This window comes from Coregonus lavaretus, assembly GCF_964263955.1.
Source record: "Coregonus lavaretus genome assembly, chromosome: 9".
Classification (NCBI taxonomy): domain Eukaryota; kingdom Metazoa; phylum Chordata; class Actinopteri; order Salmoniformes; family Salmonidae; genus Coregonus; species Coregonus lavaretus.
In genome coordinates this window covers 34,201,484-34,345,662 of record NC_139996.1, presented here as the reverse complement: position 1 = coordinate 34,345,662, position 144,179 = coordinate 34,201,484, and the positions used below count along the sequence as shown (strand labels likewise).

Sequence of the window (144,179 nt, the reverse complement as noted above, 5' to 3'; positions counted from 1 at the left end):
TACAGATCAGGGTTGGGTTATAAAAAAATATCAGAAACTTTGAACAACCCATGGAGCACCATTAAATCCATTATTAAAAATGGAAAGAATACGGCACCACAACAAACCTGCCAAGAGAGGGCCGCCCACCAAAACTCGCGGACCAGGCAAAGAAGGGCATTAATCAGAGAGGCAACAAAGAGACCAAAGATAACCCTGAAGGAGCTGCAAAGCTCCACAGCGGAGATTGGAGTATCTGTCCATAGGACCACTTTAAGCCGTACACGCCACAAAGCTGGGCTTTATGGAAGAGTGGCTAGAAAAAAGCCATTGCTTAAAGAAAAAAATATGAAAACACGTTTGGTGTTCGCCAAAAGCCATGTGGGAGACTCCCCAAACATATGGAAGAATTTACTCTGGTCAGATGAGACTAAAATTGAGCTTTTTAGCCATCAAGGAAAACGCTATGTCTGGCGCAAACCCAACACCTCTCATCACCCCGAGAACACCATCCCCACAGTGAAGCATGGTGGTGGCAGCATCATGCTGTGGGGATGTTTTTCATCAGCAGGGACTGGGAAACTGGTCAGAATTGAAGGAATGATGAATGGTGCTAAATACAGGGAAATTCTTGAGGGAAACCTGTTTCAGTCTTCCAGAGATTTGAGACTGGGACGGAGGTTCACCTTCCAGCAGGACAATGACCCTAAGCATACTGCTAATGCAACACTCGAGTGATTTAAGGGGAAACATTTAAATGTCTTGGAATGGCCAGGTCGCAGTTGTAAATGAGAACTTGTTCTCAACTGGCTTACCTGGTTAAATAAAGGTGGGGGAAAAAATGGCCTAGTCAAAGCCCAGACCACAATCCAATTGAGAATCTGTGGTATGACTTAAAGATTGCTGTACACCAACGGAACCCATCCAACTTGAAGGAGCTGGAGCAGTTTTGCCTTGAAGAATGGGCATAAATCCCAGTGGCTAGATGTGCCAAGCTTATAGAGACATACCCCAAGAGACTTGCAGCTGTAATTGCTGCAAAAGGTGGCTCTACAAAGTATTGACTTTGGGGGGGGTGAATAGTTATGCACGCTCAAGTTTTCTGTTTTTTTGGTCTTATTTCTTGTTTGTTTCACAAAAAAAATTATTTTGCATCTTCAAAGTGGTAGGCATGTTGTGTAAATCAACTGATACAAACCCCCAAAAAATCAATTTTAATTCCAGGTTGTAAGGCAACAAAACAGGAAAAATGCCAAGGGGGGTGAATACTTTCGCAAGCCACTGTATAGGTAGGGGTAAAGTGACTAGACAACAGGATAGATAATAAGCAGTAGCAGCAGTGTATATGATGAGTCAAAAGTGTTAGTGCAAAAGGGGTCAATGCAGATAGTCCGGGTAGCTAATTGGTTAATTATTTAGCAGTCTTATGGCTTGGGGGTAGAAGCTGTTCAGGGTCTTGTTGGTTCCAGACATGGTGCATCGGTACCGCTTGCCGTGCGGTAGCAGAGAGAACAGTCTATGACTTGGGTGGCTGGAGGCCTTCCTCTGACACCGCCTTGTCTAGAGGTCCTTGATGGCAGGAAGCTCGGCCCCAGTGATGTACTGGGCCGTACACACTACCCTCTGTAGCGCCTTGGGGTCGGATGCCAAGCAGTTGCAATAACAATTGGTGATGCAGCCAGTCAAGATGCTCTCAATGGTGCAGCTGTAGAACGTTTTGAGGATCTGAGGGCCCAAATCTTTTCAGCCTCCTGAGGGGGAAGAGGTGTTGTCGTGCCTTCTCCACGACTGTGTTGGTGTGTGTGGACCATGTTAATTCCTTAGTGATGTGGACACAGAGGAACTTGAAGCTCTCAACCCGCTCCACTACAGCCCCATCGATCTGGATGGGAGGCGTGCTCGGCCCTCCGTTTCCTGTAGTCCACAATTAGCTCCTTTGTCTTGCTGACGTTGAGGAGGAGGTTGTTGTCCTGGCACCACACTGTCAGGTCACTGACCTCCCTATAGGTGGTCTCATCGTCGTCGGTGAGCAGGCATACCACCGTCGTGCGCGGCCAGTGAACAGGAGGGGACTAAACACACTAAGGGTGTCTGGGATGGTGCTGATGTAAGCCATGACCAGCCTTTAAAAGCATTTCATGGCTACAGAGTGCTAAGGGATGATAGTCATTTAGACAGGTTACCTTGGCATTCTTGGGCAGAGCGACTAGGGTGGTCTGCTTGAAACCTATAGGTATTACAGACTGAAAATGTCAGTGAAGACACTTGCCAGCTGGTCAGCGCATGTTCTGAATACACGTCCTGGTAATCCATCTGGCCCTGCGGCCTTGTGAATGTTAACCTATTTAAAGGGGGAATTTGGCCTTGTTTTCATCGTCCAAGGCATTTCTAGGACAGTGAGATGTGTTTCACACATAATTGCCCAGGAGGAAGGCAGGTCTGGGCTTGGTGCGCTGAATGACACACCCTATGACGGCTGCCGGTGTATTGATGTAGTCCTGCTTTGTGGCATTTCACGAAGGCTCTATGTTATACTGACCGCACTATACATTTTTGTGCGTGTAGATATGGTTGTCCTTGTTCGATAGAGCTGTTGGACGCCCTATCAGTGGATTCATTGCTAAATATACAAGCAGACACATTTTTTTCCAGTCTCTGAAAGACTACAACTTGTGTTGGCCGGTGCTTCGTGCTCTGGCCCCCGTCCCTCCCCCAAGGCAGGTTTTTTTTTTTATGGAGGTGGACACTAACAACGCAATCCTTTGGGCAAACTGAAAGAACTGACCAGACGCAATGGCTTCAAGTGATTCCTCTAATCAACATGAATTCGAACATGGAGCATTTTTTGATGTTCTATTAGCTACATGGTGACATTTAACCATACATGTTTCAACCGGAATATAGCTAAGAGGATTCAAAACAAAGAGTTGGATTTAGCTAACATTAGAAGCTAAGCTGCAGCCGAAGCCAGCACCAAGAGGGCAGATGACTGTCACATCTACTTCCGCTCCCCCTCTCCGGCGTTCATCGTCGCCAGTCTACTAACCACCGGTCCTGGCAACCCATCATTACGCACACCTGGCAATCCTCATTATGCACACCTGCGCCCCATCAGGGTGCCCAGATCGCGGTGGAGTACGCCCTCACCTTTCGGACTGTGGCATCCTCCAGCGGATGGAATGAGCCAGCGCGCCGCACTCTATTCTGCAGTGGAGTGTGCGAGGAGGTCCAGACAGAGTTGGCATGTCGAGTTAACAACCTATCCTTGGACACTCTCATCTCGATGGCCATCCGTCTGGATAACCTTCTTCGGGAGCGTCGGTGTTCACCTCGCCACTCGTCTCCCTCCTTTGGCTGTCCTCTGGCAGAGCCTGAACCTATGGAGATGGGGGCCACGCACCTCTCCGCGGCAGAGCGGCATCGCCAGAGACAGCTGGGGCTCTGTCCCTATTGTGGCCTGGAGGGACACCAGCTTCAGCGGTGTCTGGTGCGTCCTAACCCGGGGTCCACTAGAACAGAGGGGCGGCCCCGTGATAGTTTGCAAGCCATGCCACATGCGATGAGCGTCAGAGTCGGCATAGTAGGATTCAATCTTAGTCCTGTATTGACGCTTTGCCTGATTGATGGCTCGTCGGAGGTTGTAGCGGGATTTCTTATAAGCATCCGGATTAGAGTCCCGCTCCTTGAAAGCGGCAGCTCTAGCCTTTAGCTCAGTGTGGATGTTGCCTGTAATCCATGGCTTCTGGTTGGGACATGTACGTACGGTCACTGTGGGGAAGACGTCGTTGATGCACTTATTAATGAAGCCGGTGACTGATGTGTTAAACTCCTCAATGTTATCGGAAGAATCCCGGGAACATATTCCAGTCTGTGCTATCGAAACAGTCCTGTAGCTTTGCATCCGCTGTATCGGACCACTTCCGTGAGCGTGTCACTGGTACTTCCTGTTTGAGTTTTTGCTTTTAAGCAGGAATCAGGAGGATAGAGTTATGGTCAGATTTACGAAAGTGTGAGTGAGGGAGAGCCTTGTATGCATTTCTGTGTGTGGTGTAAAGGTGATCAAGAGTTTTGTCGCCTCTAGTTGCACAGGTGACATGCTGGTAAAAATGACGTAAAACGGATTTCAGTTTCCCTGCATGAAAATCACCGGGCACGAGAAGCGCTGCCTCTCGATGTGCATTTTCTTGTTTGCTTATGGCACTATGCAGCTCATTGAGTGCTGTCTCAGTGCCAGCATCGGTTTATGGTGGTAAATAGACAGCTACGAAAAATATAGATGAAAATTATCTTGGTAAATAGTATGGTCTGCAGTTAATCATGAGGTATTCTAACTCAGGCGAGCAAAAACTCTAGACTTCCTGTCGCAGCGAGCGTGGGTTTACCATGTGAAATCCCAGGGACCGGGTTCTATTCACTATACAAAACAGAGGCAAACTGGCTGAAATTGGGGGAGGTACTATGTCAACTTGTCTAATAAGAAACGTATGCTTTCTTTTCCGTTGCAAAAAGTTTTTCTGCATTTTTCTATGAGGGGAATTTAGGAATATGTCTGGTAAACATGTTCAATAATGCTGCTTTGATTGAAAAGTATTGGGGCAAATGCTGTCTTGTCACATTTTTTCAAGCGGCTCTGCACCTGTGTGATGCTTCGGGAGCTGTAGTTGGAAATTAAAATTCTAGCAAAAAGTACACCTTACATATCATAATACAACCACAATGTCCACAATGTTCCGGGAATTTGTGACTCACTGAACCTTTAATGGCTTGATCTGACATATCACCCCTACAAACCCAGTGACACACACCTGGGCTCTGACGCACGCTCACCACATAAACAGGCAAACAGTGTGTGTGTGTGCGCATGTGTGTGCGTGTGTGCGCATGTGTGTGTGTGTGTGTGTGTGCGTGTGTACACGTGTACCTGCATGTGTGTGTGCATGCATACATTCATGCTTAACTTCATCCATGTTCTCATGTAGTCAGAGACGAAGCCACGGCAGGTCCAGGCCGGGCAGAGGCCCTGCCAGATTGAACACTGGCCAACCCAATCAGGATGGCTTAAACTATATTTTGAAATGAAATAAATGAATTTGATTTGTTGTTTGTACTGCCTCCTGACTAATCCAAAATGTTGAAAAATGCTGTTGGAGCCCATGAGGACGCTAGCATGTCAGCCCATGAGGAGGTTAGCATGGCTACTACTACAGTGATCAATGGAAAATTGTGGTGTTTCTCATGGAAAAGGTATGGACAATTTATATTGGCTGGAATACAGTTCGACAGGGGACGCTGTTTTCTGTAAAATGTGTAGATGTTTCCCCGAGACCACTATGGTAGGCTAATTTGTTAAAGACAGATAGAAGGACTGGAAGCACCTTCGCGAGGCATGCTTCAAGCACCAGGCTAGCAAACCCCACTCTTTTTGCACTGGATAACTTTGAAGGCTACAGTGCAAGCCATTGCAATCAATGTAATGTTTTAAATCAACTTAAAGTCCATGTAGCAGATAATGGACCTTATCAGATATTTATGTATGTAGTTGGTGCTATATATTACCTAAAATACATGCGTCCTAACTTGAAAACGTATTTGTTAGTTTATACAATTTATGCTCCCCACATATAAAAACCATGAAGACTGCCGGAAAGCCCCGACCACAAGATGGTAATTTCTATGCCTCACACGGTGGAGGAACATATTGCCCTACCCTACTGTACATGGTAAACTGGTGCGCACTAAGTGGCACTTCACTTTTTAGTATGGTAAACGGCTGTGAGTCTTTTTCTACAATATTCACATCATATTGACATCATTACAATCTTTATAGAATACAAATCTAATTTAATTATATGTGGAAAAACATATTGGAGTGAACATCAGTAAGCCAGCAGTAGATGAAAGAAAGTGAATCCTCTCCTCCCTCTCTCTGCCGGTTTTAGCTTGCGGCTATCACTGTCTGACTGGCTAGGTTTAGGATATTTACTAGCCCATACCAGTGACAAACGTAGCTATGTTATCGACATATAAGCAGTACACAAACAAAATCTAACACTCTTATTTTGCCAGCTAGAAAGAAATAGCCACAAATTAATCCATAAATGGAGGAAGAGGATAGCTAGCTATAGCAAGTTAACGTTAGCCTCTTCAACAAGAAGCAACTGTGACCAGTAGCATGTATTCATGGTTGCCAAGGAAAGCCAGGCTTCCCCAAATAATGTAACAATATATTATTATTTTAATTTTTTTATCTTTCCTCTCTCTGTGTTTCATAATTTTCCTTCAATTCGCAAGAGGCTGAATGTATATCACCAGAGAAAGCATCCGAGCGAGCAAAACAGTGCCCCTCTGTCTCTGTATGTGTACCCCATCTATCTGATGCTGTCTGGTCAAAAAGAGTATGATATTGTTGACGCCGTAGCATTGAATGCAAGGGAAGCCAGCGAGCATTTGGCCTCCCTTGTTGTATTTAAAAATAAAATAATAGCCAATCAGCGTTGAGCTAAACTGAGTGAGCTCAACTGTGAATTGTACTGGCGCACCAAAAAAAGAGTGTCAAGGGAAGCAAGTTTGGATTTGGCTTCACACCAATCACATCACATCAAAAGCCAAAAGTCATTGACAGAAAAAATGTGAATTGTTGCATCTCATTGTGTTGTTGTCCTCCGGTGACTAGCTAGCTAGCTAAAATTGTCCCTTTCCTAAATTAGTCATGGATGGATAGAGATTTGGACTTGTGGTTTTACTTAATTCTCCATACTGGCCAATGATTATAACGGCGATTCTGATTCAATCATAAATTCATACATTGTGCCCCTTGCATTGTGCCCCTTGCCTGAGAGGATGGAAGTTAACTGAGTGAAAATGGCAGCTAAGCGAAAATGGAGGAAAACTAAACTTCCGGAGGACCTATCATCCTTTCACTCTCCGCTACTCATTCACTCAGCCTATTGAGTCCACTGGTCTCACTCACACAGAACTACCCTACGCCTTGACCTCTTTCTCCCCTCTCTCCAAATGACATCCTGCGACTAGTGAGGTCTGGCCGCCCGACAACCTGCCCGCTCGACCCCATCCCCTCCTCCCTTCTCCAGACCATCTCTGGAGACATTCTCCCATTCCTCACTTCCCTTATCAACTCATCCCTGACCACTGGTTGCATCCGCTATGACTTAAAAATGGCCCGAGTTGCTCCCCTCCTCAAGAAACCAACACTCGACTCATCTGACGTCAAAAACTATTCACCTGTATCCCTTCTTTCTTTTCTTTCCAAACGACTTGAGCGTACCGTCTCTGATCAACGTTCTCGTTATCTCTCTCAGAACAATCTTCTTGACCCTAACCAGTCAGGCTTCAAAACGGGTCATTCAACCGAGACTGCTCTTCTCTGTGTCACGGAGACTCTCCGCACTGCCAAAGCTGGCTCTCTCTTCTCTGTTCTCATCCTCCTAGATCTATCCGCTGCCTTCGACACCGTGAACCATCAGATCCTCCTCTCCACCCTCTCAAGGCTGGGCGTCTCAGGCTCTGCACACTCTTGGATTGCATCCTGCCTGGCAGGCCGCTTCTACCAGGTGACGTGAAGAGGATCTGTGTCTGCACTACTTTTCTCCTTCCCCCCTTCTGACACCCAGGTGGCGACACGCATCTCTGCGTGCCTGGCAGATATCTCAACTTGGATGTCGGCCCACCACCTCAAACTCAACAAGACGGAACTGCTCTTCCTCCATGGGGTCCAGGGTGACCTCTCCATCACGGTTGACAACTCCACAGTGTCGCCCTCCCAGAGTGCAAAGAACCTTGGCGTCACCCTGGACAACACCCTGTCGTTCTCTGCAAACATCAAAGCAGTGACCCGCTCCTGCAGGTTCATGCTCTACAACATCCGTAGAGTACGACCCTACCTCACACAGGAAGCAGCGCAGGTCCTAAACCAGGCACTTGTCCTCTCCCGTCTGGACTACTGCAACTCGCTGTTGGCTGGGCTCCTGGCTTGTGCCATCAAACCTCTGCAACTTATCCAGAACGCTGTAGCCCGCCTGGCTTTCAACCTTCCCAAGTTCCCTTATGTCACCCCGCTCCTCCGCACTCGGCTGGCTTCCAGTCGAAGCTCGCAACCACTATAAGGCCATGGTGCTTACCTACGGAATAGCAAGAGGAACTGCCCCTCCCTACCTTCAGGCTATGCTCAAACCCTACACCCCAACCCAAGCACTCCGTTCTGCCACCTCAGGTCACTCAGCCCAGTCCAAGCTCCTCTCTGTCCTGGCATCCAAATGGTGGAACCAGCTTCCCCCTGAAGCAAGGACAGCAGAGTCTCTGCCCATCTTCCAAAAACATCTGAAACCCTACCTCTTCAAATAGTATCTTCAATAATCCTCCTCCTCACCTAGACCCCCCCCCCCCTTTTTCTACACGTAGGGTGAGTCAACATGTTTCTTTTATTTATTTGCAAGCAAGCACACATAGAAATCAAATCAAATCAAATCAAATTGTATTGGCCACATGCGCCGAATACAACTGGTGCAGACATTACAGTGAAATGCTTACTTACAGCCCTTAACCAACAGTGCATTTATTATTTATAAAAAAGTAGAATAAAACAACAAAAAAGTGTTGAGAAAAAAAGAGCAGAAGTAAAATAAAATAACAGTAGGGAGGCTATATATACAGGGGGTACCATAGACAGCCACATCCTATTTAGCTTACAATGATTGGACTCAATTGTTTTTGGTATCTTTTAGTTGTCACTGTATTAGACTAAGCATAGGTGATTTGATGTTAAAATGTTCAAGTTGAAATGGTGCTGGAATAGTGGAGGCAGCTCCTGCTTTCTTTGCGACTTGCTTTAACTCTCAATGGTTCTAAATCAATGGTTGGTTAGTAGTCCGAAAATGTCGGAAACATTAACTTGCTTGACCATGCTGTAGGTCATGTAACTGTTTGCTACATGCAACATGCTTTGTGGACTTCACCGGACAGATGTTGCTCTCCTTTTTTGTGAGGAAACACAGGTGTGGTTGAATTTATTCTGCCACTGTCTTCTTATTGTCTCGGCCTTAGGCCTATATATCATGGTGGCAAAGCATATGAACTAACAGGTTATAGAGCAACAACGCAATTTTCACAACACATAGGTTGTAATTTGGCAATGTTTTCCTGGCTTGGCTTCCCCAATGATTTTACCAACGCACCGCTACTGATTGTGACCACATTGATCCTACTTTCCCATGGACCAAAATCCACAATCTATCCCTCCAAAGAAAGCATACCTCCGGGGCTTCTCCGAAATGCCACCCGATCTGTAATCAGTTTAGCCCTCAGCATTTCAGTTTAGCCCCCCTCTGCAGTCCTCTGTGGTCCGTAAAGAAACCCCCCAGAGCCGAAATACCACGCAATATGCAGCCACCACAAACACCATGACAACTACTCTTTCCCATTGGCTTGTACTATCTATGACAGCATCAGCAGTTAGCAACCAACAGCTGCCAGACATGTTTACATTTGGTTCGTTTTATCAGTGTTATTTAGATGGTAGAACATGGCGTTTGCAACGCCAGGGTTGGGGGTTCCTTTCCCACGGGGGGCCAGTATGAAAAATGTATGCACTCACTAACTGTAAGTCGCTCTGGATAAGAGCGTCTGCTAATGTGACTAAAATGTAAAATGTAAAATGTAAGATGCAAGCTAAATGTGGTAGCTCTGTAGCTAGCTAACGTTAGCATAGCTAGCTCTTTCACTTCCATGCCAGTGATAATGCTTGCGGTCTCTGCAGGTGCTGCAGGCTGTTTGAGATGCTTTAGAAGCCACGTTAATGGTGGGGACAGCATCCACGTTGAGAAGCAACTTCTTGCTGAAGCCCTCCTTCCATTGTTGATAGCTGTGGAAGTTCTCAGGGATTAAATGTGCCCCGCAGATTGATGAGTAGACGCCCAATTCGCCCGCCTCATTTTCACAAATGTATCCCACTTTTTAGAAGTATTCATACCCACCCTGATATTAGGCTATGCATGATGATTTCATGTTTTCAGGTCTGCCTTGGTAGGCCAGGTTTATGTTTGCTGATTCAAGTGAGATATTGTACTCATACCCACCGTGGTAATATGTATAATGATTTCATGTTTTCATGCCTGTACAGTAGCGTTTGCTTATTCAAAGTGAGCTATTCATAACCCGCCGTACATTTTTACATTTACATTTTAGTCATTTAGCAGACGCTCTTATCCAGAGCGACTTACAGTTAGTGAGTGCATACATTATTTTTTTTCATACCCCCTGTGGGAATCGAACCCACAACCCTGGCGTTGCAAACGCCATGCTCTATCAACTGAGCTACATCCCTGCCGGCCATTCCCTCCCCTACCCTGGACGACGCTGGGCCAATTGCGCGCCGCACCATGGGTCTCCCGGTCGCGGCCGGCTACGACAGAGCCTGGATTGGAACCAGGATATCTAGTGGCACAGCTAGCACTGCGATGCAGTGCCTTAGACCACTGCGCCACTCGGGAGGCGTACAGTTCAATATATAGCTAGGTCTAACGTGTTTGTGTTGTATTGTGTGTGGCAGTTTTCATATGGTAAAAAGTGTGCACTTTTGTGCTTAATGAAAACACTTTCAGGGCTTTCTATTTTTCCTTGCTTCTTTGTGCAACAGTGCAATAAGCTGTTTGCGCATATTCCCATCCTGTGCGAAGCTGGTGTCCGGCGGATGCGCTGACCATGGTCCTGAATCCACCTTTTGTGCCTGTACTGTAGATCGCTCCTTTGAGTGGGAGTGGAGGATCTGATCTGATAATAAGTTGATTATTTCATGAGGTTGGACTGTCCGACTGAACACTTCATCCATTATCAGTATTTTGTGACAGTAGAAGTTTTACCATTTTATCACTGCACTTGTCTGCTGCTGTAGAATCTCTCGCTCTGTCTCTTTCTCTGAATATTTAAATGATAGACATGTTGTGTATTTCATTATGTTTGTTTATTGTCAGCGGTGTTGTTGTAAGTGGTTGTGTAGTTGCGCACTTTCGCTGCCTACTTGGCAATAATAACGGGCTTGTTTGTCAAGGGAAATGTTTTGTGTTTTTTGGTCACATTTATCCTGTGTTATGTGTTAAATGATACAATGTGATTGCACAAATGTTCACTTAAATATGTTGGGCAGTAGTGTAGGTTATACGCCAAATACCCACTTTTTTGGAGCTTTGTGTATACTCACTAATCCCCACTGAAGCATATCAAAAGCATATCAAAGTGTATGTTGTACATTTTTTAGTCATTTAGCAGACGCTCTTATCCGGAGTGACTTACAGTTATTGAGCATACATTTTCACACTGGCCCCCCGTGGGAAACGAACCCACAACCCTGGCGTTGCAAACGCCATGCTCTACCAACTGAGCTACACGGGACTAGTACAATAGAGAAATCATGCACAAAGGAGCCTACACAAACACAAATCATGTGAAATATTTGGCAATATGGGTTTGAAAAGTGCAAGTGTGAAACCATAGCATAGGCCTACATTATTCAGCACCACCGGCAGGTAATGCGACTTGGCCGGGGCTGGCTGAGCCCGCGAATGTCGGATCAAAGATCTCAGCACTGGACAGCTCCGCACTCCGCTCTGTTCTCTGACTCCTGATATTCGCATTCACAACGATAATTGCGCATTTATTCCCATGTCTCATGAGTTCTACAGTTTAGACTATCCTCTTTATTTTGCTTCTCGATAGAAGAGCTTTAGGGACAGGCTATGTTTACTCGATCAGGTAGCGATCACCATTTCCCCTATAGACGAAATAGCCCAGGCCTATAGAAATCATGTGGCAAAGACTACAGCCTAGAAAATTTATACAATAATAGTAATATTAGTGTAGAAATAGATGGAAAGCATGGTGTATGGGCTTTTTTGTAACCCATAAATCTCCTCTAGTAAAATGCACAATACAGATATGAATCAACAGCGACTAGCATCCAAGCCTTAAGCTGCTGTGAAGTGTAGGAACTCCTTGAGTACACTCCTTGAGTACCCCGTTCTCATGTAATGCACCACCACATAAATCTGTTCCCTTTCTTACCTCTGCGCTTATCTGGTCCCTTAGCCTAACATATCAGCCATAAGGGCTAGGCCTATTAATTAATTCTGGATATCATGATGGATGTATTTCGCATTGCGATGATTGTAGGTAATACAGAGTAGCCTACACCTGTTTCTCATTGAATGTTTCACACAGGGCACCTTTCATTCGCCAGGCAGGCCGTTTTGAAAAAACATTTTTTGGGGCCCAGTCACTTTTACTCATGTCCAGCCACATTGGCAATGTCTGCCTAAGCCTCTGCATGTAGTAGCTGCCAGTGTGCCTTAAACTTTGATAGATCCTTAATGTCTATAACCCGCTGTAATAATCTAAGTGCTGAATCCTGAGAGACTGATCGTTGTCTGATGTGCTGTAGACCACCGGAAAAGCCCAATTTGTCTCGTCTCCCTAATCTTACACAAAATAACATTTGAATTCAGCCAGCTGCCTGTAATAAAGCCTGGCAGTTATGGGGTCCGCTCAGACGCTTTACCATTAATCACAATTAAAGAGAGTTCAGCGCTTGTCACATGAATATTTACAGTGTGGTCGGGCCACCACACATTGTAAATTCATAAATCATAAGGCTAGATCATGGAATTTATGACTGTTTTATTATTCATGATCTGCCTTTTATCTGGATTTATATTTATTTCCTGCTCTTACCCAAGCTGTCTCTTACCCAAGCTGTCCAGTCACATCCGTAAACATGTGTGTATGTGACACACACGTGTTAATACAGAAATAAGCAAGACCTCCCATCTGCACCTCAAGCCAAGGACTCCTCTCACTTCTGTCTTCTGTCTTCTCTCTGCTCCTACACTCAGCCAGGATATGATGTCATCCATCCCTTCCATTAGGTGGTGTCATTCTTTTTTTTTTATCACTCAATTCTGGTTATTAGATGTCATGTGACAGATACATACTGCATATCCTCCCTCCACTTGAGGAAGCCAACCAATCCAGCACCATGTTCCACAGTACCCAAACCTGTCAGAATTGTTCCAGACTGCTGTAGTGATGCATGCTCAGAGAGACTCATAATAATAATTCATAGAGGGCCTGGTTGCATAAAACAAATGGTCAATGTGCTTAAATAGAAACTCACATCATCCACCACCAATGATTGGCAACTACTTGGGTGATGCATGGCAACCATTTGTGCCAGAACACTCACCACACATCAGCTTACATGGTGGAGAGGTGAGGACTCGGAGTGAATATATGCAAATTACTGATTGGTGTGGAGATTCTCACAAACACTAGCTACTATCAAGCTTAGTTTTCTTTACTTTATTTAGCAGAGACAAGCCGATGGCTTGAATTAGTATGTGTGTATAAATGTGTGAGTGTGAGGAATATGTGTGTACAGTACGTGCATGCTCTGATGTCTCCCAGTTCTCCACATCATCATGCTACACTGGCTCCTGGTGTCCAGTCATCCCAGCTGTGGCTGAACAGTGACCAGCCAATTGGAACTAAAGTTGAGCATGTGTCACAGGTCAGTGCTGCTCTCCACCTCACAACTGTCCACTGCGCATTGAAACAGGCCCAATGGCTGGCTGTAGACACAGCATTACACTTCCGTACTACAGAGCAGGGCAGAGCAGGCTCACTGACAGCTCCATGTATTAAGACCACTTAACCCAATGAGTCTTCAGTGATCCAAAACAAGAGTTTGATCATATTGAATGTTTATATTATTGGAGAAATTGGCCCTCATTCTGTTGTGCTCCTTCATATCACTTCACACACGTGTCCCTACAACTCAGACAACATCAGCTTAGTCTTAGAATGGAAATATTTAACCATTCATTCATTGAGTGATACGTACAGCCATATTTCTCCAGACATTTAGAATGTATGGTGTTATGTGCATAGCTATGGTTCAACCGTGTCATATAAATTAAAAGAGGTAGCATTTCCTCTTCATTGTCAAATGAGGAGAATAAAGAGTAATCACTGATTTACATATTGACTAACTATTCCCAATGGACTGTGGTGTATGTGTAAGCATGTGTGTGTGAGAGAGAGACAGAGAAAGAGAGAGAGAGCGAGAGAGAGAGTTGAGAGAGAGAGAGAGAGAGAGCGAGAGAGAGAGTTGAGAGAGAGAGAGAGAGAGTTGAGAGAGAGAGAGAGAGAGTTGAGAGAGAGAGAGAGAGAGTTGAGTGGATGAGAGGCAGAGACTAGTTGATTGGCAGGCAGTAGTAATCACAACATGAGGAGAACGTGAGATGATCAAGGTGTGGCTGTGTTGTGGTTGTGGTCCAACAACAGTGAGTGTCAGTTTGTGACTGTAGGCTTGGTGCATAATGAGGCTGCCAGAGACAAAGGCGCAGGCAGGATACCTCTGCTGATATTACAGTCATCTGGATGCTGATGGTTCACAGCACATTCTCCTCTCTTGTTTAACACTTCTCCTCAATGAACTTCAATAAAGACTATATTCCCCTGCTCTGTGCGTCTGAACTTCAAATAATGAAAAATATTGATCTGAGACATTTTTTTGTCAATATTACTCTCTGCCATGGGGAGGGGAGGGAGCCTGATTAAGAGGCTGTTTGGCGTCTAGAGGATGAGAGCACCATCTAGTGGAAAGATAATAAATAAAAGTTGTCAGTCATAATAATAATAATAATAATATAATATGCCATTTAGCAGACGCTTTTATCCAAAGCGACTTACAGTCATGTGTGCATACATTTTTACGTATGGGTGGTCCCGGGGATAGAACCCACTACCCTGGCGTTACAAGCGCCATGCTCTACCAATTGAGCAACAGAGGACCACACCCTCAGTTGCCTTCACACCACACCCTCCACATTCCAATACAATTTCACCGGTACATATATGGATAATACTCTAAATTGCTTTTATCACCACCACAATTGCTGGCTTTATAATGTTATGGTGATCACATTAACCTTCTGATAACAGGCAAAGTAATGTAGAAATTCTTCTATCATCTGTGAACTAACTGCATGGGGCTGTCTTGTGTCTGAGCAAGTGAGCGTGAGAGCATACATGTGTGCCTGCGAAAGTGCTTCTGTCTATCTCACTATGTGTATCTTTATGAGTATCTATTGAATGCCCAATCAATGTTCCTGACGGATAGAGAGAACACTTTGCCATTGCCATCAGTGTGGGTGATGCGTTGTATTTCTGCTGCTGCCACTGTGCTTTGTGTTTCCCTCCATCTCAAGGCCTCGGCGCCTGACAACAGCCTTGCCTTTTGTTCCCACCTCTCTCTCCATTCCCTCTGATCATCTAGTGCCCACACAGCTATCTTTCTCTTTCACTTCATGTCTCACTCCATCAAAAACACAAGCATGAAAAGAACACAGCTCTTTCACATACAGAAACAAATAATCAAACAAGTCACATCACTTGGCGTTGCATATTTTTTTACTTGGTCAAAGGCTAAGTGTCCCAGTCTGTATAGCTTGAATGTGCAAAGAGAATTTGGATTGCATCCAACAAATGTGTATGCAAACCTGATCTAATGAAAATACTTCGCACAGTAAAATATTGTACTTATTTTTTCTTACTAGCACTGACTTTGCTGATAAGTGATAACTACTTTGACAAAAAATGTACTAACTATGACTGTGAAATGTGGTTGTCTCACCTTGCTATCTTAAGATGAATGCACTAACTGTAAGTCGCTCTGGATAAGAGTGTCTGCTAAATGACTGAAATGTGAACGTAAATATATTGGTCTCTTGAGATTAAACTGACACAAATGTTAGTTCCTCGCACGTTAGCACATACACTCTAGTTAGAGGAGTGAAAGAAGTATAACAAAATTATGCTCAGCTTTACCCAAAGTTATTAGGCACGTGCATTACACTCAGTCATATACAGTGCCTTCGGAAAGTATTGAGACCCCTTGACTTTTTCCACATTTTGTTACGTTACAGTCTTATTCTAAAATGGATTAAATAAATAAAAATCCTCATCAATCTACACACAATACCCCATAATGACAAAGTGAAAAGAGGTTAAGAAATGTTTGCACATTTATTAAAAATAAAAAATAAAAATACCTTATTTACATAAGTATTCAGACCCTTTGCTATGAGACTCGAAAATGAGCTCAGGTGCATCCTGTTTCCATTGATCATCCTTGAGATGTTTCTACAACTTGATTGGAGTCCACCTGTGGTGAATTCAATTGATTGGACATGATTTGTCTATATACGGTCCCACAGTTGACAGTTCATGTCAGAGCAAAAACCAAGCCATGAGGTCGAAGGAATTGTCCGTAGAGCTCCGAGACAGGATTGTGTCGAGGCACAGATCTGAGGAAGAGTACCTCCATCATTCTAATATGGAAAAAGTTTGCAACCACCAAGGCTCTTCCTAGAGATTGCCGCTGGCCAAACTGAGCAATCGGGTGAGAAGGGCCTTGGTCAGGGAGGTGACCAAGAACCCGATGGTCACTCTGACAGAGCTCTAGAGTTCCTCTGTGGAGATGGGAGAACCTTCCAGAAGGACAACCATCTCTGCAGCACTCCACCAATTAGGCCTTTATGGTAGAGTGGCCAGACGGAAACCACTCTTCAGAAAAATAAAAAAAAATGTATGCACTCACTAACTGTAAGTTGCTCTGGATAAGAGCGTCTGCTAAAATGACTAAAATGTAAAATGTAAAAGGCACCTAAAGACTCTCAGACCATGAGGAACAAGATTCTCTGGTCTGATGAAACCAAGATTGAACTCTTTGGCCTGAATGCCAAGTGTCATGTGTGGAGGAAACCTGGCACCATCCCTACGGTGAAGCATGTTGGTGGTAGCATCATGGTGTGGGGATGTTTTTCAGCGGCAGGGCTGGGAGACTAGTCAGGATCGAGGAAAAGATGAACGGAGCAAAGTACAGAGAGATCCTTGATGAAAACCTGCTCAAGAGCACTCAGGACCTCAGACTGGGGCGAAGGTTCACCTTCCAACAGGACAACGACCCTAAGCACACAGCCAAGGAGTGGCTTTGGGACAAGTCTCTGATTGTCCTTGAGTTGCCCAGCCAGAGCCCAGACTTGAACCCGATTGAACATCTCTGGAGAGACCTGAAAATAGCTGTGCAGCGACACTCCCCATCCAACCTGACAGAGGTTGAGAGGATCTGCAGAGAAGAATGGGAGAAACTCCCCAAATACAGGTGTGCCAAGCTTGTAGCGTCATACCCAAGAAGATTCGAGGCTGTAATTGCTGCCAAAGGTGCTTCAACAAAGTACTGAGTAAAGGGTCTGAATACTTATGTCAATGTGATATTTCATTTTTTTCATTTTTATACATTTACCAACATTTCTAAAAACCTGTTTTTGCTTTGTCATTATGGGGTAGATTGATGAGGAGAAAAAACAATTTCATCCATTTTAGAATAAGGCTGTAACGTAACAAAATGTGGAAAAAGTCAAGGGGTCTGAATACTTTCCGAATGCACTGTATATACAAAAGTATGTGGACACCCCTTCAAATTAGTGGATTCGGCTATTTCAGCCACACCCGATGCTGACAGGTGTATATAATCGAGAACAGAGCAATGCAATCTCCATAGATTGGCGTTACTGAAAGGCTCAGTGACTTTCAATGTGGCACCGTCATAGGATGCCACCTTTCCAACAAGTAAGTTGGTCAAATTTCTGCCCTGCTAGAGCTGCCCCGGTCAACTGTAAGTGCTATTATTGTGAAGTGGAAACTTCTAGGAGCAATAATGGCTCAGCTGCGAAGTAGTAGGCCACACAAGCACACAGAACGGGGCCACCGAGCACTGAAACGCGTAGCGCGTAAAAATCGCCTGTCCTATGTTGCAACACTCACTATCCAGTTCCTTTGGAAGCAACGTCAGCACAAGAACTGTTCGTCGGGAGCTTCCATAGCCGAGCAACCGCACACAAGCCTAAGATCACCATGCGCAATGCCAAGCGTCGGCTGGAGTGGTGTAAAGCTCGCCGCCATTGGACTCTGGAGCAGTGGAAACGCGTTCTCTGGAGTGATGAATCACGCTTCACCATCTGGCAGTCCTACGGACGAATCTGGGTTTGACGGGTGCCAGGAGAAAGCTACCTGCCCCAATGCATAGTGCCAACTGTTTTTCATGGTTCAGGCTAGGCCCCATAGTTCCAGTGAAGGGAAATCTTAACTCTACAACATACAATGGGGGATAAAAGTATTTAGTCAGCCACCAATTGTGCAAGTTCTCCCACTTAAAAAGATGAGAGAGGCCTGTAATTTTCATCATAGGTACACGTCAACTATGACAGACAAATTGAGGAAAAAAAATCCAGAAAATCCCATTGTAGGATTTTTAATGAATTTATTTGCAAATGATGGTGGAAAATAAGTATTTGGTCACCTACAAACAAGCAAGATTTCTGGCTCTCACAGACCTGTAACTTCTTCTTTAAGAGGCTCCTCTGTCCTCCACTCGTTACCTGTATTAATGGCACCTGTTTGAACTTGTTATCAGTATAAAAGACACCTGTCCACAACCTCAAACAGTCACACTCCAAACTCCACAATGGCCAAGACCAAAGAGCTGTCAAAGGACACCAGAAACAAAATTGTAGACTTGCACCAGGCTGGGAAGACTGAATCTGCAATAGGTAAGCAGCTTGGTTTGAAGAAATCAACTGTGGGAGCAATTATTAGGAAATGGAAGACATACAAGACCACTGATAATCTCCCTCAATCTGGGGCTCCACGCAAGATCTCACCCCGTGGGGTCAAAATGATCACAAGAACGGTGAGCAAAAATCCCAGAACCACACGGGGGGACCTAGTGAATGACCTGCAGAGAGCTGGGACCAAAGTAACAAAGCCTACCATCAGTAACACACTACGCCGCCAGGGACTCAAATCCTGCAGTGCGAGACGTGTCCCCCTGCTTAAGCCAGTACATGTCCAGGCCCGTCTGAAGTGCATTTGGATGATCCAGAAGAGGATTGGGAGAATGTCATATGGTCAGATGAAACCAAAATATAACTTTTTGGTAAAAACTCAACTCGTCATGTTTGGAGGACAAAGAATGCTGAGTTGCATCCAAAGAACACCATACCTACTGTGAAGCATGGGGGTGGAAACATCATGCTTTTGGGCTGTTTTTCTGCAAAGGGACCAGGACGACTGATCCGTGTAAAGGAAAGAATGAATGGGGCCATGTATCGTGAGATTTTGAGTGAAAACCTCCTTCCATCAGCAAGGGCATTGAAGATGAAACGTGGCTGGGTCTTTCAGCATGACAATGATCCCAAACACACCACCCGGGCAACGAAGGAGTGGCTTCGTAAGAAGCATTTCAAGGTCCTGGAGTGGCCTAGCCAGTCTCCAGATCTCAACCCCATAGAAAATCTTTGGAGGGAGTTGAAAGTCTGTGTTGCCCAGCGACAGCCCCAAAACATCACTGCTCTAGAGGAGATCTGCATGGAGGAATGGGCCAAAATACAAGCAACAGTGTGTGAAAACCTTGTGAAGACTTACAGAAAACGTTTGACCTGTGTCATTGCCAACAAAGGGTATATAACAAAGTATTGAGAAACTTTTGTTATTGACCAAATACTTATTTTCCACCATCATTTGCCAATAAATTCATAAAAAATCCTACAATGTGATTTTCTGGATTTTTTTTTCTCATTTTGTCTGTCATAGTTGACGTGTACCTATGATGAAAATTACAGGCCTCTCTCATCTTTTTAAGTGGGAGAACTTGCACAATTGGTGGCTGACTAAATACTTTTTTGCCCCACTGTACAATGACATTCTAGATGATTCTGTGTTTCCAACTTTGTGGCAACAGTTTGGGGAAGGCCTTTTTCTTGTTTCAGCATGACAATGCCCCCGTGCACAAAGCGAGGTCCATACAGAAATGGTTTGTCAAGAATGGTGTGGAAGAACTTGACTGGTCTGCACAGAGCCCTGACCTCAACCCCATCAAACACCTTTGAGATTAATTGGAACGCCGACTGCGAGCCAGGCCTAATCACCCAACATCCGTGCTTGACCTCACTAATGCTCTTGTGGCTGAATGGAAGCAAGTCCCCACAGCAATGTTCCAACAGCTAGTGGGAAGCCTTCCCAGAAGAGTTGAGGCTGTTATAGCAGCTAAGTGGGGGACCAACTCCATATTAATGCCCATGATTTTGGAATGAGATGTTTGACGAGCAGGTGTCCACATACTTTTGGTCATATAGTGTATATTTACATTCCAGACTCTGACATTGCTCGTTCTAATATTTCTTAATTATTTAATTTTTATTTGTGGGATTTGCGTGTATTGTTTTGTATTGTTAGGTATTCCTGCCCTGTTGGAGCTAGGAACATAAGCATTTCGCTACACCCACATTAACATCTGCAAAATATGGGTACTGTGGGAAATTATTCTCTTATATTTTAGATGTGCTGTTAGCCTAATAAGAAAGCATTAATGATTAAACATAATAGGTTTGTACTGTACTGATATAGATTGTTTAACACAGTGCTTCTCAATTATTTTCTGTTACGCCCCCCCTAGGAAGAAGTAAACATTTCGCGCCCCCCAACTCTCCGCTGCGACTGTAAATAGTATCATTTGTCTATAAAATTGTTATAAGTACACCTCTGCATAACATTGTATCCTTATTAACATTAAAGAAAACAAAAAAACAAAAAAGAAATATAGATCAACTTACAAAGAATAACTTTATTAACATTTTTTAGTCTGTAACAGAAAATACTTAAAGTGCATCGATTTGCCTGAAATTAAAAAAATAATTCAATCCTTATTTAAACTGTAAACATTTTTTGACCATTTGATACTGAAAAATAAAATAAAATATAATCAATAAATAATAATACATTCAAATTGATCAGCAACATTAACTCAGGAGTACAATATATGTAACACTGACCTATAAAACAAAAATGAATAAAACAATTTGTGCTGATTTTTTAAAAATAAAAATGAGGAAATCAGGATTAATGCCTACAATGAGCACGTTTTGCAGTGCACAGCTTTTCGAAGCGGGGTTTGAAGCATGATACTGCAACTCTCAGCTCCTGCTCAATGTTTAGCTGGGACCTGTACTTGGTCTTCAGTGCAGCAACAGCAGAGAAGCCAGTCTCACAAAGATAAGATGTTGCAAAAGGAAGAAGAATGCCCATGGCCCTCTGCCCTAAGAGTGGATACTGCCTCTCTACACTCAGCCAGAATTCACTCAGTGTCTGTGATGTGAACCTCAGTCTCAATGTGGAGTCAGATGTCATATCAATGAACTGGTCCTCCTCTGCAGAGCTGAAACCAGTTGGAGCTGGTGCATTAAAAGGATCTCTGACCCAGTCATATTGGGAACTGTTTTCAGGGAAGTACTTTTTAAAGAATCCCATCAGTGATGAAATATGCTCCTTAATATATGGAATCACTGAGGTGGCATCATAGTCAGTAGTGTCAACAAATTCATGCAGGTTCTCGAATGAATCAGTATGTCCTTCATCAAGTCGCCTGCCCCACATTGCAAGCTTTCGAGTGAAAGAGCTGATCTTGTCTGTGACCTGAGGGAGGTGTTTATCTTTCCCTTGAAGCTGTAGATTTAGTTCATTTAGCTTTCCAAATATGTCACTCAGGTAGGCCAGGTTTGCCAGGAAGTTCTCATCACTAAATTTTTCTGCGAGGTCATACTTGTGCTCCTGCTCCGAAAACATTCTTATCTGCTCTCTGAGCTCAAAAACTCGGGACAAGACTTTTCCTCGTGACAGCCACCCTGCTTCACTGTGAAACAGCACAGCTTGATGTTCAGCTCCCATCTCCTCACAGATAGCAGAGAAGACTCTTGTTTTTAGTGGTCTGGTCTTTATAAAATTGACTACACCTACAATGTCAGTCATAACCTCACTTAATTCAGACGAAATGTGCCTTGATGCCAGTGCTTCTCTGTGTATAATACAGTGTGTCCACTCAGCATTAGGTGAGGCCTTCTTGATGAGTGCCCGAAGTCCTTTTCTCATCCCTGCCATGGTCTGTGCACCATCACTGCAAACACCAATGCAGTTCTCCCACTTTAGCCCATTCTCAGTCAGGAAGCAGTTCAGCATTTTGAATAGCTCTTCAGCTGTGGCTCTGTCTCTGACATATTTACAAAAAAGTAGATCCTCACACAGGGAGTTTGTCATGTCAAATCGTACATAAGCCATAAACAAACAGTCTTTGTTGCCGTCAGTTGCTTCATCGAACTGTAAGGCAAAACGTTTGTCTTTGAGTTTATCTACCAGCTGTTCTTTAAGATCGTTAGCAATGTCATTTATACGTCTGGCGACAGTGTCATTGGACAGAGGGATAGTTTTTATTTTTGCAGCACTTGCGTCATCCAGCATGACAGAGACCATGTCTAAAGCTGCAGGCAGTATCAGCTCCTCTGCTATGGAGTGTTTTTTTTTGCACTGAGCAATTTGGTACGCCACCTTATATGATGCTAACAGTGCTCGCTGGTTTACTGAAGTAGCATTCACAAAACGGGACGATTGTTGGCAATATTCGGCACGTTTTCGCTGAAAAAACTCAAGCGGCTTATCAGCGTGATTGGGGTGTAATGTCTTTAAGTGACGCCTTAATTTATTTGGCTTCATGCTGTCCGCAGCCAACATTTTTAGACACAGTAAACATACCGGTCTTTCCTCGTCTCCCACCGTAGTCACAGTGAAACCAAGCGCTACATACGCTTCGTCATATTTCCTCGTCTTAGCTTTCGGGAGACTTACATTTGTCTCATTCTCTCCGTCTCTCTCCGCCTTTCTTTTCATCCCTGTGAAATATTTTTCCATGGTGTCTCTTAAGGGTTTGTTATCTGCACTTCATATCTCCTGCTGTGTGCTCTTGTTCGGTGCAAAAAAAACCTACTCCCTGCGGGAAAAAAAAGCATGTTCCACGGGGTCACACGCGCCCCCCCTGGCATTGCTCCAAGCCCCACCAGGGGGGCGCGCCCCACTATTTGAGAAGGACTGGTTTAACATAACAAGCTGTGATTAATGTGAGGAACTGTTAGGGGGTAGGGTGAGATATGGCTTGTGACTCACTCACACAAACACTACCTCTTTGTTGAACTGCCCAAGGACATATGTACAAAGAGCACAGTTAGAGTGGGAAAGTACTGAAATCTCAGGAACAGGAAACTGTGTCTAAGGGTGCTGACTATTGAGACAAGCTGCAGAAAGCAACTAACGCCTGACAACAGTGGAGCGCCAAGGGACTGGGACCAGCCTGAGCGCCAGCGATAGGCTGGGTAAGTTTAAACCACGCCTAGCCTCTATCCTGACAGGCCCAGCAGAGAGCGGGAACTATCTCTGTCAGGGTATTTAAAGAAGAACTTATAACAAAAGCTCAGTTCTCTGTCTGCCCTGCGTGGTATTTCAGTGAGCCCGTATACGAACTCTCATACTTACCATTTAAGCATTTGCATTAATAAATACTAGACTAACTTGGATACTGTGTAATGACCTCTTTTTTTCCAATACCAGATTTGAATTGACGCAACTTGACAGTACCAATAAAATGTGATTTGACTTCAGTCGGTCTTGTGCAAACACGTGCTGTAACATGGCGTTTTGGAACACTGACCCTAAAAAAGGTGTGTATCAATTTAACCTTTTTGTATTATTATTATTATTTCTCGCTGATATGAAAGATAAGGAGGTCCTTATGCTTCCAAAACCGTACCACAAGCGATGCGTGTTTGTTCAGACCGAGCATTGGGGCTCTTAACAAAACTCCCCAGTACAGACGACGCCTTCATCCAATGACTCTTATGTGTAATGGAACTGAGAGTCATGATCAAGGACTAGCTCCTTTAGCTCCTCGAAAAAAAAAATAAGAAAAAAAAGCCCACTTCTTGTTATCCTCACTGACGCAACCTTATCCACATAACGCCACCCTCACTCCAACTAAAAAAGAGTCAGAGCAAGGCTTGGCTTTACAGATTCCACGACCACTTCTCTTATTTCCCCTCTTGTTCGCTACTGCAATCTATTCCTTTTCACTCTCATCTCCACTCGACGCGCCATCAGTTTCAAACAAAACATCCGCCTCCGCCATCTTCAGTGCCGTATGCTCCGTACACATGTCTTCTTTTGATGACGTCATCACTGGGACTTTCCGGATGCGTTGGGATTGTCAGGTAAAAAGTTGTTTTAAAACAGGATTACTCTAGGCAATATATCACCGCAGGGAAGAGGAAGATAGATCGCAGGAAACCATGAAGGAGGGTAAAGATCCAAATGACACCGAATGGTTAAAATATTAAAACTCTGTTGTCAATAGGGACAGATATTCATAAACAGAATGTCAACAACGCCGCCCCTCCTTGGCATGAAGCGAGTCACGGAGGAAACCTGTTCGGAACCGCCGGAAAACAGGCTGTCACCAGTAGCGAGCAAACAACAGCAAGAGGCCCTTACAGTGGACGAATTTGCGGTCCTTGAAAACAAGCAAGAAGAACTGAATTGCGCTAAGCCCAAAGTAGAACAGGTTTTCCAGGTAGCTTTCACAATTATCGGCCTTTTGGACCACACTGGAGCCCACAGTAGTACAGCATCAAGGCAGATTTGGCTTAAACTCAAGGGAAAGAGAGACGACGTGTCAAAGGCAAAGGTAAACATTGACTGTGATTAATGAAATTAGTTTGAGGTCCATTCTTCAGTTTTATTTAGTTTTGTCAGTTATGCAGTTCAACAGCAAATACCTTTCATTGGTAGAGCAAAGGTCCATCCTGAAATGTTATGTGGTGGTAATAAAATAAGAGGCAAAAAAAATCTGGCAATATATTTGCATGGTCATGTTGTACCTGAATGGAATAGGTATGATATGACCAATGTAAAAATGCTGATATGAAAAGTTGTTTGGGTTTCATATAATCTGATAAGGCTCTGTGTCATCTGCTTTCTAGCTAACTACAGATTATAAAACTAGTCCATCCAGGGGCCAGGTTTACAACATCATTACATAAGATCATGATGGGTGTCAATGACAGTTATTTGTTTAATATTTTTATTTAACTAGGCAAGTCAGTTAAGAACAAATTATTATTTACAATGACGGCCTACACCAGCCAAACCCGGACGACGCTGGGCCAATTGTGCGGCGCCCTATGGGACTCCCAATCACAGCCGGTTGTGATACAGCCTGGAATCGAACCAGGGTGTCTGTAGTGGCACTGAGATGCAGTGCCTTAGACCGCTGCGCCACTCGAGTGTATGTTATTGACATTCTTTTTGTTTTCATTTCAACACTGATTTCCCGTCCATTCTACTACTCTAAAAACACCAGTCTTAACATCTTTTACACTTCTGTATCTTGAGTTTCCCCTTGCCAACATTGTGTAGTGGGCAGATGAAGTTCAATGTACAGATCACGGGATTGGGTAATATTAAAGTCACTGTTCGACTCAACGCGGAAACGGTTACTATTGGTGCCAGTAAACTTGGAATCCCCTTCCACCCCATTGAGAACACAGAAACAGAAACCCCAACACATTTATGTCTTGCCCCATCATTTCTCTCCCCAGTGTACGTAGTCATCAGGAAACCATCTGCACTGTATGGAGAGGAGACACACGTATGCATTGTGACAGCCAGGGCTTCTCAAACTTGAGGCTGATTCATCAAATATTTCAGGAAACATGTTAAGATTTCCTCATTGGGTTTCAGTTGATTTCTTACAACTTCCCATCTTCCACGTTTCAATCTCATCAATTTACAGTCAATGTGGTGATGACAGAGTTGACTGAGAGTTGTCATTGAAGATGATGAGTGAAGTTTTCTTGGGCAGGCGGCGAGGGGGTATCCCTGAGTATCCTGCTATCAGTTTCAAAAAGCTTCGAACATGGACCTTCTCGTGTGAAGTTATTTAATGTAGTCTAGATCTCCGTCCATGGTACTTTATGAACAAGGTTTGTTGCGTACACCTGTGTAAGTTGATGTTGGACAAATTATTTTGTTGTTGTTGTCATGTCTACTTCTCTAACTGGTGTTGACTCTGTGTTGTTGCAGGAGTACCTGAAAGGTCTGTGTGACCCAGAGCTGCAGCAGGTGGAGCGCTACCCTGTGGACATGCACTGCATCTTTGCCGGTGCCCGGGGTCTGTTCCTTGACCGACTGCTGCGGGACACCAGCGCTGAGGTTGTGGTGCTGGAGCCGGGCCGACTGCGCCTGCTGGGCTGCGTTGAGTCTGTCGTCATGGCACAGAGCCGCGTGCAACAGTTTGTTGCTCTCTTCCAAGAGAAGCGCAGCCTGCCAGGAGACAGGGAGCAGGCCGTCAAACGCACCTTCAAGACATTTGTGGAGGAGCGGGACGATAAGTACGCCATGGAGCTGCTCCTGCTGCCCAGTGCCCTGAAGGAGGAGCTGCTAGGTCTGGCCCAGAGCCCCACTCAGCCTGGTGGGTTTATAGACCTGGACCAGGATCGCTCCCAAAGCAGCACCCCTGTCACTGACCTCTCCAACCGCATCGTGGACACCAGCTTTGAGGAGAAGGCAGCTGGGGCTGCAGCCTGGGCCGAAGCGGGGTTGCTGAATGGCGTACGACCCTCCCACAAGCGGCGTTCGTCAGAGAGCGAGCTGAGGGACACCAAGAGGCAGTTCTCCCTGGAGAGGAGGGGTGAGTCGATGCCGAGAGAGCACCACACTGTAACCAGTGACAGCCGAGCTAAGACCCCCTCCAAGGCCAACATGGGGCTGATGGTGCTTGACTCTAGTGATGGTGCAGATGACCGGGAGGCTGTGACCCCTGAGACCAACCTACGGTGCCTGGTGAACTTCTTCAGGACCATGGGCTACCAGCAGGAGGTGGTGGAGAGGGTGGTGAGGGAGACAGGCCAGACAGAGGACACCTTCCTGCTGCTGGAGCGCATTGTGGGGGAGAGCCAGAGAACAGAGGGGCAGCGAGGAGGGGCGTCTTCAACCCACAACCCTGAGTCTTCATCTTCCTCCTCCTCATCTGCTACTTTCCCCAGGGATAAGGACAGAGGGCCAGATAGAGTGCCAAACAGAGCCCTGGATGTAAAGTCCAAGGAGAACATTAAGCCACTCAGCAGCAATGCTGTGGGCCAGAGGGGACAGTGTAGCAGCATGCTGCAGACAGTGACACTAAAGAGGAGCAGCACTGGTCAGGGGGCTGCTTACAATATCATCACCATTGATGATGACGAGGTCAGTTCCGACACTATGACTGGCATTAAGGCTAGGACGGCAGAGCAGCTGGATCCTCTATCGGGGTCCAGGATGGACTACCTTTCCCGGGGAGGGGCTCAGACCATGGGGCCGATGGGGCCGGTACATGTGGAGAGTGTGACAGCACTGCGGAGCACGCCACAGTGCCCGACCCAGCCAGCAGGCACACGGCCAGGCTGCTCCTACCAGACCCTGTCAGCCAGGGTCCCCCCACCCCGCTCAGAGCCCCCTCCACCACCCCTGACTGCCACGATCCGTTTCCATGAGTCCCTGAGAACCCCTTACACCCTGACGCTACAGAACGAGCCTGGACACCCTGACCTCCGCCACATCATCATTGATGGCAGCAACGTGGCCATGGCGTGAGTAACTCCCCCTCTTACTATACCCCCACTGTAGGAGGATGTGGAATAACACTGAGAGCCCACACACATTTTGTAATCATCAGATAAGACTGTCTGGACCACCTGTGTGTAGGCCTATGTGAGCGTTGATGTGTGTGTGAAAGCAGGAGTGTAGCCCTGAGTCAGGACTTACTCATGGGTAACATTATAAATGCTCATAGCTGAGAGCTCTTCCAGTAACCCTCTGTAAATGTATGTATGAGTAGATAGGCCTAGCGCATGGCTGCAGTGAGGGAGGGTCTAAGTGGCTTTCCAGATGAGAAAATCTTTCTCTGACTGAAATAAGTAATAGTAATGGGCAATTCCACGGTAACGGAATTGCACTGAGACTCAGATTTGTCACTTAAAATATATGCCAAACAAAAACCATTGAGTTCAAAGTTTAACAAACTATACAACTCTATGCACAAGGACTACTTTTAACAATTTACACTGAACATTTTACAAAAACACAAATAAGACAACATTTGGTTGGTCCAGACCAAATCTAAATCAATCATAGACGTCTATGTTTCACAAGTTTGGACATCAACGTACAGCTCAGTAGAGTACAGCACAGAACAGTACAATAATGTAGAGTACAGTACAAGACAGTAATTATAGTGTACTCAACTCTACTTTGCTTTACTGTGCTCTACAGTACTGTACAGGACTGTACTGAACAATACGCTTATTTTCTTTACTGTGCTGTACTGTACTTAAGCAATAATACATGAGAGGCCATGTGTTATGACATTTTTATCATGGCTGTGACGTGGTCATAGCCACGAGGCAAAGCCGTTCAACAAAACGTGATGCTACATTCACTAACACTGGTTGTCGTGTCCATTTCTATTCGTTCTCTAGTCGTTAGTTCTATTCGTATTGACTGCCATGTAAAGCAAAACTACCCAAGCGCTGGTTGATAGTTCCAGAACTTTGCAGGTTGCTATGGCAAACAAACACGGTTGCTATGGAGGTTCTTCCCCCCTTGCCTAGGAACATGCAGAGAACTAAAATGTGTGTTTGGGTCTGGATTGGGAAGGTGTGAAACGTATCAAAGAGAGAAAGAAGCCAATCAATCTTATCGTACAAGTTCTCTTCAGTTTATGAGCTATCACTCAGAGAAAATAATACCAGCATTAAACTGATTCATTGATTGAATTAAACTATATCAATGCATTTGAATCATGTAGTCCCCTGTAGCTCAGTTGGTAGAGCATGGCGCTAGCAAAGCTAGGGTTGTGGGTTCGTTTCCCACGGGGGGCCAGTATGAAAATGTATGCACTCACTAACTGTAAGTCGCTCTGGATAAGAGCGTCTGCTAAAATGAAAAATAAAATAAAAAATCATGACGGTCATATGATGGAAAAGTGAAAACGATTCAGATTCACGTTTGTCCTACAAGAGGAACTCTTAGCACTTCTCACACATCACATAGGCCTAAACAAAAGATATAGAAAACACAGCAGATACCTTTCCTACCCTCCCAGCCGACCCCACCCCACACCTGCCCATATGGGGAGTTGTTCATAATAGAGCCCCACAGTGGACGTGTCATAAAACCCATAAAACCTAGCGGTCAAACAGGGAAATGGTTCCAACTGTTTTTCCACCATTCATTTTTCCCATAGGGGATTTTAGAAACACTTAAAATAAGGGCTGTGTTTTGTGTAGGCTTACCCTGGCGTGATGTTTTGATAACCGTGTAAATCTCTCTCGGACAAGGTGACTTTTATTAATATATTCGGCTCTATTTACTCTCAGATTTGAAAATGCTAATTAGCATCAAAGTAGACATCATGCAAGACTACAAATCCCTGCAAGCTCCTGCACGTCATCTTTAGCTGACACCTTTGCTAACAGGTATTGTGTAAATGTAAAACTTTCCCAAGACAGTTCACAAAATTGTCAATTCAAGGAAATGTTGCCAGTTTATTCATTACCAAATTTAGTTAACATTAGATAGTTAATCCAGAGATTCTTACCTTTGCCTCGATTCGGCAGTCTCATCCAGATCATCATGGCATTTGTAGTTCTGTATGATACGCACATTAGCAGCTAATTAGCATATCATTTTTGGGGGGTAAATACATGAAAATATATTGATAAAAGTCACCTTGTCCGAGAGAGATTTACACGGTTATTAAAACGTCACGCCAGGGTAAGCCTACACAAAGCCCTTATTTAAAAATCCCCTGTGGAAAAACGATTGGAAACATTTCCCTGTTGACCACTAGGGTATTATGACATTACATTACATTTTTGTCATTTAGCAGACGCTCTTATCCAGAGCGACTTACAGTTAGTGAGTGCATACATTATTTTGTTTTATTCCCCGTGAGAATCGAACCCACAACCCTGGCGTTGCAAACACCATGCTCTACCAACTGAGCTACATCCCTGCCGGCCATTCCCTCCCCTACCCTGGACGACGCTGGGCCAATTGTGCACCGCCCCATGGGTCTCCCGGGCGCGGCCGGCTACGACAGAGCCTGGATTCGAACTAGGATCTCTAATGGCACAGCTAGCACTGCGATGCAGTGCCTTAGACCACTGCGCCACTCGGGAGACACATACTGTGGTACTCTATAGTGATAGCCCCTGGGATTAAATGCATTTCATTGTCTGATTTCTCTGACCTGATGGGAGATCAAAGCAGTAGTAGAGTGGGTGGTCTGGGCTGGAGAGCATGTGGCGTGCTTTGCGCTGTACAGTGCGTTTGTTCAGTAGGTAAGGGGGATCCATAGTAGGCCTATAGGCTACTCCAGTGATATGTAATACCCTATACACTTTTATTTTTATACAAACCTTCAGAACATACAGTGCGAAACTTGAAAGAACTTGTCGTTTTCAAGGTCAAGTGAAAGGAATCACTTGTGCGCTCTGAAGAGGAAACAATGATGTAGTCTAACAACATCACTCCCAAACGGCACAGATGTGAGACATTTTCTTTGCTATAGAAGCACTGATCCTCTTAAATTGTAATTACAAGTTGCACGTATAAATATTTAGGGTCATATGACGGTCTGCTCTGCCATTACTCCCTTTCACATCAGGGCTGCCAAGAATATAGGGTTGCTAAAAGATGTAAATGGGGAAAATAATGGACTCGTGAAAGCTATAAAAAAGCTATACCACTACCATGAGATGTGTGTGTATATATACACTACCGTTCAAAAGTTTGGGGTCACTTAGAAATGTTTTTTTGTCCATTAAAATAACATCAAATTGATCAGAAATACAGTATAGACATTGTTAATGTTGTAAATGGCTATTCTAGCTGGAAACGGCAGATTTTTAATGGAATATCTACAGTGAGGGAAAAAAGTATTTGATCCCCTGCTGATATTGTACGTTTGCCCACTGACAAAGAAATGATCAGTCTATAATTTTAATGGTAGGTTTATTTGAACAGTGAGAGACAGAATAACAACAAAAAAATCCTGAAAAACGCATGTAAATTTTTTTATAAATTGATTTGCATTTTAATGAGGGAAATAAGTATTTGACCCCCTCTCAATCAGAAAAATGTCTGGCTCCCAGGTGTCTTTTATACAGGTAACGAGCTGAGATTAGGAGCACACTCTTAAAGGGAGTGCTCCTAATCTCATCTTGTTACCTGTATAAAAGGCACCTGTCCACAGAAGCAATCAATCAATCAGATTCCAAACTCTCCACCATGGCCAAGACCAAAGAGCTCTCCAAGGATGTCAGGGACAAGATTGTAGACCTACACAAGGCTGGAATGGGCTACAAGACCATCGCCAAGCAGCTTGGTGAGAAGGTGACTACAGTTGATGCGATTTTTCGCAAATGGAAGAAACACAAAAGAACTGTCAATCTCCCTCGGCCTGGGGCTCCATGCAAGATCTCACCTCGTGGAGTTGCAATGATCATGAGAACGGTGAGGAATAAGCCCAGAACTACACGGGAGGATCTTGTCAATGATCTCAAGGCAGCTGGGACCATAGTCACCAAGAAAACAATTGGTAACACACTACGCCGTGAAGGACTGAAATCCTGTAGCGCCCGCAAGATCCCCCTGCTCAAGAAAGCACATACAGGGCCATCTGAAGTTTGCCAATGAACATCTGAATGATTCAGAGGAGAACTGGGTGAAAGTGTTGTGGTCAGATGAGACCAAAATGGAGCTCTTTGGCATCGACTCAACTCGCCGTGTTTGGAGGAGGAGGAATAACCCTAAACCTAACCCGATTTGGTAACGGAATTATAAGTATTAATCACTTGTATAAACAAAATTGATATCAGTAAAAACACTAACTAATTGATAGATCTACCTTTACTTGTTACTTCTGTGAACTTTTATTATCCTGTCTCCTCATGAGGGAGAGAAATTAGAAAATATCTTAAAGATATGTGAGTTTTCTGTTTGACCAGAAATCAAAGCCTTTGCTTATTCCTAATTTTTAGGATGGAAAATGGTTGGAAAATGTACAGTGAGGGAAAAAAGTATTTGATCCCCTGCTGATTTTGTACGTTTTCCCACTGACAAAGACATGATCAGTCTATAATTTTAATGGTAGGTTTATTTGAACAGTGAGAGACAGAATAACAACAACAAAATCCAGAAAAACGCATGTAAAAAATTTTATAAATTGATTAGCATTTTAATGAGGGAAATAAGTATTTGACCCCTCTGCAAAACATGACTTAGTACTTGGTGGCAAAACCCTTGTTGGCAATCACAGAGGTCAGACGTTTCTTGTAGTTGGCCACCAGGTTTGCATACATTTCAGGAGGGATTTTGTCCCACTCCTCTTTGCAGATCTTCTCCAAGTCATTAAGTTTTCGAGGCTGACGTTTGGCAACCTTCAGCTCCCTCCACATATTTTCTATGGGATTAAGGTCTGGAGACTGGCTAGGCCACTCCAGGACCTTTAATGTGCTTCTTCTTGAGCCACTCCTTTGTTGCCTTGGCCGTGTGTTTTGGGTCATTGTCATGCTGGAATACCCATCCACAACCCATTTTCAATGGCCTGGCTGAGGGAAGGAGGTTCTCACCCAAGATTTGACAGTACATGGCCCCATCCATCTGGCCCCACCCTTTGATGCGGTGAAGTTGTCCTGTCCCCTTAGCAGAAAAACACCCCCAAAGCATAATGTTTCCACCTCCATGTTTGACGGTGGGGATGGTGTTCTTGGGGTCATAGGCAGCATTCCTCCTCCTCCAAATACGGCGAGTTGAGTTGATGCCAAAGAGCTCCATTTTGGTCTCATCTCACCACAACACTTTCACCCAGTTCACCTCTGAATCATTCGGATGTTCATTGGCAAACTTCAGACAGCCCTGTATATGTGCTTTCTTGAGCAGGGGGACCTTGCGGGCGCTGCAGGATTTCAGTCCTTCACGGCGTAGTGTGTTACCAATTGTTTTCTTGGTGACTATGGTCCCAGCTGCCTTGAGATCATTGACAAGATCCTCCCATGTAGTTCTGGGCTGATTCCTCACCGTTCTCATGATCATTGCAACTCCACGAGGTGAGATCTTGCATGGAGCCCCAGGCAGAGGGAGATTGACAGGTCTTTTGTGTTTCTTCCATTTGCGAATAATCGCACCAACTGTTTTCACCTTCTCACCAAGCTGCTTGGCGATGGTCTTGTAGCCCATTCCAGCCTTGTGTAGGTCTACAATCTTGTCCCTGACATCCTTGGAGAGCTCTTTGGTCTTGGCCATGGTGGAGAGTTTGGAATCTGATTGATTGATTGCTTCTGTGGACAGGTGTCTTTTATACAGGTAACAAACTGAGATTAGGAGCACTCCCTTTAAGAGTGTGCTCCTAATCTCAGCTCGTTATCTGTATAAAAGACACCTGGGTGCCAGAAATCTTTCTGATTGAGAGGGGGTCAAATACTTATTTCCCTCATTAAAATGCAAATCAATTTATAACATTTTTGACATGTGTTTTTCTGGATTATTTTGTTGTTATTCTGTCTCTCACTGTTTAAATAAACCTACCATTAAAATTATAGACTGATCATTTCTTTGTCAGTGGGCAAACGTACAAAATCAGCAGGGGATCAAATACTTTTTTCCCTCACTGTATATATACCGTAATTTCTCAGAAATATAGACTCTTAGCTTTCATTTGACACCCAATTTGATATGCTCCTATGAACGTCACATGTTGGTGCCAATGGGTCCTTTTACATGGAAATGACCTATCTCTCTTCACTTTTGTCAGTTTTCCTCTGTTTCTTCCTTCTCGCCCTAAGCAATTTTATTCTGTCCACTAAAGTCATTACTGGAAGTATGAACAAGAATGGGGGTTTTATTTTAGAGAAGTACAAGGGGGAAATTAAAGGTTTTTGCATATTTGGCTATTTACATTTCCAGGTTGTCAAGGTGATTTTACTATCCACGTCAGTGGTGCTGGGGTTAGTTGCACATCCCGTTTGAACTCACTTTCTCTTTAAGAGGGAACTTCCCTGAGACTTTGTATTGCCTCACAAAATGAGACTTGGGTGTTTTGAGCTTTTGTGTGTACAGTGGGGAAAATAAGTATTTAGTCAGCCACCAATTGTGCAAGTTCTCCCACTTAAAAAGATGAGAGAGGCCTGTAATTTTCATCATAGGTACACGTCAACTATGACAGACAAATTGAGAAAAAAATATCCAGAAAATCACATTGTAGGATTTTTAATGAATTTATTTGCAAATTATGGTGGAAAATAAGTATTTGGTCACCTACAAACAAGCAAGATTTCTGGCTCTCACAGACCTGTAACTTCTTCTTTAAGAGGCTCCTCTGTCTTCCACTCATTACCTGTATTAATGGTACCTGTTTGAACTTGTTATCAGTATAAAAGACACCTGTCCACAACCTCAAACAGTCACACTCCAAACTCCACTATGGCTAAGACCAAAGAGCTGTCAAAGGACACCAGAAACAAAATTGTAGACCTGCACCAGGCTGGGAAGACTGAATCTGCAATAGGTAAGCAGCTTGGTTTGAAGAAATCAACTGTGGGAGCAATTATTAGGAAATGGAAGACATACAAGACCACTGATAATCTCGCTCGATCTGGGGCTCCACGCAAGATCTCACCCCGTGGGGTCAAAATGATCACAAGAACGGTGAGCAAAAATCCCAGAACCACACGGGGGGACCTAGTGAATGAACTGCAGAGAGCTGGGACCAAAGTAACAAAGCCTACCATCAGTAACACACTACGCCGCCAGGGACTCAAATCCTGCAGTGCCAGACGTGTCCCCCTGCTTAAGCCAGTACATGTCCAGGCCCATCTGAAGTTTGCTAGAGTGCATTTGGATGATCCAGAAGAGGATTGGGAGAATGTCATATGGTCAGATGAAACCAAAATATAACTTTTTGGTAAAAACTCAACTCGTCGTGTTTGGAGGACAAAGAATGCTGAGTTGCATCCAAAGAACACCATACCTACTGTGAAGCATGGGGGTGGAAACATCATGCTTTGGGGCTGTTTTTCTGCAAAGGGACCAGGATGACTGATCCGTGTAAAGGAAAGAATGAATGGGGCCATGTATCGTGAGATTTTGAGTGAAAACCTCCTTCCATCAGCAAGGGCATTGAAGATGAAACGTGGCTGAGTCTTTCAGCATGACAATGATCCCAAACACACTGCCCGGGCAACGAAGGAGTGGCTTCGTAAGAAGCATTTCAAGGTCCTGGAATGGCCTAGCCAGTCTCCAGATCTCAACCCCATAGAAAATCTTTGGAGGGAGTTGAAAGTCCGTGTTGCCCAGCGACAGCCCCAAAACATCACTGCTCTAGAGGAGATCTGCATGGAGGAATGGGCCAAAATACCAGCAACAGTGTGTGAAAACCTTGTGAAGACTTACAGAAAACGTTGACCTGTGTCATTGCCAACAAAGGGTATATAACAAAGTATTGAGAAACTTTTGTTATTGACCAAATACTTATTTTCCACCATAATTTGCAAATAAATTCATTAAAAATCCTACAATGTGATTTTCTGGATTTTTTTTTCTCATTTTGTCTGTCATAGTTGACGTGTACCTATGATGAAAATTACAGGCCTCTCTCATCTTTTTAAGTGGGAGAACATGCACAATTGGTGGCTGACTAAATACATTTTTTTCCTCACTGTATGTGTTCGTCATGCTTTCTGGAAGTTTGTTTGTAAGGCCTTTTATGGTTTCTACTGAAAATGTATTGAGTAAATAAGTATTGAACCCCTTTGTTATGGCAGCCTAAATATGTTCAGGAGTAACAATGTGCTTAACAAGTCACATAATAAGTTGAATGGACTCACTGTGTGCAATAATAGTGTTATTATTTTTAATGACTACCTCATCTCTGTATCCCACACATACAATTATCTGTAAGGTCCCTCAGTCAAGCAGTGAATTTCAAACACAGATTCAACCACAAAGACCAGGGAGGTTTTCCAATGCCTCACAGTGAATGGCACCTATTGGTAGATGGGTAAAAAAAAAAAAAAGCAGACATTGAATATCCCTTTGAGCATGGTGAACTTATTAATTTCACTTTGGGTGGTCTATCAATACACCCAGTCACTACAAAGAAACAGGCGTCCTTCCTAACTCAATTGCCGGAAAGGAAGGAAACCGCTCAGGGATTTCATCATGAGGCCAATGTTGACTTTAAAACAGTTTAATGGCTGTGATAGGAGAAAACTGAAGATGGATCAACAGCATTGTAGTTACTCCACAATACTAACCTAATTGACAGAGTGAAAAGAAAGTAGCCTGTACAAAAAATGGTCTCTGCACCTTATGACAAAATGTGTAGAATTGTAGCAAACTTGCTTTAAAACAGCAACATATTCTCTACGCCCCATGGCAAAATGTGCAGAATTGCAGTCCCTGTCTAAGATTTTTGTGTTGTGCCCGCCATCGGCTCAGACACAACATGCTCTTGAATACAGGGTGGGTGTCATGCTTTGGCTGATAAATGTACTAAAATGGGAATCAAATGGAAATGTAAACATTCAAATGGTACCACAAAGATTGTTGGTGGTCCACACATCAGAGGATATTCTGAAATAGTTTCTGTAGTTAGTAACATACACAATTAGCTTTCCAGAAAATATTTTGTTGAAATATAATTTGATCTCTGAGAAATTAAGCTAATTGGTTGCACCCAAATTGGCAATTTTCTTTATTTATAAGATTCAGATAATATTCAATAAATATAGTACCCAACATCTGATTTGGACCAAACTTCTTCCGACCAATGAGTAAGACATGAGGAATCTCCCCAAAAAATCAACAGCCACCCACAGACCACCCACACCCAATGCCAATCCCACCCCAAGAACCAGTATCAGTTCTCTACAGTGGGGAAAAAAAGTATTTAGTCAGCCACCAATTGTGCAAGTTCTCCCACTTAAAAAGATGAGAGAGGCCTGTAATTTTCATCATAGATACACGTCAACTATGACAGACAAAATGAGAAAACAAAAACCAGAAAATCACATTGTAGGATTTTTTATGAAATTATTTGCAAATTATGGTGGAAAATAAGTATTTGGTCACCTACAAACAAGCAAGATTTCTGGCTCTCACAGACCCGTAACTTCTTCTTTAAGAGGCTCCTCTGTCCTCCACTCGTTACCTGTATTAATGGCACCTGTTTGAACTTGTTATCAGTATAAAAGACACCTGTCCACAACCTCAAACAGTCACACTCCAAACTCCACTATGGCCAAGACCAAAGAGCTGTCAAAGGACACCAGAAACAAAATTGTAGACCTGCACCAGGCTGGGAAGACTGAATCTGCAATAGGTAAGCAGCTTGGTTTGAAGAAATCAACTGTGGGAGCAATTATTAGGAAATGGAAGACATACAAGACCACTGATAATCTCCCTCGATCTGGGGCTCCACGCAAGATCTCACCCCGTGGGGTCAAAATGATCACAAGAACGGTGAGCAAAAATCCCAGAACCACACGGGGGGACCTAGTGAATGACCTGCAGAGAGCTGGGACCAAAGTAACAAAGCCTACCATCAGTAACACACTACGCTGCCAGGGACTCAAATCCTGCAGTGCCAGACGTGTCCCCCTGCTTAAGCCAGTACATGTCCAGGCTCGTCTGAAGTTTGCTAGAGTGCATTTGGATGATCCAGAAGAGGATTGGGAGAATGTCATATGGTCAGATTAAACCAAAATATAACTTTTTGGTAAAAACTCAACTCGTCGTGTTTGGAGGACAAAGAATGCTGAGTTGCATCCAAAGAACACCATACCTACTGTGAAGCATGGGGGTGGAAACATCATGCTTTGGGGCTGTTTTTCTGCAAAGGGACCAGGACGACTGATCCGTGTAAAGGAAAGAATGAATGGGGCCATGCATCGTGAGATTTTGAGTGAAAACCTCCTTCCATCAGCAAGGGCATTGAAGATGAAACGTGGCTGGGTCTTTCAGCATGACAATGATCCCAAACACACCACCCGGGCAACGAAGGAATGGCTTCGTAAGAAGCATATCAAGGTCCTGGAGTGGCCTAGCCAGTCTCCAGATCTCAACCCCATAGAAAATCTTTGGAGGGAGTTGAAAGTCCGTGTTGCCCAGCGACAGCCCCAAAACATCACTGCTCTAGAGGAGATCTGCATGGAGGAATGGGCCAAAATACCAGCAACAGTGTGTGAAAACCTTGTGAAGACTTACAGAAAACATTTGACCTGTGTCATTGCCAACAAAGGGTATATAACAAAGTATTGAGAAACTTTTGTTATTGACCAAATACTTATTTTCCACCATAATTTGCAAATAAATTCATTAAAAATCCTACAATGTGATTTTCCAGAATTATTTTTCTCATTTTGTCTGTCATAGTTGACGTGTACCTATGATGAAAATTACAGGCCTCTCTCATCTTTTTAAGTGGGAGAACTTGCACAATTGGTGGCTGACTAAATATTTTTTTCCCCCACTGTATGTTTTACCAGTAATATGAAGCTGTTGCTTGGAGTATTGCTTTTCCATACTATGTAATGTATTCCCTGTGAATCTGCTGATGGGTTTTTTTCACCTTCAGAGAAATTAGTCGCTTGCATTATTTATTTGTGAAAGTACCATGTTTTGATCACTAGATGCCGCTGTTCCTGCTATACCTGCAGACTCTTTTATCCATTTTGATGGTCTCATGTGTTTATTTAATAGATCACAACATTTCTTTTGCAACTTTGGGTAGACAAAAACAATAGATTTGGCTCATTATGAAAATTAATTGTGTGGCGTTATAGCAGGAACAGCGGCATCTAGTGGTCAAAACCTGGTACTTTCACTACTTTATGGTAAATTATGCAAGCGACTTCAATTACTAATTTCTCTGAATAGGAGAAAAAATCAAAAGCAGATTCACAGGGAATACATTACATAGTATGGAGAAGCAATACTCCAAGTCTCAGATTCATACTACTTGTCAAACATAGAGAACTGATATTGTATACTGGTTGTTGGGGTGGGATTGGTCTGGGGGGTCCGTGGGTGGCTTTTGGCCCAAGAAAATGGATTCCTCATGTCTTACTCATTGGTACGGAAACGTTTGGTCCAAATTGGATGTTGGGTGCTATATTCATTGAATATTATCTGAATCCCATAAATTAAAATGGCCAATTTGGGTGCAATCAATTATCTTAATTTCTCCGGGAATAAATTAAATTTCAACGAAATGTTTTAGGAATGGCAATCTTACCTGTTTCTAACTACAGAAACAGTTTCAGAACAATCTGAGATGGTGGGTGTCATGGCTTGCTGAAATGACATGGAACGACTCTGTCAGTCCTCCATTTCAATAAGGAAGGACTCCTTATTGAAATCATCATCTTTGTGGTAGTAATTATACTGAACAAATATATAAATGCAACATGTAGTGTTAGTCCCATGTTTCATGAGCTGAAATAAAATATCCCAGAAATGTCCCATATGCACAAAAAGCTTATTTCTCTCAAATTTGGTGAACTAATTTGTTTATCTCCCTGTTAGTGATAATTTCTCCTTTGCCAAGATAATCCATCTACCTGACAGGTGTGGCATATCAAGAAGCTGATTAAACAGCATGATCATTACACAGGTGCACCTTGTGCTGGGGGACAATAAAAGGCCACTTTAAAATGTGCAGTTTTGTCACACAACACAATGCCACAGATGTCTCAAGTTTTGAGAGAGCATGCAATTGGCATGCTGACTGCAGGAATGTCTACCAGAGCTGTTGCCAGATAACTGAATGCTCATTTCTTTACCATAAGCTGCCTCCAACGTCGTTTTAGAGAATTTGACAATACGTCCAACCGGCCTCACAACCGCAAACCACATGTAACTGCGCCAGCCCAGGACCTCCGGCTTTTTCACCTGTGGGATCGTCTGAGACCAGCCACTCGGACAGCTGATGAAACTGTGGGTTTGCACAAGAGAAGATTTTCTGCACAAACTGTCAGAAACCGTCTCAGGGAAGCTGATCTGTGTGCTCGTCGTCCTCACCAGGGTCTTGACCTGACTGCAGTTTGGCGTCGTAACCGACTTCAGTGGGCAAATGTTCACCTTCGATGGCCACTGACACACTGGAGAAGTATGCTCTTCACGGATTAATCCTGGTTTCAACTGTACCGGGCAGACGGTGTGTATGGCGTCGTGTGGGCAAGCGGTTTGCTGATGTCGACGTTGTGATCAGAGTGCCCAATGGTGGAGTTATAGTATGGGCAGGCATGAGCTACGGACAACGAACACAATTGCATTTTATCGATGGCAATTTGAATGCACAGAGATACCGTGATGAGATCCTGAGGCCCATTGTCGTGCCATTCATCCACCACCATCACCTCATGTTTCAGCATGATAATGCATGGCCCCATGTCGCAAGGATCTGTACACAATTCCTGGAAGCTGAAAATTTCCCAGTTCTTCCATGGCCTGCATACTCACCAGACATGTCACCCATTGAGCGTGTTTGGGATGCTCTGGATTGACGTGTACGACAGTGTGTTCCAGATCCCGTCAATATCCAGCAACTTCGCACAGCCATTGAAGAGGAGTGGGACAACATTCCACAGGCCACAATCAACAGCCTGATCAACTCTATACGAAGGAGATGTTTCGCACTGCATGAGGCAAATGGTGGTCACACCAGATACTGACTGGTTTTCTGATCCACATCCCTACCTTTTTTTTAAAGGTGTATGTGACCAACAGATGCATATCTGTATTCCGTCATGTGAAATCCATAGATTAGGGCCTAATGAATTTATTTCAAATGACTGATTTCCTTATATGAACTGTAACTCAGTCAAATCTTTGAAATTGTTGCATGTTGCGTTTATATTTTTGTTCAGTGTAGAAGTTAATTTTAATTCAATTTAAATGTAAATGTTGTACCAGCTAAATTGCAGTAGTCTGAAGGGATAGGTCCATTCTATTAAATATATTTATATGATTGAAATGACACCCAACCTCTATTCAAGAGCATGTTGTGTCTCAACTAATGGCGGGCACAACACAAAAACCTCAGATGATGTGAAATATAGGGTCTAAGCTACAACATATGCGAATATGAAAACAATCTGAGTTTACGCGTTTTTAGATCATTAACTTTAATGGTTTAAAAATGAACTTTTTTCTTCTTCTTTTTCTCAAGAAATAAGAAAATAGTTTAACAACACTTTTAAGTGATAAACTCAACCATATATTTTCCAGTGATGAAGACATGCATGTCTCATGGTATGGTGGGGTATGCAAAATGGGTCAACTTTGAGCATCTTTATCTCCTGAATGTTTTGGCATTCAGGTCAAAAAAGTCACTTTCTGACAACTTCTTCCATGGGCAAACATGTATGGAAAGTTTTGTTTAAATCAAAAGGGATGCTGTCAAAAAGTGATTGAAATGGATTTACCTCATACACTACATGATCAAAAGTATGTGGACATCTCGTTCCAAAATCATGGGCATTAATATGGAGTTGCTGCTATAACAGCCTCCACTCTTCTGGGAAGGCGTTCCACTAGATGTTGGAACATTGCTGCGGGGACTTGCTTCCATTCAGCCACGAGCATTAGTGAGGTCGGGCACTGATGTTGGGCAACTAGGCCTGGCTCGCAGTCGGCGTTCCAATTCATCCCAAAGATGTTCGATGAAGTTGAGGTCAGGGCTCTCTGCATGCCAGTCAAGTTCTTCCACACCGATCTCGACAAACCATTTCTGTATGGACCTAACTTTGTGCACAGGGGTATTGCCATGCTGAAACAGGAAAAGGGCCTTCCACAAAGTTGGAAGCACAGAATCGTCTAGAATGTCATTGTATGCTGTAGTGTTAAGATTACCCTTCACTGGAACTAAGGGGCCTAGCCCAAACCATGAAAAACAGCCCCAGAACATTATTCCTCCTCCACCAAACTTTACAGTTGGCACTATGCATTGGGGCAGGTAGCTTTTTCCTGGCATCCGCCAAACCCAGATTTGTCCGTCGGAGTGCCAGATGGTGAAGCATGATTCATCACTCCAGAGAACGCGTTTCCACTGCTCCAGAGTCCAATGGTGGTGAGCTTTACACCACTCCAGCCGATGCTTGGCATTGCGCATGGTGATCTTAGGATTGTGTGCGGCTGCTCGGCCATGGAAACCCATTTCATGAAGCTCCCGAACATTTATTGTGCTGACGTTGCTTCCAGAGGCAGCTTGGAACTCGGCAGTGAGTGTTGCAACCGAGGACAGACAATTTTTACGCGCTACGTGCTTCAGCACTCTGCAGTCCCGTTCTGTGAGCTTGTGTGGCCTACCACATCGTGGCTCCTAGACATTTCCACTTCACAATAACAGCACTTACAGTTGACCAGGGCAGCTCTAGCAGGGCAGAAATTTGACGGACTGACTTGTTGGAATGGTGGCATCCTATGACGGTGCCACGTTGAAAGTCACTGAGCTCTTTAGTAAGGCCATTCTACTGCCAATGTTTGTCTATGGAGATTGCATGGCTGTGTGCTCGATTGTATACACCTGTCAGCAACAAGTGTGGCTGAAATAGCTGATTCCACTAATTTGAAGGGGTGTCCACATATAGTGTGTCTTTATTGTTGGATAGTAGGCAGCACTGCTAACTTTCTGCCAAGAGCTGGCTCTGACCAGAGTGACTTTCTATGCTGTGTTAGGCTACGTCTTGTTGTTGTTGTTGTTTTCATCTTGGTTTTTGTAGAAGTCAGAACGTCTTTCACACCTTCAATGTGGTACTTTTCTGAGTGGCTTTTTTTTCTCGAACTTGCTACCCATTTGTTACAATACTGTCTGAAGGCAGTCATCAATTTGTCAATCTGAAATATAACAATCACTTGATGTATTAGTTATAAGGGAGTCCTAAACCTAATCACTGCTAAATATCCCTTCCTCCCTGTCCTCCTCCTGCTCTTCTTTAGGCACGGTCTCCACCGCTTCTTCTCCTGCCGGGGGATAGCCATTGCTGTGGAGGCCTTTTGGATTCGGGGCCACCGGGAGATCACCGTCTTTGTGCCTCAGTGGAGGCAGAAGAGAGACCGCTACACCACAGGTCAGAACAGACACAGGCCACCTCAACCTGAGCTAAATCTCATCCTTTTGGTTTTGGGTGGTAAAAACATTACATGAAATGTACCGGTAGTACAGCCATCCAAGGCTTTGGTCAGTTGAAAGACGATTGGAAAATAGTTGGGAGGATTCATGTTTGAATAGTTATAATGTGCTTCATGTGTGCTCTGTTAAGGATATGTGTAAATGCAGTGGTGATTTTAGCATGTAAATCCTGGTGGGACAAACTCCCCAAACTGTTTTTAGATGCATGCCAGCAAAGCCACTACACAACCCAACACTAAACAATACATTAATTGCACTATAACGGTGACAAACGGTGCCCACAAACGGATAGGGCCTACATAAAGCTGTCGCAACAGCAGAGCTTTCTTTTCAGCACCATGTAGTGAATCCTTACCACTGCTACACCTGGCTATCAGCGGGGCCTTGTCTGGCAGTGAAACAGTTAATTCAACCTTATTTACTGCCTTTTTAAAAAACATAGCTGATATGGCTGACTTGCTTAAACAAATGTGGTTTCTACTGACATTTGAGATGTACAAACTATGGCATAAGGGGATGACGAGTGGATGAGAGGCAATCTGTAATTTTGATTAAGACATTAATGAGCGAGCTAGGACGGATGTAGTCAAAACAACTATTTGTTCAGCACTTTTGAAATGTAAAGTGACAGAATTCAGAACATGGGCCGTTCTTGAAGTATTCACCCTGTTCACCAAGTCAGAACCGTAGGATATATAAAGTGGGATATAAGCAGACAATGAAAGCTCTTACAATATTCGATGATTACATTTCTCTAAAACAGGCTATAGGCTACATGTGCACCACCAAGTCAGAACAGTAGGCAAAGTAATGAGACAGAAAGGGACCAAATTATTAGGGTGAGGCACATGGACTTCTAACAGCTTACTGAAAAACATACACTTAGTATTACTTTCTTAGCTACAGTATACATATCTCCTTGGCATATTACATCATTTATGCAGCAGCAAACAAGACACTTTGGGACTCATCTTGTTGTGCTCACTTGAACAGGAAGGTGGTGCAGCGGTCCTTCTTGTTGGCAAATGTTGTCATCAAACTTTTTCATCAAAGTCTGGCATTCTCTGGATTTATGGTGCTTTCAAGACAACTGGGAACTCTGAAAAAAACAAGGTCGAATCATGACGTCAGTGATCTTCAGGTCGGCGCTCTAGAAAGAGGCACGAGTTCCCGACTTGGAATTCTGAGTTGGATGACCGTTCAAAACGGGTTTTTTCCAGTCGGAGCTCGTTTTTTTCTGAGTTCCCAGTTAATAATATAAATAATAATAATATGCCATTTAGCAGACGCTTTTATCCAAAGCGACTTACAGTCATGCGTGCATACATTTCTTGTGTATGGGTGGTCCCGGGGATCGAACCCACTACCTTGGCGTTACAAGCGCCGTGCTCTACCAGCTGTGTGGTTTGGAAGAAATCAGTGTGGTTTAAGGGTCTCATGGCCAATGTAGTCAACCTTTTCTGGCCCATGAGACCCTTAAACCACACACCCACTCCACTGAATAGCAGGCTAGTGATTGCTTTGCAACGCTTGCAGTTAACCACTGATTTCTTCCAAACCACTCATTGTTGAATTTGCGATTTCCAGCTTGTTGTTTAATGTTTATGTCCAATGGCCGATGAGAACCGATACGTTTTATCTATAATTTCTCTTCATATGACAAGGATTGAAAAGGATTTGCCAGTAGATTGTCGACTTGATTCATGATGATGGCTGCTTGTCTAGCTTGCTAGCTAAGATTTTGAAAGTATGATGTTGACCAGTCCAATCAAAGCTACAGTAGATATAACGTGATTTGACGTCATTTTATCTGTGGCCAATGACCTTGAGCCTTCTTGGATGGGCACTTCTAATGTAACTTTATGGCAGCACCAAAGGGGCTTGAATTTTCGAGCTCTCCCCGTAGATTTTGTGGTGACGTAGTGTCCCCATGAGTGACAGAACACTGAAACAATCACGGCGCAACTAGAGAACATTACTAACCCCAACGCTCCGTATTTTACGCTGGCTGCCCCACCACCACAGAAAACACTGAGCTAGGCGGAAACACCTGCATTTTGGAGCTGACTTACTCAAGAAAGCAAAAAAAGAGACCATGTTTGTATGCGGCTTTATTAACTCAATTATTATTATTTTGACATTGTTTGCAAACTGATATGTGACACGTATTAATGCCAAAATAACGTGCTAAACAGGTGGGGCTCAAACCAGGTACCTGCTGTGAATGATGGGTCGCCACTGTGTAAATGTGTGTATTTGCTCCACCTGTCAACAGAACAACATTACCTGAATCAACTGGAAGACCTGCGTCTGCTCTCCTTCACGCCTTCCAGAGAGGTCTGTGGAAAGAGGATTTCCTCACATGATGACAGGTACTGCTGAGTCACGCATCTCACCTCGTCATACAGCCTGCCCACCCCAGTCTGCCCACCCCCCCTAGGGGTCAGCGGAGGCACTGCAGGGGGTTTGCAACAATATACACTGAGTGTACAATACATTAAGAACACCTTCTAGCCTCGGGTGGTATACCATATACTGGGGTATTTGGAAAAAGCCTGTTTACTGGGATGCTGGCCCATATTGACTCCAATGCTTCCCACAGTTGTGTCAAGTTGGCATGATGTCCTTTGTGTGGGCCATTCTTGATACACACAGGAAACTGTTGAGCGTGAAAACCCCAGCAGCGTTGCAGTTCTTGACACAAACCCGTGCGCCATACCCCGTTCTTTTGTCTTGCCCATTCACCCTCTGAATCGCACACATACACAATCCATGTCTCAATTGTCTTGAGGCTTAAAAATCCTTCTTTAACCTGCCTCCTCCCCTTCATCTACACTGATTGAAGTGGATTTAACAAGTGACATCCAAAAGGGATCATAGATTTCACCTGGATTCATCTGATCACTATATGTCATGGAATGAGCAAGTGTTCATAATGTTTTCTACACTCAGTGTATATACACTGCTCAAAAAAATAAAGGGAACATTTAAACAACACAATGTAACTCCAAGTCAATCACACTTCTGTGAAATCAAACTGTCCACTTAGGAAGCAACACTGATTGACAATAAATGTCACATGCTGTTGCGCAAATGGAATAGACAACAGGTGGAAATTATAGGCAATTAGCAAGACACCCCCAATAAAGGACTGGTTTTGCAGGTGGTGACCACAGACCACTTCTCAGTTCCTATGCTTCCTGGCTGATGTTTTGGTCACTTTTGAATGCTGGCGGTGCTTTCACTCTAGTGGTAGCATGAGACGGAGTCTACAACCCACACAAGTGGCTCAGGTAGTGCAGCTCATCCAGGATGGCACATCAATGAGAGCTGTGACAAGAAGGTTTGCTGTGTCTGTCAGCGTAGTGTCCAGAGCATGGAGGTGCTACCAGGAGACAGGCCAGTACATCAGGAGACGTGGAGGAGGCCGTAGGAGGGCAACAACCCAGCAGCAGGACCGCTACCTCCGCCTTTGTGCAAGGAGGAGCAGGAGGAGCACTGCCAGAGCCCTGCAAAATGACCTCCAGCAGGCCACAAATGTGCATGTGTCTGCTCAAACGGTCAGAAACAGACTCCATGAGGGTGGTATGAGGGCCCGAGGTCCACAGGTGGGGGTTGTGCTTACAGCCCAACACCGTGCAGGACGTTTGGCATTTGCCAGAGAACACCAAGATCGGCAAATTCGCCACTGGCGCCCTGTGCTCTTCACAGATGAAAGCAGGTTCACACTGAGCACATGTGACAGACGTGACAGAGTCTGGAGACGCCGTGGAGAACGTTCTGCTGCCTGCAACATCCTCCAGCATGACCGGTTTGGCGGTGGGTCAGTCATGGTGTGGGGTGGCATTTCTTTGGGGGGCCGCACAGCTCTCCATGTGCTCGCCAGAGGTAGCCTGACTGCCATTAGGTACCGAGATGAGATCCTCAGACCCCTTGTGAGACCATATGCTGGTGCGGTTGGCCCTGGGTTCCTCCTAATGCAAGACAATGCTAGACCTCATGTGGCTGGAGTGTGTCAGCAGTTCCTGCAAGAGGAAGGCATTGATGCTATGGACTGGCCCGCCCGTTCCCCAGACCTGAATCCAATTGAGCACATCTGGGACATCATGTCTCGCTCCATCCACCAACGCCACGTTGCACCACAGACTGTCCAGGAGTTGGCGGATGCTTTAGTCCAGGTCTGGGAGGAGATCCCTCAGGAGACCATCCGCCACCTCATCAGGAGCATGCCCAGGCGTTGTAGGGAGGTCATACAGGCACGTGGAGGCCACACACACTACTGAGCCTCATTTTGACTTGTTTTAAGGACATTACATCAAAGTTGGATCAGCCTGTAGTGTGGTTTTCCACTTTAATTTTGAGGGTGACTCCAAATCCAGACCTCCATGGGTTGATACACTTGATTTCCATTGATAATTTTTGTGTGATTTTGTTGTCAGCTCATTCAACTATGTAAAGAAACAAGTATTTAATGAGATTATTTCATTCATTCAGATCTAGGATGTGTTATTTTAGTGTTCCCTTTATTTTTTTGAGCAGTGTATATATACACAGCTGTGGAACAAATTAAGAGACCACTGCACATTTTTCTTAAATCAGCATCTCTACATGTATGACACCCATTCCATTCCAGTGTCTGTTGAATTCCAACACAGGCACACCTCATTCTACTGAATTAGGTGATCACATGAACCAAATCTTATTTAACGAGGAAAGGTATCATCACTATTGTCTTGCAATAGGACCAGCTGGATGGCAAAAACAGTGCTAATAGTACCTCAAAAGTAATATTAATCCAAAAATAACTATTGACCATGCCAAAAGAGTTGAAAAGGAACGTTTTGAGTGAGGAAAAGAAGGGGTCAATTCTGGCTTTACTGGCAGAGGGATACAGTGAGCGTCAGGTTGCTTCCAGCCTTAAAATTTCAAAGACGACGGTTCATAAGAACAAGGTCAAGCAGCAGACATTGGGGACAACAAAGCTACAGACAGAGGGCGAAAACGACTCTCTACTGACCGGGATGACCGCCAACTCATTCGAATGTCACTCAACAACCGTAGGATGACATCAAGTGACCTACAAAAAGAATGGCAAACGGCAGCTGGGGTGAAGTGCATGGCGAGGACAGTTTGAAACAGGCTCCTAGGGGCAGGGCTGAAGTCGTGCAAAGCTAGAAAAAAGCCCTTCATCAATGAGAAGCAAAGAAGAGCCAGGCTGAGGTTTGCAAAAGACCATAAGGATTGGACCATAGTGGACTGGAGTAAGGTCATCTTCTCTGATGAGTCCAATTTTCAGCTTTGCCCAACACCTGGTCGTCTAATGGTTAGACGGAGACCTGGAGAGGCCTACAAGCCACAGTGTCTCGCACCCACTGTGAAATTTGGTGGAGGATTGGTGATGATCTGGGGGTGCTTCAGCAAGGCTGGAATCGGGCAGATTTGTCTTTGTGAAGGATGCATGATTCAAGCCACGTACAAGGTTGTCCTGGAAGAAAACTTGCTTCCTTTTGCTCTGACATTGTTCCCCAACTCTGAGGATTGGTTTTTCCAGCAGGACAATGCGCCATGCCACACAGCCAGGTCAATCAAGGTGTGGATGGAGGACCACCAGATCAAGACCCCTGTGATGGCCAGCCCAATCTCCAGACCTGAACCCCATTGAAAACTTCTGGAATGTGATCAAGAGGAAGATGGATGGTCACAAGCCATCAAACAAAGCCGAGCTGCTTGAATTTTTGCGCCAGGAGTGGCATAAAGTCACCCAACATCAATGTGAAAGACTGGTGGAGAGCATGCCAAGACGCATGAAAGCTGTGATTGAAAATCAAGGTTATTCCACCAAATATTGATTTCTGAACTCTTCCTAAGTTAAAACATTACTATTGTGTTGTTTAAAAATTAACATGAACTTATTTTATTTGCATTATTCGAGGTCTGACAACACTGCATCTTTTTTGTTCTTTTGACCAGTTGTCATTTTCTGCAAATAAATGCTCTAAATTACAATATTTTTATTTAGAATTTGGGAGAAATGTTGTGAGTAGATTATAGAATAAAACAAAAATGTTATTTTTACCCAAACACATACCTATAAATAATAAAACCAGAGAAACTGATAATTTTGCAGTGGTCTCTTAATTTTTTCCGCAGCTGTATATATACACACACTGAGTGTAGAAAACATTATGAACACTCTAACAAAGTCAAGGTATTGGAGTGGCCATCACAAAGCCCTGACCTCAATCCTATAGAAATGTGTGGGCAGAACTGAAAAAGCGTGTGCGAGCAAGGAGGCCTACAAACCTTACTCAGTTACACCAGCTCGGTCAGGAGGAATGGGCCAAAATTCACCCAACTTATTGTGGGAAGCTTGTGGAAGGCTACCCGAAACATTTGACCCAAGTTAAACAATTTAAAGGCAATGATACCAAATACTAATTGAGTGTATGTAAACGTCTGACCCACTGGGAATGTGATGAAATAAATAAAAGCTAAAATAAATCACTCTACTATTATTCTGAAATTTCACATTCTTAAAATAAAGTGGTGATCCTAACTGACCTAAGACAGGGAATTTTTACTAGGATTAAATGTCAGGAATTGTGGAAAACTGAGTTTAAATGTATTTGGCTAAGGTGTATGTAAGCTTCCGACTTCAACTGTGTGTATATATATATATATATATATATATATATACAGTGAGGGAAAAAAGTATTTGATCCCCTGCTGATTTTGTACATTTGCCCACTGACAAAGAAATTATCAGTCTATAATTTTAATGGTAGGTTTATTTGAACAGTGAGAGACAGAATAACAACAAAAAAATCCAGAAAAACGCATGTAAAAAATGTTATAAATTGATTTGCATTTTAATGAGGGAAATACGTATTTGACCCCCTCTCAATCAGAAAGATTTCTGGCTCCCAGGTGTCTTTTATACAGGTAACAAGCTGAGATTAGGAGCACATTCTTAAAGGGAGTGCTCCTAATCTCAGTTTGTTACCTGTATAAAAGACACCTGTCCACAGAAGCAATCAAGACAAGATTGTAGACCTACACAAGGCTGGAATGGGCTACAAGACCATCGCCAAGCAGCTTGGTGAGAAGGTGACAACAATTGGTGCGATTTATTCGCAAATGGAAGAAACACAAAATAACTGTCAATCTCCCTCGGCCTGGGGCTCCATGCAAGATCTCACCTCGTGGAGTTCCAATGATCATGAGAACGGTGAGGAATCAGCCCAGAACTACACGGGAGGATCTTGTCAATGATCTCAAGGCAGCTGGGACCATAGTCACCAAGAAAACAATTGGTAACACACTACGCCGTGAAGGACTGAAATCCTGCAGTGCCCGCAAGGTCCCCCTGCTCAAGAAAGCACATATACAGGCCCATCTGAAGTTTGCCAATGAACATCTGAACGATTCAGAGGAGAACTGGGTGAAAGTGTTGTAGTCAGATGAGACCAAAATCGAGCTCTTTGGCATCAACTCAACTCGCCGTGTTTGGAGGAGGAGGAATGCTGCCTATGACCCCAAGAACACCATCCCCACCGTCAAACATGGAGGTGGAAACATTATGCTTTGGGGGTGTTTTTCTGCTAAGGGGACAGGACAACTTCACCGCATCAAAGGGACGATGGACGGGCCATGTACCGTCAAATCTTGGATGAGAACCTCCTTCCCTCAGCCAGGGCATTGAAAATGGGTCGTGGATGGGTATTCCAGCATGACAATGACCCTAAACACACGGCCAAGGCAACAAAGGTGTGGCTCAAGAAGAAGCACATTAAGGTCCTGGAGTGGCCTAGCCAGTCTCCAGGCCTTAATCCCATATAAAATCTGTGGAGGGAGCTGAAGGTTCGAGTTGCCAAACGTCAGGCTCGAAACCTTAATGACTTGGAGAAGATCTGCAAAGAGGAGTGGGACAAAATCCCTCCTGAGATGTGTGCAAACCTGGTGGCCAACTACAAGAAACGTCTGACCTCTGTGATTGCCAACAAGGGTTTTGCCACCAAGTGTTAAGTCATGTTTTGCAGAGGGGTCAAATACTTATTTCCCTCATTAAAATGCAAATCAATTTATAACATTTTTGACATGCGTTCTTCTGGATTTTTGTTGTTGTTATTCTGTCTCTCACTGTTCGAATAAACCTACCATTAAAATTATAGACTGATCATGTCTTTGTCAGTGGGCAAACGTACAAAATCAGCAGGGGATCAAATACGTTTTTTCCCTCACTGTGTATATATATATATATATATATATATATATATATATATATATATATATATATATATATATATATATATATATATATATATATATATATATATATACATAATGTACATGTATATATGTTTTTATTCAGATGTATTTTCCCAATGTTTTTATGAATATCGCTAGCAACAACAGAATAAACAAATATTGATTTACATACCTACAGTAGAAAAGAGGAGAATAGCTTATTTCTAATGATGTCAAGTTTATTTCCCAATTCTTAATATTTCGCAAATAACACTCATTGGAGCTAATTACGCTAGAGTATCTGACATAGGCCTCTGTCATCTGCTGCCACCTCATCCATACTCACCCTGTCCCGGAGCCTTACCCACATTCCCTACTGCCACCTCATCCATACTCACCCTGTCCCGGAGCCTTACCCACATTCCCTACTGCCACCTCATCCATACTCACCCTGTCCCGGAGCCTTACCCACATTCCCTACTGCCACCTCATCCATACTCACCCTGTCCCGGAGCCTTACCCACATTCCCTACTGCCACCTCATCCATACTCACCCTGTCCCGGAGCCTTACCCACATTCCCTACTGCCACCTCATCCATACTCACCCTGTCCCGGAGCCTTACCCACATTCCCTACTGCCACCTCATCCATACTCACCCTGTCCCGGAGCCTTACCCACATTCCCTACTGCCACCTCATCCATACTCACCCTGTCCCGGAGCCTTACCCACATTCCCTACTGCCACCTCATCCATACTCACCCTGTCCCAGAGCCTTACCCACATTCCCTACTGCCACCTCATCCATACTCACCCTGTCCCGGAGCCTTACCCACATTCCCTACTGCCACCTCATCCATACTCACCCTGTCCCAGAGCCTTACCCACATTCCCTACTGCCACCTCATCCATACTCACCCTGTCCCGGAGCCTTACCCACATTCCCTACTGCCACCTCATCCATACTCACCCTGTCCCAGAGCCTTACCCACATTCCCTACTGCCACCTCATCCATACTCACCCTGTCCCGGAGCCTTACCCACATTCCCTACTGCCACCTCATCCATACTGACTCACTGTCAGCTGACTCAGTCTTATCACCCTCTCACCTGCAGGTTTCTGCTCCATCTGGCAGAGAAGACAGGAGGGGTTATCGTCACCAATGACAACCTGCGGGACTTTGTAAATACATCAGAGGCATGGATGAAGATCATCCAAGAGAGGTGAAGGCCTTTTAACTAATCATCAGACATGCACTAATTTCTCCACAGACATTTTATATAACCCATGGACAGATTATGTTAAGAAGCCTTCTACAACACTGACTGTCCCCGTCTTCCAGGCTTTTGCAGTTTACCTTTGTGGAGGACCACTTTATGATCCCAGATGATCCCCTGGGGAAGCATGGCCCCCACCTGGATGTTTTCTTACGGAAGGACAATAGGTGTGTGTGTGTTTGTGTGTGTGTGTGTGTGTGTGTGTGTGTGTGTGTGTGTGTGTGTGTGTGTGTGTGAAAGAAAGGAGATGATAGTATTATTTATACACTATGTCCTGACTGCAATGTGTGCGTGCATGCGTGCGTGTGTGAATATTGACCATATGTGTGTCTCTCTCTCACAGATGGAGCCCAGTCACACCTCTTCTGAGGCCGGATCCCCAAGCTACCCCGCAGCATTCTGGGCCCCCTAGGTGGCACTACCCAACACCCTCACCCCCTCTCCAGCGGTCGCACCCCCCTCGCCCAACACCCTCCCCCCCTCCCCAGCGGTCACCCTTGGAAACCATGGAGCTCAAAAGTAAGCTGTACGATATCTTCCCCGACCAGAAGCAGCGCATTGACCGGATCCTGAGTGACAACCCCTACATGAGAGACCTGAATGCACTGTCAGGCCTTCTGCTGGGATGAAACCAAGCACACATACAGTACTCAGCCACTCACACACAGATACACTTACAAGTCTGTCTGTCGAATGACGGTGCCAAGAGTAGGACTATGTATGGAAACCGAGCTGTTTTGTATTAAAGACGATGATCAACTGCACTGCTATTGGGAATGGCTATTTGTTTGGAAGGCATCAGTCTCCATTTTCTACACATCTTGTTTAAGTTCAACAGTGTCCATGGAACATATCCACTAGCACAAATGCACTTCTATTACATTTCTAAATAGTTTGCTTTCTAGTGAAACCATGGAATGTGGGGAGAAATTGTCCAGCTGGCATATTTGATGTGCACATATTTACTACATAAGTACTTAAGTCTTTAAAGTGTGAAACCAAAATTGTGTTGAAATTGCTGTTGGTTTTATAACTGCTGAAGGAAAAGTTATTTTGTTCATGTTGTAATATAATTACAGTTTCTATAATTGCAGTTTCTATTATATTTGATTTTGCAAATATGAAAATTGTGACGTGCAGATATGGTACAGCAACCCATAAAGGTTTTTTTTGAACCAGTGGAACTTCAATCTGCCTAATTGCTCCAGTGAATCACAAAACAGTGCTTTAGTACCAGGTTGGCAGGGTCTGGAGGACACAGTGCCCTGTCCTAGCACACTCCTGTGCTGAGGTTAATGATATCTTTAAAAATGTATATATCTAAAATATGAGTAAATTATATTCCTGGTATGACATAAGTCGCTCTGGATAAGAGCGTCTGCTAAATGACTAAAATGTAAATGTAAATGTAATGACATCAAGTATTACCTACTACACATCAGTCTGGCTGCCCCTTATCTTCCAGTACTGAATGTCCACTACACTCACTCTGAGGACATAGCCATTGTATCTTCTGAAGAGTCCCAGACTGACTCAGATGCCAGAAGAGCCAATTTACCCATGTTACACAATGATCTGGCACACCCTGACCATTCTCTTGTGCAAGTCACTACCTTGTAATGGTAACACATAGCAAACCCGGAGTTCATGGTTGGTCAATAGGATAAGACCCCAGTCACCAGCTATGGCCACCAGAGGTCACTGTGCACTAAGCTGTCAGGGGCTAGTTGCTACTGAATCACTTCCTCATTATCACGGACAGAAAGAAGAGTGAGTGACCTGTCTATTATGAACACTTCTATTTGCTTCAGTTATGTATAACAGTAGTGATGGGGGGGAAAAATAGTTACATATTGGGAAATTATTTTTGACGATTTTATCGTATCGTTTTGACAATATCGCAATATTATTTTTGCACTAGTTGGCTGTAACTGCACCAAAACTAGTGTTTTTCCTTAATAGCTTATTCTCCATCTTCTTTTTAAATAGGGAGCCAATTTGTTTTCAGCACTTTTATTTACATTAATGATCAAAACTCGTTTTCTCATGCTCTCTCGTCTCTCTGCAACAGACATGGTGAGCAATGTTTGGACCATGGAATCGCAATAAAATCACAGTATTGAATTGCAATACACATAGACTAGCAATACATATTGTATCAGCACCTAAGTATAACGATATCGTATCATAAGGACCCTGGCAATTCCCACCCCTATATAACAGTAATATTCAAAATCATTTTCAGATTTCTATGAGAAGGGAAATGCTGTGGTATCACCAGTGAGGGTACAGGTGTTTTGTGGGTATCTCACAGTTACTTGAAAGACAGGGTGTATATTTGATCTCCACAGGCTGGTAAAGTTAATAAAGGCAATGTGTTTGTCATAAACAAGACTTCAGTTTCTTATTCTGTATGTTGCCGTCTTTGTTCTTACCATACATTTATGAGCTGTTTTGTTGGGGTGTGTAGACATGTACTTAAAACTAAAAATAGGAATATACGTTATAAGAGAAACCGTGAGAAACAGTGAATGCAGAAAGGAAAGTCTGTGAGGCATTTGCTCAAATACATTTATTAATTCATGCACACATTGCAGTCAGGACATAGTGTATAACTTACCAAATGTCTGAAGGGAGAGACAACTGGCCAGCCTGGTCTCATAGACTAGACATGAGTGTTGAATGGCGGGAACCCGGTTAACGAGATTTACCGGGATTTACCGCCAAAAACCATTCCCTTTTCCCGGGAGAAATAACTGCGAGAAACCGGTAAATTATAATACATTATTTATATGAACAGCATGGTGTGAAATGGAACTGTTAAATGATTTTCGATGTCTAAATTTGGCTTCTCTACAGCCTCTGCATGATGAACTAACACTCAGGGTGGGGACAGACAGCCCATCTCAGTATGGAGCTCAGTTCTTAATGCATGTAGACCTATCATCTCATGGTCATATTTTTTCTTGTGACAGGTAGTTCTGCATTTGCTGCAGCATACTTTATGCTACAGTAATATAAAGACAGAATGCACGTCTAATTTACACATCTCCATCTGGCTTTCGGGGGTCACCTTGTTTTTTTATTGTAAAGATAGTGGCTTGCGTAAGTATTCACCCCCCTTGGCATTTTTCCTATTTTGTTGCCTTACAACCTGGAATTAAAATGGATTTTGGGGGGGTTTGTATCATTTGATTTACACAACATGCCAACAACTTTGAAGATGCAAAATATTTTATTGTGAAACAAACTAAGACAAAAACTGAAAACTTGAGCGTGCATAACTATTCACCCCCCCCCCCCCCACCCACCCACCAATTTTGACCATTTTGTGTATGTCCATTACATGTATTAGCCTTATATTTAGCTAATTAATTATGGGTTATGCATAATAAGGTTCTAACTTATAGCTTCTGTCTCTTGCACAATATGCACGCACCTATGCTCCGCTGGCCTCTCTCCTTAAAAAATGCTCCTTAGCTCTTGGAGTCCCATGCAGGAAAAGCTAGAATATAATAGCTTGCTGGACATCATTTATTTTTGCATTTCTTATACCAAGACTATTCGAAGAGGGACGCAAGCTCTTGTTTACTGAATGTTAAATACAGCAGCCAATAGAACTCACAGGTAGTTTGAAAGAAGAGCGAACACGCGATGGTGGTAGGCTATAGCAGTTATTTATTCAGACCCATAACCATTCAATCTTCATGAAGAGAAGTGAAAGCCTTCTGAATCTAATTCTAGTCCTATATTATTCAGGGATGTCATTAGAATGATGAAGATAAGGACGACGAAAATTATTTAATTTAACTGTTGAAAGCGTGGAAGGAAAGAGGACGTAGGGGAAAAATTATGAAAGGTATATATGCGTCAGCCTACTAATTATACAAATAGGCTCAAATTCGCTAGCCTATACTTGTAACGTTGTAGGCCGCATGTGCTGCACCAGAATCGCATGTTCTCTCCCTGCTTTATCATGGTTTGAACAATGTGCATAATTCCAGTTCATATAATACAATTTACATTTTAGTCATTTAAAAGAAGTTCATATCCAGAGCAATTAGGGTTAAGTGCTATGCTCAAAGGCACATTTTTCATCAAGTTGGCTCAGGGATTTGAACCAGCAACCTTTAGGTTAATGGCCCAATGCTCTTAACCACTAAGCTACCTGGAGCCTAGTTTCGTTTTTTACCAAAGAGCATATAGCTAGGTACATCTATGGGCTTTTGTTTTTCTGTTATGCATAATGTCGAGTAGCATTTACAGAGCCCTTGACTTTTTCCACATTTTGTTAGGTTACAGCCTTATTCTAAAATTGATTGAATTGTTGTTGTTTTTCCCCTCATCAATACCCCATAATGACAAAGCAAAAACAGGTTTTTAGAAATGTTTGCTAATTTATAAAAAGAAAAAGAAAACTGAAATATCACATTTACATGAGTATTCAGACCCTTTACTCAGCACTTTGTGGAAGCACCTTTGGCAGCGATTACAGCCTCAAGTCTTCTTGGGTATGACGCTAAAAGCTTGGCACACCTGTATTTGGGGAGTTTCTCCCATTCTTCTCTGCAGATCCTCTCAAGTTCTGTCAGGTTGCAGCACAGCTATTTTCATGTCTCTCCAGAGATGTTCGATCGGGTTCAAGTCTGGGCTCTGGCTGGGCCACTCAAGGCTGGCCCACTCAAGGACATTCAGAGACTTGTCCCGAAGCCACTCCTGCGTTGTCTTGGCTGTGTCCTTAGGGTTGTTGTCCTGTTGGAAGGTGAACCTTTGCCCCAGTCTGAGGTCCTGAGAGCTCTGGAGCCAGTTTTCATCAAGGATCTCTCTGTACTTTGCTCCGTTCATCTTTGCCTCGATCCTGACTAATCTCCCAGTCACTGCCGCTGAAAAACATCCCCACAGCATGATGCTGCCACCACCATAGGGATGGTGCCAGGTTTCCTCCAGACATGACACTTGGCACTTGGCAGATGTGTTGTTACACTTGGTAGGTAACAACACATCTGCCACACTGATCCTCAACACGGGGGCCCCTCAGGGGTGCGTGCTCAGTCCCCTCCTGTACTCTCTGTTCACCCATGACTGCATGGCCAGGCACGACTCCAACACCATCATTAAGTTTGCCGACGACACAACAGTGGTAGGCCTGATCACCGACAACGATGAGACAGCCTATAGGGAGGAGGTCAGAGATCTGGCCGTGTGGTGCCAGGACAACAACCTCTCCCTCAACGTGACCAAGACAAAGGAGATGATTGTGGACTACAGGAAAAAAAAGAGGACTGAGCACGCCCCCATTCTCATCGACGGGGCTGTAGTGGAACAGGTTGAGAGCTTCAAGTTCCTTGGTGTCCACATCACCAACGAACTATCATGGTCCAAACACACCAAGACAGTCGTGAAGAGGGCACGACAAAGCCTATTCCCCCTCAGGAGACTAAAAAGATTTGGCATGGGTCCTCAGATCCTCAAAAAATTCTACAGCTGCACCATCGAGAGCATCCTGACTGGTTGCATCACCGCCTGGTATGGCAACTGCTTGGCCTCTGACCGCAAGGCACTACAGAGGGTAGTGCGTACGGCCCAGTACATCACTGGGGCAAAGCTCCCTGCCATCCAGGACCTCTATACCAGGCGGTGTCAGAGGAAGGCCCTCAAAATTGTCAAAGACTCCAGTCACCCTAGTCATAGACTGTTCTCTCTGCTACCGCACGGCAAGCGGTACCGGAGTGCCAAGTCTAGGTCCAAAAGACTTCTCAACAGCTTCTACCCCCAAGCCATAAGACTCCTGAACAGCTAATCATGGCTACCCGGACTATTTGCACTGCCCCCCACCCCATCCTTTTTACGCTGCTGCTACTCTGTTAAGTATTTATGCATAGTCACTTTAACTCTACCCACATGTACATATTACCTCAACTACCTCAACTAGCCGGTGCCCCCGCACATTGACTATGCAACGGTACCCCCCTGTATATATAGCCTCCCTACTGTCACTTTATTCTATTGTATATATAGCCTCCCTACTGTCACTTTATTTTTTACTTCTGCTCTTTTTTTCTCAACACTTTTTTTGTTGTTGTTTTATTCTTACTTTTTTGTTTAAAATAAATGCACTGTTGGTTAAGGGCTGTAAGTAAGCATTTCACTGTAATGTCTGCACCTGTTGTATTCGGCGCATGTGACCAATACAATTTGATTTGATTTGATTTGATTTGATTTGAAATAATTCAATCTTGATTTCATCAGACCAGAGAATCTTGTTTCTCATGGTCTGAGTCTTTAGGTGCCTTTTGGCAAACTCCAAGCGGGCTGTCATGTGCCTTTTACTGAGGAGTGGCTTCTGTCTGGCCACTCTACCATAAAGACCTGATTGGTGGAGTGCTGCAGAGATGGTTGTCCTTCTGGAAGGTTCTCCCATGTCCACAGAGGAACTCTAGAGCTCTGTCAGAGTGATCATCGGGTTCTTGGTCACCTCCCTGACCAAGGCCCTTCTCCCCCAATTGCTCAGTTTTGCCGGGTGGCCAGCTCCAGGAAGAGTTTTGGTGGTTCCAAATTTCTTCCATTTAAGAATGATGGAGGCCACTGTGTTGTTGGGGACCTTCAATGCTGCAGACATTTTTTGGTACCCTTTCCCAGATCTGTGCCTCGACACAATCCTGTCTCGGAGCTCTACAGACAATTCCTTCGACCTCATGGCTTGGTTTTTGCTGATATGCACCGTCAACTGTGGGACCTTATATAGACAGGTGTGTGCCTTTCCAAATCATGTCCAATCAATTGATTTTACCACAGGTGGACTCCAATCAAGTTGTAGAAACATCTCAAGGATGATCAATGGAAACAGGATGCATCTGAGCTCAATATCGAGTCTCATAGCAAAGGGTCTGAATACTTATGTAAATAAGGTATCTGTTTTTATTTTAATAGATTTGTAAAAAATTCTAAAAACCTGTTTTCACTTTGTCATTATGGGGTATTGTGTGTAGATTGCTGAGGATCTTTTTTATTTAATAAATTTTAGAATAAGGCTGTAACGTAACAAAATGTGGAAAAAGTCAAGGGGTCTGAATACTTTCCGAAGGGACTGTATATACAGCTCTGGAAAAAATTAAGAGACCACTGCAAATGTTTCTTAAATCAGCATCTCTACATGTATGACAGCCATTCCATTCCAGTGTCTGTTGAATTCCAACACAGGCACACCTCATTCTACTGAATTAGGTGATCATCTGAACCGAATCTTATTTAACGAGGAAAAGTATAAAAACCACTGCTGTGGTCATCACTATCCTCTTGCAATAGGACCAGCTGGATGGCAAAAACAGTGCTAATAGTACCTCAAAAGGAATATTAATCAAAAAATAACTATTGACCATGCCAAAAGAGTTGTAAAGGAACGTTTGAGTGAGGAAAAGAAGGGTTCAATTCTGGCTTTACTGGCAGAGGGATACAGTGAGCGTCAGGTTGCTTCCATCCTTTAAATTTCAAAGACGGCGGTTCATAAGAACAAGGTCAAGCAGCAGACATTGGGGACAACAAAGCTACAGACCGGCAGAGGGTGAAAACGACTCTCTACTGACCAGGATGACCGCCAACTCATTCAAATGTCACTCAACAACCGTAGGATGACATCAAGTGACCTACAAAACGAATGGCAAACGGCAGCTGGGGTGAAGTGCACGGCGAGGACAGTTCGAAACAGGCTCCTAGGGGCAGGACTGAAGTCGTGCAAAGCTAGAAAAAAGCCCTTCATCAATGAGAAGCAAAGAAGAGCCAGGCTGAGGTTTGCAAAAGACCATAAGGATTGGACCGTAGTAAGGTCATCTTCTCTGATGAGTCCAATTTTAAGCTTTGCCCAACACCTGGTCGTCTAATGGTTAGACGGAGACCTGGAGAGGCCTACAAGCCACAGTGTCTTGCACCCACTGTGAAATTTGGTGGAGGATCGGTGATGATCTGGGGGTGCTTCAACAAGGCTGGAATCGGGCAGATTTGTCTTTGTGAAGGACGCATGAATCAAGCCACGTACAAGGTTGTCCTGGAAGAAAACCTGCTTCCTTTTGCTCTGACATTGTTCCCCAACTCTGAGGATTGGTTTTTCCAGCAGGACAATGCGCCATGCCACACAGCCAGGTCGATAAAGGTGTGGATGGAGGACCACCAGATCAAGACCCTGTCATGGCCAGCCCAATCTCCAGACCTGAACCCCATTGAAAACTTCTGGAATGTGATCAAGAGGAAAATGTATGGTCACATGAACTTATTTTCTTTGCATTATTCGAGGTCTGACAACACTGATTCTTTTGTTCTTTTGACCAGTTGTCATTTTCTACAAATAAATGCTCTAAATGACAATATTTTTATTTGGAATTTGGGAGAAATGTTGTCAGTAGTTTATAGAATAAAACAAAAATGTTAATTTCACCCAAACATATACAGTGGGGGAAAAAAGTATTTAGTCAGCCACCAATTGTGCAAGTTCTCCCACGTAAAGATGAGAGGCCTGTAATTTTCATCATAGGTACACGTCAACTACAGACAAATTGAGAAATATTTTCTCCAGAAAATCACATTGTAGGATTTTTTATGAATTTATTTGCAAATTATGGTGGAAAATAAGTACACCTACAAACAAGCAAGATTTCTGGCTCTCACAGACCTGTAACTTCTTCTTTAAGAGGCTCCTCTGTCCTCCACTCGTTACCTGTATTAATGGCACCTGTTTGAACTTGTTATCAGTATAAAAGACACCTGTCCACAACCTCAAACAGTCACACTCCAAACTTCACTATGGCCAAGACCAAAGAGCTGTCAAAGGACACCAGAAACAAAATTGTAGACCTGCACCAGGCTGGGAAGACTGAATCTGCAATAGGTAAGCAGCTTGGTTTGAAGAAATCAACTGTGGGAACAATTATTAGGAAATGGAAGACATACAAGACCACTGATAATCTCGCTCGATCTGGGGCTCCACGCAAGATCTCACCCCGTGGGGTCAAAATGATCACAAGAACGGTGAGCAAAAATCCCAGAACCACACGGGGGGACCTAGTGAATGACCTGCAGAGAGCTGGGACCAAAGTAACAAAGCCTACCATCAGTAACACACTACGCCGCCAGGGACTCAAATCCTGCAGTGCCAGACGTGTCCCCCTGCTTAAGCCAGTACATGTCCAGGCCCGTCTGAAGTTTGCTAGAGTGCATTTGGATGATCCAGAAGAGGATTGGGAGAATGTCATATGGTCAGATGAAACCAAAATATAACTTTTTGGTAAAAACTCAACTCGTCGTGTTTGGAGGACAAAGAATGCTGAGTTGCATCCAAAGAACACCATACCTACTGTGAAGCATGGGGGTGGAAACATCATGCTTTTGGGCTGTTTTTCTGCAAAGGGACCAGGACGACTGATCCGTGTAAAGGAAAGAATGAATGGGGCCATGTATCGTGAGATTGAGTGAAAACCTCCTTCCATCAGCAAGGGCATTGAAGATGAAACGTGGCTGGGTCTTTCAGCATGACAATGATCCCAAACACACCGCCCGGGCAACAAAGGAGTGGCTTCGTAAGAAGCATTTCAAGGTCCTGGAGTGGCCTAGCCAGTCTCCAGATCTCAACCCCATAGAAAATCTTTGGAGGGAGTTGAAAGTCCGTGTTGCCCAGCGACAGCCCCAAAACATCACTGCTCTAGAGGAGATCTGCATGGAGGAATGGGCCAAAATACCAGCAACAGTGTGTGAAAACCTATATACCCTTGCCAACAAAGGGTATATAAAAGTATTGATAAACTTTTGTTATTGACCAAATACTTATTTTCCACCATAATTTGCAAATAAATTCATTAAAAATCCTACGATGTGATTTTCTGGATTATTTGTTCTAATTGTCTGTCATAGTTGACGTGTACCTATGATGAAAATTACAGGCCTCTCATCTTTTTAAGTGGGAGAACTTGCACAATTGGTGGCTGACTAAATACTTTTTTTCCCCACTGTATCTATAAATAGTAAAGCCAGAGAAACTTATATTTTTGCAGTGGTCTCTTAATTTTTTTCCAGAATAGTATGTATTGGATAACGGCACAATCATTTGGGCTTGGGCTTATAAAATGCATGGCTCAGGTAGCATCAAGCTTGAATTTTCTATCAAACCTCTAATCAAATCCAGATGTAGGCCTATTTATATGGTTTGTAATGATTTTGAATGACACTTCCGGTTTTGGCGGGAAATACCGGGTTACCCGGGAGAAAAGTGATTTATTCTCAGGATGAATCATTTGTAAAATACCGTGAAAATATTCAACCCTACTAGACATAACATAATAAACATAAATCCAGCACACTCAAATTGATATGTTACATTTGGTGTGGTTACATAAGACAGAAGGTTACTTAAGGCAAAAACTAAAGAAGGGTGGTTGGTCAGGGTGGATGGGTTGGCATATAACAAACATCTAGCAAACCAAAGGTTGTGTGTTCAAATCTGTTACGAACCCCGTGGCTTTAAACGTCTAGGGAGTATGGACAAGAGACCCGTAACATAATTCATGCAAATTAGAATCGTGACAGGGAAACAGTGAGAACAAAAAAATACACCGACAACCATAAGCTACCATCAAACATAAAATGTTTATTTTGAACACACGGTAAAGGTTTGGGAAAAAGGGCTGAGCAGGACCCAAGGAATGAAACAATAATACAAAAAAAAACTAAACTGATCTTGCCTGCCTCAAGAACCCCCTTTTCCCAGAAACACACAACAAAGTTACCAAACAGAGTAACCAGCATATGAGTGCGTACACAAAACACAGGACACCACAGTATCCATACTCACATACGGCAATAGTCTCTTTCTCAACAACCACAACTGACTGGCTTTTAAAACAATGGGAGGTGTAAGTGAAAAACCAGAAACAGGTGGTGCAATACAGAGGAATGTCCACTGATTGGTCCACCTCAGCAATCAGCAGCCAAACGGATGTCGGACAGGTGAGACACCCCAACGACCACCAATCAGGAACATAAAGGACACCTGTGATTAGGGCAGAAGGAGAGGAAAAACACACACAGGATACCTGTATCCGTAACAAAATCTCATGAAGAAAACCTTTGGCATTTTAGCTACTTTGCAACTACTTAGTATGTTAGCTAACCTTTCCCTCAATCTTAACCCTTTAACCTAACTCCTAACCTTAACCCTTTAACTTTACCCTAACCTTAACCCCTAACCTAGCTAACGTTATCCACCTAGCTAACGTTTTTCACAACAAATTGGAATTCATAACATGTCATACATATTGCAAATTCGTAACATATACGAATTGTAATTCGTGATATATCATACGAAATGGATGATCGACATCCACAAATGAATACATACCATACGAAACGTAACATATCATACTAAATGGAGGGAGACAGATTTATATTTCTATCCCTGAGTCCAGGTTGAACTGGCATGTCCAGAATCCTTTATTGACTGCTGATCAGGGAACAGTCAATGGAGTTAGTAACATTTCATTTCTACAAAACGTATCTTCATGAGAATGCTAATTCAGTCTTGGTGGTTCATCTAGCCTGGTGAGCTTGAGCATCAGTTTGTTTAGACATCATGAGGAAGGAATTTAGTTGTCATTATAATTGGATGAGAACCATGAATGCACTGTCTGGCTCATACATGGAATAGTATAACAGTAATCCTTCTACACCCCCCCCCCCTCCCTCCCTCCCTCCCCTCCCCTCCCCCAGTGGTGGTTGTCCCACTGGCTATCCTAAGTTGAATGCACCAATTTGTAAGTCGCTCTGGATAAGAGCGTCTGCTAAATGACTTAAATGTAAATGTAATTAGTGTAGCTAATTGCCTCATTGTTCCAACACGCAACAGTTTTGCTAAGGTCAGAGAGCCAGGCTGTATCACTGCCATCCCTTTGAAAACAACACAAGATCATTACTAGATTTGGGTTGTCAAGGTACTAAATTCAATACATCCATGTTTTGAATGCCAGGAGTTGTAGTGGTTTCCTCATAGGCTAGTTCTTCAGGGAAGCCCTTGTCCTCAAAGGTCTTAGTTATGTAAGAAACGTATTTTACTCAACCATCTTCATTATGCAAACAGCAACTTATGCAAGCCTTTGTGGTTTCTGTTTACAAGCCGAGGTAGAGTAACTAGGCCCTACTTACTGACCTATGGAGGAATAACATGTCAACATTAACACTATCGAAAGTCTCAAAAAAAAAATTCAAGATCTTGAATGGACCAACTCAATTGATGCTGCACTTTACCCTCTACTCCCCAATTCCCACCTAGCATGACCAGGGTATGAAATTAGCACCAGGCTGGAGTACAGAAAGAAATAAGACCATTATTTTATTCAATAAAACCCCTCTGCACGCCTTCCTTCCTGTTCTGCCCTGACCATAGCAAGAAAAAAAACATTGTTCTGTCCAGGGAGGAATGTTCAAATACCATCAACATTCCAGGGCCTGGTTTCCCAAAAGCATTTTAAGGCATTTTAAGGCTAAATTCATGCTTGATCCGAAAATGTGGTCAGAGGCTCCATATCAAGGGTGTGATGCAATAGCGGAGCCTCCAGAGGCATGCAGAGGCCAAATTGTGCGCCGTATCACATTGCCGTGCGCCTCCCAAATGTTGTAACAATGCGGAGGGCTCTGTATAGCTCCACATTGACATGATTGGTTGACGGTAGGTGGGGGCGGGAGGTCCAGTATAAACACAAACTCTCTTCCTTGACAACTTCTTTCACAATAGCTCTTAGCAAGAAGTATAAATGCTCTGACTTCTGCAGAGGCTGTATCGCATTTATTTATGGCCACTGCAGACATCGGATTGACCATGTACGCCTTTTATGGTAAGCTGCAGAGATCATTGTTTGGCCAGAGGTTTAGTAGTAGATTCAATACATCCTTCTACCCCCCCCCCCCTCAAAAATGAAAAAAATATAAAAAATATAAAAATAAATTAAAAAAGGAGTGGTTGTCCCACTGGCTATCCTAAGTTGAATGCACCAATTTGTAAGTCGCTAAGAGCGTCTGCTAATGACTTAAACGTAAATGTAAATGTAGAAATTGGATCCAGAGGGGAACATCACAGTTCAGCTTGTTTTGTTGTTGCAGACAACCAAAGATATTTGCAGCAGCACTATGTGCACAGTCAACTTGGATCTAATAAGAATGTTTAGATTCGCTAGACTTGTTACCACCGCCGTTGTCCCCAGGTCACCAGAATTGTATCTACAGTAAGCTATTCATTATCTTTGTTGTTGTGTGTCACTTCATTCAGATTAAAAGGGCTATGAACTGTACACACTGATCTGACCTCTCAGTGTATTTTCCTCACTTCATAACCTGGTTTTCAAGCCAAGGCCAAAGGAGGGGTTACAAAGCCTCCGACTATAGTCCATCCATCTGCTGCAAAGCTGCCAACACTGATGTAATATCCTGTCAGTGGCTGAGCAGGCAAATTCTTTCGCTGGAAAGAGCACAGAAATAATGATAAAATGAGAGTGTGCAATGAATTCCAGATCCAAGATCCAAGAGTTCCAACTTCCATTAACTAACAGTACCTGTATTGCACTTGCAGAGGCTTCTGTTTTGTTTGAAGTAAACTTGTAAGTCATTTGCATTTCCTTGAAACCAAGTAAACAAGACAGAGAGAGGGTGGGAGAGGGGGGAGAGGTTCAGTCCACCTGTCTTTGTTGACCTTGGACTCTAATGTTCTTTGTGTTCTGAACATATAGGTGAAGTCCGGTTGAGCTGAGTCATAATAGTAGGCTAACTGACAGTGTTGGGTAGGTTACTTTCTAAATATAATCCATTAGTTACTAGTTACCTGTCCAAAATTGTAATCAGTAACGTAACTTTTACATTACCCAAACTCAAGAACATAATCTGATTACTTTCAGTTCCTTTTGGATTACTTTGCTCTGAAGAGGGATTAGAAGAAGACAAAAATTATCCATCAAACGCATTTGGTGTGTCATCATAGTGGTCTCTGGTGGAACAAAACTTAAACTTGTGCCTTTTTTCAATGCTGAATTGAATATAATTGAGAAAACAGAAAGGTGTCATAATGTATTTTTTCGCAAACATCTTTTCTGAATTTAAAATAAATCCAAGAAGTAATCATCTAGATTTTCAAAAGTATCTGTAATCTGATTACAATATTTTTGCTGGTAACGTAACTGATTACAGCGTTGAACACTTTCAAATACAGATCAGAGTAAATTCTAATGCTTTCCCAAGGACCTACACACAGGGTTGGGGAGTAGCTGATTACATGAAATAAATAAAATAAAACTATAAATGTAATCAGTTACATTACAGCTAAACTATTGTAATCAGATTACAGATACTTTTGAAAAACTAGATGATTACTTGGATTACTTTCAAATTCAGAGAGGATGTTTGTCGAAAAAATACATTATGACACCTTTCTGTTTTCTCAGTGATATTCAATTCAGCATTGAAAAAAGCCGCAAGTTTAAGTTTGTTGCACCTGAGTGAGTCTGACCACAAGTCAGAGACCACTATGATGACACACCAAATGTGTTTGATGGATCCTTTTTGTCCTCTTCTAATGCTCTTAAGGGGAAAGTAATCAGATTACATTACTGAGTTTGGGTAATCCAAAAGTTACGTTGCTGATTACAATTTTGGACAGGTAACTAGTAACTAACGGATTACATTTAGAAAGTAGACTACCCAACACGGCATAGCCATAGGCCTTTTTTTATTTCCACTTTCCAATTTACATTACAGTGGTTCCATTACAGGAGAATGAGTGGTTTAGTAGCCCAAGTAAATGCAGAGTGTGGTAGATTATGCTCACAAATAAAGCCGAATACCATATTAGCTGCTACTGTTTGAAAACTGTAGAGATTTTGTCATGACACCTACTACAACCATTAGTGCATTCATGTTGCTAAAGCGCGCGCTCTCGTGAGAAACTATTTCAACAACTGTGCGCGGTCCTGAGGCCGGTGAGTACTTGGACGATAGGCGTCTCGTCTCCAGTACAGCGCAAATGTGGAAACACTGTAGCTAACGAGTGAAGGACTGTAGAATTGGAGCGGAATCCCTTGTGGATTACGTCGCGGTAGCTAGCTACAATATTAAAAGGATATTTAATCAAAGGTAAGGAGTGCGGATGTTTTACCGGGATGTACTCGAAAAACAACACGGATGCTAACGCCAAGCTAACGTAGTTAGCTAGCCATCTTCTTAATAGCAAGTTCAGCTATCTTAGGTGACGTTAGATAGCTAACGTAACCTACTTGACGTCGTAAACTAGATCTGCTGGGTAACGTTAAATGAACTGGTTAACTAGCTAACTAGATATGTGGACGGTTAAGTGATACTTCCGTTCATCACAGAGGAGGCCTTGCTGTATTACCTAGCTAGGTAATCTAACCTAGCTACAGTACAGTAGCTAACTAATGTTAGCTAGCTGCCTAGTATTGGCTACATTCGGGTAGGCCGCGCTCTATTCACTACTTAACAACTAGCTAACGTTACAGTAGCTAGCTAGTAAGAAAGCTGGCTCCCATGCCATACCAAAATTGGCTGTCAACTCATGCCATTTACCGAAATTGTCAGGTAACGTTACCTAGTTTACGTAGCAAGTGAACATTTTGCGGTTTTGTGAAGCAATGTTGGCTAACTAGCTGCTAGCTAACGAGTCAAATGCGCTTAATTGATTTGTTTGTTGTAGCTAGCGCATACATTTGCTATGGTGACGACATCGTCTCAGCAGATTTGTTCGCAGAGGCTGGGCCTTCATAGCTAGTTTGTTGAATATACCTACCTTGCAACCTAACACTTGTTTGCTAATTTTTTGAATGTCGAAAATGTCTTAACTTAGCGATGTAATTTGTCAGTGTTACGCTGACATGAATGGGCGCGTTCCAACCTGATTTGATTGAAGACTAGTCCAATCAGATGTGGCAGGTGCAGCATCACTTCTGTCAACCTTTACTTTATATTCCTAATCCCGTGTTTCTGCATAAATCTTGAAATCAGAATATAGCATATTTTCCTCTGAAAATATAGCAGGTCGTTGTCAATAAAACATCACCATACGGTGCAGAGCATTCGATTTGGCTGCTGGGGGCAAGGAGATCCCCAGCTCCTCTAAAACCATTGACAACTCCGTGCCGTTCAAGGGCTTGTGAAGTAAATGTTAATTATTTGGTTTTGCATATCATGATCTCTTGAAGAGCATAGTCAGAACGACACACTTACGATAATTCCATGCAAAACAATAGTGCAGATTTAGCATGCTTTTCATGATCAGTAAGCATGTAATTTCAGATACAGTACGTGAGAGTAGCCTCGCCATATGTCTCTCAAATGCCACCAGTAATTGGATATTTGAGTGATATAAAAATTAACTATGCCTGGAAAGTATGAGTGGTTTAGGTTAATTTCCCATCATACAACATTGTTTTTAAGAGTGTTGGTCAGCATGTCTTCACTGACATTTTCAACATGTCCCTTACTGAGTCTGTAATACCAACATGTTTCAAGCAGACCACCATAGTCCCTGTTCCCAAAAACACTAAGATAACCTGACTAAATGACTACCGACCCATAGAACTCACGTCTGTAGCCATGAAGTGCTTTGAAAGGCTGGTCATGGCTCACATCAACAGCATTATCCCAGAAACCCTAGACCCACTCCAATTTGCATACCGCCCCAACAGATCCACAGATAATGCAATCTCTATTGCACTCCACACTGCCCTTTCCCACCTGGACAAGAGGAACACCTATGTGAGAATGCTATTCATTGATTACAGCTCAGCGTTCAACACCATAGTGCCCTCAATGCTCATCACTAAGCTAAGGATCCTGGGACTAAACACCTCCCTCTGCAACTGGATCCTGGACTTCCTGACGGACCGCCCCCAGGTGGTAAGGGTAGGTAACAACACATCTGCCACGCTGATCCTCAACACGGGGGCCCCTCCTGTACTCCCTGTTCACCCATGACTGCATGGCCAGGCACGACTCCAACACCATCGTTTGCCGACAACAACAGTGGTAGGCCTGATCACCGACAACGATGAGACAGCCTATAGGGAGGAGGTCCGAGACCTGGTCGTGTGGTGCCAGGATAATAACCTCTCCCTCAACGTGATCAAGACAAAGGAGATGATTGTGGACTACAGGGGGAAAAAAGAAGACTGAGCACGCCCCCATTCTCATTGACGGGGCTGAAGTGGAACAGGTTGAGAGCTTCAAGTTCCTTGGTGTCCACATCACCAACAAACTATATAATGGGTCAAACACACCAATACTGTCGTGAAGAGGGTACGACAAAGCAGATTCCCCCTCAGGAGACTTGGCATGGGTCCTCAGATCCTCAAAGTTCTACAGCTGCACCATCGAGAGCATCCTGACTGGTTGCATCACTGCCTGGTATGGCGACTGCTCTGCCTCCGACCGCAAGGTACTACAGAGGGTAGTGCGTACGGCCCAGTACATCACTGGGGCCAAGCTTCCTGCCATCCAGGACCTATATACCAGGCGGTGTCAGAGGAAGGCCCTAAAAATGGTCAAAGACTCCAGCCACCCTAGTCATAGACTGTTCTCTCTGCTACCGCACGGCAATTGTGCGCCGCCCCATGGGTCTCCCGGTCGCGGCCGGCTACGACAGAGCCTGAATTCGAACCAGGATCTCTAGTGGCACAGCTAGCACTGCGATGCAGTGCCTTAAACCACTGCACCACGCGGGAATATAAATATACACTATATGACCAAAATTATGTGGACATATGCTCGTTGAACATCTCATTCCAAAATCATGGTCCCCCCTTTACTGCTGTAACAGCCTCCACTCTTCTGGGAAGGCTTTCCACTACATGTTGGAACATTTCTGCAAGGACTTGCTTCCATTCAGCCACAAGCATTAGTGAGGTTGGGCGATTAGGCCTGGCTCGCAGTTGGCGTTCCAATTAATCCCAAAGGGGTTTGATGGGGTTGAGGTCAGGGCTCTGTGCAGGCCAGTCAAGTTCTTCCACCGATCTCGACAAACCATTTCTGTATGGACCTCGCTTTGTGCACGGGGGCATTGTCATGCTGGAACAGGAAAGGGCCTTCCCCAAACTGTTGCCACAAAGTTGGAAGCACAGAATCGTCTAGAATGTCGTTGTATGCTGTAGTGTTAAGATTTCCCTTCACTGGAACTTAAGCGGCCTAGCCCGAACCGTGAAAAACAGCCCCAGACAATTACTCCTCCTCCACCAAACTTTACAGTTGGCACTATGCATTGGGGCAGGTTGCCTTCTCCTGGCATCCGCCAAACCCAGATTAGTCGGTCGGACTGCCAGATGGTGAAGCTTGATTCATCACTCCAGAGAACGCATTTCCACTTCTCCAGAGACCAATGGCGGCGAGCTTTACACCACTCCAGCCGACGCTTGGCATTGCGCATGGTGATCTTAGGCTTGTGTGCGGCTGCTCGGCCATGGAAACCCATTTCATGTAGCTCCAGACGAACAGTTCTTGTGCTGACGTTGCTTCCAGAGACAGTTTGGAACTCTGTAGTGAGTGTTGCAACCGAGGGAAGACAATTTTTTACATGCTATGCGCTTCAGCACTCGGCAGTCCCGTTCTGTGAGCTTGTGTGGCCTACCACTTCGCGGCTGAGCAGTTGTTGCTCCTAGACATTTCAACAATAACAGCACTTACAGTTGACCGGGGCAGCTCTAGCAGGGCAGAAATTTGACGAACTGACTTGTTGGAAAGGTGGCATCCTATGATGGTGCTAAGTTGAAAGTCACTGAGCTCTTCAGTACAGGCCGTTCTACTGACAATGTTTGTCTATGGAGATTGCATGGCGGTGTGCTCAATTTTATACACCTGTCAGCCATGGCTGTGGCTGAATAGCCGAATCCACTAATTTGAAGGGGTTTCCACATACTTTTGGCGATGTAGTGTATGTTCTAAAATGTTAATGTCTAGTTGCAGGTGGATCGTTAGATAAAACAATATATATATAATTTATTAAAATCAGTTTTTTTGCTCCATGACGTAATCCAAAAATGTGTACGTCACCATCTTGTATTTTCAAATCTTCTCTCTTTGATTGAAACAGGTGGGTCCACCCCAAAGTGCTGCATGTCATGACACTGACCTGTCTCGATCAGGGGTGATGGAAGATTTGAAATCGACAAGATGGTGGCGTACACATTGTTGGATTACTTCATGGAGAAAAACATTTTATTTATTTTCTAAATTAAAACGAACCACCTGCAACTGGACACATACATTTTAAAAGACACCATCTTCGTTCGATTCAGCCAAACCTGTATCTCCAATACCAGGTTAGTTAAAATCTATGCCAAAGTTTTGGTATAGGCCAACCTGTAACGCCCAGTAAGGGATACCAAAGATCTTTGGTTATATCACATTATCAGGTGTACATTCTGTAGCTACATGTCTACGTATTTCAAGGAAACTGGTCATTCAAAGGAGCTATTTGCCAATCGTGCTATTGTTGTGATTTGTTGATACAATTCTGCAAATACTTTTTCTGATTTCCTTACGTCCTTGATTGGATGTAATTGTGCACTGCATCCATCTCATGTCCAATGTATCAGCTACGACAGAGAACCTTGTCTTTGTATTATGTTTGTGTGATTTTACTTAGCCTAACAATCTTATTTTTAGGACTAATGTTTCAGACCTCTGTTGGTTGGAAAAAATGCACCAAAAACTGCCAGTATTGATGGTGTGTTATGTCTGGCCTTGGTTTAATAAATTAAATGGCTGACTGCCTGTTTTCATGACTGTAGTAGCCTGTCCTTTGTCGCTCCCTGACTTGCTGGCAGCTGCACATGCATAGTGAATTGAACATGGTAACACCCAGATAGTGACAGGCTGACAGCTGTCTCTAGCAGCGGGAGGTCCAGTTTGGTAACTCACTCACTGGCTCTTAGGCCAATCTATGATGCAGAATCCCTCTCTCCTGCATCATAGATTGGCCTAATGAACATGCTACTGGACGTGTGTGTGTTTTGCAGAAGAGCGGGCTGGATGTTTGAAGGTGGGTGTTTCTGCCTTCAGATTCCAACCCTCAATGTAACGTCTCCACGGCAACACATGCTTCTGCTAATAATGCTCTTCTGTCCAGGGTGAGTTGGCTGCTTTGCCCAGGCTGCTCTTGTCTACCAGGATGTTGAGTGAATAACTACTCTGTTTCTGGGGTTGAGCAAACCATAAGCAAACTTCTGCGTATAGGAAACTATTATTATATTTTTGCGACGGGGGTGTCACAAAGCAGGCTACTATTTTTGCAGTTGAAATGTGAGAGCTAGGTTCTGTTAGGAGTTTCTCCAACCTGAAACTGTGTTTGGCTAATGGCTATGTTTGTGGGCAGCGTAGTTTCCTGCTCTGTCAGTAAACAATTAGTTCCTTTGTGTTATTCTTGCTCCTAGATGAGTTGTTGTTTTGTATTGGTTTGCTCTGCCATGGTAGGAGGGTTGCCTGTGCTTGCTTTATGAGGAGGTGGATTGGGTTGTCACTGCAGCTGTGTACATGGAATGGTGTGTTTCCATGGATGCATTCAAGAGTGAAAGTAGGCTAGGCCCCTCTGTCTGATCAGACTACTGCAATGCCTTTGTCAGCCAAAGTGTCTTTCTGTCTTTGTCTCGGTATTGTTGTCAAGGTGTTTTTTGTGGCAGAACCATGGTACATTTCCACTGGGCAACCTGTTTTGCATCCTCCTGGCTGTGAGTCCTATGCATTCTGTCCTTTTGCAGGTGTCTACAGCTTGGATGTAGCCTAAATACACTGCTCAAAAAAATAAAGGGAACACTTAAACACAATGTAACTCCAAGTCAATCACACTTCTGTGAAATCAAACTGTCCATTTAGGAAGCAACACTGATTGACAATAAATTTCACATGCTGTTGTGCAAATGGAATAGACAACAGGTGGAAATTATAGGCAATTAGCAAGACACCCCCAATAAAGAAGTGGTTCTGCAGGTGGTGACCACAGACCACTTCTCAGTTCCTATGCTTCCTGGCTGATGTTTTGGTCACTTTTGAATGCTGGCGGTGCTTTCACTCTAGTGGTAGCATGAGACGGAGTCTACAACCCACACAAGTGGCTCAGGTAGTGCAGCTCATCCAGGATGGCACATCAATGCGAGCTGTGGCAAGAAGGTTTGCTGTGTCTGTCAGCGTAGTGTCCAGAGCATGGAGGCGCTACCAGGAGACAGGCCAGTACATCAGGAGACGTGGAGGAGGCCGTAGGAGGGCAACAACCCAGCAGCAGGACTGCTACCTCCGCCTTTGTGCAAGGAGGAGCACTGCCAGAGCCCTGCAAAATGACCTCCAGCAGGCCACAAATGTGCATGTGTCTGCTCAAACGGTCAGAAACAGACTCCATGAGGGTGGTATGAGGGCCTGACGTCCACAGGTGGGGGTTATGCTTACAGCCCAACACTGTGCAGGACGTATGGCATTTGCCAGAGAACACCAAGATTGGCAAATTCGCCACTGGCGCCCTGTGCTCTTCACAGATGAAAGCAGGTTCACACTGAGCACATGTGACAGACGTGACAGAGTCTGGAGACGCCGTGGAGAACGTTCTGCTGCCTGCAACATCCTCCAGCATGACTGGTTTGGCGGTGGGTCAGTCATGGTGTGGGGTGGCATTTCTTTGGGGGGCCGCACAGCCCTCCATGTGCTCGCCAGAGGTAGCCTGACTGCCATTAGGTACCGAGATGAGATCCTCAGACCCCTTGTGAGACCATATGCTGGTGCGGTTGGCCCTGGGTTCCTCCTAATGCTAGACCTCATGTGGCTGGAGTGTGTCAGCAGTTCCTGCAAGAGGAAGGCATTGATGCTATGGACTGGCCCGCCCGTTCCCCAGACCTGAATCCAATTGAGCACATCTGGGACATCATGTCTCGCTCCATCCACCAACGCCACGTTGCAACACAGACTGTCCAGGAGTTGGCGGATTCTTTAGTCCAGGTCTGGGAGGAGATCCCTCAGGAGACCATCCACCACCTCATCAGGAGCATGCCCAGGCGTTGTAGGGAGGTCATACAGGCACGTGGAGGCCACACACACTACTGAGCCTCATTTTGACTTGTTTTAAGGACATTACATCAAAGTTGGATCAGACTGTAGTGTGGTTTCCCACTTTAATTTTGAGGGTGACTCCAAATCCAGACCTCCATTGGTTGATACATTTGATTTCCATTGATCATTTTTGTGTGATTTTGTTGTCAGCACATTCAACTATGTAAAGAAAAAAGTATTTAATAAGATTATTTCATTCATTCAGATCTAGGATGTGTTATTTTAGTGTTCCCTTAATTTTTTTGAGCAGTGTATTATGACACTGCTGTCATTAAGATCAAAATGCATGTGCCACTTCCCTCCCTTTTTAACAATAAGCTTGACAAAGGTTTTTTTAGTCATATTCTTTTAAACCAAGGGCTAGGCTATATCCAAATGACTGTGAATGTGGCTTTAATAGTCATTATACTGTAAGAACAACCATAAGAGCTACCCTTTTGCATGCTGCTACTGCTGTTTTATGTGCTCTGCCTGGCACCTGCCTCTTTGAGTTACCTTTTGTTCACCAGCCTGTAGCAGGATGCCAAAGAATATCCAGCTGTTTTTAGTAGTTAGAATACCTCTGTTTGTAATACATTTTAGCAAACACTCTTATCCAGAGCGACTTACATTAGTGCATTCATCTTACTTTGTCTCACCTAGCAGTCTTATCACAATCTAGCAAGTACCTCACTTTCAAATATTATTCAGGGAGGGGAGGAAAGTGCAGTTAATGTGCCTTCTGCCTAGTTTATTGACAGTTTATTAGTATTGTTAGGTTGGTAATGAGGTCAGTATAGAAATAGATGGTAAAGTATTGTTGCTGTTCTAGCACTTAATGAGAGAATTTACGATATACCATCATACCTGTTGCTGAAACCTATTTCAACACGTTTGGTCTAAGTTAGATGGTCTGAATGATTGAGAGACCAATGGTCTGACTACCTGTACTTTGACTTCTAAGGATTGACTTTGGTCATACTGATGTTTCACTTTGCTCTCAAAGACCGGGCATGTCTCTGAATAAGTTAATTGGAAGTCTATTTGGATTAGACAGTAGCTACAACGGTTACATTTCCACATTCCATGACTAGGGCTGGCATAATTACCATATAACTGTGTACCCAACAGTTATGGGCGAAGACCATCATGAGAATAAAATAACCATCAGAACCAGTTTTTTGTGTGTGTGTGGAACAAACCACTGACTGAAGATGGGACGGCCGGGAATTTGTGCAGTTTGTGTCAGTTTCTGCTGTACAACGTGATCAAACTTTGTTGCTCCTTGCTGAAACAAGCGAGGTGTTGTAGCAAATGAGTCTATAGTTGCCTGGGCAACATCCCCCTCCCTGCAGTAGCAGTGCATGGATTCAGGATCAGAGGAGAAAATGTGTTTAAATTTTTTTAAATTACAAAACAATATTCGAACAGTTAACGGTGACCGCGGTCATTTAGCTGACCAATAAGTCATCCAAAATTCCATGACCGTCACAGCCCTGTCCATGACTTGTGTGTGTTAAGAGTTTATGTAGTGTTTTTGCTATCCACTCTGAACATTGTGCTGTGCATTTGTAATGTATACTCTGACCTGTGTTTGCGATTAGGGTGTCCACTCCACTGTGAGGCTGTTATGGGACCGGGGGTCACTGAGTGTAAGTAACAGTACTTGTGTGTTCTCCGGCTCTCGACTCTCTCTCCAGTTTCTTTGTCTAGGCTGCGTGGTCAGAGGAAGGGAGGGAGGCAGGCAGGCAGGATGGTGTCAGCCCTACTGGAGGTGGAGCTGTAATCTGAGAAGGGCTGAGCCCAGGAGAAGGGCCCCACTCCTCAGAAGGGAGAAAGAGGGTGGGGGAGAGCGTGAGCATGCGCTCTCCAGTCATTGGACTCCTTAGCCTACAGGGAGCAGTGCAGGCGTCAGGCAAGGGGGACTGCTCTGTGGTGCTTAGCCAGGACTGTCTGTTTCACCCTACTGCCTGCCTGGGAGATCCCCCCCCCCCCCCCCTCTCTCTGCCTGGAGCGGCTGACTTCTCCACTGACTGACTGGATCACTCAGAGGATACAGTAGGGAGTGGTTACTTACACCAGGGTTTGACTGCACTTTCAGGAGAAGGAGACTGCCAGTGTTTTCCTTAGCTTCCTCTTCAACGTGCTCCATTTCTTTCCCTGGCTGGGCAGGCCGCTGCCTGCTAGGCTCTGGGAGCTGGATATACTTGTAACATTCCTGGATTACAGCTACGTGTTTATTTTTTTTCTTCTCTATTTGTCCCCCTCCGACCCGTGGCTCCTCCACCCTTCCTTGGCCTTTTCCTGGGCTGCACTTAAAAGAGGATTTTTGGCTCTTAAGACTCCAGCCTCCTGCCCTCTGCCGTGCTGGTGAAAGAAGTGCCTGAATCGGAGTGTCTGGCTCTGTTTGAGGCGTCCAGCCCGCCAAGGTGTCTGGCCCTGGACCCCCAGGCTCTGAGTGCAGTAGTACATCTGTTTTCCGATGGGGGTTTAAGTAGAGCCCTAGAGAGAGGGAGAGTGACCGGAAAGGATCTGCTCTCGGTTATGGGCTGTTTTTGTTTCTATGGAAAAATCGCAATGAAGAGTTCCCTCACACTCTCCCTATGTCGGGCAGAGCTAATGTTCAGCCCATGAACTCATGGAAGGGGGTGCTCAAGCTCTTCACGTGCATAGCTGCTAGAACAACCGCCAACAAACCTAAAGGTAACATTTTCCTATTTGCACACTCGGTGGCTCATAAATATTCCCCTGCTCATTTACCGTGAGAATGTCTGTTGGAATGGAATGTTTGCCCCCCCCCCCCCTTCCCCTTGCTCCTCCTATACCTGGGGTGCAATTGTGGTGTCATAAAATACCTACCGGTGTTGACATCTGTCCAGTCATGGCTTTGTTTTCTGCAAGGCACTGCAGATCCTAAGGGCAGGGAATTTTTTATATACTTTGTGTATGCAGGGGTGTGAGACTGGACATGAGTGGAGAACAAAGAATGGCATGTTTGTGTTAAGTAGAAATGCATTTGGTTTTCTGACCCTCTGTACAAACATACCAAACAATTGTCATGGTTGCCAACTCTGTCAATCTGTTCCCTCTTTGTTGTGTTTTGGATGTTACGGCACTTTATTGGAGTGCTTTAAAGTGGTGTGTGTGTGTGTGTTCCTCTCCCCTGCAGCAGTGTGTGTGGAGGGCACATGCAGACGGCGTGTTTGACAGTAAACAGCAGTCGGAGTTTACAGTAGGGGGGCAGGCTGAGACTCTCCACCTCTCCTCTCCTAGGCCACGCTGACTCAAAGCCAGGCGCCTGCATGGAGGAGGCTGCTGCTGAAGCACATAATAGTGTTTGTTTTGGGTTTAGCCTACATCTGCTAGTTTCTGGTGCTCCTTACCGGCCGTCATCCTAGATAAGTCATATTTTAACGGGGTAGTGACGTGAATTCATAGATTTACCCTCACTCAAAGACATGATTCAACAAATGGGCTAGACCGGAAGTAGCCTAAATGATCAAACAAAAGATCTGACATGAGTTCTGTGCAGAAATGTGGATCAATATTAATCATATATGCCATTTAGCAGAAGCTTTTATCCAATGCAGCTTAGTCATGTGTGCATACATTTTACGTGCAGGTGGTCCCCGGGCATCAAACCCACTGTCCTGGCGTTGCAAGCGCCATGCTCTACCAACTGAGTAACAGAGGACCACAATCAAGACCTCAATCAGTGGACTGATTTTAGTAAAAATATTTAAATGTTAGTGTCAGTTAGCTAGGATGTAACCAGTTCTAGTTGTTGTAATGTGATAGTAGGCTTAAAGGTTGTGCTGAGAATAGACTAAAGGGGGAAATCGATGCTTCATGTAATGTACTTTGCATTAGTGTTGTTAACCCATTGCATGATAAAAGCTGTGGGTTTCCAGTATTAGCGCTCTAGCCATGGCATTTTTGTTTCCACAGCTCACTGATTTAACAACACTTAATTTGTATCGGTGATGTTTGGGCAGGTCTGAGTCAGTCCCCAACACATGTCCACCTTCATACTATAGCTAGAACTGTTGACCATGACCGGCCCTGAATGGTTGCCCTGCAGAGAACAGAAGGTGGGCATATGGGCCTTTACAGAACTCTGAGACTGCAGTGATGCTGATTGATGTGTTTCTATGGCTACCTCGGCTCCATTTTACTTGATTTGTTTTTGTTTTTACTCCACTAGTTAACCTCTATTTTCTCTCTCCCCTTTCAGAGTTACCCACATTTCAAGAGAAGAAGAAAGCCTTATTTGGGAATCTTATGGACGAAGGCAAGCAACATTTTCTTTCTCTTGTGTTTCTGTGTGTGTTTGGGTTAACCCAAGGGAAGCAGCTTGTTTGATAAAGCAGGGGAGGTGTTTGGAGGATTGTAGAGGTCATCTAATGAAGGCCCGGTGAGTGTGATTGGTAGACTGAGGAGAGGCCATCACCCTGAGCTGGTTTAGTAATCAACTCCTCTCCATCTGGAGGGACATATTGAGCCTCTCCTCCTCGTGTGCCATTCACCCCAGCTTCCCAACACACGGGATGGGAGGAGAGAGTCCGAACGCAACCGAATCCCAACCTATTGTCTGTAAAATCAAATTGTATTGGTCACATACATATTTAGCAGATGTTATTGCGGGTGTAGCGAAATGCTTGTGTTACTACTGCACTGTTGGAGCTAGGATCTAACAATACACAAATCTAAAAGTAAATAATGGAATTAAGAAATATATAAATATTAGGACGAGCAATGTCGGAGTGGCATTGACTAAATAGAATAGAATACAGTATATACAGTTGAAGTCGTAAGTTTACATACACTTAGGTTGGAGTCATTAAAAGCTGTTTTTCAACCACTCCACAAATTTCTTGTTAACAAACTATAGTTTTGGCAAGTCGGTTAGGACATCTACTTTGTGCATGACACAAGTAATTTTTCCAACAATTATTTACAGACAGATTATTTCACTTATTGTATCACAATTCCAGTGGGTCAGAAGTTTACATACACTAAGTTGACGGTGCCTTTAAACAGCTTGGAAAATTCCAAAAAATGATGTCATGGCTTCTGATAGGCGAATTGACATAATTTGAGTCAATTTGAGGTGTACTGTATTTCAAGGCCTACCTTCAAACTCAGTGCCTCTTTGCTTGACATCATGAGAAAATCTAAAGAAATCAGCCAAGACCTCAGAAAAATAATTGTAGACCTCCACAAGTCTGGTTCATCCTTGGGAGCAATTTCCAAACGCCTGAAGGTACCACGTTCATCTGTACAAACAATAGTATGCAAATATAAACACCATGGGACCACGCAGCCTTCATACCGCTCAGGAAGGAGACGCGTTATGTCTCCTAGAGATGAACGTACTTTGGTGCGAAAATCCACAGTAAAACGAGTCCTATATCAACATAACCTGACAGGCCGCTCAGCAAGGAAGAAGCCACTGCTCCAAAGCCGCCATAAAAAAGCCAGACTACGGTTTGCAACTGCACGTGGGGACAAAGATCGTACTTTTTGGAGAAATGTCTTCTGGTCTGATGAAACAAAAATTGAACTGTTTGGCCATAATGACCATTGTTATGTTTGGAGGAAAAAGGGGGTGCTTGCAAGCCAAAGAACACCATCCCAACCGTGAAGCACGGGGGTGGCAGCATCATGCTGTGGGGGTGCTTTGCTGCAGGAGGGACTGGTGCACTTCACAAAATAGATGGCATCATGAGGAAGGAAAATGATGTGGATATATTGAAGCAACATCTCAAGACATCAGTCAGGAAGTTAAAGCTTGGTTGCAAATGGGTCTTCCAAATGGACAATGACCCCAAGCATACTTCCAAAGTTGTGGCAAAATGTCTTAAGGACAACGAAGTCAAGGTATTGGAGAGGCCATCAAAGCCCTGACCTCAATCCTATAGAACATTTGTGGGCAGAACTGAAAAAGCATGTGCGAGCAAGGAGGCCTACAAACCTGACTCAGTTACACCAGCTCTGTCAGGAGGAATGGGCCAAAATTCACCCAACTTATTATGGGAAGCTTGTGGAAGGCTACCTGACACGTTTGACCCAAGTTAAACAATTTAAAGGCAATGCTACAAAATACTAATTGAGTGTATGTAAACTTCTGACCCACTGGGAATGTGATGAAAGAAATAAAAGCTGAAATAAATCATTCTCTCTACTATTATTCTGACATTTCACATTCTTAAAATAAAGTGGTGATCCTAACTGACCTAAGACAGGGAATTTTTACTAGGATTAAATGTCAGGAATTGTGAAAAACTGAGTTTAAATGTATTTGGCTAAGGTATCTGACTTCAACTGTACATATGAGATGAGTAGTAAACATTATTAAAGTGACTAGTGTTCCATTATTTAAAGTGGCCAGTGATTCCATGTCTATGTAGATAGGGCAGCAGCCTCAAAGGTGCAGGGTTGAGTAGCCGGGTGGTACCCGGCTAGTGATGGCTATTTAACAGTTGTTAATTATCCTTCATTGTATTTGTCAAACATGACTGGCGTAAGAAAATAATTGATGTAAATCTTTTTTTCAAATGTAATGATACTGATCTCAAGATGCCCAACGATTGAACAGAGCAGTAGCTGAGTTTATCTGTCTGGATCAAGTGTCATTCTGTGACTGGCTAATATGCCATTTTTTGCAGTGGTATCGAGTGTTGTGATACTAAACCTGATATCGAAGTCAATTCTGGTATCGTGACAACACTAGTCTGCATCCAGCCAGACACTGGCAGGCAGCACAGACTGGGATGAGGGAATAAAATAGAGGAGGCTGCTGGTGCCAAAGCCTCCAGGAGACAGACTAAAGAGCTGTCTGCATCTCCCTTTTCTGCTGTTGCTCTGGAGCACATCACTGCCTTCACGCAGGCTGCAGCAACACACACACAGGCAGATACTGTTACCGTCACTGCAGACTTCTTGCTAAAGGGCTCACTCATGCCCACTTACTAAACCTCACACACTTACAGCCCAGACAGTAGCCAATTGCAATTGTTCCATCTCAACAAGCTGCTTTCTCAGCACCCACACATAGCTCTTGTTTTAGCCCTACTAGTCTTGGCTTTGCCATGTTGTGTTCTGTGCTAATTTGGTCCACAGTTGTTGCTTGTGTATCCAGAGCAGCTCGCTAAAAGGCCCATAAATAGGTGGAGCTTTATCAGAGCAGATGTGTTTACAGGCAGCCTTAATGACACCTACACGCACAGCCCTGCTGCCCAGTCTGCCCCCTCTCCCTTTCCTTGCTTCCCTCCATTTCCCATGTCTTTTTTGGCTGGAGCATAGTGCCCCATCATGGCTGTCTTCCTGCCTGTCTCCCAGTCTCTGAGCTGTGCTGTGGGTTATATAAAGCAGCAGGGCCAGGGGTGAGTCACACCCAGCTCCTGCCAGGCCCAGGGAAAATCAAGCCCTCCCTCCACTCGGCGGGCCGTCCCATCCACAAAGCCCTCAACCGCAGCCTGTTACTATGGGAACAGCTGACAGGAAGCAAGCTAGTACTCTGCTCTCGCATCAATCCTAGTCCACATTGCCGAATGGAATCTTTCCTTTTTTTATGCGACCATTAATCTGTGTTGCTCTCCTGGGCCAGAAATAGCTCCCAAGCTCTGTGCTTGCCCTTCGCTGGTCAGGCTTTATAGACAGATGGGCATATCACAGAACCTCCAGGCTGACCCTCAGAGGGAGGGAGGGAAAAGGCCCATCAGTGTATAGGGCTGCCTGCCTGGAGGCCCCAGCCAGCCCACTGTACTGGGGCTGTGCTATGGGAGGAACATGCCGTTTTCTCTCTGGATGTCAACAATCAGTGAAAACACACATCTTCCTAGAGGCCCAAATGCCTGACCATATATCGCTGTTCATTTACTTGGCATGGGGCTCGACATGGAGAATATGAAATCTAGCGCATGTCTCAGTCTACCTCTCTACAGCTATCGCCATTACTGTTTGTTTTAGTCAGGTATTCATTGATCGTAGTAAGTCCATGGGATCTACAGTATACAGTGCATTCAGAAAGTATTCAGACCCTTTGACTTTTTCTACATTTTGTTACGTTACAGCCTTATTCTAAAATGGATTAAATAATTGTTTTTCCTCAATCTACACACTACCCCATAATGACTAAGCGAAAACAGGTTTTTAGAAATGTTTGCAAATGTATAACTAAAACAGATGCCTTATTTACATAAGTATTCAGACCCTTTGCTATGAGACTCCAAATTGAGCTCAGGTGCATCCTGTTTCCATTGATCATCCTTTATGTTTCTACAACTTGATTGGAGTCCACCTGTGGTAAATTCAATTGATTGGACATTTGGAAAGGCAAACACATGTCTATATAAAGGTCCCACAGTTGACTGTGCGGTACCGGAGCGCCAAGTCTAGGTCCAAGAGGCTTCTAAACAGCTTCTACCCCCAAGCCATAAGACTCCTGAACATCTAATCAAATGGCTACCCAGACTATTTGTATTGCCCTGCCCCTTTTACGCTGCTGCTACTCTCTGTTTATTATCTATGCATAGTCACTTTAATAACTCTACCTACATGTACATATTACCTCGACTAACCGGTGCCCCCGCACATTGACTCGCTATTGTTATTTTTACTGCTGCTCTTTAATTATTTGTTATTTTTATATATACAGTGAGGGGGAAAAAGTATTTGATCCCCTGCTGATTTTGTACTTTTGCCCACTGACAAAGAAATTATCAGTCTATCATTTTAATGGTAGGTTTATTTGAACAGTGAGAGACAGAATAACAACAACAAAAATCCAGAAAAACGCATGTCAAAAATGTTATAAATTGATTTGCATTTTAATAAGGGAAATAAGTATTTGACCCCTCTGCAAAACATGACTTAGTACTTGGTGGCAAAACCCTTGTTGGCAATCACAGAGGTCAGGCGTTTCTTGTAGTTGGCCACCAGGTTTGCACACATCTCAGGAGGGATTTTGTCCCACTCCTCTTTGCAGATCTTCTCCAAGTCATTTAAGGTTTCGAGGCTGACGTTTGGCAACTTGAACCTTCAGCTAACTCCACAGATTTTCTATGGGATTAAGGTCTGGAGACTGGCTAGGCCACTCCAGGACCTTAATGTGCTTCTTCATGAGCCACTCCTTTGTTGCCTTGGCCATGTGTTTTGGGTCATTGTCATGCTGGAATACCCATCCACGACCCATTTTCAATGCCCTGGCTAAGGGAAGGAGGTTCTCACCCAAGATTTGACGGTACATGGCCCCGTCCATCGTCCCTTTTGATGCGGTGAAGTTGTCCTTTCCCCTTAGCAGAAAAACACCCCCAAAGCATAATGTTTCCACCTCCATGTTTTACGGTGGGGATGGTGTTCTTGGGGTCATAGGCAGCATTCCTCCTCCTCCAAACACGCCGAGTTGAGTTGATGCCAAAGAGCTTGATGTTGGTCTCATCTGACCACAACACTTTCACCCAGTTCTCCTCTGAATCATTCAGATGTTCATTGGCAAACTTCAGACGGGCATGTATATGTGCTTTCTTGAGCAGGGGGACCTTGCGGGCGCTGCAGGATTTCAGTCCTTCACGACGTAGTGTGTTACCAATCGTTTTCTTGGTGACTATGGTCCCAGCTGCCTTGAGATCATTGACAAGATCCTCCTGTGTAGTTCTGGGCTGATTCCTCACCGTTCCCATAATCATTGCAACTCCACGAGGTGAGATCTTGCATGGAGCCCTAGCCCGAGGGAGATTGACAGTTATTTTATGTTTCTTCCATTTGCGAATATTCGCACCAACTGTTGTCACCTTCTCACCAAGCTGCTTGCCGATGGTCTTGTAACCCATTCCAGCCTTGTGTAGGTCTACAATCTTGTCCCTGACATCCTTGGAGAGTTCTTTGGTCTTGGCCATGGTGGAGAGTTTGGAATCTGATTGATTGAATGCTTCTGTGGACAGGTGTCTTTTATACAGGTAACAAGCTGAGATTAGGAGCACTCCCTTTAAGGGTGTGTTCCTAATCTCAGCTCGGTACCTGTATAAAAGACACCTGGGAGCCAGAAATCTTTCTGATTGAGAGGGGATCAAATACTTATTTCCCTTATTAAAATGCAAATCAATTCATAACATTTTTGACATGCGTTTTTCTGGTTTTATTTGTTGTTATTCTGTCTCTCACTGTTCAAATAAACCTACCATTAAAATTATAGACTGATCATTTCTTTGTCAGTGGGCAAACGTACAAAATCAGCAGGGGATCAAATACTTTTTATTATTCTTTCTTTAAAACTGCATTGTTGGTTAAGGGCTTGTAAGTAAACTTTTCACTGTAAGGTCTACACCTGTTGTATTCGGCGCATGTGACAAATAAAATGTCAGAGCAAAAACCAAGCCATGAGGTTGTAGGAATTGTCCGTAGAGCTCAGAGACAATGGAAGAAGTTTGGAACCACCAAGACTCTTCCTAAAGCTGGCCACCCAGCCAAACTGAGCAATAGGGGGAGAAGGGCCTTTGTCACCTCTGACCAAGAACCCGATGGTCACTCTTACAGAGCTCCAGAGTTCCTTTGTGGAGATGGGAGAACCTTCCAGAAGGACAACCATCTCTGCAGCACTCCACCAATCAGGCCTTTATGGTAGAGTGGCCAGACGGAAGCCTCTCCTCAGTGAAAGGCACATGACAGCCAGCTTGGAGTTTGCCAAAAGGCACCTAAAGGACTCTCAGACCATGAGAAACAAGATTCTCTGGTCTGATGAAACCCAGATTGATATCTTTGGCCTGAATGCCAAGGGAAAGATTAACAGAGCAAAGTACAGAGAGATCCTTGATGAAAACCTGCTCAGGACCTCTGACTGGGGGCGAAGGTTCACCTTCCAACAGGACAATGACCATAAGCACACAGCCAAGACAACGCAGGAGTGGCTTCGGGACAAGTCTCTGAATGTCCTTGAGTTGCCCAACCAGAGCCCGGACTTGAACCCGATCAAACACCTCTGGAGAGACCTGAAAATAGCTGTGCAACGACACTCCCCATCCAACCTGACAGCGCTTGAGAGGATCTGTAGAGAAGAATGGGAGAGACTCCCCCAATACAGGTGTGCCAAGCTTTTAGCATCATACCCAAGAAGACTCAAGGCTATAATCGCTGCTAAAGGTGCTTCAACAATTTACTGAGGAAAGGGTCTGAATACTTATGTAAATGTGATATTTCCGTTTGTATTTATTTATACATTTGCAAAAATGTCTAAACCTGTTTTTGCCTTGTCATTGTGGGGTATTGTCTTTAGATTGAGGGGGGGGGGGGGGGGGGTGACAATTTTATCCATTTTAGAATAAGGCTGTAACATAACAAAAGATGGAAAAAGTCAAGGGGTCTGAATACTTTCCGAATGCACTGTATGCTGCATATACATTATGTACCCTTCTGTTTTTTTTTTTTTTCTCTTCAGCCTGTTTAGACTTTTCTTTGCACTGAGTGTAACTATGTTTACCCTACCCTCTCATCCTGTTTGAATAGAAGGAAGTTGCCAGTGAACTACCAGTGCAAATGAACAGTAATCACATAAAAATAAAGCATGATGTTAGTCTTTCCAAGATACTAGATCCCTCAAATTCAATTCTGGGCCTTGAAGCCAGTTCCACTGCTTTAAAAAAAATATATTCCCCTCTAATCAGGGACTGATTTAGACCTGGGACACCAGGTGGGTGCAATTAATTATCAGGTAGAACAGAGAACCAGCAGTAGTCTGGACCTCGTAGGGTAAGAGTTTAATACCCCTGTACTAGATCATCAAATTGTTCTACACACAATCACATTCCTTTTGAAATTGTTACATGACATGCTTCAGTAGAACATTTGTAGTTTATAACATAAAGCCCACATGACCTTTGCGCATGTGAATGAACCATGACTATTGTTTAAGAATCTGTGATTGGTCAAGCCTCTCATGCAAACTATTACGTTTGTCCTCGCACTACTTTCACCTATTCTCCTGTCTCCACACCAAATGTATAGTTCATTTATTATCCCGGTGTGTGTGTCTCTCTTTAACCTGTGTTCTCCCTGTGTTTCTCTACAGAAATGAGTCGCCAGACCGCCACAGCGCTGCCCACAGGAACCTCCAAGTGTGCCCCCTCCCAGCGCGTCCCCACCCTGTCTGGCACTACGGCCTCTAACAGCGACCTGGCCAGCCTGTTTGAGTGCCCCGTCTGCTTCGACTATGTGTTGCCCCCCATCCTGCAGTGCCAGAGCGGCCACCTGGTCTGCAGCAACTGCCGGCCCAAGCTCACCTGCTGCCCCACCTGCCGGGGCCCGCTGGGCTCCATCCGGAACCTGGCCATGGAGAAGGTGGCCAACTCTGTGCTGTTCCCCTGCAAGTATGCGTCGTCGGGCTGCGAGGTGACGCTGCCCCACACAGACAAGGCGGAGCACGAGGAGCTGTGTGAGTTCCGGCCGTACTCCTGCCCCTGCCCAGGGGCCTCCTGTAAGTGGCAGGGCTCGTTGGATGCGGTCATGCCCCACCTCATGCACCAGCACAAATCCATCACCACGCTGCAGGGCGAGGACATAGTGTTCCTAGCCACGGACATTAACCTGCCTGGGGCAGTGGACTGGGTCATGATGCAATCCTGCTTCGGCTTCCACTTTATGCTGGTCCTGGAGAAGCAGGAGAAGTACGACGGCCACCAGCAGTTCTTTGCCATCGTGCAGCTGATCGGCACGCGGAAGCAGGCAGAAAACTTTGCCTACCGCCTGGAGCTCAACGGGCATCGGCGACGGCTCACCTGGGAGGCCACGCCCCGCTCCATCCACGAGGGCATCGCCACGGCCATTATGAACAGCGACTGCCTAGTGTTTGACACCTCCATCGCGCAGCTGTTCGCTGAGAACGGTAACCTGGGCATCAACGTCACCATATCCATGTGCTGAGGACTGTCAGGTGGACAGCCACTAACACACACTTTCTCCATCTTTCTCACTCTCACACACTCACACACACACTCACACATACTCGGACACATTTCAGACACTACAGGACACCTGGAGTTGTACCTGGGGGGGTTTGGAGGGAGGGGGGGGGGGGGGGCAAGATCTTTCCCAGGGAACCTGTTGTCTTCGAACAATGTGATTTAGAACGTTCAGATCGGTTAGATTGATGAAAACAATGGAACTCTATCCCTGGGATTCAATTTTAAGCTTCATTACAATATTAATTATATAACTAAAGTAAAGGTATCTTTTTTTTTTTTACTTTAACTTTCTGAGAATAATCCAGCATTGCCCCTTGAACCCAGAGCACACCTGTGGAGTGAACACTTCAACAGGTGGGCTCAGTTTGCCATATTTCTTTCTTTGCAGAGGGAAGCTGGCAGAAGGGGCTCAGGGGATAGACATGGTGGGAAACTGGGAGTGGGAGGAGTCTATTTGAGGGAAGATGGGGAATCAAACTTTTCTTTGAGTTCCATTTATTGTTTTGGATTTTTTGTTCTGTCCTCCCCCGGTATTGTGTGCACAGACATTGGCTGAGAAGAAGCTAGTTTGGTCTCTCTCTGGAGTCCAACGGTTTTAGCCTAAACCACTGAATATCTGACCAGAAATGGGGACAATTTATACAGTTATAATATTATTGTTATTATTCAATGGCTATTGTCATCATAATTATCATTTTTTGTATGGACTTTTAATGAATGAATAAGGCTGTAACCTTGTGGCTAATCTTCAGTGTTTGTAGATAAATTGTGTCGTTCTTTCTAAGACTTCAATGTGTTTTATTTTGTAAGTTAGATTTTTTTCTTCGTTTGTCAGTCTGTCTGTCTACATTCAGTTTGAGGAGTGGGCGACACAAAGCCAAACATCTCTGTGGATACGTAGTACTGTTGCTGGTCCCATCATTATTTTGCTTTTTGTTTTATTTGGTCATTAAATAAATCTATCTTTTTCATACCTTGTGCAATTTCTCCCTCCCTGTGATTTTCTCTTGGCCAGGGTTTCTTAAACTTTGGGTTGGGACCCAAAGTTGTCCCTGGGCATGTGAAAGGTGGGTCGTGAGTTAGGAGAATACATCTACAAAAACACACTATTTCCTCTAAATTAGAGTCACGGGAGGATGGTACATTTCTCATTTAGATCTCGAGCTGAAAAAGTTTAACCCCTGCTATAGGCAACAGCATAATTTCTTGGCAGGGATTTACTCCAACCACACAATTATCCTCCAATCTTTAATAGGTATGTACTATTAGTTCATTTTAAGATCCTGTAAACGAACGGTATCTTTTCAGTTGAGCGTACTAGCGCTTCGCCTGTCTACCGGAAGTTGATGCTGTTGCTATGCAACCTCTTGCTCGCTTGTTTGTTAGACTAGCTAGACATTTTACGATTTCGGGTGTGTTCGTAAATTCAATCTGGAGTGCCAGAGTACGCAAATCCTGAGCGTTGTCAGATTGTCCATTCGTAAATTCAAAGCGTTTCGCTCTCGGAGCGTACACTGGACGCTCTGACGGAGGAGTAGGGTTGATCCGAGCGTTCTGACTTCACAACGGCACCCAAGCTAACTGGCTAACGTTGTCTAGCTTGTTAGCTACTTCCAGACACAAATGAGGGAACGCCTCACACTGGCCATTTTACTCGCCCTAGCAGAGCTGGTTAGGCTGTTTTCATGTTATCTAGAGCGTAGGTGATTAACTGTCCTGCTGGCAACAATTTAATTACGCTCGTTTTTGCCGACGTTTACTGACACCGACCATATTCAACCGGTGTTGAGCATTCGTAAATCCATCAGTTATTCTGCGATCTGGCACATTCAGACGAGAGTGCTCTGAAATCGGAGTAGATAGCCAAAATTAACTATGTCCATTGATAACGCACAACGACTATAGCACTTAGCTAAGAATTACGTGAATAATCAAATCAATAAACGTTGGGTAGTTAGTTAGCATATTGCTAATATACTGTCCGACTAACGTTAGGACGGTAACTAGCTAACATACCAGTACATACTGTAATGCTATGCGGTTCGTAAGGATAGCGTAGCTACCATTGTCAGAGAACATAACTTATTTGAAAAGTCATAACTTTATTACATTGCTCAACATTTGTCATAATCAGTGGTGTAAAGTACTTAAGTAAAACTACTTTAAAGTACTAACAAGTAGTTTTTTGCGGTTCTGTACTTTTACTTTACTATTTCTATTTTTGACAACTTTTTACTTCACTACATTCCTAAAGAAAATAATGTACTTTTTACACCATACATTTTCCCTGACACAAAAGTACTCGTTACATTTTCAATGCCTAGCAATTGGAAAGTGGGCCAATTCACACACTTATCAAGAGAACATCCCTGGACATCTCTATGCCTCTGATCTGGCGGATTTACTGAACACAAATGCTTCATTTGTAAATTATGCCAGTGTTTGAGTGTGTGCCTGGCTGTCCATAAATTAAAAAAACACATTGTGCCATCTGGTTGGCTTAATATAAGGAATATGAAATATTTTATACTTTACTTTCGATACTTAATTATATTTTAGCAATTACATTTACTTTTGTTACTTAAAGTATTTGGTTTTAAATATACTTAAGACTTTTACTCAAGTAGTATTTTACTGGGTGGCTTTGACTTGAGTCATTTTCTATAAAGGTATCTTTACTTTTACTCAAGTATGATAATTTGGTACTTTTTCCACCACTGGTCATAATTAGTTAAAGCAATGATTTGTATCCGCTCTCGTCGGACTTCCGCTGCATATTTTCCGCAAATCTGAAAACGTTGTGAAACCACACCCATTTTCTGAAGAATTGCATTATGGGCCCTAAAAGCACGGACATTTAGTACGACATCCAGGAACTTTTGGCATACGAACTATATCCATAGTATGACCAATAAGCGTACTACATACTCAATTTACGTCACAAATAGTACTGGTTAGTGCTGTTAGTATGAGTATTTGAACACGGTTTTGGTGTTTTTTCTGGCTGCCCCAGGCTAAACAGTAAAAACTGGGGGGAAATGGTAAATTCAGTGTAAACTTTGACTAAAACCAAATATAAAGTATGTATAAAAGATCATGTTTTTTTATATATAAGATAATCTTTGAGAACTAACAATCACCAAAATAAAATATGTTGGTTAAGGGCTTGTAAGTAAGCATTTCACTGTAAGGTCTACACCTGTTGTATTCAGCGCATGTGACAAATACAATTTGATTTGATTTGATTTGATTTGTCAGTCGGGTTGAATCTAAAATGTGAAAAAATTATGCATTTTTGTCATGGTGTGGGGCCCCATTGATTTTGTTTGTCACTCAGCATAAGAACATGGCATAACCCATAGCATAATGTGTAGAATTGCAGGAAATTGGCTTTAATACTGCAAATGTTTTCTCTCCACCCATGGCAAAATGTGTAGAATTGTAAGAAATTACCTTTTAAAATTCTCTGTAGCCAAGAGGGCTTCTAAAATCTTATGTCGGCATCTGCACCAATGGCTACGCCCACCACCTAAGGCCCATTTTGATCCAGAAAAAACCCCTGATCACAACGGCTGAAGAACAACTCTCACTAGACCTTCCATTTCATAATTTTATTTTATTTGTTTTTTTTATTTCACCAGGTAAACCAGTTGAGAACAAGTTCTCATATACAACTGCGACCTGGCCAAGATAAAGCAAAGCAGTGCGATAAAAACAACAACACAGAGTTACATATGGGGTAAAACAAAACAAAGTCAAAAATACAACAGAAATAAATATATATACAGTGTGTGCAAATGTAGCAAGTTATGGAGGTAAGGCAATAAATAGGCTATAGTGCAAAATAATTACAATTAGTATTAACACTGGAATGATAGATGTGCAAGAGATGATGTGCAAATAGAGATACTGGGGTACAAATGAGCAAAATAAATAACAAAATAGGGATGAGGTAGTTGGGCGGGCTAATTTCAGATGGGCTGTGTACAGGTGCAGTGATCGGTAAGGTGCTCTGACAACTGATGCTTAAAGTTAGTGAGGGAGATAAGAGTCTCCAGCTTCAGAGATTTTTGCAATTTGTTCCAGTCATTGGCAGCAGAGAACTGGAGGGAATGGCGGCCAAAGGAGGTGTTGGCTTTGGGGATGACCAGTGAGATATACCTGCTGGAGCGCATACTACGGGTGGGTGTTGCTATGGTGACCAATGAGCTAAGATAAGGCGGGGATTTGCCTAGCAGTGATTTATAGATGGCCTGGAGCCAGTGGGTTTGGCGACGAATATGTAGTGAGGACCAGCCAACAAGAGCGTACAGGTCACAGTGGTGGGTAGTATATGGGGCTTTGGAGACAAAACGGATGGCACTGTGATAGACTACATCCAATTTGCTGAGTAGAGTGTTGGAGGCTATTTTGTAAATGACATCGCCGAAGTCAAGGATCGGTAGGATAGTCAGTTTTACGAGGGCATGTTTGGCAGCATGAGTGAAGGAGGCTTTGTTGCGAAATAGGAAACCGATTCTAGATTTAACTTTGGATTGGAGATAATTGTTCGCTTGTTGTCGGCGCTGTGTGTTATAGGGACCACCCGCCATTTCTACATGTAGAATCGGTTTGCAACAGTGGAGGCTCCTCTGACCATCCTCCTCAGTGAATTTCATAAAAATAAAAAGTGAAACATTTAGAAAGTTATCCTTTTTAGATAAAACTATACAAAATACACTACCAGTCAAAAGTTTGGACACACCTACTCATTCAAGGGTTTTTCTGTATTTGTACTATTTTCTACATTGTAGAATAATAGTGAAGACATCAAAACTATGAAATAACACATATGGAATCATGTAGTAACCCAACAAGTGTTAAACAAATCAAAATATGCCAAGAGTGTGCAAAGCTGTCATCAAGGCAAAGGGTGGCTATTTGAAGAATCTCAAATATAAAATATATTTTGATTTGTTTAACACTTTTTTGGTTACTACATGATTCCATATGTGTTATTTCATAGTTTTGATGTCTTCACTATTATTCTACAATGTAGAAAATAGTAAAAAATAAAGATAAACCCTGGTATGAGTAGGTGTGTCCAAACTTTTGACTGGTACTGTATATTCACGTCACCAAACAATTAAATAAAACACTGTTTTGCAATGAAGGTCTACTGTAGCCTCAACAGCACTCTGTAGCGTAGCACCATGGTCTAGCCAGAGGACAGCTAGCTTCCATCCACCTCTGGGTACAATGACTTCAATACAAAACCTAGGAGGCTCATGGTTCTCATCCCCTTCCATAGACTTACACAGTAATTATGACAACTTCCGGAGGACGTCCTCCAACCTATCAGAGCTCTTGCAGCATGAACTGACATGTCCAACCAATCAAAGGATCAGAGAATGAATCTAGTACTGAAAGCATAAGCTACAGCTAGCTAGCACTGCATAAAAGGTGGTGAGTAGTTGACTCAAAAAGAGAAAAAGACAATAGTTGAACAGTTTTGAACAAATTAATTTCTTCAAAAATGGAGGAGCAAGAGGGAGAGAGAGCTAGCTATTTTTTACATATTTTTTTTCACTTACTTAGCTAGCAAATAGCTAGTTTAGCCAGCTCAAACAGAGGGATGCTATTTTAGCTAGCTGGCCATAAATATCCAACACTGGAACTCTTCCAAGTCAAGGTAAGCTTTTGGTTTTACTAATTTAATGCCACCAGGGCCTGCCGGTGTAACTGCTAAACTGCTTACTGACTGTACACTGTACTGCATGATTGTAGCGGGTTCACTAACGCTTTAGTTCTATTAGCTATGTTGACAATGACGTTACTTTAGCTAATATGGTGACAACGATGTAGGCTGTGTGTAGCGGTTATGATATGAAGGTTTGGCTTGGAAAGGTTTTTTCACCTGGTCACAGACAGCTGATGTGTTGTGCATTGAAGTCCACAAGCGAAGGGAAAAGGTGAGAGGAGGAGAGCGCGTAGATGCGAGAAGGAATACAACAAGCTGTTTGTATGTGGCTATGAAAGTGAACTGTTTGCGTGTGATCATGGGTGTATTCATTCCACCGATTCTGTTAAAATATTTCTTAAATGGGGATAAACATACCTGATTTTGTCCAATAGAAACTCGTTTGCAACTGTTGGACTAATGACTACACCCTAAATCAGCTAGATGCGGGCAAGAGTGTGCAAGGCAGTATTGAATATGTCACTGTCACCTCAAACCTTTCTCTCAACCTGTGTGCACCTACGTTGTAAACTTTGATTCATAGGCTAGGTTGTAGGAACCTCATGATGGGTATAGGGAAAATTTGAGTATCATGTAGTAGCCTAAACCTATTGATATTACATTGAACTGGGTGAATGGAATATGATTGACAGTCATCCAATATGCTGTAATAGAAATAAGGCCATGCTCATTAAACAAATTATCATCCTCCCTCATCTTAAATGACACCAACCGCCACTGGTTTGCAAATTACAGCCTACACTCTGTTCAGAAGTGCTAAGTACTCTCGGCTAGCAATCCTACTGGTCTATCCATGCCTTTAGGGTTGTGTGTGTGTGTGTGTGCTGCAGGGTGCATTGTTGAGTATGGTATGTCCTGTGCATTTCCCAGTCCCATGCCGCCCCAGCTGAAGCCCTGTACTGGGTGGAGGCTCTGGGTCGTCAGTGTTCTGGCCTAGTGAATGAAGGGTTAGCTCTGTAGGACCATAATTACCAGAGGCCCCCAGGGACTTTGGCACCCTGCCAGCCCACTCCACTGGGGAACACAGACCACTCATTCTCTGACCCTGCTGCTGTTTTGTCTTCCCACTCCCCACACCACTTCCCTCATGCATTATCTCCCTCCAGTAATGGCCCTAACAGGAACAGCTATATTCAGTCATATATGCTGCTTATTTTGTTTAGGGGAAAGTGCTTGTTTCCTTCCCAGTCCTCATTCAATCAAAGCAGCAATTCGATTTAGTGTACGGTGACTGTATAGTATAGCGTGAACATGACGTCCATAAGAGGGGGAGCCGACATGGGATTTCAATAACTGGTATATAATAATAATAATAATATGCCATTTAGCAGACGCTTTTATCCAAAGCGACTTAGTCATGCGTGCATAAATTTTTGTGTATGGGTGGTCCCGGGGATCGAACCCACTACCTTGGCATTACAAGCGCCGTGCTCTACCAGCTGAGCTACAGAGGACCACATGTGGTATGTGTGGTATGGTATGTGTGTTGCTGTGTGTGGTGCAGAGTAAAGTGGTTCCAGTCGTGATTGACAGCACAGGGTTGTTTCCTCTCGTGATGACGTCATAGATGAGGCCTTATTTCCCTTCCCTGAAACGTACCATATTTTTTATTTAACCTTTATTTAACCAGGTAAGCCAGTTGAGAACAAGTTCTTATTTACAACTGCGACCTGGCCAAGATAAAGCAAAGCAGTGCGATTTAAAAACAACAACACAGTTACATATGGGATAAACAAAACGTAAAGTCAATAACACAATAGAAAATCTATATACAGTGTGCGCAAATGTAGTAAGTTATGGAGGTAAGGCAATAAATAGGCCATAGTGCAAAATAATTACAATGTAGTATTAACACTGGAATGATAGATGTGCAGAAGATGATGTGCAAATAGAGATACTGGGATGCAAATGAGCAAAATAAATAACAATATGGGGATGAGGTAGTTGGGTGAGCTAATTACAGATGGGCTGTGTACAGATGCAGTGATCGGTAAACTGCTCTGACAACTGATGCTTAAAGTTAGTGAGGGAGATAAGAGTCTCCAGCTTCAGAGATTTTTGCAGTTCGTTCCAGTCATTGGCAGCAGAGAACTGGAAGGAATGGCAGCCAAAGGAGGTGTTGGCTTTGGGGATGACCAGTGAGATATACCTGCTGGAGCGCATACTACGGGTGGGTGTTGCTATGGTGACTAATGAGCTAAGATAAGGCGGGGATTTGCCTAGCAGTGATTTATAGATGACCTGGAGCCAGTGGGTTTGGCGACGAATATGTAGTGACGGCCAGCCAACGAGAGCGTACAGGTCACAATGGTGGGTAGTATATGGGGCTTTGGTGACAAAACGGATGGCACTGTGATACACTACATCCAATTTGCTGAGTAGAGTGTTGGAGGCTATTTTGTAAATGACATCACCGAAGTCAAGGATCGGTAGAATAGTCCGTTTTACGAGGGCATGTTTGGCAGCATGAGTGAAGGAGGCTTTTTTGCGAAATAGGAAGCCGATTCTAGATTTAACTTTGGATTGGAGATGCTTAAGGTGAGCCTGGAAGGAGAGTTTACGGTCTAACCAGACACCTAGGTATTTGTAGTTGTCCACATATTCTATGTCAGACCCGCCGAGAGTAGTGATTCTAGTCGGGCAGACGGGTGCAAGCAGCGTTCGATTGAAGAGCATGCATTTAGTTTTACTAGCGTTTAAGAGCAGTTGGAGGCTACAGAAGGAGTGATGTATGGCATTGAAGCTCATTTGGAGGTTTGTTAACACAGTGTCCAATGAAGGGCCAGATGTATACAAAATGGTGTCGTCTGCGTAGAGGTGGATCTGAGAGTCACCAGCAGCAAAAGCGACATCATTGATATACACAGAGAATAGGGTCGGCCCGAGAATTGAACCCTGTGGCACCCCCATAGAGACTGCCAGAGGTCCAGACAACAGGCCCTCCGATTTGACACATTGAACTCTGAGAAGTAGTTTAGTGAACCAGGCGAGGCAGTCATTTGAGAAACCAGGGCTATTTAGTCTGCCAATAAGAATGTGGTGATTGACGGAGTCGAATGCCTTGGCCAGGTCGATAAAGACGGCTGCACAGTACTGTCTTTTATCGATCGCGGTTATAATATCGTTTAGGACCTTGAGCGTGGCTGAGGTGCACCCATGACCAGCTCGGAAACCAGATTGCATAGCGGAGAAGGTACGATGGGATTCGAAATGGTCGGTTATCTGTTTGCAAATTTGACTTTCAAATACTTTCGAAAGGCAGGGCAGGATGGATATAGGTCTGTAACAGTTTGGATCTAGAGTGTCACCCCCTTTGAAGAGGGGGATGACCGCGGCAGCTTTCCAATCTCTGGGGATCTCAGACGATACGAAAGAGAGGTTGAACAGGCTGGTAATAGGGGTTACGACAATTTCGGCGGCTAATTTTAGAAAGAAAGGGTCCAGATTGTCTAGCCCAGCTGATTTGTATGGGTCCAGATTTTGCAGCTCTTTCAGAACATCAGCTATCTGAATTTGGGTGAAAGAGAAGCGGGGGGGGGGGGGGGGGGGGGGGGCATGGGCAAGTTGCAGCGGAGGGTGCAGAGCTGGTGGCCGGGGTAGGGGTAGCCAGGTGGAAATCATGGCCAGCCATAGCAAAATGCTTGTTGAAATTTTCAGTTATCGTCGATTTATCGGTAGTGACAGTGTTTCCTAGCCTCAGTGCAGTGGGCAGCTGGGAGGAGGTGCTCTTATTCTCCATGGACTTTAGTGTCCCAAAACTTTTTGGAGTTAGCGCTACAGGATGCACATTTCTGTTTGAAATAGCTAGCCTTTGCTTTCCTAACTGATTGTGTATATTGGTTCCTGACTTCCCTGAAAAGTTGCATATCGCAGGGGCTGTTAGATGCTAATGCAGTACGCCACAGGATGTTGTTGTGCTGGTCAAGGGCAGTCAAGTCTGGGGTGAACCAGGGGCTATATCTGTTCTTAGTTCTGAATTTTTTGAAAGGGCCTGCTTATTTAAGATGGAGAGGAAAGCACTTTTAAAGAACAACCAGGCATCCTCTACTGACGGAATGAGGTCAATAACCATCCAGGATACCCGGGCCAGGTCAATTAGAAAGGCCTGCTCGCTGAAGTGTTTTAGGGAGCATTTGACAGTGATGAGGGGTGGTGGTTTGACTGCGGACCCAGTACGGATGCAGGCAATGAGACAGTGATCACTGAGATCCTGGTTGAAGACAGCAGAGGTGTATTTAGAGTGTAAGTTAGTCAGGATGATATCTATGAGGGAGCCCATGTTAACGGATTTAGGGTTGTACCTGGTAGGTTCCTTGATAATTTGTGTGAGATTGAGGGCATCTAGTTTAGATTGTAGGATGGCCGGGGTGTTAAGTTTAGGTCACCAAGCAATATGAACTCTGAGGATAGATGGAGGGGCAATCAATTCACATGTGGTGTCCAGGGCACAGCTGGGGGCTGAAGGGGGTCTGTAGCAAGCGGCAACAGTGAGAGACTTATTTCTGGAAAGGTGGATATTTAGAAGTAGAAGCTCAAACTGTTTGGGCACAGACCTGGATAGTATGATAGAGCTCTGCAGGCGATCTCTACAGTAGATTGCAACTCCACCCCCTTTGGCAGTTCTATCTAGACGGAAAATTTTGTAGTTGGGGATGGAAATTTCAGAATTTTTGGTGGCCTTCCTAAACCAGGATTCAGACACTGCTAGAACATCAGGGTTGGCAGAGTGTGCTAACGCAGTGAATAACTCAAACTTAGGGAGGAAGCTTCTGATGTTAACATGCAAGAAACCAAGGCTTTTGTGGTTACAGAAGTCAACAAATGATAGCGCCTGGGGAGTAGGAGTGATACTGGGGGCTACAGGGCCTGGGTTAACCTCTACATCACCAGAGGAACAGAAGAGGAATAGAATAAGGATACGGCTAAAGGCTTTATGAACTGGTCTTCTAGTGCGTTGGGTACAGAGAATATAAGGGGCCGATTTCCGGGCGTTGTAGAATAGATTCAGGGCATTATGTACAGACAAGGATGTGGAAGGATATGAGTACAGTGGAGGTAAACCTAAGCGTTGGGTAACGATGAAAGACATAGTAAATATTAACACAGTGATGCTATTTACCATAGTGTTAATATTTACTATTGTCTGTAGTTGCTGCATTCAACAGAGTACTTTCAGTATGTCACACATGCAATTGAATATTTGTATTGAAATTCTTTATTGTCATTATGCAACATTTACAGAGCTAGTTAGTGAGACTGTATCCCTTAGGGGTATGACATAGACCTGCAACAGTATAGCTACTGTGCAATCACGCTCATCCTGTATCTACACATAAAATCACTTGTAAAGCCATACCAGCAGTATTTCTCTGGATGCCAATTATGAAGCCTGTAAACCTCATTCATTCATTCATCATGTTAGATCTGAGGTACATGAACAGCATGGTCAAGGTCACCAGTCTTGTTATTTTCACATGAAATTAGGTTTGCCCTCAAATGTACATAGCCAGAACTGACTAGTACTGTTACAATTCACATAAGTCCCCTACTGTGGATTCTTCAGCCAGTTCCCAGAACAACCCAGTGTGCAGCAGACAGACAGTAGAACTAAGTGATTGATGGCCCTAACTCTGGGTCTGAACTCCACCAGGATCAGACCAGTCAGGTGATAAATGTTGAATGTCAGATCCAAATCCACAACACCATGAAGGAAAGGCAACAGGTGTTACAAGTGAGGGCACTACATTTCAACAAGTTTTTACATCAACAAGTTTAAACTCATGAACTTAAGGAAAGTGTTAAAGTAGATAAAGAACATGTTTGCATCACAGAAGCCTCCTTGCCAACAGACTAGTAAAACCCACACCCTCTTTGATAACTGCTTGTTTATGCATCCACCACAAAGATAATATGGTCAGTGTGATTCTGCCTCATACAAATGAATGTATGGAAGAGACAACATGCTATGAGCTCTCCATATCCACCAGGAAGATGAATAGGAGTTCCTGTTCTTGTATGTTAGTCATAGTGTGACATAGACCGTCTCTGTGAGTGGTGATATGATAGGGACCCATCTCACAGTTTGCTGGCGATGTGTGGTAGAGTGAGAGGGTTGGAGATTCCGGGGAACCCCCCATCGAAGGCTGCGTTCAGGACCTCGTCCAGGTTTCTGGCTGTTACGAAGTCCAGCTCCACCCGGACGTTAGCAGGGATCTCCTCCAGGTCCTTCTCATTGCGCTTTGGGATGATGACACGCTTCACCCCGGCCCTGTGAGCTGCCAGGACCTTGTCCTTGATCCCTCCCACCTGCAGACAGAATTAGGGCTGGCACAATTACCATATAACTGGCGGTTATGGATGAAGACAGTCATGAAAATAAAATAACCACAAGGGTTTTGGGAATGAACTGCTGACTGAAGACAGGACGGCCGGGCATTCGTGCGGTTGAGTCAGTTTCTGCGATAACATGGACTCTTAACGTGATGAAACTTTGTTGCCCATTGGTGAAACAAGTAAGGTGTTGTAGCAAACAATTAATAGAATGGGCTTGGAACCTCTAACCCTGGCAAACTGACTGGTAAACTCATTGGTACACTCGCAATGTCTACCTGGTATTCAATTGACTCATGACTGAAGCCTGGAGTGGAGGTTTTTATTCTAGCAGTGAAGAAATTTCAACGTCATGTCTAGACGATAATAGGCTACACTGATAACTCGTGCTTGGCTGCCAAATGTATAGTTCTACCCATAATATTTACATTCAAGTGTGATCATAATCATTATTTTAGCGATCCATGGTAGACTTCCCTCCTAATAAAAATGCACCCCATTCTGCTGATTTGAGCTGCTGGACAGTATTTGCACTTGAGATGCGTTTATGCATGAGAAAGTGAACTTGCCATTTCCAAAAAGTTTAGCTCAGTGGGGAATCGGGGATGCCCTGCTTTGCGATCTATTGACTAACTAGGACATCAACAGCCAGTGTTTCATTAAATAAGCTATAGGCACAATACTTTTTAATAGCACATTTAGGTCTAATTAAACTGACGCATGTTCAACTTCAATTCACTGGCACAATGTAGAATAGCTTAACCCTAGGCCTACTCATTGAATTTACGAGGCATTGCAAAACAAGACATTGCGAGATACAGATTATCAAGAAAGCCTATGCGCACGGTTCCGACTGTCTGTCTGCCTGCCCCTTCTCTCGCTGACTCGCCTGCTCTTTCTCTTCACTATGAAAGATGCCAGTGTGTGTTCAGGTCTTTGGTCTGTTGCGTGTTTGTAGCTTAGCCTACTCATTGATAGCCCCTCCTTTAGTGAATATGCAAGAAATTGCGAGATCAACCTACACAGTATTGCGAGATACAGCTTTTGATTTCCGATGCATGGCTCTGACTGTCTGCCTGGTGACCGACATGCCTACCTATGCCCTTCCCCTCTCTCTCTCCTTCGCTAGCTCGCTCTTTCTTTGCTGTGAAAGATGCAAGAGTTTGTGTTCTCGGAAGTAGCCTACGGCAACTAGCCTAGTCAGTCTCCTCCGTTGCAAAAATACTGAATCTTAGGGGTCGATTCCTAGCGGAATTGATGCATGACACCCAGAAATGGGAGTCGACGGGCAAGGAATCGATTATTTTGAAGTTGACTCCCCACCACTAGTTAACTGCTCATGCAATGGAAGGTATTTTGTAATGTCAGTTGAGTTGAATCAACAAATCACAGCACATATTGATGGGTACACTTCCTGATTTTACTTCCTGTTCATATGGGTACACTCACAATGGCCGCCAGTCCACCCATTATGCCATCATTGACTTGAATGGGGACGCCCATTCTTTTCATTCTATTTCTACTGCAGCACATGCAGTCAGGAGCAGAGGAAAGGAGACATTTTGCGTTTAGATTTGTGTATTTTTTTTGTTCCTATTCGCAAGGTTATTACGGAGACCGCGGTAATTTGGCTGGCCAATTACAGTCATCCACAATTCCATGACCATCACAGCACTATGTAGAAGTGTAGTTGTGTCTCACCGGCAGCACCAGGCCTCTCAGAGTGATCTCTCCAGTCATGGCCACATCGGACCGTACCAGGCGCCCACTGAACAGCGAGGCCAGGACCGTTACCATGGTGACGCCAGCCGATGGGCCGTCCTTTGTGACTGCTCCCGCTGGGAAGTGCAGATGGATGTCTGTCCCCTCCAGAGGATCTGAACCACCGACCACTACATCAGACAGACAGACACACAGTCCTTCAGCCGTCATTGTGTATTGCCTTGATATGGACGTAAATGAGTAGCAAAGCTAAGACAAAATGCATTTTGTTGTGTGTCTTCTCTCACTGTTGGTCAGCTGGTAGGTCTTGGCATTGCTGCGCAGCCAGCTCATGGCCAGGTGGGCAGACTCCTTCATAACGTCACCCAGTTGTCCAGTCAGGGTCAGCTGGCCCTCACCCTCCATGCGGCTGGCCTCCACAAACATGATCTCCCCTCCCAGGGGGGTCCAGGCCAGGCCGACGGCCACGCCCGGCAGGGTCAGTCGCTCCGACACCTGGACACGACCAGGGAGAGGAACACACAGTCATCTACACTGAGTGTGCAAAACATGAACACCTGCTCTTTCCATGACCTAGACTAACCAGGTGAATCCAGGTAAAAACTATGATCCCTAATTGATGTCACCTCAATCAGTGTAGATGAAGGAGAGGAGACAGGTTAAAGAAGGATTTTTTAAGCCTCGAGACAATTGAGACGGATTGTGTATGTGCCATCCAGAGGGTGAATGGGCAAGACAAAATATTTAAGTGCCTTTGAACGGAGTATACCAGGCGCACCGGTTTGAGTGTCAAGAACTGCACTGCTGCTGGATTTTTCACGCTCAACAGTTTCCCATGTGTATCAAGAATGGTCCACCACCCAACTTGACACAACTGTGGGAAGCATTGGAGTCAACATGGGCCAGCATCCCTGTGGAATGCTTTCGACACCTTGTAGAGTCCATGTGACATGTGACTGGGGACTACCATAGACTTCATAATAATGTGACAGGAAAATTAAGAACGCAATGTTCTTTATCTCCTAACGTATTGCACAAGTTGACTGCAAGTATTTACTTAAAAAGTAGCTACAAATATTAAAGTTAATACAAAAACGGGCAAAAGGAGATGCAACTCAATATTAGGAAGGTGTCCCTAATGTTTTGTACACTCAGTGTATACACACACCTAGATACTGGATCTATAGTCATCTACACATAACTACTATATTTTTTGTCATCTAAACACTGGATTAGAAAATAATACTGAGGTCTGAGTAAGAGTATGGGGTTTACTATGTTTTAAAACTAGTTGTAGTCCTCAGTATCCTATGCTCAGTGAGAACTAGAAGAATGCTGTGGTTTGCCTCCCCTCCAAATAACCCTCCTTCTCCTCTCCCTGCTGTACACATAAGACACATTCCAGTCCCCCTGTGAGAGCTCAAGAGCCCCTCACCCCGACCCCCAAATCCCATGGGTATGAATGGAATGCTAAGCTACATTACTAACATAAGTGTGTACTTTCTCCAGCACAACTACACTGCTTTAAGCCTGCAGCAACAACCTGAGCACAACAATCAGAAGTTGGCACATTTAGGTGAATCTATAGTACACTAGAGTACTGTTTTAAAGTTGCACCCTTCAAGTCTGCAAACTAGTAGTGTTATAAGTGCATGTTTATAGTTGGCTTTCACTCTCTCAAGAGGACCCATGTTATGGGTACATGAAAACACTTTGGCTTTAATTCTGCATGACGAGGCTTTTCTATACATCCTGCTGTATTTGCTGCACTCTGCAATGTCATCAGCATAATAAATGTTTCTCTCTCCAGTACAGTGGTGTGTGTTGGGCCAGACAGTGCCAACCCCTACCCTCTCTCACCTCCATCTCAAAGATGTGCGGCCCCAGTATGTCCTTCAGGGCGATGTGGTCGATGACGATGGGCATCTCTGGGGGCGCTGCCATGTCTGTAGACACCCCGTCAGGCTCCTCTCCCCTCCTCCCTCGCTTCCCCTCTGAGACACACAGACACACACACACAATTGAGGTGAGAGAGAATGAGAACATAGAAAGCAGGAGAGCTAATTAGAGAGATTAATATAAATATTAGCAACACCACTTCAAAAGTTCATTCGAAAGGTTGGAGGAGGATTTAAAACAACAAGGTGTGTGTTTGTACACATACTGCATGTCTGAGTGTTTGTTGTTGTGTACGGTACACAACACAGTGCGGTCACGAGCCAGCCTCTCCAAACCTCTTATTATGCACATGCTGATCACTGCCCACTTGTCATGTGACCTGACTACCAATGCCATGTGGATAAGGAGCATGGTGTTCCCCTCAACATAGCTAGTCCATTCAGTGACAACACTACACTGCAGCACAGCACTATTTTACAAACACTTAATGAAGAGTTGAAGAGGGGATAACTGAGGACACAGTCTTTATGGACTGACATAACTGTGTAGTGAGTGAATGTGTAATATAACAGAAATCAGCTCTGACAGTTCAGTCCCTCTTTGAGCTGTCTAGTGCCATGAAAGATAAAACAGAGCGAGGGATGAAACGGAGGATACAACCAGGGGAGAGAGGTGGGCAAAGGAACAACAGCCGTGCTCCTAACTGGTCATGTGACAGCTGTCATGAGCCGCCAGTCGTGGAGCAGCTGGTAGAGAAAAGACAGACACAGACCCCCCCAGAGCGCGCGCTCTCCTCCTCACAACTCTTTGTTCGGTCTGCCAATAATGTCACTGTTACCTGGCAACAGACAGCCATTTGCACAAAGAGCAGTGGAAGAGTCCCATTCTCTCCCTCTCTCTTTTTATCTGCTGCTGTTTTTCCTCGTGCAGTGGGAGTGGTTACACAGAGGGGAGGGGGCTGGGGGGGCCAATTCCATTTCAATGGGGCAACAGAGCCATAAAACCCCTCTGTTCTTCACCCCCTCTCGGCTCTGGCCGTGTTAACTGGCAGTGTGATTTTTCCTTTTACACAAGAGCTGCTGCACAGGGGAGACAGGGGGCATGTGGTCGTGAGGCCGTCTGTTAGCAGGCTTAACCCCCCCTCCCCCTCATCTCCTCTTAACCCCACCCATACCCCTCAGAAGGCGGATGGTGTGTCTGTGTACTGTGTGTATGTGTGACTCTGTGTGAGCATGCGTGCCTGTATGTTTGAGAGGGCATTGTGCATTGGTCAGCAGACTTTAGGCCAGGGACTGCACAACCAACCAGCAGTGTGAAAGTGTGTAAGGTGACGGTGCTCACTGGAGGGAGGGGGGGAGCACCTGGTAGTGTACATAGTATGATATAGCCATGTCTGTTCCTAACAACTCAATTAGCTCCAGCCTCCAGGGGCTCAAATACATCCAGGAGCAGATATTGTGATTTCACAGCTTGTATGTGGGGAGTTCTAGTCTGTCTTTATGCAGAATACAGCAGCCCACTCTGAGGCACTGCTGAGTCCAGCTCACCACTGCAGTGTGTTTGAGGGCAGGGCCTGATACTGTAGCTGTGTGTCAGTCAGTCAGTCCCCCCTCCTGCCCCACAGAGAGTGTTCCCCTGCTGGTTTTTCTACCTCCGTGCTCAGCTCCCTGGGGGGCGCTCTCAGCGGGCGCGGCCTCTGATTTGGTGACCTTGTGACCCTCTGCGACCTTCACTGCCACTGCTCGACAGATCGCACCGATCTTCCTCTCCAGGGAGCGGACACCGGCCTCACGAGTGTACCTGCACACACACACAGAGTTCCGCTATCATCAACCATGATGGTTAAAATGACTGAGTGTGACATGAGTGACTGTTTGAGACAACAGTAGTTAATGGTGGAACATCACAATCTCCCCCCTGGCCATGTCTGATAGGCACTGGCCCCATCTGCAGCATGACCACCTCTCTCCTTTCTCTTTGTTCTTTAGCCAGCCAGCCCCAGTGGCCTTTGGTCGTCTTCTATGTCTGACTACCCTTAGTGAAGTTATGGTGGAGGTGCCCATGGCTCAGTAAAGATGCCTGGACTGAACTGGGAATGTATGACTCTATACTGACAGCCTCTGTTGTTTAAGTGAACTGTATGCCTCAAATCCATCTGGGTCTAATGGTGTGTCTGGAGAAGTAGTAGGTTTATTACTGTACTACCGATCCACAACCTCTCCCTCAACGTGGGCAAGACAAAGGAGCTTATTGTGGACTACAGGAAAAGGAGGGCCGAACACGCCCCCATTCACATCGACCGGGCTGTAGTGGAGCTGGTTGAGAGCTTCAAGTTCCTCGGTGTCCACAACACTAAGGATCTATCATGGTCCAAACACACCAACACAGTCATGAAGAGGGCATGACAACGCCTCTTCCCCCTCAGGAGGCAGAAAAGATTTGGCATGGGCCCTCAGATCCTCAAAAGGTTCTACAGCTGCACCATTGAGAGCATCTTGAGTGGCTGCATCACCGCTTGGTATGGCAACTGCTCGGCATCCGACCCCAAGGCGCTACACAGGGTAGTGCGTGAGGCCCAGTACATCACTGGGGTCGAACTCCCTGCCATCCAGGACCTCTACACCAGGCGGTGTCAGAGGAAGGCCCTAAAAATTGTCAAAGACTCCAGCCACCCAAGTAATAGACTGTTCTCTCCGCTACCGCACGACAAACGGTACCAGAGCGCTAAGTCTAGGACCAAAAGGCTCATGAACAGCTTCTACCCGCAAACCATGAGACTGCTAAATACACCGAACAAGAATAGAAACGCAACATGTAAAGTGTTGGTCCCATGTTTCATGAGCTGAAATAAAAGATCCCAGAAATTATCCATACGCACAAAAAGCTTATTTCTCTCAAATTTTGTGCACAAATTTGTTTACATCCCTGTTAGTGAGAATTTCTCCTTTGCCAAGATAATCCATCCACCTGACAGATGTGGCATATCAAGAAGCGGATTAAACAGCATGATCATTACACAGGTGCACCTTGTGCTGGGGACAATAAAAGGCCACTCTAAAATGTGCAGTTTTGTCACACAACACAATGCCACAGATGTCTCAGGTTTTGAGGGAGCATGCAATTGACATGCTGACTGCAGGAATGTCCACCAGAGCTGTTGCCAGAGAATTGAATGTTCATTTCTCTACCACAAGCCACCTTCAATGTTGTTTTAGAGAATTTGGTATTATGTCCAACCGGCCTCACAACCGCAGACCACATGTAACCACGCCAACCCAGGACCTCCACACCTGGCTTCTTCACCTGCGGGATCGTCTGAGACCAGCCACCCGGGCAGCTGAGGAAACCAAAGAATTTCTGCACAAACTGTCAGAAACAGTCTCAGGGAAGCTCATCTGCTTGCTCGTCGTCCTCACCAGGGTCTTGACCTGACTGCAGTTAGGAGACTTCTGTGGGCAAATGCTCACCTTTGATGGCCACTGGCACACTGGAGAAGTGTGCTCTTCCCGGATGAATCCCGGTTTCAACTGTACCGGGCAGAAGGCAGACAGCGTGTATGGCGTCGTGTGGGTGAGTGGTTTTCTGATATCAACGTTGTGAACAGAGTGCCCAATGGTGGCGGTGCCGTTATATGTATGGGCAGGCATAAGCTACGAACAATGAACACAATTGCATTTTATCAATGGCTATTTGAATGCACAGAGATACCGTGACGAGATCCTCAGGCCCATTGTCGTGCCATTCATCCGCCACCACCTCATGTTTCAGCATGATAATGCACGGCCCCATATCACAAGGATCTGTACACAATTCCTGGAAGCTGAAAAGGTCCCAGTTCTTCCATGGCCTGCATGTCACCCATTGAGCATGTTTGGGATGCTCTGGATCGACGTGTACGACACCGTGTTTCAGTTCACGCCAATATCCAACAACTTCACACAGCCATTGAAGAGGAGTGGAACAACATTCCACAATCAACAGCCTGATCAACTCTATGCGAAGGAGATGTGTCGCGCTGCATGAGGCAAATGGTGGTCACACCAGATACTGACTGGTTTTCTGATCCACGCCCCTACCTTTTTTTAAAGGTATCTGTGATCAACAGATGCATATCTGTATTCCCAGTCATGTGAAATCCATAGATTAGAGCCTAATACATTTATTTCCATTGACCGATTTCCTTATTTGAACTGTAACTCAGTAAAACTGTTGAAATTAGTGCATGTTGCGCTTATATTTGTGTTCAGTGTAGTTAACCAAATAGCTGAGAGAATGCCAAGAGTGTGCAAAGCTGTCATCAAGACAAAGGGTGGCTATTTGAAGAATATAATATAATACAGTTGTGGTCAAAAGTTTTGAGAATGACAAGTATTGGTCTTCACAAAGTTTGCTGCTTCAGTGTTATGAGATATTTTTGTCAGATGTTACTACAAATAAACCTACCATTAAAATTATAGACTGATCATGTCTTTGTCAGTGGGCAAACGTACAAAATCAGCAGGGGATCAAATACTTTTTTCCCTCACTGTATACTGAAGTATAATTACAAGCATTCCATAAGTGTCAAAGGCTTTTATTGACAATTACATTAAGTTTATGCAAAGAGTCAGTATTTGCAGTGTTGACCCTTCTTTTTCAAGACCTCTGCAATCCGCCCTGGCATGCTGTCAATTAACTTCTGGGCCACATCCCGACTGATGGCAGCCCATTCTTGCATAATCAATGCTTGGAGTTTGTCAGAATTTGTGGGTTTTTGTTTGTCCACCCGCCTCTTGAGGATCGACCACAAGTTCTCAAATGGGATTAAGGTCTGGGGAGTTCCCTGGCCATGGACCCAAAATGTTGATGTTTTGTTCCCCGAGCCACTTAGTTATCACTTTTGCCTTATGGCAAGGTGCTCCATCATGCTGGAAAAGGCATTGGTCGTCACCAAACTGTTCTTGGATGGTTGGGAGAAGTTGCTCTCGGAGGATGTGTTGGTACCATTCTTTATTCATGGCTGTGTTCTTAGGCAAAATTGTGAGTGAGCCCACTCCCTTGGCTGAGAAGCAACCCCACACATGAATGGTCTCAGGATGCTTTACTGTTGGCATGACACAGGACTGATGGTAGCGCTCACCTTGTCTTCTCCGGACAAGGTGTTTTCCGGATGCCCCAAACAATCAGAAAGGGGATTCATCAGAGAAAATGACTTTACCCCAGTCCTCAGCAGTCCAATCCCTGTACCTTTTGCAGAATATCAGTCTGTCCCTGATGTTTTTACTGGAGAGAAGTGGCTTCTTTGCTGCCCTTCTTGACACCAGGCCATCCTCCAAAAGTCTTCGCCTCACTGTGCGTGCAGATGAACTCACACCTGCCTGCTACCATTCCTGAGCAAGCTCTGCACTGGTGGTGCCCCGATCCCACAGCTGAATCAACTTTAGGAGACAGTCCTGGCGCTTGCTGGACTTTCTTGGGCACTCTGACGCCTTCTTCACAACAATTGAACCTCTCTCCTTGAAGTTGTTGATGATAAATGGTTGATTTAGGTGCAATCTTACTAGCAGCAATATCCTTGCCTGTGAAGCCCTTTTTGTGCAAAGCAATGATGACGGCACGTGTTTCCTTGCAGGTAACCATGGTTAACAGAGGAAGAACAATGATTTCAAGCACCATCCTCCTTTTAAAGCTTCCAGTCTGTTATTCTAACTCAATCAGCATGACAGAGTGATCTCCAGCCTTGTCCTCGTCAACACTCACCTGTGTTAACAAGAGAATCACTGACATGATGTCAGCTGGTCCTTTTGTGGCAGGGCTGAAATGCAGTGGAAATGTTTTTTGGGGATTAAGTTCATTTTCATGGCAAAGAGGGACTTTGCAATTCATCTGATCACTCTTCATGACATTCTGGAGTATATGGAAATTGCCATCATCAAAACTGAGGCAGCAGACTTTGTGAAAATTTGTATTTGTGTCATTCTCAAAACTTTTGACCACAACTGTATATTGCATTGTTGGGAAGGGCCCGTAAGTAAGCATTTCACTGATAGTCTACACCTGTTGTTTACGAAGCATGTGACAATTAACATTTGATTTGATTATATTTTTGGTCTAATTATCTGTCTGTCTGTGTGTGTGTGTCTGTATGTCTGTCTGTCTGTCTGTCAGTATGTACCAGTGGGTGCCCTCTGTGACCGGTCTTAACCTGTCTGGCTCTGGTAATCTCCCCCTTCTGTCCTGCTAGAAAGATAATCACTTCCCTCCTCCTCTCTCTGACCTACCGCTCCCCTAGGGCGTGTAAAGCACCCGCGGTGTATGTGTGAGTGTGTGTGTTCGTACTTGCTAATGATGTCCTGTGTGGTGTCCTGAGGTATCTGGAGCTGTTGGGGGGTGAGTCCATGCTGTTCTAGCTGATGGGAAATCAGGTGACGATGAGCTATCTCCACCTTCTCCTCCTGAGTGTACCCTGAGAGGACATTATACACACATCCATAGAATAATGTAATACACACCTCTTCCTGACAGTTCATTACCATATTTATCCAGGCTAACACCACATCAATCTCAGAGGGGAACTACCTACTGTGTCTTGGGGCTACACCATGACGTGTGCTATTAATATGTTAATAACAAGTTACATTGATTCTACATAAATCAATGGCCAAGACAGGTACTCAATGCCCCTTCAGCTGACCCCTCTGCCCAACAAGATGACCCTTGACCCCTGGCCTCTGACCTTGCACCTGGAGGACCTCCATCCTGTCCAGCAGGGCCGGAGGGATGGTGGCCGTGGTGTTGGCAGTAGCGATGAACAGGACCTGGGAAAGGTCGAAGGCCACGTTGAGGTAGTGGTCTGTGAAGCTGTGGTTCTGCTCTGGGTCAAGGACCTGGTGGGAGTCAGTCAACTGGTTAGCAACCATTACTAATGACCTGCATGTCTACCAGCTGCAGTTGTAGAAACATTGACACTGTGTGTCTGTGTGTCTGTGTATATGTGTGTTGTTGAGTCAGACTTCACACTGCCAGAGGCAATATACAAATAATTCTGCTTTGCTTCCTCCCCCACCTCCCTTCTCCTCTTCCCTGCTCTGCCTCTCTCTATCCCTCTGAGCACCCAAGAAGATAGGGAGGGGCAGAGGAAATGCTCCTGCATTTTTAACAAAAAATATTGATTTAGAGTTAGATAAAGTAGGATTTTTTGGCAGGGACATATACAGGATGCTACCCTCCACAACATAACCTTCATTCCAAACCAAAACTCCAAACCTACAACCTGATTTTGGACGGAATTACCTGGAAGGCTTTCTACTACCAAGGATTACTATTCCCAAACTATACAGCAAATGCTCTGGCAAACAAACAGAAACCTGAAAACACCATCCAACCTGGAACTGAGTGAGTAATGTTTAGTATGAAGCTATTTTTTACTTTAAAAAACCAAGAAGAAAAATACATTACAATGATATATTTTACTTTATAAGGACTGAATGCTAAGGCTACCAAGCTTGCTAGTACAAAGAGATACAATTTCAATTAGCACTGACGTGTGAAGTGAGAGGTGTCAAAGCCCTTGAGCCCAACAATGGCAGGAGAGTCGCACAGTCTACCCCAACCAAATGGAGAGGCCTTAGAAGCACCCCCCCCCGCTGTTCAGAGGTCATTAAAATACAGTACCCTCTGAATGTAAAGAACGATAAGACACGAAAAGAGTACAAAATGAAACTCCTTATGAGGAATCAGGAGACAATTTTGTTGGGGGGGGGGTGTTAGCGATGGGTGGAAACTCAGGATCCTGGACAACGAGGACTCTGAGTCGTCTAATATAAATCTGGAACAGTTTTGGTTCAAGGCAACACCAAACAGTTCCAGCTGGACTTTCACCTAATCAAAGAAATAGCTCAGCAGGAGAAGCTCTCCCTTGAGAAACATACCCCCACCCCGAGCGGGACAGACTAGACCTCTTCATTAAATAACCCCACAGAGCAACCCCAAGCGGAAAGTCAACTTCCCAGCACAGAGTACTACTCCCTCATTGAAATGAAGGATAAATTCACCCAGCTGGAGGTAAGGCAGGTGGAGCTGGAACAGCAGGTGAACACACTCCAGTCAGCACAGACCCAGACAACAGTCCAGCACAACAATACCCCCTTACCTAGACCTGGAGAGCTGGAGGTAGAGAGAGACATATCTGCACTCTGGACTGTGGTGAGACAACATCAACAGGAGAAAGAGCAAGAGCAGGAGAAGAACAGAGCACTAGAGGAGAGGATCAGAGTGCTGGAGGAGAAGGTGAGAACGATGACGGGTGACATAGAACAACCCATTAGAGAGCTGGCCACCCCCGCAGAGAAGCCAGCAGAACAGCCCACCTCAGATCCTGGACAAAGTCTCGACACCGCAGCAGAACAGTACACCCTAGACCCTGACCATAGCCTCGACATTACAGCCAGACAAACAAATGAACAACCCCAAGCCCTGGGAACCCCAACCCCTCTGAGCAACCCCCCAGTCAGACACCCTGATAGCCCTCATGATGACCCCCCCACACCCACTGAGGACATACACAAGCCACAGATTGTACTCCTTATGGACTCAAACGGGAAATACATACAAGAAAATTAACTTTTTCCAGCCTTTATGACCAGGTCCACAAATACAAGGCAGCAGTGCCCACCTTCGCCCGGACCCTAAAGGATATTACCCACAACCGCAGACCCAACACCTCACACAGGAGCAACAGATCAACAGACACCCCGCCCAGACCAGCGAGACACTCTCCCAGACCTGCGGGGGGGTCCCCCCCACCCCCCCCCAGGACCTACACATAGAGGACCCCCGCAGAGAGGACCTACATCCAGACCACAGCACCATCAGCCACATCTACACCCCACCCCCCCAAGTCAACCATGCCCACACCCCATTTAGGCCCCCTCAGATCAGACCTATGCCTGATCAGAACCTGACTCCCTCAGCACACAGGGGGATAAACACCTACCTGGAGGTGACAGCATTCCCTCCCCCATATGCCCCCCTAGGCACAACCAAGACAACATAACCAACAAAAATGGGTCACGACTCCTGCAGCTCTTTCGCACACTGGGTATGTACATAGTCAATGGTAGGCTTTGAGGGGACTCCTATGGTAGATACACCTATAGCTCATCTCTTGGCAGTAGTACTGTAGACTACTTTATCACTGACCTCAACCCAGAGTCTCTCAGAGCGTTCACAGTCAGCCCACTGACACCCCTATCAGACCACAGCAAAATCACAGTCTACTTGAACAGAGCAATACTCAATCATGAGGCATCAAAGCCAAAGGAACTGAATAATATTAAGAAATGCTATAGATGGAAGGAAAGTAGTGTCGAAACCTACCAAAAAACAATTAGGCAACAACAAATTCAATCCATTCTAGACAACTTCCTGGACAAAACGTTCCACTGTAATAGTGAAGGTGTAAACTTGGCAGTAGAAAACATAAAGAGTATATTTGACCTCTCATCTTCCCTATCAAATCTAAAAATCTCTAACAGAAAACCGAAGAAAAGTAACAACAGTGATAAATGGTTTGATGAAGAATGCAAAAATCTAAGAAAGAAATGGAGAAACCTATCAAACCAAAAACATAGACCCAGAAAACCTGAGCCTACGCCTTCACTATGGTGAATCACTAAAACAATACAGAAATACACTACGGAAAAAGAAGGAACAGCATGTCAGAAATCAGCTCAATGTAATTGAAGAATCCATAGACTAACCACTTCTGGGAAAATTGAAAAACACTAAACAAACAACAACACAAAGAGCTATCTATCCAAAACGGAGATGTATGGGTAAACCACTTCTCCAATCTTTTTGTCCCTATAACAGAGAACAAACAGCAAAAAAATATACACGATCAAATGCAAATCTTAGAATCAACTATTAAAGACTACCAGAACCCACTGGATTCTCCAATTACATTGAATGAACTACAGGACAAAATACAAACCCTCCAACCCAAAAAGGCCTGTGGTGTTGATGGTATCCTCAATGAAATGATAAAATATACAGACCACAAATTCCAATTAGCTATACTTAAACTCTTTAACATCATCCTTAGCTCTGGCATCTTCCCCAATATTTGGAACCAAGGACTGATCACCCCAATCCACAAAAGTGGAGACAAATTTGACCCCAATAACTACCGTGGGATATGCGTCAACAGCAACCTTGGGAAAATCCTCTGCATTATCATTAACAGCAGACTAGTTCATTTCCTCAGTGAAAACAATGTACTGAGCAAATGTCAAATTGGCTTTTTACCAAATTACCGTACGACAGACCACGTATTCACCCTGCACACCCTAATTGACAAACAAACAAAACAAAAAAAAAGGCAAAGTCTTCTCATGCTTTGTTGATTTCAAAAAAGCTTTTGACTCAATTTGGCATGAGGGTCTGCTATACAAATTGATGGAAAGTGGGGTTGGGGGAAAAATATACGACATTATAAAATCCATGTACACAAACAACAAGTGCGGTTAAAATTGGCAAAAAACACACACATTTCTTTCCACAGGGCCGTGGGGTGAGACAGGGATGCAGTTTAAGCCCCACCCTCTTCAACATATATATCAACGAATTGGCGAGGGCACTAGAACAGTCTGCAGCACCCGGCCTCACCCTACTAGAATCTGAAGTCAAATGTCTACTGTTTGCTGATGATCTGGTGCTTCTGTCACCAACCAATGAGGGGCTACAGCAGCACCTAGATCTTCTGCACAGATCCTGTCAGACCTGGGCCCTGACAGTAAATCTCAGTAAGACAAAAATAATGATGTTCCAAAAAAGGTCCAGTTCCCAGGACCACAAATACAAATTCCACCTAGACACCGTTGCCATAGAGCACACAAAAAACTATACATACCTCAGCCTAAACATCAGCGCCACAGGTAACTTCCACAAAGCTGTGAACGATCTGAGAGACAAGGCAAGAAGGGCCTTCTATGCCATCAAAAGGGTCATAGAATTCGACATACCAATTAGGATCTGGCTAAAAATACTTGAATCAGTTATAGAACCCATTGCCCTTTATGGTTGTGAGGTCTGGGGTCCGCTCACCAACCAATAATTCACAAAATGGGACAAACACCAAATTGAGACTCTGCATGCAGAATTCTGCAAAAATATCCTCAGTGTACAACGAAAAACACCAAATAATGCATGCAGAGCAGAATTAGGCCGATACCCGCTAATTATCAAAATCCAGAAAAGAGCTGTTAAATTCTATAACCACTTAAAAGGAAGCGATTCCCAAACCTTCCATAACAAAGCCATCACCTACAGAGAGATGAACTTGGAGAAGAGTCCCCTAAGTAAGCTGGTCCTGGGGCTCTGTTCACAAACACAAACAGACCCCACAGAGCCCCAGGACAACAACAACAGAAGTAGACCCAACCAAATCATGAGAAAACAAAAAGAGAATTACTTGACACATCGGAAAGAACAAACAAAAAAACAGCGCAAACTATAATGCTATTTGGCCCTAAACAGAGAGTGCACAGTGGCAGAATACCTGACCACTGTGACTGACCCAAACTTAAGGAAAGCTTTGACTATGTACAGACTCAGTGAGCATAGCCTTGCTATTGAGAAAGGCCGCCGTTGGCAGACCTGGCTCTCAAGAGAAGACAGGCTATGTGCACACTGCCCACAAAATGAGGTAGAAACTGAGCTGCACTTCCTAACCTCCTGCCAAATGTATGACCATATTAGAGACACATATTTCCCTCAGATTACAGCGATCCACAAAGAATTCAAAAACAAACCCAATTTTGATAAACTCCCTTATCTACTGGGTGAAAAACCACAGTGTGCCATCACAGCTGCAAGATTTGTGACCTGTTGCCACAAGAAAAGGGCAACCAGTGAAGAACAAACACCATTGTAAATACAACCCATATTTATGTTTATTTATTTTCCCATTTGTACATTGTTACAACACTGTATATATACATAATGACATTTGAAATGTCTTTATTATTTTGGAACTTCTGAGTGTAACGTTTACTGTTAATATTTATTGTTTATTTCACTTTTGATTACCATCTACAGTGGGGGGAAAAAGTATTTAGTCAGCCACCAATTGTGCAAGTTCTCCCACTTAAAAAGATGAGAGAGGCCTGTAATTTTCATCATAGGTACACGTCAACTATGACAGAGAAATTGAGAATTTTTTTTCCAGAAAATCACATTGTAGGATTTTTAATGAATTTATTTGCAAATTATGGTGGAAAATATGTATTTGGTCACCTACAAACAAGCAAGATTTCTGGCTCTCACAGACCTGTAACTTCTTCTTTAAGAGGCTCCTCTGTCCTCCACTCGTTACCTGTATTAATGGCACCTGTTTGAACTTGTTATCAGTATAAAAGACACCTGTCCACAACCTCAAACAGTCACACTCCAAACTCCACTATGGCCAAGACCAAAGAGCTGTCAAAGGACACCAGAAACAAAATTATAGACCTGCACCAGGCTGGGAAGACTGAATCTGCAATAGGTAAGCAGCTTGGTTTGAAGAAATCAACTGTGGGAGCAATTATTAGGAAATGGAAGACATACAAGACCACTGATAATCTCCCTCGATCTGGGGCTCCACGCAAGATCTCACCCCGTGGGGTCAAAATGATCACAAGAATGGTGAGCAAAAATCCCAGAACCACATGGGGGGACCTAGTGAATGACCTGCAGAGAGCTGGGACCAAAGTAACAAAGCCTACCATCAGTAACACACTACGCCGCCAGGGACTCAAATCCTGCAGTGCCAGACGTGTCCCCCTGCTTAAGCCAGTACATGTCCAGGCCCGTCTGAAGTTTGCTAGAGTGCATTTGGATGATCCAGAAGAGGATTGGGAGAATGTCATATGGTCAGATGAAACCAAAATAGAACTTTTTGGTAAAAACTCAACTCGTCGTGTTTGGAGGACAAAGAATGCTGAGTTGCATCCAAAGAACACCATACCTACTGTGAAGCATGGGGGTGGAAACATCATGCTTTGGGGCTGTTTTTCTGCAAAGGGACCAGGACGACTGATCCGTGTAAAGGAAAGAATGAATGGGGCCATGTATCGTGAGATTTTGAGTGAAAACCTCCTTCCATCAGCAAGGGCATTGAAGATGAAACGTGGCTGGGTCTTTCAGCATGACAATGATCCCAAACACACCGCCCGGGCAACGAAGGAGTGGCTTCGTAAGAAGCATTTCAAGGTCCTGGAGTGGCCTAGCCAGTCTCCAGATCTCAATCCCATAGAAAATCTTTGGAGGGAGTTGAAAGTCTGTGTTGCCCAGCGACAGCCCCAAAACATCACTGCTCTAGGAGATCTGCATGGAGGAATGGGCCAAAGTACCAGCAACAGTGTGTGAAAACCTTGTGAAGACTTATAGAAAACATTTGACCTGTGTCATTGCCAACAAAGGGTATATAACAAAGTATTGAGAAACTTTTGTTATTGACCAAATACTTATTTTCCACCATAATTTGCAAATAAATTCATTAAAAATCCTACAATGTGATTTTCTGGATATTTTTTTCTCATTTTGTCTGTCATAGTTGACGTGTACATATGATGAAAATTACAGGCCTCTCTCATCTTTTTAAGTGGGAGAACTTGCACAATTGGTGGCTGACTAAATACTTTTTTTCCCCACTGTACTTCACTTGCTTTGGCGATGTTAACATACGTTTCCCATGCCAATAAAGCCCTTAAATTGAAATTGAATTGAGAGTGAGAGAGAGAGAGAGAGAGAGAGGAAGAAAAAGAGAGAGAGGGAGAGTGAGAGTAAGAAGGTGGAATGTAGAATGCAGCAGAATAGTGCACCTGGTGGGTAATTCTGTGACTGAGCCTGAAGTTTTGGTTTGGCTGTGATGTGGTCTGCAAACACTGGCTCCCAGAAAGCAGGACTACATTACCACGCCAATAGATAAAAGGATTAAAGCAAAACCAAACAAACAGACCTACAGAGGGAGCATGTGGAAGCACGCAAGAGGGTTTTTAAACTAGGAGTGTGCGAGTGTGTGAAAGTGTGTGTGTGTAACAGAGAGAGACAGCGTGTGGCATGTCTGAGTAGTGCGCACCATTCCCACTTGGGGGTCAAGCTTGGGCTTGAGGCTAGTGAGGCTGTTATCGGAGCTAGCTGTAATGCATTCTCACTGAGATTAATCTTCTCTTCTCCTGGTATCAGCAAGGCTAATCACACTGCTGTAGATAGGTAGGTATCCCGCTCACCTAAATATAGCTACTCACGTCTTCAGGCCATCACACTAATTGAGTCTGAGACTCCTCACATACATTCAGTGGTGAGTGAGTGAGTGAGTGAGTGAGTGTGGACACTACAGTGCTCATTTGTCTCTGTCCATCACTGCAATGGGGATTCTTAATCCCTCCTCTCCCATTGTGTTTCCAGGAAGTGAAGTGGGACAGTCATGCACCATAGGAGCTGATAACTCCAGCAGGAAGTGGAGCAGGGCCAGGTGAACCAGCCCAAGTCACAGACCTACCTCCAGGGGACTACTGGGTCTTTTTAGAGATCAGACAGATGTTGACTTCTTACATGCAGACTTTTTTGATAAGTTTTGTTTACTCCATCCTCCTCTATATATAATCTATGTAGAATCTTATCACTCTCTGCCTGCCTGTCTGGATGAGTCTCTGTCCATCTCCCTGTATCGCTCAATCCCTCTCTCCTTTCCTACCTCTTCCCCCCTGTACTCCATATGGTTTGTATCAGAGAGACCACTAGGCTGCCCCCTGGTCTGGTGGTCCCAGATTTCTCACCTCCAGCAGGGCAGAGGCAGGGTCTCCCTGCAGACTCTTGCCTAGCTTGTCCACCTCGTCCAGCAGGAAAACAGGGTTGTTGACTCCCACAGTCTTCAGCCCATTGATAATGCGGCCGGGCATGCTGCCCACGTACGTCCTCCTGTAGACAGGGAGCGAAAGGGCATCATGTTAGACAGAGAGACCAGTACATACAGTGAGGGGAAAAAAGTATTTGATCCCCTGCTGATTTTGTACATTTGCCCACTGACAAATAAATGATCAGTCTATAATTTTAATGGTAGGTTTATTTGAACAGTGAGAGACAGAATAACAACAACAAAATCCAGAAAAACGCATGAGGGAAATAAGTATTTGACCCCCTCTCAATCAGAAACATTTCTGGCTCCCAGGTGTCTTTTATACAGGTAACGAGCAGAGATTAGGAGCACACTCTTAAAGAGAGTGCTCCTAATCTCAGTTTGTTACCTGGATAAAAGACACCTGTCCACAGAAGCAATCAATCAATCAGATTCTAAACTCTCCACCATGGCCAAGACCAAAGAGCTCTCCAAGGATGTCAGGGACAAGATTGTAGACCTACACAAGGCTGGAATGGGCTACAAGACCATCGCCAAGCAGCTTGGTGAGAAGGTGACAACAGTTGGTGCGATTATTCGCAAATGGAAGAAACACAAAATAACTGTCAATCTTCCTCGGCCTGGGGCTCCATGCAAGATCTCACCTCGTGGAGTTGCAATGATCATGAGAACGGTGAGAAATCAGCCCAGAACTACACGGGAGGATCTTGTCAATGATCTCAAGGCAGCTGGGACCATAGTCACCAAGAAAACAATTGGTAACACACTTTCTATGGGATTAAAGGTCTCCAGACCTTAATCCCATAGAAAATCTGTGGAGGGAGCTGAAGGTTCGAGTTGCCAAACGTAAGGCTCGAAACCTTAATGACTTGGAGAAGATCTGCAAAGAGGAGTGGGACAAAATCCCTCCTGAGATGTGTGCAAACCTGGTGGCCAACTACAAGAAACGTCTGACCTCTGTGATTGCCAACAAAGGTTTTGCCACCAAGTACTAAGTCATGTTTTGCAGAGGGGTCAAATACTTATTTCCCTCATTCAAATGCAAATCAATTTATAACATTTTTGACATGCGTTTTTCTGGATTTTCTTGTTGTTATTCGGTCTCTCACTGTTCAAATAAACCTACCATTAAAATTATAGACTGATAATTTCTTTGTCAGTGGGCAAACGTACAAAATCAGCAGGGGATCAAATACTTTTTTCCCTCACTGTAGAGTACAGAAAATGGGGTGCAGAAAGGAAAGGAGGCAAAAGGAGGAAGAAGAGAGTGTGATAGATAAGGAGCACAGAGAAACAAAAATGCAAGCAAAACAAGAGAGAAAGGTGTGCAGTGAGATAATGATAGGACGGAGAGAGAATCAATGGAAGGGGAAAGATTAAAAACAACGAAGGTAAAAGCCAAAACAGGATGCTTAAACAACGTGCTGGACCATGTATACACAAATATCCTTGATGCGTACAAAGCCATACCCTGCCCCCACTTCAGCCAATCAGATCACGTCTCTCTGTTCCTACTACAAGCAGCAACTCAAGAGGGAGCCACCAACACAGAGAATAGTGAGGCGCTGGACAGAGGCGGCAGACTCAATACTGCAGGACTGTCTTGAGAATCCACCCAGGACTCATCCATCAACATTGAGGAATATAGACTACATGACCAAATGTATGTGGACACCTGCTCGTCGAACATCTCATTCCAAAATCATGGGCATTAATATGGAGTTGGTCCCCCCTTTGCTGCTATAACAGCCTCCACTCTTCTGGGAAGGCTTTCCACTAGATGTTGGAACATTGCTGCGGGGACTTGCTTCCATTCAGCCTCAACAGCATTAGTGAGGTCGGGCACTGATGTTGGGCGATTAGGCCTGGCTCGCAGTCGGCGTTTCAATTCATCCCAAAGGTGTTCGATGGGGTTGAGGTAGTGGCTCTGTGTAGGCCAATCAAGTTCTTCCACACAGATCTCGACAAACCATTTCTGTACGGACCTCGCTTTGTGCACGGGGGCATTGTTATGCTGAAACAGTAAAGGGCCTTCCCCAAACTGTTGCCACAAAGTTGGATGCACAGACTCGCCAAGGCCCTGTGTAGCTCAGTTGGTAGAGCATGGCGCTTGCAAAGCCAGGGTTGTGGGTTCGATTCCCACGGGGGGCCAGTATGAAAAAAAAAAAAATGCACTCACTAACTGTAAGTCGCTCTGGATAAGAGCGTCTGCTAAATGACTAAAATGTAAATGTAATGTCATTGTATGCTGTAGCGTTAAGATTTCCCTTCACTGGAACTAAGGGGCCTAGCCCGAACCATGAAAAACAGCCCCGGACCATTATTCCTCCTCCACCAAACTTTACAGTTGGCACTATGCATTGGGGCAGGTAGCATTCTCCTAGCATCCGCCAAACCCAGATTCGTCCGTCGGACTGCCAGTTAGTGAAGCGTGATTCATCACTCCAGAGAACGCGTTTCCACTGCTCCAGAGTCCAATGGCGGCGAGCTTTACACCACCCCAGCCGACACTTGGCATTGCGCATGGTGATGTTAGGCTTGTGTGTGGCTGCTCGGCCATGAAGCTCCTGACGAACAGTTATTGTGCTGACGTTGCTTCCAGAGGCAGTTTGTAACTCGGTAGTGAATGTTGCAACCGAGGACAGACGATTTTTACACACTACGCGCTTCAGCACATTGACTCTGCACCGGTACTCGTTATTTTTATTTATTGTGTTACTATTTTCTATTTTTATTTGCACATTTTCTTACTTTTTAACTCTGCATTGTTGGGAAAGGGCTCGTAAGTAAGGATTTCACGGTCTACACCTGTTGTATTCGCCATATGTGACAAATAAAATTTGATTTACACTAACACTACAGCACACAAACACTAGGTAAGACTGAACCAGCATGAACCTAACTCACATCCCGGCCCCACACTTATTAGGGTAAACACACGCGCTATCTACACTTGAAACCACATCAAAACACACAACAGGCAGCTTCCTAAACTGCAGTGGTGGGTTGTTTGGTGTGGTGTCACAATTGATGCATGAGACTGGAGGCTGGGGGCTATGGATAAACTCAGAGACACAGGAAGGACCTGCCCGGACCTGAAGGCTGAGATGTCATTGTCCCGCCGAGTCTCCATAGTGACAGGCGAACAAAGCAACATGAAAGATTACATCATGCTTCCACTCCTAGTTTTCCCTCTCATGTTTACTCACATTGCAAAGGGCTGTATACACCGAGTGAACAAAACATTAGGAACACATGCTCGTTCCATGACAGACTGACCAGGTGAATCCAGGTGAAAGCTTTGATCCCTCATTGATGTCACTTGTTAAATTCACTTAAATCAGTGTAGATGAAGGGGAGGAGACAGGTTAAAGAAGGATTTTTAAGCCTCAAGACAATTGAGACATGGATTGTGTATGTGTGCCATTCAGAGGATGAATGGGAAAGACAAAAGATTTAAGTGCCTTTAAATGGGGTATGGTAGTAGGTGCCAGGCGCACCCGTTTGAGCGTGTCAAGAACTGCAACGCTGCTGGGTTTTTCACGCTCAACAGTTTTCCGTGTTTATCAAGAATGGTCCACCACCCAAAGGACATCCAGCCAACTTGACACAACTGTGGGAAGCATGTGTCAACATGGGCCAGCATCCTTGTGGAATGCTTTCGACACCTTGTAGAGTCCATGCCCCGACGAATTGAGGCTGTTCTGAGGGAAAAGGGAGGTGCAACTCAATATGAGGAAGATGTTCCTAATGTTCTGTACACTCAGTGTATATGTATTGTCTGTACAGACCGCACTTTTCTACCTGAACCTTTTATATCTACTATTGTTGACCCACATCTGTCTCCACCTATCAACCATGACCACTGGTGAGTTACAGAAAAGGCCTAACTCATGTTGAACTACTTTTACCATGAGATGTGCTGCACTCTGACTTCTGGCCAGACAATGTCGGTACCTTCGTTGTTATAATATATGTGGACTTACCCTCCCCACTCTCTTAAGACAGAATATAATGTATGTCTATAGGGGTTTCATTTCCTGTGCAGAATACAATTTACAGACACAGCTGCCTGCCTGCCCACCCATTCATCCCCACCTCCATCCTCTGCCCTCTCCAGTGTACCTATGCCCGCGGATGTCAGACTGGTCACACACCCCTCCGAGGGCGATGCGGTGGAACTCCCTGCCCAGGGTACGGGCGATGGAGCGCCCCACACTGGTCTTGCCCACCCCAGGTGGCCCCACGAAGCACAGGATGGGCCCCTTGAGGGTGCTCTTCAGCTGCCTCACAGCCAGGTACTCCAGCACTCTCCTCTTCAGCTTCTCCATGGCATAGTGGTCGTTGTCCAACAGCACCCGTGCAGCGTGGATATCAAGACAGTCTGCAGAGACCGTGAGGAGCAGGGTTTAATTCCAACACCGTGAATATTCTCAAAGACCTCATCTAATGTCAACCAAGTGATTCTAATAACCATTCATCTAGATTGTAATAAAACATTTTGTTTTATGTAGCTACATGACTAAGCAGAAGTATGGTATGGACTCGTAATGCTGAATCATATAAACAAATGTCCTCAATACTCTCAGACATGTCTAATGACTGGCTCCCTCTGCTGGTTCTGATTAGTATAGAGGACAACGCAACTAGTGGCAAAATATGATATTGAGCTCCCTCCAGTGGTAGAAGCCTTTTGTTCCATTTTAAATAGAGAAAGAGTTCCAAAGAGAGCTGTGGTGATGACTCCCTCCTGGTACTCTTTGCTTACTACCCCTTGTCCCGATTTTCAAGGTATAATGTGCATATGGTGTGCTCTGTATGTATGGATATATACATTTATACATTTAATTAATGAAGTGTAAATTAATTAATTAATTAACCTGAGATTGTAGTGGTGTCATGGTGGTGTACTGTGCATACCTGTGGTACTTTTGCTCCAGGGCAATTCCACCATAAGATCCAGGTAGTTTCGGGTGAGAGCGTACTCTGGCATAGACTGGGGCATCTTCTTCAATCTGTGTAGATTATCATACAGTGCCTTCAGAAAGTATTCACACCCCTTGACTTTTTCTAGATTTGGTTGTGTTACAGCCTGAATTTAAAATGGATTAAATTGAGATTGTGTCACTAGCCTACACACACATTACCCCATAATGTCAAAGTGGAAATATGTTTTTAGAAATGTTTACAAATTAATAAAAAAATTAAAAGCTGAAAAGTCTTGAGTCAATAAGTATTCAACCCCTTTTGTTATGACAAGCCTAAATAAGTTCAGGAGTAAATATGTGCTTAACAAGTCACATAATAAGTTGCATGAACTCAGTGTGTGCAATGATAGTGTTTAACATGATTTTTGAATGACTACCTCATCTCTGTAGCCCACATACACAATTATCTGTAAACTCCCTCAGTCAAGCAGTACATTTCAAAAACAGATTCAACCACAAAGACCAGAAGGGCACCTATTGGTAGACATTGAATATCCCTTTGAGCATGTTGAAGTTATTAATTACGCTTTGGATGGTGTATCAATACACCCAGTCACTACAAAGACACAGGTGTCCTTCCTAACTCAGTTGCCGGAGAGGAATTTCACCATGAGGCCAATGGTGACTTTAAAACAGTTACAGAGTTTAATGGCTGTGATAGGAGAAAACTGAGGATGGGATCAACAACATTCTAGTTACTCCACAATACTAACCTAAATGACAGAGTAAAAAGAAGGATGCCTGTGCAGAATAAAAATACTCCAAAACATGCATCCTGTTTGCAATAAGGCACTAAAGTACAACTGCAACAAATGTGGCAAAGAAATGAACTGTCCTGAATACAAAGCATTATGTTTGGGGCAAATTCAACACAACACAGTTTTTTTAGAATAAAAAGAAACCGAATTCAGCTAAGCACAGGCAAAATCCTAGAGGAAAAACTGGTTCAGTCTGCTTTCCAACAGACACTGGGAGACAAATTCACCTTTCAGTAGGACAATAACTTAAAACACATGCCAAATATACACTGGAGTTGCTTACCAAGATGACTGAGTGTACATAACATTACAACTTTTTTACAATCCAGGTGTGCAAAGCTCTTAGAGAGACTTACCCAGAAAGACTCACAGCTGTAATTGCTGTCAAATGTGATTCTAACACGTATTGATTCAGGGGGTTGAATACTTATTTAAATTAGATATTTCTGTATTTTGTTTTCTAAAAATGTGCTAAAATTTCTAAAAACATGTTTTCACTTTGTCATTATGGTGTATTGTGGGGTAGATGGGTGAGAAGAAAAAAAACTATTTAATCCATTTTGTATTCAGGCTGTAACACAACAAAATGTGGAATAAGTCAAGGGGTATGAATACTTTCTGAAGGCATTGTGTCTTGTGTCAATGCCACTACTATGGAAATATACACACATACACACTGCAAGTGTTCCCACAATACCAGGAAGTCTTAATACATTGAAATGGAAGGTAAACAAACTGTGGGTACCTTTTGAGCTCTTTGAGACACACACGCAAGGCAGGCTCTGGCATGTTCGCTCCTTTAACCTTCCTCTCCAGGACAGCAGTATCATCACCATCCTCATCATCACCCTCTTCATCCAAGGAGAACTGACGACCAGGAAGCACACCGCCTTTCCGTACAGCCAGCACCTGAGAGATAGGGGAGGGAAGAGTGCCAAGCATGAGACATACTGTATAATCTCTGCATTTCAATTCTAAGCAGGCACTGCCTCTGATCTTTTAGCATGCCCACAAGTGTGACACTTTTTCCTAGAAGAAATGCTAACAGTTGAGTAGTCTTTAGCATTCAAGCGTCAGCATGCTTCTGTTCGGCTGGCCGAATAGCCAAATGAGTGTGCTCGCATAGTCCCGTAAAATACTTTCGCTTGAAAAACTAGAAAAAAGTGTCAATAGTACTGTTTGTCCATTTTGAGATGCCGTAGCCAGTATACACTTCCTCGAACTAGTCAGAATTAATCTAAGATAACTCAAGAAATCTCTTTAATTTTGACGTTTTTGCCGAGGAGATCTTAGTCTAACTAAGATGTTTGGTGCAGTATTTCTCAATTAAAAAATGTGCATGAAAACGAGTTGTCTCTCGTTGAATGACAACAAAGACTTTATTAAAGAATCCCATACAGTTGACCAATCACGGACGAAGGGGCGTAGACTTTGTCTCCCGAACTTCGGCTGGCCTTCGAGAAATAGTTTGTGTGCCCGAAAAGCCGGAAAAACCCTTACTGAAGTATGCGGACTCCTTTACCCTTTTGTCATCGTCTGGTCTTGGTTTTCTGGTCTTCTGCAGCAGTTTGAGACCCTCAATCTGTCTGGTCAGCAGGGGGAGAGTCTTCTTAAAACGTTCCTCCAGACTCACTGCATCCAGAACCTGCATGTCCACATACATATACACTTACAGTGATATCAAAGCAGAAAGACACGCATATAGCTGATACATTCATGCCCTTATACAGGGAAGTCAATCAAAAATAATTGACATTTCTAAAAACTACACATGGTACATCAATGAACAAGCACCCACAGACACATAAACACATTGCTCTACCTGGAGCTTCTCTTTGTTGGAGGTACGAATCATAGAAACCAGGACATCAGGCAGGGTCTCTCTGGGGAGACTGTCCAAGAGCCTTCTCAGCTTGGCCACCACAGGAACAGACATGTCCAACATGCCTACCAACTAACACAGACACATAGAGAGGAAAGACAACAGTGAAGAAACGGTACACAGGGGACAGATATGAAACATGGACAGGGGTGGAGAGATAAGGGATCAAAGTCTCTGTGTACACCAGGCAGTAAATCTGTCTACGTAAACATACAGTGCTATGAAAAAGTATTTTTCTCTATTTTTGCATATTTGTGATACTGAATGTTATCAGATCTTCAAAACCTAGTATTAGATAAAGGGAACATAAGTGAATAAGTGAATAACACAACAATTACATATTTAGTTCATAAACAAAGTTATGCAACACCCAATTCCCCTGTGTGAAAAAGCAATTGCCCCCTTACTCTCAATAACTGGTTGTGCCACCTGGCGAAAACCAAACTCTGCATTCCACAGTAAGAACATCCTACCAAAGGTCAAGCATGGTGGTGGTGGTGTGATGGTTTGGGGATGCTTTGCTGCCTCAGGACCTGGACGACTTGCCTTAATAGAAGGAACCATGAATTCTGCTCTGTATCAGAGAATTCTACAGGAGAATGTCAGACCATCCGTCTGTGAGCTGAAGCTGAAGCGCAGCTGGGTCATGCAGCAAGACAATGATCCAAAACACACAATCAAGTCTACATGAAGCTAAAAAGCAACAAATTGGAAGTTTTGGAATGGCCTAGGCAAAGTCCAGACCTAATCCCAATTGAGATGTTGTGGCAGGATTTGAAACAAGCAGTTCATGCTTGAAAACCCACACGTCACTCAGTTAAAGCAGCTCTGCATCGAAGAGTGGGCCAAAATTCCTCCAATTCCTACAGGAAGCATTTGGTTGGAGTCATTGCAGCTAAAGGTGGCACAACCAGTTATTGAGTGTAAGGGGGCAATTACTTTTTCACACAGGGGAATTGGGTGTTGCATAACTTTGTTTATGAAATAAATATGTAATTGTTGTGTTATTTGTCCACTTATGTTCCCTTTATCTAATATTAGGTTTTGGTTGAAGATCTGATAACATTCAGTATCACAAATATGCAAAAGTAGAGAAAATTAGAAAGGGGGCAAATACTTTTTCATAGCACTGTATACCATGACATACATTACATTGGTGGATAATATTCCGTACAGTTACAGAAGAGTAGCCAAGCCTATTACCCACATTGAAGGAATCCTCATTTGCTATGCTAAAATAACATAAAGCCATAGCTTCTGGTCCTGTGTGGCTCAGAGTGTGGTGCTAACAACACCAGAACTGTGGGTTCGAGTCCCGCTGGGGTCACATACTAAAATACATGCATTCACGGTTACTGTACTATTAGTGGCTTTGGATAAAATCATCTGCTAAATGGTATATTATTCTAATATGACACACTTATACTGTAGATTCTATTAGTGAAAGTCAGGGATGCTGCTGTCACACCCACCTGCACAGCGGCCTGGTAGAACCTCTGGGACAGCTCCCCCAACTCTCCCTCTGGCCCGGCTGCCTCAGATATCTCCTTGGGGCTGGTGTACTGCTCCAGCTTATCCAGCTGCTCTACCTCAGCCATGGGGAAGGGCCCCTCCTTCAGCAGTTGGGCCACACGGAAGCGACACAGCCCTGTGATGAGTAGCGTGTAGTGGGGCTTGGGCCAATTACTGCCCACTACCTGCACCGCCAGCCCCGCCGTGCCAATACTGATAATTACAGAATGGAATGAAGCGAGGAAAAACAATCGTTCCTCCCAAATGACATCCTATAGTGCACTACTGTTGACCAGGGCACATAGGGCTCTGGTCAAAATTAAATTAGTGCACTACAGTGAGGGAAAAAAGTATTTGATCCCCTGCTGATTTTGAACGTTTGCCCACTGACAAAGACATGATCAGTCTATAATTTTAATGGTAGGTTTATTTGAACAGTGAGAGACAGAATAACAACAAGAAAATCCAGAAAAACGCATGTCAGAAATGTTATAAATTGATTTGCATTTTAATGAGGGAAATAAGTATTTGACCCCTCTGCAAAACATAACTTAGTACTTGGTGGCAAAACCCTTGTTGGCAATCACAGAGGTCAGACGTTTCTTGTAGTTGGCCACCAGGTTTGCACACATCTCAGGAGGGATTTTGTCCCACTCCTCTTTGCAGATCTTCTCCAAGTCATTTAAGGTTTCGAGGCTGACGTTTGGCAACTTGAACATTCAGCTAACTCCACAGATTTTCTATGGGATTAAGGTCTGGAGACTGGCTAGGCCACTCCAGGACCTTAATGTGCTTCTTCATGAGCCACTCCTTTGTTGCCTTGGCCATGTGTTTTGGGTCATTGTCATGCTGGAATACCCATCCACGACCCATTTTCAATGCCCTGGCTGAGGGAAAGAGGTTCTCACCCAAGATTTGACGGTACATGGCCCTGTCCATCATCCCTTTGATGCGGTGAAGTTGTCCTATCACCTTAGCAGAAAAACACCCCCAAAGCATAATGTTTCCACCTCCATGTTTGATGGTGGGGATGGTGTTCTTGGGGTCATAGGCAACATTCCTCCTCCTCCAAACACGGCGAGTTGAGTTGATGCCAAAGAGCTCCATTTTGGTCTCATCTGACCACAACACTTTCACCCAGTTCTCCTCTGAATCATTCAGATGTTCATTGGCAAACTTCAGACGGGCCTGTATATGTGCTTTCTTGAGCAGGGGGACCTTGCGGGCGCTGCAGGATGTCAGTCCTTCACGGCGTAGTGTGTTACCAATTGTTTTCTTGGTGACTATGGTCCCAGCTGCCTTGAGATCATTGACAAGATCCTCCCATGTAGTTCTGGGCTGATTCCTCACCGTTCTCATGATAATAATAATAATAATAATAATAATAATAATATGCCATTTAGCAGACGCTTTTATCCAAAGCGACTTACAGTCGTGCGTGCATACATTTTTTTTTGTGTATGGGTGGTCCCGGGAATCGAACCCACTACCTTGGCGTTACAAGCGCCGTGCTCTACCAGCTGAGCTACAGAGGACCATGATCATTGCAACTCCACGAGGTGAGATCTTGCATGGAGCCCCAGGCCAAGGGAGATTGACAGTTATTTTGTGTTTCTTCCATTTGCGAATAATCACACCAACTGTTGTCACCTTCTCACCAAGCTGCTTGGCGATGGTCTTGTAGCCCATTCCAGCCTTGTGTAGGTCTACAATCTTGTCCCTGACATCCTTGTTCGAGCTCTTTGGTCTTGGCCATGGTAGAGAGTTTGGAATCTGATTGATTGATTGCTTCTGTGGACAGGTGTCTTTTATACAGGTAACAAGCTGAGATTAGGAGCACTCCCTTTAAGAGTGTGCTCCTAATCTCAGCTCGTTACCTGTATAAAAGACACCTGGGAGCCAGAAATCTTTCTGATTGAGAGGGGGTCAAATACTTATTTCCCTCATTAAAATGCAAATCACTTTATAACATTTTGGACATGCGTTATTCTGGATTTTTGTATTGTTATTCTGTCTCTCACTGTTCAAATAAACCTACCATTAAAATGATAGACTGATCATTTCTTTGTCAGTGGGCAAACATACAAAATCAGCAGGGGATCAAATACTTTTTTCCCCTCACTGCATGTAGGGAATAGGGTGCCACTTGAGTTGCGGTCTCTGACCATAACATCTACAACACAGCTAGTGTACAGACAGTCAAAGCCAAAAGAGGAAGATATATGAAGAATGTTGTACCAGAGAAAATTGGGAATTATCAACATGATTTAACATTGGTGTCCTACTTCAGTTGTTGCAGTTATTAAAGCATAGAGGGACACATATTGCTACTTAGTAACCAGTAAACTAACACGGTTGTATCCTGCTAAATGCAAGGTTAAAGTCCATCTGAAGTTCAAACGACCTTTCTAGAACAACTTACAGGAGAGAGCATAGGAAAAAGTTTAAATTCCAATGTGAAAAATGTAAAGCATGATTTAGCTACCAAGTTAGTCCTATTTTCAAGAATCAAATAAATGTATTCTTAATAAGAAATAATATAACATACCTTACTGATAGCACCACCATCGTAAACATTTTGAAACATTCAAATAACATCACACTGCTATAATAGGCAGGACATGGCATAGTTTCCATTGAGTGAAGTTCAAGTACACTAGCTAGCTTTTCTCAATGTGACATTTAACTGACAGTGGTTGTTGTACAGCTAGCTAACTTAGTTACGTCATAGCTATACTACCACTTGACTACAACAGGTAACTGTTAGGTCTGCACAAAGACTGTTTGAGATGGCATGTAAAAAAGCAGAATTAGCTAACTACAGTTACCTACCTATGCAAAGGGGGGAGATCTTCAGTATCGTGTTCTGGATCTCGGGTGTTGGGGATCACCCCGATGATGGTGCTCTTCAGCGAGGTCCCCTTCAGCAGTCTGTTCTTCACCAGATGCATGTTCCTCGCCGTTTCAACACTGATCCGCATCGTCGAACCCGGTAAAAGCACCCCTTCATGGGTCAACAGCAGAGGCAGTCGACTTGGGATTTGGATACCGCTGTTGGAAGACATTATTTGAAGTTTTCCTACCTACCTAGCTTCAGGTCAATATGGACAAAATGTACTGTACTACTATCTACATCGGGTGACAGGCTAGAACGAATGACAAAACATTGCAAACTACGGCGTGCAGTAGGGGACAAACGCCCTCTGCTGGTCAAATGCATTGACATATAAACGCAACGCTCAGTGGAGTTTTCCGATGAAAATGTTTCAAAATTGATCCAGTGTTGTTTCTTAAAGACAGACGGTGTTCGTAAATTCACAGTGGAGTGCCAGAATGCGCTCTGGGCATTCTTAAATTCAGAGTATTGTCAGATTGACTGTTAGCAAATTCAGAGCGTATCGCTCTCGGAGCGCACACTGGACGCTCTGGCCGAGGAGTTTTTATTTTATTTTTATTTTGGATTATTACGTTTCAAATTACAATACAAAAAAAAAATACATAGGACATCACTACACGTATATTTTATCTGAAGAAACAAAATAACACTCAAGTTAAAAAAATGTAATCACTACACATGAATTGAGCATGTTGAGGTGACTAAACTGTTTGGAGTAACCCTGGATTGTAAACTGTCATGGTCAAAACATCTTGATAGAACAGTAGCTAAAATGGGGAGAAGTCTGTCCATAATAAAGCGCTGCTCTACCTTCTTAACAGCATTGTCAACAAGGCAGGTCCTACACGCTCTAGTTTTGTCGCACTTGGACTATTGTTCAGTCGTGTCTCAGAACAGGGCAGCACGGCTGGCCCTTGGATGTACACAGAGAGCTAACACTAATAATATGCATGTCAATCTCTCCTGGCTCAAAGTGGAGACTTCATCACTACTTGTATTTGTGAGAGGTATTGACATGTTGAAAGAACCGAGCTCTCTGTTTAAACGACTAGCACACAGCTCAGATTTGACTAAATATTGGATTGCAAGTTGAAAATATATTGCATTTGGGGACAGATTTCAAATATTTGTTTTTGTGTATATAAAATTTACCAGACAGAATGAAGACATGAACGACTAATTCAGTAGTTTTGTTTTCATTTGAATAATAACATATTACATCTTTCATTGTAAATATATGGGTCTTATTAATTCAATTTAAAATGTAAATAATTAACTCGCTCCAAAATAACTTCAAAGAGTCACACTCATAAAAAAATTGTATAATTGTTTCACCTTCTTCATCACAGAAAAGGCATATGTCCTCTAAGTCCATGAATTTTGACAAGTTATTGGAGGATATATTTTGTGCAAGATTTTAAAGTGAATTTCTTTTACTTTATTTGATAAACAAAAGCTTATACAAGCTTTCTTCCAGTCAATTTCAGTAATATATGCGTTCCAGAAGAATTCCCCTCATTTCTCATCCAGCAGGTGGCAGCCTTCTAACATGTTGTGCATCTATTTTGTTCTCCAAAACACAAATTAGATTTAATTAATTGAGTAAGTCCTGAAGGTATTGTTTTGCATATAAAATTAAATTATTTATAATGTATTGGGAAGTTATGTTTCTAATAACTTTCTATATAAGACTATAGTCTTATATACTACAGTCTATAGTATTCTCTCTGGTATGCAATCTGGTTTCTGCTCATGTTATGGATGTGTCTCTGCAACCTTAAAGATCCTAAATGATGTCACAATTGCCCTTGATTCTAAGCAATGTTGTGCTGCCATTTTTATTGACTTTGCCAAGGCTTTTGATACGGTAGACCATTCCATGATTGTGGGCCGGCTAAGTATTGGTGTCTCTGAGGGGTCTTTGGCCTGGTTTGCTAACTACCTCTCTCAAAGAGTGCATTGTAAAAAGTCAGAACATCTGCTGTCTTAGCCACTGCCTGTCACCAAGGGAATACCCCAACGCTCGATTCTAGGCCCCACGCCCTTCTCAATTTACATCAACAACATAGCTCAGGCAGTAGGAAGCTCTCTCATCCATTTATATGCAGATGATACAGTCTTATAATCAGATGGCCCCTCCCCGCGTTTTGTGTTAAATGCTCTACAACAAAGCTTTCGTAGTGTCCAACAAGCTTTCTCTGCCCTTAACCTTGTTCTGAACACCACCAAAACAAAGGTAATGTGGTTTGGCAAGAAGAATGCCCCTCTCCCCACCGATGTGATTACTACCTCTGAGGGTTTAGAGCTTGAGGTAGTCACCTCATACAAGTACTTGAGAGTATGGCTAGACGGTACACTGTCCTTCTCTCAGCACATATCAAAGCTGCAGGCTAAGGTTAAATCTAGACTTGGTTTCTCCTATCGTAATCGCTCCTCTTTCACCCCAGCTGCCAAACTAACCCTGATTCAGATGACCATCCTACCCATGCTAGATTATGGAGACGTAATTTACAGATCGGCAGGTAAGGGTGCTCTCGAGCGGCTAGATGTTCTTTACCATTCGGCCATCAGATTTGCCACCAATGCTCCTTATAGGACACATCACTGCACTCTATACTCCTCTGTAAACTGGTCATCTCTGTATACCCGTCGAAAGACCCACTGGTTGAAGCTTGTTTATAAAACCCTCTTATGCCTCACTCCCCACTATCTGAGATACCTACTGCAGCCCTCATCCTCCACATACAACACCCGTTCTGCCAGTCACATTCTGTTAAAGGTCCTCAAAGCACACACATCCACGGGTCGCTCCTCTTTTCAGTTCGTGGCAGCTAGCGACTGGAACAAGCTGCAAAAAACACTCAAACTGGACAGTTTTATCTCCATCTCTTCATTCAAATACTCAATCTTACTGACAGTTGTGGCTGCTTCCCGTGATGTATTGTTGTCTCTACCTTCTTGCCCTTTGTGCTGTTGTCTGAGCCCAATAATGTTTGTACCATGTTTTGTGCTGCTACCATTTTGTGCTGCTACCATGTTGTGTTGCTACCATGCTGTGTTGTCATGTGTTGCTGCCATGCTAGGTGGTTGTCTTAGGTCTCTTTGTGTAGTGTTGTGGTGTCTCTCTTGTCGTGATGTGTGTTTTGTCCTATATTTTATTTATTGATTTTATTGATTTTTAATCCCAGCCCCCGTCACCGCAGGTGGCCTTTTGCCTTTTGGTAGGCCGTCATTGTAAATAAAAATGTGTTCTTAACTGACTTGCCTAGGTAAATAAAGGTTCAATAAAAATAAATAAAAAGACGAGTAAGGTTGATCCGAGCGTTCTGACCTCACAACGGCAGTCACACACCCAAGTCGCTATCTACTTCCAGACAAATGAGAGAACACTTCACTCTGAACACTTTACTCGCCCTAGCAGAGCTGGTTAGGCTGTTTTCATGTTATCTAGAGCTTTGGTGACTGTAGCTGTGCTGCTGCCTGGCAACAATGTAATAAAACATTTTTTATGACGTTTACTGACGCCGTCATATTCAACCGGTGTTGCGCGTTCGTAAATTCGTCAGTTATTCTGCACTCTGGCACTTTCAGACGAGAGTGCTCTGAAATCGGAGTAGATAGCCAGAGGGAATTTACAAACGAACTCAGTAAGTCTCATTTATGTTGTTTGTGATTATGAAATAAACTGTGGGGAGACAAAACAAACCCAGGGAAGACATTCATGTAAACAACCCAGGCAAGATGTCATAACGTGCTTTATCGGAGAGTTATCAAGTGACAGCTGGGTCAGCCACACATAGATCAGTCAGTATCAGACAGCTGGTGTTCTCGTTTGCTTGTAGCCTACAACAAGCATCTAGGCTACTCTACTGCATTATAACAGTTACCATTTACAAGTAGAGTCAGCTATGAACGTTACAGCAGTAAAATGTAATTCTAATTTAAATTCAACAATATAATCTGCCTACTGTGGTGCAATGATATGGCCGTTATCTGCTTGATCTCTTGCAGTGCAAACATTTGCCTGGAAAAGTCTACCCTGAGCAGTGATGTAAAGTACTTAAGTAAAAATATTTTAAATTAGTACCTACTTAGTTTTTTTTGGGGTATCTGTACTTCACTATTTATATTTTTTGACAACTTCACTTTTAGGCCTACTTCATTACATTCCTAGAAAAAAATAATGTACAGTGAGGGAAAAAAGTATTTGATCCCCTGCTGATTTTGTACGTTTGCCAACTGACAAAGACATGATCAGTCTATAATTTTAATGGTAGGTTTATCTGAACAGTGAGAGACAGAATAACAACAAAATCCAGAAAAACACATGTAAAAAATTTTTATAAATTGATTTGCATTTTAATGAGGGAAATAAGTATTCCCTCTGCAAAACATGACTTAGTACTTGGTGGCAAAACCCTTGTTGGCAATCACAGAGGTCAGACGTTTCTTGTAGTTGGCCACCAGGTTTGCACACATCTCAGGAGGGATTTTGTTCCACTCCTCTTTGCAGATCTTCTCCAAGTCATTAAGGTTTTGAGGCTGACGTTTGGCAACTCGAACCTTCAGCTCCCTCCACAGATTTTCTATGGGATTAAGGTCTGGAGACTGGCTAGGCCACTCCAGGACCTTAATGTGCTTCTTCTTGAGCCACTCCTTTGTTGCCTTGGCCGTGTGTTTTGGGTCATTGTCATGCTGGAATACCCATCCACGACCCATTTTCAATGCCCTGGCTAAGGGAAGGAGGTTCTCACCCAAGATTTGACGGTACATTGCCCCGTCCATCGTCCCTTTGATGCGGTGAAGTTGTCCTGTCCCCTTAGCAGAAAAACACCCCCAAAGCATAATGTTTCCACCTCCATGTTTGATGGTGGGGATGGTGTTCTTGGGGTCATAGGCAGCATTCCTCCTCCTCCAAACACGGCGAGTTGAGTTGATGCCAAAGAGCTCGATTTTGGTCTCCTCTGAATCATTCAGATGTTCATTGGCAAACTTCAGATGGGCCTGTATATGTGCTTTCTTGAGCAGGGGGACCTTGCGGGCGCTGCAGGATTTCAGTCCTTCACGGCGTAGTGTGTTACCAATTGTTTTCTTGGTGACTATGGTCCCAGCTTCCTTGAGATCATTGACAAGATCCTCCCGTGTAGTTCTGGGCTGATTCCTCACCGTTCTCATGATCATTGCAACTCCACAAAGTGAGATCTTGCATGGAGCCCCAGGCCGAGGGAGATTGACAGTTCTTTTGTGTTTCTTCCATTTGCGAATAATCGCACCAACTGTTGTCTCCTTCTCACCAAGCTGCTTGGCGATGGTCTTGTAGCCCATTCCAGCCTTGTGTAGGTCTACAATCTTGTCCCTGACATCCTTGGAGAGCTCTGGTCTTGGCTATGGTGGAGAGTTTGGAATCTGATTGATTGATTGCTTCTGTGGACAGGTGTCTTTTATACAGGTAACAAGCTGAGATTAGGAGCACTCCCTTTAAGAGTGTGCTCCTAATCTCAGCTCGTTACCTGTATAAAAGACACCTGGGAGCCAGAAATCTTTCTGATTGAGAGGGGGTCAAATACTTATTTCCCTCATTAAAATGCAAATCAATTTATAACATGCGTTTTTCTGGATTTTGTTGTTGTTATTCTGTCTCTCACTGTTCAAATAAACCTACCATTAAAATCTTAGACTGATCATTTCTTTGTCAGTGGGCAAACGTACAAAATCAGCAGGGGATCAAATACTTTTTTTCCCTCACTGTACATTTTACACACTGCTTAGCAGGACAGGAAAATTGTCAAATTCATGCACTTATCAAGAGAACATACATGGTCATCCCTGCGGGACTCACTAAACACATTGCTTCCCTTTGGGATCCCGAGTGGCGCAGCGGTCTAAATCAAATCACATTTTATTGGCCATATGCGCCGAATACAACAGGTGTAGACATTACAGTGAAATGCTTACTTACACTGCATCTCAGTGCTAGAGGCGTCACTACAGACCCTGGTTCGATTCCAGGCTGTATCACAATCCAGCCGTGATTGGGTGTCCCATAGGGCGGCGCATAATTGGTTTGGCCGGGTAGGCCGTCATTGTAAATAAGAATTTGTACTTAACTGACTTGCCTTGTTAAATAAATACAAAAAAAAATATGTTGGAGTGTGCTCTGGCTATCCGTAAATTAAAAAAACTAGAAAATGGTGCTGTCTGGTTTGCTTGTCAGGAATTTGAAATGATTTATAACCTACATTTACTTTTGATCCTTAAGTATATTTGAGCAATTACATTTACTTTTGATACTTAAGTAGGACTAGTAAATGCCCTAGGCCCGGTTGCATAAAACAGCTTATGTGTTCCTTCTTCTTAGATGAGGTTTAATGGCGGTTGGCATCCAATAAATGTTGCATTACCACCACCTACTAGACTGGAGTATAACTCCCTTATACTTAGCTTGAAAAAATAAAATAGTAATAACCTACCATCAAACAAAACACTCAAAAAATAAACACCATACTCCACTATTTAAATCTATTTAGTCCTACTTCAGGCCAACAGCCTGAAAGGATGGGACACCACCACTTAACACACCCTGTAACTCTTCTGACGTCAAATCTCGCACACCCAAATACCTCTCTGCAGTTGCCACTACAACCTCAATTTTCTGCGATTTACGTTCCATCCCTGCAGTTGATAACCACCTTAAGTGTTCCTCTTAAGGGTTTACCTTAAGAAATACTTTTAAGGGAATTGAATTGAGCCCCTCAAACATTTCCTTAGGTAAGGCATTATTTAAGGTTTTACGGTAGTTGAAAGGCATGTACAGCATGGTTACCATGGAGACGACCTGATTCACTGACTGAACAGCTCATCAAAGAGAGCATTTATTTTGGAAGATCGCAAAATAAAACTTCTACATTCAAATTGATTCAGAAGATAATAAAACACGTTTCTTTCAGTTACTTTTTTCTCAACTTGTTTCTATTACATCAAGCTAACTTACAGAGTAGGTAGCTAGCTAGCTTTGTAGCCATGGATTGTGCACCTTCCATTGTTTAGCCAAGTACTACTTGAAGTAGCAGGCTAGCTAGCTAGCTGGTGGAAGTTTAACTTTTGAAACCAGCGCAGAGGAAAGCAACAGTCACCTCCACAAATGTTGTTTACATTGATATCCATACTGAATGAAGCACTTCAGGGACCTCATGGGCTCGCTTAACTTTTTCATTTAATTTAAGGGGGAAATTATTTTAATTTGCATAAAAAGTTAAGTGTTGATTTGATAAAAATAATGAAATCATATAAAAATGCATTTAAATATCTAGTTTGCAATAACTTTTTCATTGATTGTAATAGAAACATTGAACTAAATCCAAATTAATAGAACTGACGCAAGCCATCACCGCCATGTTTCGGCTTTACAAATGGTGTTACAGAATTACCTGCTGGTGACTCTTAGCACACCATCTCACAGCCCTCTCTCAGAACAAAATATGTAACTGGCCCTTCCCACCTCTGGCCCTGACCAAACTGGTTGGTTGCTAGAGACCAAGTTGCCAGGTGCCTTATCACACTGTGGGGTCAGCCAATCACAGGCAGTCATCTTGGGTTCCAGATCCTCAATTCCTGCCGTTCTATCTGACTTCTTCAAGCAGTTGCAGAGAGAGCATCAAGCTCCTACACCTCTTCCCTGCCCAACACAACTGGACTCATTCACATATGTTGACATGTGGGATGGTGTGCGTGTATAAAGTAGAGGGAGGGAAATTGAATTTGTGGATATTACTGCTGGTTGTTCAGTACAATATTAGCTTTTAGTTTTATACAGTTCTTTGCCATTTGTTTCTGCTCTATTCTGTAAAGTTCTGAATCTGGCATTCTTGCCCTGGTGTATTCAGTTGGTATGTGAATATTCATTGCCTCTATTTTCTCCTGTTACAAAACCACTACCATTTTACTTTCCATGTCTGCCTATGTACACTATATGCCTATGGACACCCCTTCAAATTAGTGGATTCGGCTATTTCAGCGACACCCGTTGCTGACAGGTGTATAAAATCGAGCACACAGCCATGCAATTTCCATAGACAAACATTAGCAGTAGAATGGCCTTACTGAAGAGCTCAGTGACTTTCAACGTGGTACCGTCATAGGATACCACCTTTCCAACAAGTCAGTTTGTCATATTTCTGCCCTGCTAGAGCTGCCCCGGTCAACTGTAAGTGGTGTTATTGTGAAGTGGAAACGTCAAGGAGCAACAACAGCTCAGCCACGAAGTGGTAGGCCACACAAGCTCACAGAACGTGACCGCCGAGTGCTGAAGCGTGTAGCCCGTAAAAATCGTCTGTCCTCAGTTGCAACACTCACTACCGAATTCCAAACTGCCTCTGGAAGCAACGTCAGCACAAGAACTGTTAGTCGGGAGCTTCATGAAATGGATTTCCATGGCCAAGCAGCCTCACACAAGCCTAAGATCACCATGCGCAATGCCAAGCGTCGGCTGGAGTGGTGTAAAGCTTGCTGCCATTGGACTCTGGAGCAGTGGAAACGCGTTATATGGAGTGATGAATCACGCTTCACCATCTGGCAGTCAAACGGACTAATCTGGGTTTGGCGGATGCCAGTAGAACGCTACCTGCCCCAATGCATAGTGCCAACTGTCAAGTTTGGTGGAGGGGGAATAATGGTCTGGGACGGTTTTTCATGGTTCGGGGTAGGTCCCTTAGTTCAAGTGAAAGGAAATCTTAACGCTACAGCATACAATGACATTCTAGACAATTCTGTGCGTCCAACTTTGTGGCAACAGTTTGGGGAAGGTCCCTTTCCTGTTTCAGCATGACAATGCCCCCGTGCACAAAGCGAGGTTCATACAGAAATGGTTTGTCGAGATCGGTGTGGAAGAACTTGACTGGCCTGCACAGAGCCCTGACCTCAACCCCATCGAACACCTTTTGGATGAATTGGAACGCTGACTGCGAGCCAGGCCTAATCGCCATACATCAGTGTCCGACTTCACTAATGCTCTTGTGGCTGATTGGAAGCAAGTCCCCGCAGCAATGTTCCAACCTCTAGTGGAAAACATTCACAGAAGAGTGGAGGCTGTTATAGCAGCAAAGGGGGGACCAACTCCATATTAATGCCCATGATTTTGGAATGAGATGTTCGACGAGCATACATGTATGTGATCTTTACTTGCCTTGTGAGTCGAGCTGTCCATCTAGAAGTTGCTAGTTATCTGGATACTGATTCCTGCATCAATGCCCTGCGCAGGTTCATCTGTCGAAGGGGCCCAGTAACAAGTATCAGAACAGACAATGGCACCAACTTTGTTGGAACACACAGAGAGCTAGGAGAAGCTCTGAAAGAGTTGGATCACAACAAGATTCAAAATAAATTACTGAAGGAAGGAGTGACATGGTCATTCAACCCTCCCTCTGGAGCCCACCATGGGGGGGTATGGGAGAGGTTGATCCGACTGGTGAAAAAGATCCTCTATTCAGTCCTTAAAGAGCAAGTACTGGATGATGAGGCTTTGCAGACAGCCTTGTGTGAAGTTGAGGCGATTATGAACGACAGACCAATCACTACTGTAACAAATGACCCTAACGATCTAGAACCCCTGACTCCGAACCATCTGCTTCATCTGAAAGCAAAGCCAGTCCTGCCACCAGGACTATTCCAGAGAAGTGACCTATACTCACGAAGGAGATGGAAGCAAGTACAATATATCACTGACCTCTTCTGGAAGAGATGGATCAGGGAGTATCTTCCACTTATGCAGGAGCGGAACAAGTGGAACAAAACTAAGAGAAACTTCAGTCCTGGTGACCTTGTGGTCATCGTCGATGACACCGCCCCAAGGAACTCTTGGCTAATGGGGCGTGTGGTGAAGGCTTTGCCAGGGGCCAAAGGTCTTGTCCGGAGCGTCATGGTTAAGACTAAGACCAATATCCTACAGAGACCTATCAATAAACTCTGTCTGCTCCTTGAGGCGACGAAGTGAGACACACACACACACACACAGTGCTCCATCTTTGAATCACGTGCACCTCTGATTCGTTGATGTCGCACTCTTACATTCTTTGATGTCATACATTTTGAAGAATAAACATTTTTTGTTGCACTATATCCCTGGATCTCATTGAATGTTTGGTCGTTTGGAAACGTTGAGTGTGGACTGTATGCGTCCGAAACAACCCCGCTTCAGGCTAGGGCAGTGGCTATGGTAAAGAGGAAAGGAAGCCACTACAATCAATGCTGACGTTTGGTAATGTACAGTGCCTTGCAAAAGTATTCATCCCCCATGCCGTTTTTCCTATTTAGTTGCATTACAACCTGTAATTTGTATATCAATGATGTCGCTCTTGCTGCTGGTGACTCTCAGATCCACCTCTACGCAGACGACGACACCATTTTGTATACATCTGACCCTTCATTGGACACTGTGTTAACAAACCTCCAAACAAGCTTCAATGCCATACAACACTCCTTCAGTAGCCTCCAACTGCTCTTAAACACTAGTAAAACTAAATGCATGCTCTTCAATCGAACGCTGCTGGCACCCGCCCACCCGACTAGAATCACTACTCTCGACGGGTCTGACCTAGAGTATGTGGACAACTACAAATACCTAGGTGTCTGGTTAGACTGTAAACTCTCCTTCCCGACTCACATTAAGAATCTCCAATCCAAAGTTAAATCTAGAATCAGCTTCCTATTTCGCAACAAAGCCTCCTTCACTCATGCTGCCAAACATGCCCTCGTAAAACTGACTATCCTACCGATCCTTGACTTCGGCGATGTCATTTACAAAATAGCCTCCAACACTCTACTCAGCAAATTGGATGTAGTCTATCACAGTGCCATCCGTTTTGTCACCAAAGCCCCATATACGACCCACCACTGTGACCTGTACGCCCTTGTTGGCTGGTCCTCACTACATATTCGTCGCCAAACCCACTGGCTCCAGGCCATCTATAAATCACTGCTAGGCAAATCCCTGCCTTATCTTAGCTCATTGGTCACCATAGTAACACCAACCCGTAGTATGCGCTCCAGCAGGTATATCTCACTGGTCATCCCCAAAGCCAACTCCTCCTTTGGCCGCCATTCCTTCCAGTTCTCTGCTGCCATTGACTGGAACGAATTGCAAAAATCTCTGAAGCTGGAGACTCTTATCTCCCTCACTAACTTTAAGCATCAGTTGTCAGAGCACCTTACCGATCACTGCACCTGTACACAGCCCATCTGAAATTAGCCCACCCAACTACCTCATCCCCATATTGTTATTTATTTTGCTAATTTGCACCCCAGTATCTCTATTTGCACATCATCTCCTGCACATCTATCATTCCAGTGTTAATACTAATTGTAATTATTTAGCACTATAGCCTATTTATTGCCTTACCTCCATAACTTGCTACATTTGCACACACTGTATATATATTTTCTGTTGTATTTTTGACTTTATGTTTTGTTTTACCCCATATGTAACTCTGTGTTGTTGTTTTTATCGCACTGCTTTGCTTTATCTTGGCCAGGTCGCAGTTGTAAATGAGAACTTGTTCTCAACTGGCTTACCTGGTTAAATAAAGGTTAAATAAAAAAAATTTACATTGATTTTTATTTGGATTTCATGTAATGGACATACACAAAATAGTCAAAAGTGGTGAAGTGAAATGAAAAAAATAACTGGTTCGTGCATACAGTGGGGAGAACAAGTATTTGATACACTGCCGATTTTGCAGGTTTTCCTACTTACAAAACATGTAGAGGTCTGTAATTTTTATCATAGGTACACTTCAACTGTGAGAGACGGAATCTAAAACAAAAATCCAGAAAATCACATTGTATGATTTTTAAGTAATTAATTAGCATTTTATTGCATGACATAAGTATTTGATCACCTAACAACCAGTAAGAATTCCGGCTCTCACAGACCTGTTAGTTTTTCTTTAAGAAGCCCTCCTGTTCTCCACTCATTACCTGTATTAAAGACCCCTGTCCACACACTCAATCAAACAGACTCCAACCTCTCCACAATGGCTAAGACCAGAGAGCTGTGTAAGGACATCAGGGATAAAATTGTAGACCTGCACAAGGCTGGGATGGGCTACAGGACAATAGGCAAGCAGCTTGGTGAGAAGGCAACAACTGTTCGGCGCAATTATTAGAAAATGGAAGAAGTTCAAGATGACGGTCAATCACCCTCGGTCTGGGGCTCCATGCAAGATCTCACCTCGTGGGGCATCAATGATCATGAGAAAGGTGAGGGATCAGCCCAGAACTACACGGCAGGACCTCGTCAATGACCTGAAGAGAGCTGGGACCACAGTCTCAAAGAAAACCATTAGTAACACATTACGCCGTCATGGATTAAAATCCTGCAGCGCACGCATGGTCCCCCAGCTCAAGCGCATGTCCAGGCCCGTCTGAAGTTTGCCAATGACCATCTGGATGATCCAGAGGAGGAATGGGAGAAGGTAATGTGGTCTGATGAGACAAAATTATAGCTTTTTGGTCTAAACTCCACTCGCCGTGTTTTGGAGGAAGAAGAAGGATGAGTACAACCCCAAGAACACCATCCCAACCGTGAAGCATAGAGGTGGAAACATCATTCTTTGGGGATGCTTTTCTGCAAAGGGGACAGGACGACTGCACCGTATTGAGGGGAGGATGGATGGGGCCATGTATCGCGAGATCTTGGCCAACAACCTCCTTCCCTCAGTAAGAGCATTGAAGATGGGTCGTGGCTGGGTCTTCCAGCATGACAATGACCCGAAACACACAGCCAGGGCAACTAAGGAGTGGCTCCGTAAGAAGCATCTCAAGGTCCTGGAGTGGCCTAGCCAGTCTCCAGACCTGAACCCAATAGAACATCTTTGGAGGGAGCTGAAAGTCCGTCTTGCCCAGCGACAGCCCCGAAACCTGAAGGATCTGGAGAAGGTCTGTATGGAGGAGTGGGCCAAAATCCCTGCTGCAGTGTGTGCAAACCTGGTCAAGACCTACAGGAAACGTATGATCTCTGTAATTGCAAACAAAGGTTTCTGTACCAAATATTAAGTTCTGCTTTTCTGATGTATCAAATACTTATGTCATGCAATAAAATGCAAATTAATTACTTAAAAATCATACAATGTGATTTTCTGGATTTTTGTTGAAGTGTACCTATGATAAAAATTACAGACCTCTACATGCTTTGTAAGTAGGAAAACCTGCAAAATCGGCAGTGTATCAAATACTTGTTCTCCCCACTGTATGTATTCACCCCCTTTGCTATGAAGCCCCTAAATAAGATCTGGTGCAACCAGTTACCTTCAGAAGTCACATAATTAGTTAAATAAAGTCCACCTGTGTGCAATCTAAGTGTCACATGACCTGTCACATGATCTCAGTATATATACACCTTTTCTGAAAGGCCCCAGAGTCTGCAACACTACTAAGCAAGGGGCACCACCAAGCAAGCGGCACCATGAATACCAAGGAGCTCTCCAAAGATAACCCTGAAGGAGCTGCAAAGCTCCACAGCGGAGATTGGAGTATCTGTCCATAGGACCACTTTAAGCCGTACACTCCACAGAGCTGGGCTTTACGGAAGAGTGGCCCGAAAAAAGCCATTGCTTAAAGAAAAAAATAAGCAAACACGTTTGGTGTTTGCCAAAAGGCATGTGGGAGACTCCCCAAACATATCGAAGTAGGTACTCTGGTCAGATGATACTAAAAGTGTTTTTCATCGGCAGGGACTGGGAAACTGGTCAGAATTGAAGGAATGACTCTACAGGGAAATTGAGAATCTGTGGT

At 44.0% G+C, this 144,179-nt stretch overlaps 3 protein-coding genes across 6 annotated transcripts; 2 read left to right on the top strand and 1 right to left on the bottom strand.

The window, feature by feature from the left end:
- The first annotated feature begins 24,146 nt into the window (after window positions 1-24,146).
- On the top strand, window positions 24,147-53,876 carry LOC311135499 (NEDD4-binding protein 1-like). The gene is made up of 7 exons (XM_084169496.1): window positions 24,147-24,664; window positions 26,062-27,602; window positions 43,015-43,145; window positions 45,483-45,579; window positions 52,571-52,678; window positions 52,798-52,899; window positions 53,076-53,876. Exons 1-7 carry the CDS (start codon window positions 24,356-24,358, stop codon window positions 53,359-53,361), a joined length of 2,574 nt encoding a protein of 857 aa, XP_084025622.1. The 5' UTR covers window positions 24,147-24,355; the 3' UTR covers window positions 53,362-53,876.
- A 13,845-nt stretch (window positions 53,877-67,721) lies between these two features.
- siah1 (siah E3 ubiquitin protein ligase 1) lies at window positions 67,722-88,769 on the top strand. 4 transcript variants are annotated; one of them, XM_084168560.1, is made up of 4 exons: window positions 67,735-67,885; window positions 78,826-78,921; window positions 79,065-79,121; window positions 86,895-88,769. In XM_084168560.1, exons 2-4 carry the CDS (start codon window positions 78,897-78,899, stop codon window positions 87,743-87,745), a joined length of 933 nt encoding a protein of 310 aa, XP_084024686.1. In that variant the 5' UTR covers window positions 67,735-67,885; window positions 78,826-78,896; the 3' UTR covers window positions 87,746-88,769. The 4 variants fall into 4 exon arrangements, with proteins under 4 accessions (XP_084024687.1, XP_084024686.1, XP_084024688.1 ...); XM_084168562.1 differs by lacking the exon at window positions 78,826-78,921 and adding an exon at window positions 71,850-72,078; XM_084168561.1 differs by lacking the exon at window positions 78,826-78,921 and having other exon boundaries at window positions 67,722-67,885.
- Window positions 88,770-98,723: 9,954 nt separating this feature from the next.
- Window positions 98,724-130,685, bottom strand: lonp2 (lon peptidase 2, peroxisomal). The gene is made up of 15 exons (XM_084168769.1): window positions 130,331-130,685; window positions 127,459-127,711; window positions 125,927-126,058; window positions 125,627-125,749; window positions 124,850-125,013; window positions 123,279-123,373; window positions 122,484-122,742; window positions 118,279-118,420; window positions 110,193-110,343; window positions 109,796-109,922; window positions 105,129-105,277; window positions 103,439-103,572; window positions 101,866-102,073; window positions 101,558-101,748; window positions 98,724-99,832 (listed from the first exon to the last, which is right to left on the bottom strand). Exons 1-15 carry the CDS (start codon window positions 130,561-130,563, stop codon window positions 99,602-99,604), a joined length of 2,592 nt encoding a protein of 863 aa, XP_084024895.1. The 5' UTR covers window positions 130,564-130,685; the 3' UTR covers window positions 98,724-99,601.
- Between the last annotated feature and the right edge of the window lie 13,494 nt (window positions 130,686-144,179).

Excerpts from the sequence above, each read along its gene's own strand:
- lonp2 (XM_084168769.1), bottom strand. The coding sequence starts at position 130,563 with ATGTCTTCCAACAGCGGTATCCAAATCCCAAGTCGACTGCCTCTGCTG. Across the intron at positions 125,750-125,926 it reads CCAACAAAGAGAAGCTCCAG|GTTCTGGATGCAGTGAGTCT; the intron begins GTAGAGCAATGT and ends GTGGACATGCAG. Across the intron at positions 118,421-122,483 it reads TCTGACATCCGCGGGCATAG|GAGGACGTACGTGGGCAGCA; the intron begins GTACACTGGAGA and ends CCCTGTCTACAG.
- siah1 (XM_084168559.1), top strand. The coding sequence starts at position 77,434 with ATGTCGGGCAGAGCTAATGTTCAGCCCATGAACTCATGGAAGGGGGTG. Across the intron at positions 77,534-79,064 it reads AACCGCCAACAAACCTAAAG|AGTTACCCACATTTCAAGAG; the intron begins GTAACATTTTCC and ends CTCCCCTTTCAG. Across the intron at positions 79,122-86,894 it reads TGGGAATCTTATGGACGAAG|AAATGAGTCGCCAGACCGCC; the intron begins GCAAGCAACATT and ends GTTTCTCTACAG.
- LOC311135499 (XM_084169496.1), top strand. The coding sequence starts at position 24,356 with ATGTCAACAACGCCGCCCCTCCTTGGCATGAAGCGAGTCACGGAGGAA. Across the intron at positions 24,665-26,061 it reads ACGACGTGTCAAAGGCAAAG|GAGTACCTGAAAGGTCTGTG; the intron begins GTAAACATTGAC and ends GTGTTGTTGCAG. Across the intron at positions 27,603-43,014 it reads GGCAGCAACGTGGCCATGGC|GCACGGTCTCCACCGCTTCT; the intron begins GTGAGTAACTCC and ends GCTCTTCTTTAG.